The sequence below is a fragment of the Anabrus simplex genome, chromosome 8, assembly GCF_040414725.1.
Source record: "Anabrus simplex isolate iqAnaSimp1 chromosome 8, ASM4041472v1, whole genome shotgun sequence".
Classification (NCBI taxonomy): domain Eukaryota; kingdom Metazoa; phylum Arthropoda; class Insecta; order Orthoptera; family Tettigoniidae; genus Anabrus; species Anabrus simplex.
In genome coordinates, this window is record NC_090272.1 from 113,528,718 (window position 1) to 113,650,613 (window position 121,896).

A 121,896-nucleotide genomic window follows, 5' to 3' on the forward strand; every position below is an offset into this window, starting at 1 on the left:
AAATCCTAATGGTATTTATGAAGGCCCTCTTTATGATAGGAAGATTGGTGTGCTGTTAGTGCAAGACGAATAATTGGGCTTACTTTTTTTTTCGAAACGACAGTAAATGCAGAGAAGTACCAAGATGACATTTTTACGCCGTTCTTCCATTCAATTGACAGAAGAAGAAAAATAGTTTGGGTGGTTTCAAGATTCATACCCCACTCATGCAGCAGAATATTCCCTTCTTAAAATCTCGGAAATGTTTGCAAACAGAGTGGTCAGTGCTTGTCTATTTCTCCCTCGTTCTGCAGATCTAACAGTGTGTTTATTTACTTGTAGGGTAAACTGAAAGAAAAATTGTATCGAACAAATACTCACACATTGGAGGAAATGAAAGAATACATTACGAATGAAATCAGAAACATTACGGTGGCAGAACACACTCGCATCAACCAGAATGTGGTTACCAGATACAACGCGTGTATAACCCAGGAAGGACAACACTTCCAGCATCTTTTATATGGTAAGATTACATATAAGATTGCATATACGCTTAAAGCAGGATGGCTGCAAGCGAGATAATTTCGGCTGAGGCAGCTGCCGTAGCGCAGAGTACAAATACCATGCGTTTGGTCTGGGTTTGTGTGAGAGACTCTGTGCCTATTTCAATCACAACAGTCCTGTAGCGGGCTGTCTACCTACAGCGAGAAGGTTGGAGGGGGGGGGGTGCGCCATGCATTGTTTACATCGAGATACCATTTGTGTGCATGCGTTTACTCTCCGGCCGGTAAAATCGGATCGAAACGCTACAGAGTTATTTTCATCTCTATGGCGCACTCATCACTTTGCGGAACAGTGTAAACTTAGCGGCAGTTCCATCAAAAATCTCCCATTAGTTGTTCAGCCTTGATAAATTCTCCCAGAGACAGTGAAAATAGTATATGATCGAAGGAAAATATGGATGACCTCAGAACACTGTTGCACAAAACACAGAACAGCATTGAAATATTCTCAGTCTGTTCAGTAGGTGAACCGCACGGAGTGATATTAACGTAATACCAAACATCCGCGTCGCCAAGTTAATATTAACAAGAGTTGATGAATATTATCTCATTTAGGCTTGATTCTACAAACAAACATTCCAATGGGAACAAAATGTTCAAAATTAAGTGCTAAGTTAGTTTTGTTTCAATCATTTCTAAATAAAGTTGACTGTTTTAAAAACATCAGTGAGATATCATTTCACCCCCTCTTTCCAGTTTCTCTTATGAATATCGTGATGTCAATTAGCTCAACATGTGAGTTAACACGTAAAAATGTATTCTGAGTTTCATAATAGTGCACGTGATACTCGAATAGACAGACAGACAGACAGACAGACAGACAGAAAATGAACACATGTTCTCTAACGTCTTATTGACATACAAAGGTTTCTTAGTCAAACATATTGGTCTTCCTACGTTATACAGGGTGTGTTAGAACTATACCGACAACAAATATCAGGGATGCTCTTCTTGTTATGTTATGAACAATTGTGCAATCGGATTGGCAGAAAAAAAAATTATTTTCGAGAAAATTAGGTTACTTTGTTACTCACAGTATTTGCTATGCCAGAGCACAAGCCACTGAGGTGCTTCAGGAAATAGAAGGGGAGGGAGGGGATGTGGGGTGTATGATGGAGACAGAGATAACGCTCGGCGCATATGCACAGATTTCCTCGCTCGACGTCCGGCTCCATGGCTAAATGGTTAGCGTGCTGGCCTTTGGTCACAGGGGTCCCGGGTTCGATTCCCGGCAGGGTCGGGAATTTTAACCTTGATTGGTTAATTTCTCTGGTACGGGGGCTGGGTGTGTGTGTAGTCAACATCATCATTTCATCCTCATCATGACGCGCAGGTCGCCTACGGGTTTCAAATCAAAAGACCTACACTTGGCGAGCCGAACATGTCCTCGGACACTCCCGGCACTGAAAGCCATACGCCATTTCATTTTCCTCGCTCGACACGCACAGGATTGCCATTGTCTCTCACAGGCTCCACAGTTCATTTATTAAACATCCGTAACTGCACACACTGTACAAGAACACACTCTAATTAAGACAGACGTGTCAGTCAAGGAATGCATAAGATCGTTTCCTCCCTCGTCAGTTGGTCGCAGTAACTTACTTACTTAATCTGTTTACCCTCCAGGTTAGGTTTTTCCCTCGGACTCAGCGAAAGATCCCAACTCTACCGCCTCAAGGGCAGTGTCCTGGAGCTTCAGACTCTGGGTCGTGGGATACAACTGGGGAGGATAACTAGTACCCCGCCCAGGCGGCCTCACCTGCTATGCTGAACAGTGGCATTGCGGGGGGATGGGAAGATTGGAAGGGATAGACAAGGAAGAGGGAAGGAAGCGGCCGTGGCCTTTGGTCGCAGTAACATTGATTAATATTTAACATAATCGAAGATGCCACGCTGCCGCCTCACGATTGTGTATTCCTTCACTCACAACATTATAAATGGAATGAAATACTGAAGGAAGGAAACAATATGCTCAATGGTTTGATTACAGTAGATATCCAATATGCTCCTCTCCTACTTCGATGCACAGTTCACAATGCTGTAGAAGCGACCTATTGACTCTGTTCAGGATGTGTGGTGTGCTCCGAACGACCTGGAAAGCTGCCTATATTCTTGGTAAAAGTTCATCTTTTCTTTGTACGGGGTTCGCATAGTAGTCAATTTGTGCAGAAGAGACTGCGTACTATGGCTGGGAAGCGACAATGCGAAACGAACGAGTAATTAGTGCATTCACTCTGAGCATTACCTCTGTCTCCCACTTTCCTCCTCTGACGCACAGCAAATAGCCAGCGGCTGGCTCTCTGGCATAGCAAATAAAGCGAGGTCGTTAATTTGAATCGCGCGCCCGGGAGTTATAAAGGAACCTCATTCCGTCGAAAAGGTGTTTTTTTCGTCAATCAAATTCACCATCGTTCTCAACAAAACACGAAGAGTATCGCTGATTTCTTTTTGCCAGTATAGTTCCGATACACAGCATGGAAAAAATGTAAACAATTGTAGACAATTTATAGAGGTAGGTGTACGTAACATGAATTTTAGAAAAGGTTAAGTTATGGGTTTATTGAAATTCAGCATAAAAATATAAATGTAGATGAAGTTTGATAATGTTTGTCAAACAGAGGAACTCATTTTCAATATCAGTCGGGCTGAGTGGCTCAGACGGTTAAGGCGCTGGCATTCTGAATCCAAGTTGGCAGGATCAATCCTAGCTCAGTCCGGTGGTATTTGAAGGTGCTCAGATACGTCAGCCCCGTGTAGGTAGATTTGTTTGCACGTAAAAGAACTCCTGCTGGACAAAATTTGGGCATCTCTGCATCTCCGAAAACTGTAAAAGTAGTTAGTGGGACGCAAAAAACAATAACATTATTCATTGTGATGATACTCACGAAGGTAATCCCGAAAGTAAGTTTCACATATTTATGTGTTCTGAAGCAATGTACGAAGAAGGCAATTATGCTATCTGCAGTTCATAGATTGTCTCACTTCATGTCACGTGGTACGCTAGGGTAAGTCGAAACAAGTAGGACTGCGGAGTGCATGCCCGCGTCTTACGCACTTGCGCACAACTGCCAACATGCGCAAGTTACAGACATGAGAGAAAGGGAAGGTCAAGGTGGTTTAGGTATGAAACGTCATTAAAATCGGGGGTGAGAATATCCAGTGGCAAATCGATGTGACATTTTTCATGTAACGCAAAAGTGATTATAGTTAAAGGAATGTAGAAACAGGAGGTGTGAATGCGGCAGCTACGTAAAGCGCACGTCATCACATAAAAAGATCATGGCGCAACAGCCCCAAAGAGCCATGGCTACAAGTGACCGCTGCTCAGCCCGAAGGCCTACAGATTATGAGATGTCGTGTGGTCAGCACGACGAATCCTCCCGACCGTTATTCTTGGCTTCCTAGACCGAGGCCACCATTTCACCGTCAGATAGCTCCTCAATTGTAATTACGTAAGCTGGCTGGACTTCGAGCCTGTCCTCATATCCAGATAAAAATCCCTGACCTGACCGGGAATCGAACCCGGGGCCTCCGGATGAAACGATACCCGCTACCCCTCCAGCGCGGAGCCAGCAACGTCATCACACGATGGCTATTAGTAATTAAGTGTAGTTTTAGCGATCGAAAGTCAGTTACCGTACGGTGTTGCTTGGTGAGCAGACATCGTGTTAAGACGAGAGAGCAGTAATTTGATTCATATTGATGAGATATATCCGGGAACATTAGAAAAATTAAAATGTGACTGTAAATTGAAAAAATTTATTCAAGGTCATGTGACTGAAATTTGACCAATTTTGCCATACTGTAACTGTTCGACCCTAAGCTTCTCACTAGACGAGACGAACGTTAATACCTTGGGACACATGAATATCAAATAAACTATATGTGGCTTGCCCGCAAATTGCCACGCAAATAGAAACAATTAACATTCCATGGTTTCCCATTTCTCTATGTGATGTTTTAAACAAAACTGTAAAGCAAAATTTATATTTACTAGCATAGAGACTTAAACTTATATCACAGGGGTAGGATTTTAAATAATTAACCATTAAGTATCGTTTGAGAAAGAAAATTAACGCAATATAAAATACAAATGGATTTATTATACAAAAAAATGAGATAAATCGGAAAAGTTCCTTAAAGCGTGGAGGGATTTAGAATTTACGTTACTCAAATTACTATTGCTGGCTTTATCTAATTGAAGCTCACCAATTGCAGTTTCCGTTGAAGTCATCTGGTTTCCGTGGTTACTCGTTCTCTTCTTCTCGATGTAGAATTGGCTCCATGGACATCCTTCCTTCTCTGATGTGGTGCGGGCTATCTGGACTACCACTCCCTAATTGCCTAGTCTTTAAGTTAGACATTGGCCCTATACTTGTAAAAACTGATCAGCGTTGATCGTATGAGGAGAAAATTCAGAGATATGAATTTTTCCATGTTAGTAGAAATCTCAATCCAACTGAGCTATACTATTTATACGGTACAGACTTGTACCAAATTCCATGGACTTTAACTAAACATAGTTCTTCGTCCAGAAGATTTACTGAATATAACACAAGCCGTAAGCTTGTTTCGTTTCACGCAGATCCGATAACATTACCGCAGCTAAGTAAAGTGTTGAAGCGACAACACACTGTACAAAAATAACTATGTCTCGGAGAGACCACACACTGTCTCAAAATCAATAACGTCGTTCAAAGTAGATGTTCACAGTAGAAGTTCTAATAGTAGTTAAGTTCTCAGCAGAAGTAGCGATGTGAGTGAGTATCTGTGGCTCCGTGATAGATAATATCACCGGGCTCTCCCCACTCTTAGAAACAGCTTAATCTCAGATCTCTTTATAACGAAGCATCTGATTCGTAGATCGCATTATCATCTCCCTCTTCTTTCCTCTTGACAAGACCAGTAGGCGTGGCGATGATGTAGCTTTCCGCATAGCAAGTCTCGCGCGAGGGTCGCTGTTTACTGCCTTGGCTCATGAGTTTAACCCAATGTCTCATGTAATTTTCCCCCGCTATAAGAATAACCTTTTCCGTATACACAAGTATGAGATGAAATGACAACAACTATGTCTCAACATATTGACCATATTTACAGTACATAATGAATTCCTATCCTACCTAATATAATAATTTAAATAATAAATGATGTTATAACTATATAATATGATTCTTTGGTTACAAATGATTGACGTAGAATAAATATGTTATTACGAATAATTGCCGATGGCGGATAAACTTGATATCAAATGATATCGCGTAATGATAGTATATTAAATTAGTCTGGCTGGAGAAGCCTGGACGGTTACAATACTTCACAAAAATGTCCCAATATGTGACTAATAAACGAGCACCCTAGTGGCTATGATCGTTAAGGCTTCTGACACCGTGGTTATCCAAATCGAATCCGGTAGGGACAAAAACCGTTCCCCATCAGAATATTGGCAGGCAAGGTAGGAGAGGTAGTGATATGCAGTTTGTAATCCAGAGTTGTTCAGCTGGACGCCCAGTGCAACCGAGCTCACTTGACTGAAATTCGTGCAGCTTTCACATCAAGCGTACATCACAGTCAAGCGACAGTGCAAACACACTCAGCACGGGACAGGAGCAGTGACATTCGATTGTGACTACGAAGCTCTCCATGCACCATTTAATGAAATGTTCATTAGGGTATTGTTGGGAGATCAGAAGAATGCACATGCCTGGTGAGGCACGGGGCGAAGGGGTTTTCACCAGCAGAGCCAGCGACGCAATGGTTATCATAGCAACTCCGCTACTACCCAGACGACTTTATATTATCTTCTACGGGCAGCTCTTCACCCTTGACAGTTGTAATACACCAAACTGCAAAGTGTGAGTCAATGTTTTCGTGTAACAGATAAGAGCCGATCTGTCTGGGTAGAACAGGAAGTTCATGCTTGCAGGCCACATTCCTCATTATTGCATTCTTCTCATCTCTACACAGTGCAATATCAAAAATACTATCATCGCAAGAAAAACCGCCCTTTCAAAAATATTCGTATTTATTTATTTATTTATTCTTGCAACTTGCTTTACGTCGCACCGACACACATAGGTCTTATGGCGACGATGGGAGAAAAAAGGCCTAGGAGTGGGGAGGAATCGGCCGTGATGTTAATTAAGGTGCAGCTCCAGCATTTTTCTGGTGTTAAAATAGGAAACCACGGAAAATAATCTTCAGGGCTGCCGACAGTGGGGCTCGAACCCACTATCGCCCGCATGCAAGCTCACAGCTGCGCGCCCCTAACCTCATGGGTAGTTCGCCCGGTAGTATTTTATTTATACTGGCCTCGATATTAATAATGTTTTGGTCTCCTATATTTACGCATTCAAAGAAGACTAGCACGTTACAAGTTTCGTGTTACAATGTACAAATATACGGGGTTGAAGAGTGCAAGCTAAAATTTACAGTTTCCTGTATGGGAAAGACAAAGTGCCCACTACGGAAAGTAAAATTACTTTCATTCATTCAATTAAACTTAATGTATTACATATTTCAACAATTTTTATGCTTCAATTTGCACTGTGTTGTAATGCTATGTGACTTTCCCTGTTCACTATTTTCTTAAAAAATAGTATTTAAAACTTACCATCAGACGTTCATTGACAACAGCTACAGAAACCTCTAAAGAGCGAGTGAGTTTGATCACAAGTGAAGACACAGTTATTTACTATCCAAGTACAATAACACTGTAATTGCAATAACAAGTAGATACCGAGCGAGTCGGCCGTGCGGTTAGGGTCACGCAGCTGTGAGATTGCATTCGGGAGAAAGTGGGTTTGAATCCCACCCTCGGCAGCCCTGAAGACGGTTTTCCGTGATTTCCCATTTCCACACCACGCAAATACTGGGACTGTTCCTTAATTAAGGCCGCTTCCTTCCCACTCCTAGCTCCTTCCCATCCTTCCGTCGATTAAAACCTTCAACGTGTTGGTGCGACGTTAAGCAAGCAGCAAAAAAACAAAAAACAAAAAAAGCAGATATACAGTATGCCTTCAAACAAATTATCTAACTAATGTTGTTAACATGATTGGATTTTTGATCAGTTTATCAGACAACAAGCCACAGCTTATCTGCTTTGTTCCTTATTATATTAAGAATGTTTCTTAAGCATACACCTCATAAAATACGTCTTTCTTCCTTAATCTGTTTACCCTCGGACTCGGCGAGGGACCCTACCTCTACCACCTCAAGGGCAGTGTTCTGGAGCGTGAGACTCAGGATCGAGGATAAAACTGGGGTGGAGGACCAGTACATCGCCTAGGCTGCCTCATCTACTATGCTGAAGAGGAGTATTGTTGGGGTATGGGAATATCGGTAAGGATACACAAGGAAGCGGCCGTGGCTTTAACTTAAATACCATCTCGGCGTTTGGCTGGAGGAGAAATGGGAAACTACGAGAAACCACTTCGAGAATGGTTGAGGAGGTAATCGAACCTCCCCCTACTCAGTTGACCTCCCGAGGCCGAGTGGACCTCGTTCCAGCCTTCGTAGCACATTTCAAATTTCGTGGCAGAGCTGGGAATCGAACCTGGGTCTCCGGGGGTGGCAGCTAATCACACTAACCACTACACCACAGAGGTGAACCTCTTAAAATATAATACTGAAAATTGTAATTCATTGCGTTGAGTAAAAAATATTTTCAGACAACGGTAAACGTAAACTCTTTATTGTAGCCGGTCAATATATGTAAAGAGAACAGAGGTAATGTAAGTGATATTGAACGTTACCTGGAATTCTGTCCACTGTAAACTAAAGAAAAATCTAAGGAACGTTCACTGTTCATTGACCTTCACGGCCTGTGACGCAACCACAACGTTGTCAGTGAAGCGCACAAACTGATAGCTCGCCCGCCAACTTATATGCTGTGTGCCCGCGGGACGAAAAGCCCACCGTGAGCACCTCTGTTCTAATAATTAGATTGCCTGCCATAAGCCTGGATACCATTCCAAAAATCTCCACATTGTTCATATGGGGCTGTTAATGGTGATTTGTCTGTCGGATGGACATATTAAGTCTTCGTGTTATTCGACAGGTGTAGGCTATGTGCTAACAACAGATTTCACCCTCCCCCTACCTTACCATCACACACACACACACACACACACAGGAGCACAGGTCACCCATGGGAGTCAACTAGAAACACCTGCACTAGACCACTCCGAAAGACGCATGACATCAAATTAAAAAGCCTACAGAAAATTTATGCATGAAGAAACTAGACTGAATAAGGGATGGAATAAGACATCTACGGCACGACTGAGTCAGCTACAGGAGTGTCAAAAACTTGAGAAAAGCCAGGGTGTGAGTTTCGCAAATAGGAAAAGTCCTCCCATTTTTAATTACGGTGTTGGTGGGGTGAAAGTTCCTTATAGGAATCATTGTAAGTACCTAGGTTTTAATATAGCCTAAGCTACCGGGCGAGTTGGCCGTGCGCGTAGAGGCGCGCGGCTGTGAGCTTGCATCCGGCAGATAGTAGGTTCGAATCCCACTATCGGCAGCCCTGAAGATGGTTTTCCGTGGTTTCCCATTTTCACACCAGGCAAATGCTGGGGCTGTACCTTAATTTTTTTTTGCTAGTTGCTTTACGTCGCACCGACTCAGATAGGTCTTATGGCGACGATGGGACAGGAAATGGCTAGGAGTGGGAAGGAATCGGCCGTGGCCTTAATTAAGGTACAGTCCCAGCATTTGCCTGGTGTGAAAACGGGAAACCACGGAAAACCATCTTCAGGGCTGCCGACAGTGGTGTTCGAACCTACTATCTCCCGAATACTGGACACTGGCCGCAATTAAGCGACTGCAGCTATCGAGCTCGGTGTGTACCTTAATTAAGGCCACGGCCGCTTCCTTCCAACTCCTAAGCCTTTCCTATCCCATCGTCGCCATAAGACCTATCTGTGTCGGTGCGACGTAAAGCCCCTAGCAAAAAAAATATAGCCTAAGGAAAGGCGTTCATTGGGGTAATCAAATAAATTGGATTGTACAGATCTTTGCACATGGTTGCGAGGGTATTTAGGGGTTGTTGTAAGGATGTAAAGGAGAGGGCATATAAGTCTCTGGTAAGACCCCAACTAGTGTATGGTTCCAGGATTACTTGATTCAAGAACCGTAAAAGATCCAAAGAAAAGCAGCTCGATTTGTTCTGGGTGATTTCCGGCAAATGAGTAAGGTTACGAAAATGTTCCAGAGTCTGGGCTGGGAAGACCTGGGAGAGAGGAGACGAGCTGCTCGACTAAGTGGTATGTTCCTAACTGTCAGTGGAGAGATGGCATGGAATGAAATTTGTAGACGAATAAGTTTGAGTGGTGTCTTTAAAAGAAGGAAAGATCACAATATGAATATAAAGTTGGAATTCAAGAGGACAGCTTGGGGAAAATATTCGTTTATAGGAAGGGGAATTAGAGATTGGAATAACCTACCCAGGGAGATGTTCAATAAATTTCCAATTTCTTTGAAATCACTTAAGGAAAGGCCACCTGTGCGACTGCCCTAAATGCAGATCAGTAGTGACTACCGACACGAGGCTGACGTATTTGAGCACCTTCAAATACCACCGGACTGAGCCAGGATTGAACCTGCCAACTTGGGGTCAGAAGGCCAGCGCCTGAACCGTCTGAGCCACTCATCCCGGCAAACAAACAAAAACTCAACATTGGTCATGATAGCCGATACATTTCTCCGAAAATGTGATAAAAATGCTCCGTTTTCTACGATATGTCGTAATAAGCGATGTCGTACCAAGCGATTTCCTAAATGCAGTGCTTCTATAGTATTTAGACGGGACCGTTAAATTTCGCCGTTATATCCAATACGTCGTTAAAAGCGATGTCGCAATAAATGGTTTCGGCTGTATAGTCATTGGATGATAATGAATTACTTACGTGTAAAGCACCGTGGATTCTGATAATAAATCGAAAAATTGTGTAATGTAAAACATTTTTTATTTAGAGATTTTTTTGTCAGTACCCTGAAAACATTTGGAGCACATATACATGTAATTCTGTTTCTTTGCTTATTTGGTGGAAAAAGCAGGTAAGTCCAAGGATTAAAATAATTCATTATAGGTGTTAGTAATGTGATACAATTTTATTTTCAATACAGAAAGGAATACTCAGACCTCTTCTGCTAGTGATAAAAATGTTAAGTTCATAGAAGCAATCCTGATGTTTAAATCCAGTTTTCTTTGATTATTTCCTAATGTACAAAAGTAGAGCTACCTGCTTTTCCTCTAACCACTTCAATTGCTAAAATCTGCACAAATGAACATTTAAATGAACAAATAAAACAATGTGATTATCTCAACCATTCTTTTCTGAAATATCTAATTACGGTACACGAGTGACATTTAACTCCGAGGCCTGTACCATGTCTTTTTCGCTACGAATGGGCACGGAAATCGAAACAGAACTTGTTAACGTGCAAGTTGGAGCAACTGATGTATATGTGCTATATGCTTTACGTCGCACCGACACAGATAGGTCTTATGGCGACGATGGGATAGGAAAGGCCTAGGAGTGGGAAGGAAACGGCCGTGGCCTTAATTAAGGTACAGCCCTAGCATTTGCCTGGTGTGAAAATGGGAAACCACGGAAAACCATCTTTAGGGCTGTCGACAGTGGGGTTCGAATCCACTATCTCCCGGATGCAAGGTCACAGCTCCGCGACCCTAACCGCACGGCCAACTTGCCTGGTGCAACTGATATTAGCAGTTCTTTGAAGGGAGTGAGGCAGACGAGAACAGCAGCTTAAATCTCGTCCACTACAGACATGACGTCGAAAGTGTAGACGCTTTAATTCACGGCGACCGGTGGATCACCACGTGTGAAGTCGCCTCATCACTGAAGATGTTGTGTCTGAACACACCATATCATTAGAGACCGCACGGTCGGTGCCTAGATGGTTGACTCCCAATCACATGTCTCAAAGAATTGGGGTCTGTCTGCAACATCTCCATTACGAACAGAAAGGCAATCAGGTTCTGTTCCACACTGTGAACGGGACGAGAGCTGGGTCAACCGCAACACCCCGGAGACAAAACATTTTTCATGGAATGGAAACTCCTCGATCTGGAGGACATTTAAAGTCAACGGCATTTTCCTTTCCTTGCAGGTAAGATCTTTACAGATTAGAATATAGGCTACAAATTAAAATATTTAACTTTATACTTTTATTGTGTACTGACCCGTTATTTTTCTGTAAGCCTGGAGAGGCAAAATGTGATCCTAATTTGCTTCCTTATTTTCGAGGTATGCGAAAGGAAACAGTTACCGAACCCTTCTCGCAAATAATCTGAAAACATAAATAAATAAACATCCACATACACTGTCCAAAAGAATTTTCGGAACACGTTTTTGAACTTACGCCACACTGCACATAACAATAATTCACAATCAGCAATACTACCAGATAGTTATATCTTTCACAGGTAAGTTATTTGACAAAACATCATATGATTCTCACTCATTTTTACAAAACAGACATAAATGTCTGAACAGTATCAAAAGCAAAGTGGGATTAGCCAATCATCCTGTCATCCAGTTTGGTTTGGTTTCGAATCTGAAAGCTTGGAATCGTGTATGCATTCATAAGCATTTGTTACACCCTGACACCTACGTGGCATACTACGTACAAATCTCTGCGGTATCCGTTCCTATTCTTCGATGAGCTCCTGTGAGAGTTCTTTGAGAGTCTGTAAAGCAAATGGACGACCACGAACACGTCTGTTAGTTTCGTCCCACACATCCTCAATGGAATTCAGGTCAGGATTCACTGCTGACCATTCCATTACATCGCTGATATCACTTGCTACATGCGCCCTGGCATTGTCGTGAATTAGAAGGAATTCAAGGGCAACACCGAATGCAGCAACCATAACGTGGTCTGATAAGATCTGGTTGATGTACTCCCTGGCGGCAAGGCGGCCACGGACAACGACCTTCATAAACAGAACCCTGTCCGAATATGTTATAGTGTTCATTGCATTGAGCTCGCTGACCCAGCAGCCATTTGCCATGACTGCCATGCATGCTGCAACCCATTCGTAGTGGCCAGCGTCCTTAACAATCCTGGTTTAAGTTAAGACAAGGCTGCGTATCATCACTAAAAAGTTCAGACTCTTAGTATTTGAGGTATTTAGCATCGATTAATATCGAAGACATGACCACAGAGGCCACTGAAATAAAACAAGGAGTGCGACGGGACTGTTTTCCACCCCTACTTCTGTTTTTTAGTTTCTGCTCTGAAAGAAACTTCTCCGAAGCTCTGGAAGAAAAAAAAGGAGGGTATCTTATTGAATGGTACCGTAATAAACAATCTGATATATACAGATGACACGGTTCTGCGTCCAACAATTGCTAAAGTTCTATAAACGATACTGAATTGGGTAGAAAAATTTAATGCATCTGCAGGCTTGTATATAAGTACCAAAGAAAAAGGGTACTAGCTGTGAGCAGAAGTGTCACTCCACCTATTAACTTGATGGTCATTGGTATGACATTAGAGCAAGTTCACAGTTTCGGATATCTTGACTGTTTACTTAATCACACATGGGACAATTCAATGGAAATGCCATATCGAATTGTGAAAGGTAAGAGATTAATTTAATAACAAATTCCGAAATCCTCTGCACCAGTGATATATATGTAAGTCTTCGTCTCTATATGCTTAGGTGCTATGTGTTCACAGTACTACTACACGGTGGTCAAGCCTGGACACTCACAGCCAGTTCCAACAAAAGATTAGATTCTTTCGAAATGTAGTGATACAGACGCCTATAACTTATATTATGAATTAGTAAAGGACTAAAAATCAAAATGCTACAACGACTACAAAAAAGAACAAGAAGTCATGCAGACCATCAAAAACATGATGAGGAACAACAAATACCAGCTAATTCAAATTATCATGACAGCCGACATGATATCCGATAAAATGAAATGAAATGTCGTATGGCTTTTAGTGCCGGAATATCCCAGGACGGGTTCGGCTCGCCAGGTGCAGGTCTTTCTATACGATTCCCGTAGGCGACCTGCGCGTCATGATGAGGATGAAGACAACACATACACCCAGCCCCCCGTGCCATTGGAATTAACCAATTAAGGTTAAAATCCCCGACCAAGCCGGGAATCGAACCCGGGACCCTCTGAACCGAAGGCCAGTACGCAGACCGTTCAGCCAACGAGTCGGACACACCCGATGAGAATATCGGATAATAATAAGAAAAGTATTTAACTAAAATATTACATTATCAGACATATCATCTTTTTTAATTGGTTCACAACAGACATTGCTAACTTGTACAGAAATCCTGATCGTAGTTTCCACATTGTATAAATGCTAATTTATTAGGTCTTTTTGTCATGTTTTGCCATTTTGCATTTTAGGCCATTTCTTTCTTTCTTAATCTGTTTATTGTCCAGGGTTGGCTTTTCCCTCGGATTTAGAGAGGGATCCCATCTCTACCGCCTCAAGGGCAGTGTCCTGGAGCTTCAGACATCGGATCGTGGGATACAACTGGGGAGAATGATCAGTACCTCGCCCAGGCGGTCTCACCTGCTATACTGAACAGGGGCCTTGGTGGGGGATGGGAAGATTGGAAGGGATAGACAAGGAAGAGGGAAGGAAGCGGCCGTGGCCTTAAGTTAGGTACCATCCCGGCATTTGCCTGGAGGAGAAGTGGGAAACCATGGAAAACCACTTCCAGGATGGCTGAGGTGGGAATCGAACCCACCTCTACTCAGTTGACTTCCCGAGGCTGAGTGGACCCCGTTCCAGCCCTCGTACCACTTTTCAAATTTCGTGACAGAGCCGGGAATCGAACCCGGGCCTCCGGGGGTGGCAGCTAATCACACTAACCACTACACCACAGAGGCGGACTTAGGCCATTTTCTAAAATAATTATAAGTAATTATTTGGTCATTTTATCGAATTTATTAATTTTATTTTGAGTAAGTACTAAAGAAACTTTGTTCACCACTTCCTTCTTGGAAATGTCCACATTCCAGGAGAGACACCTCCAATTGGAGAAGTCCTCCTCATGAACAGACCAGATTTTCTTTTGAAGACGTGTAGCAAAGTTCTCTGTGAAACGTAAAGAATTTGACATTGTTTTCTTGACATGTGCCAACGGCCGTAGCCGTGTTGAAACACCGGATCCCGTGAGTTCTTCGAAATTAAGCAACATTGGGCGTGGTCAGGAGTTGGATGGGTTTCCACGCGCTGTTGGTGGGAGGTAAGGGAATGGAGGAGCGAAAAGGAACTGGCCACCCTACCGCACGTAAACTCCGGCTCAGGGACACCTCTGCGGAGGTTCGTACCTGCCTTCGGGCAGAATAACCCTTTATTATCTTGACATGGCAAGAGCCCAAGAGCTTATTATTATGATGTCTATAACATAATTATAGGCTATACCAACTCCATTTGTAAATTAATTGTAAAATTTCGTTTAAAATGTATGTCTTTTTTTAAGTTTTCGGACCATTTAACTGGATTTTTGCCGTCACTTTATAAATCATTTTTAAACACTTTAGGTCATCAAAATCCTAGCCCTGGTTATTATGAATATCGGTAAATTCCAAAAAATTTATTTTGTATAGACATTGAAGCAATCAGCTATAAATTGTTCTTCGTTTCAAAAGGTATCGTACAACTCTATTTCAAAGACAAAGTTTTGAAAATATTCGTCCGTCCTGCCATATTGTAAGGTACGCAGCTATGGTCTGTTAAAAGTCGAGAATGATTAGGAACATCATGTAGCTGAGATGAACCAGTGGAGTAACTAGACTGAAACGACGCCATCCGCCGATCGTTAAGAGTAGCGGTTGTCTGAGAAGTTAAGACAATGACCGAAACTCGGGATGGCTGGATTCCGCATTAAGGCATATACTTTTTTTTCTTTTTTCTTTCTTTTACAATTTGCTATAGACGCACGGATGGAGACAGGTCTTATGGCGACGATGGGATAGAAAAGGCTTAGAAGTGGGGAGGAGCATATAACGTTCATTAGTAAACAGTAACGTAGTAATATCAATGGGGCGGAAACATGGAGCGTCAGATTTCTCCGTTAAAAATCACCTGTATCGAAAAATTGTGGATCACGGGCGTCAAAGCTTGTCCACCCGTGCTAGAAATACATGTGCACGAGGGCGCAACTCGCCCCCTCTCATTCGGCTTGGACCTCTCCACGTTGCTGACTTACGGCTGTGCACGCCTAGCGGTTACAGGCTCCAGGGCCCTGTTTCATAAAACATCTTTCACTAAGATTATTAGTAGAAAACCAATTATAATATTAGTATTATGTTTCATAGAGTTATTAGCTAATAATATTAGCAATTAGTTTATGAGTGAAAATTATTAGTAGAAATTCTTTATATTACAAAGCGGAGACAGGACAGTTTTTCCTCCGGGTACTCCGGTTTTCATATTTCATTCCAGAAACACTCTACTATATTATTTCATTTTATCTGTGATTCATAAATCATTGCCCCAGAGGAATGTGACAGGCTTCGGCAGCCGGCACGATTCCTACCTTTGGGTACGTCCAAGATGCGCACTGGTTGTCTGAGTCAGATAGTCGGCGCTGACTGTCTGACTCCGAGCGGCAGGTGGGATGTGGCCATTATGAAAGCTGGTTGTCAGCGCAGACAGAGCTGCCACAAAAGAAAAAAGATGAGATGCAACTGATCAGTGTAGCATGGAACTAACAAGAGAACAGGCTGCAGTTATATTGCTGCTAAGTGACAGTGTTACGACCACGTTAAAATGAATGAGAAGTGATATACATCAAGTTAATGAATTAAGATCTATTTACGGGGAGTACAAACACCTTTTTCCACAGTTAATTGGCGACGAAAACAGATTTTTCGAATATTTCACAATGAGTTCGGATGCGTTTTATTTTATTTTGTTAAAAATTGAACACAGACTTACGAAGAACTGGGCGAATTACCACAAAACCTCTATTCTTCCGGAAAAAAGGTTGGTTGTCACCTTGAGGTAAGTAAACACTCCTATTTTTTCAAAATGTCAAACACACTCAACACGAAAATCAACAGCCTGCGCGGCAGGTTGTCCGAAACCAGTATGAACTAATCATTCCGGTAAACATCTGAGTCAGACTGCCTTCCTTCGCGCAGGTGCATTATGGCCAGTTTCGTTTAGCAACAAAGGATATATTATCTGCGCACTTTTTATGGATATTTTTGTGTACGGTTGTGAGGAGTAAGGAGGGAGCAGTTCCGGTTCCGGTAGTACTGCCAACTGAATGGAAATGAAATCTGAATTGAATCAATAATATGATCGATCGATATGAATTTTTTTAAACCTTTGTTATCTTAAGCCAACAACTGCGTCACACACACTTTATATAACATTTCTCGATGCGAATCTTATTCCTGAAGTGAATTCTATAGTTTGGCTTTGCTGTGTCACTGCCTTCGTGATATACAGGCCATACTGTAGCTCTGATGACGTCACGCTTTGGGTGGGACTGGGAGGCGATACGAATCCGCTCCGCTTAAATTATACACTCGTTTAAATTACTTAAGAAAATGTTAACACCTTATAAAACCAAAAAGTATTAATAATTATTTGTTAGTTCTGACATACAATGCATGTCCTTTCCCGTAACGTTCTATTTCTCGCGTATATCCGTTCGTTTTCGTGAGTACAGGCTAACACTTTGAGACATATTCTGGCGATTTCTAACCTCTTTCTAGTCAACTGGAACATTCACATCAAACACACTGACAAAAAACAAGCAACCAATTATTAATACAATACACTAAAAATATAAATTATTCTGTACCACCAATTCAGTACCTACAAGAAAGATTACGAGTAAGATAACCTCCAACAATAACAATAACAAAACATTTACTGTCACTGTCACGAAATTCAGTTATTGTTTAAAAATATAGATTTTTAAACAGAAAATAATCCCTTTAGAATTATTTTCATATTCAATGTTTATGGAATAAACATGTTCCATTGCCTATGATATGAAAATTGAGAGGTAAAATCTCAGCAGTGTTATTTCACAAAAACCGAGCTCGATAGCTGCAGTCGCTTAAGTGCGGCCAGTATCCAGTATTCGGGAGATAGTAGGTTCGAACCCCACTGTCGGCAGCCCTGAAAATGGTTTTCCGTGGTTTCCCATTTTCATACAGGCAAATGCTGGGGCTGTACCTTAATTAAGGCCACGGCCGCTTCCTTCCCACTCCTAGCCCTTTCCTGTCCCATCGTCGCCGTAAGACCTATCTGTGTCGGTGCGGCGTAAAACAACTAGCAAAAAAAAAATTCACAAAACATTTCTACCTAAAAGGGTAAAATGCGTAAATTGGACTTGAATTTTCAGATACACCGAATTCAAATAAGCCGTGAGACTGATTACATAAAAATATATCTAATGTTACCCATGTTTTTGACACAATAAGAAATTTTAACTCACCATATGGACGAGACACTCATATTTCCCTCAGGATTTAGTCTTCAGGAAATTGGTTGATACACACAACTGTGTGGTGATTAACTGTTAATTTCTCCCGAGGAATAGCCTCTTTCCATAAACTCTTTCTTCATCAGAAGGAAACACAAATACTAGAGTGTACTCTCCTCCTTTAAAATTTGCCTTGCAGCCAGACACACAGCAGCTCTTAGCATGGTGATTTCTCTCACTTATAACCTTAATTCAATTATATACACATCATGGTTGATAATAAAACACTGAATGCACTAGCTCAATTCATTTTACGCTATGGATATAACATTATACGAATAAACTGCAAAATAAAAAAACACTGCAGGGTGATATTCTTAACCTCTAATGAATACACGATCACACTAAGTTTCCTTCACTAATTGAGGCCTTTTCACTTAATAATGCAGTCGATAACGACACAGTCTGGTATATATCAGAGTAAACGTCCGGCCAATGTTAAAAATTTCAATAAAACAGCGAAGAATTCACATGTAACTCAACTAACTCACGTGCTAAACTTCCCCCCTAACGATCAGCTGATTGCTTTCCCGCGCTTGCTACAGTACGGCCTGTACTTCACCAAGGCAGTGGCTGTGTAAATAACAACAGTACTAGTACGCAAAATGTACGCCAGATGTCGCACAGCGATGCATAAGCGATTCATAGTTTGTGTTTCAAAGGTTGCCAGTACGAATCTCGAAGATTGCCGAGGTCGACCAATTCAGCACTAGGGTGTAAATGTATCCAGAAAAGGTGCGCAGATAATACTTATGCCGACTCGGCGCCGACTGTCTGACTCAGAAAACCAGCGTGCATCTTGGACGTACCCTATCGTTGCCGCTAGATGGGGGCTTCATTCATTCCATTCCTGATCCTGTCGAATGACTGGAAACAGGCTGTGAATTTTCATTTTCATTCCTAATAATGTTAGTAAATGCAAAGACGAAAGTTGTGGTCTGCAGACTCAAGTATGAAAATAATGGTGGGCAACAAAACACTGGAGTCCGCCTCTGTGGTGTAGTGTATTTGTATTTATTAATGAACAAAACAGGCGTTCAGCCCCGAATACATGTTCACAATAATAATAAATAAATAAATAAATAACTAATAATAAACGCAGTCCAACCCAAGCCACCACTCTCCACCACATACAAAATAAAATGAAATGAACACCTCATCAGCCTGTTCTATGTTTACAATCTGCTGCTGGTGTTGCAACTTGCTGCTTGTTATCACTCACACGTACCCACTCATCACGCGACCTTCTTGCTTCAGCATTTCCATCACCTCTATTGTTCCCTGACCTACTCCAAAATAAGCTACACCAGCAACATTACACTATTGCATACCAAACCAGCCATGACACTAACATTGCATTCAATCTTTCAGATTCCACCTCCTATAGTACAAGTCTAAATAATAACAACAATATTCCGTCATAACATTCCAATCCATCATACCACAGCTTTTACCAATCAGCGTTAACATTGCTTCATATCATTTCAATCCGCCATAACACTCCATAATAAAATTACCTCTCCATCTCCCAAAAATTTCGACCATGCATAACAAATACCAATCACGCCTATACCAACACCTCTCCAACATCATACTCCTTCCTCCTCTCCATACAAACAAACCACAATTTACAAAATTGTAATAAAATCACCTCTCTCCAGCTCCAAAAATTCAATACTCATACCAGACACCAATACAATAATACCCCCTCCCAACTTCCACGAATTCTGCCGTAAATAAACCATCTCAATACCATACCATACATCACCTAATCATACATACTAAGCCTCCAATGCTTCCGACACCATATCTCAGCAATACAACACATACCAACACCTCTCCAAAATCATATTTCTTCCTCCTCTCCATACAAACAAACCAAAATTTACAAAATGACAATAAACTCACCTCTATCCAGCTCCAGAAATTAAATACTTATACCAGACACCAATACAATAATACCACCTCCCAACTCCCACGAAGTCAACCAAAAATAAACCATCTCAGTACCAAACCATACATCACCTAAATACTAAACCTTCAATACTTCCCACACCACATTTCAGCAATACAGCACCAACTCCACATTATATACCACCTCTACTTATATCACCACTTCTCCCACACTACATTCCAACGATATAACACTTTTCCAACACCACATTTACCACCACTCCTCCAACTCCAAATATCACAATAAATATATCACTTCACCATTACCACATCTCAGCCTTCACAAATTATTTACCATCATAACCTAATGAAATTACAATGAATAACCAATACCAGTCACGCATATACCAACACCTTTCCAACATATTTCTTCATCCTATACCACTTCTCCATTACCATATTTATACCACCACTCCTCCAACTCCACATATCAACAATAAATATACCACTTCACCATTGCCACATCTCAGCCTTCACAAATAATTACCATCATAACCTAATAAAATTACAATGAATAACAATTACTAACATATCATAAAACAAACAGACCATGCAATCCTGTCCTAGTGTAATTAGCTGCCACCCGCAGAGGTCCGGATTCGATTCTCGGCTCTGCCACGAAATTTGAAAAGTGGTACGAGGGCTCGAACGGGGTCCACTCAGCATCGGGAGGTCAACTGAGTAGAGGGGGGTTCGATTTCCTCCTGAGCCATCCTGGAAGTGGTTTTCCGTGGTTTCCCACTTCTCCTCCAGGTAAATGTCGGGATGGTACCTAACTTAAGGCCACGGCCAATTCCTTCCCTCTTCCTTGTCTATCGCTTCCAAACTTCCCATTCCCCCACAAGGCCCCTGTTCAGAATAGCAGGTGAGACCACCTGGGCGAGGTACTGGTCACCCTCCCCAATTGTATCCCCCTACCCAGAGTCTGAAGTTCCAGGACACTGCCCTTGAGGCGGCAGAGGTGGGATCCCTCGCTGAGACCGAGGGATTAATCAACCCTGGAGGGTAAACAGATTACGAACGAACGAACGAACAAACAAAACACTGGAAAATGTTAAAGAATTTAAATATCTAGGAAGGACATTTACCAAAGATGGAAGGAGGAGAAGAAAACCAAAAGTAGAATTTTACAAGCCAAATTAGCATTTCACAAAAAGAAACGCTTATTCACTAAAAATTCCATTAATCTTAAAACGAGAAAAAAATTATTGAAGGCGTTTGGAGCATTGCCTTTTATGGTTGCGAAAAAGGAGGTTAAATTATTTTGAACAATGGTGTTATAGAAGAATGCTAAAGATTAGCTGGACAGAAAAATTACGAATACTGAAGTATTTAAGAAGGTGGAGAAAAATTATAGCCGGCCCCGCGTGCCTGCTTCTTACCTGGAGGCCTCGGATTCAATTCCCGCCCAGGTCAGGGACTTTTACCTGGACTTGAGGGCTGGTTCGAGGTCCACTCAGCCTACGTGATTAGAGTTGAGGAGCTATCTAACGGTGAGATAGCGGCCCCGATCTAGAAAGCCAACAATAACGGCCGAGAGGATCCGTCGTGCTGACCACACGACACTTCGTAATCTGTAGGCCTTCGGGCTGAGCAGCGGTCGCTTGGTAGGCCAAGGCCCTTCAAGGGCTGTAGTGCCATGGGATCTGGGCGGGGGTGAGGGGGAAGCAAATTATACCTCGTGGAAAGTATAAAGAAGCTATTTTTTTGCAAGTTGCTTTACGTCGCACCGACACAGATAGGTCTTATGGCGACGATGAGACAGGAAAGGCCTAGGAGTTGGAAGGAAGCGGCCGTGGCCTCAATTAAGGCACAGCCCTAGATTTGCCTTGTGTGAAAATGGGAAACCACGGAAAACCATCTTCAGGGCTGCCGATAGCTCCCAGAATGTAAGCTGCACGTCAGAAAGGGCATCCGGCGTAAAATATGCCATATACATTCATCTCACGTCATCCCCGACGCCGTATCAAAAAACGGGACTAAATGACAGACGAACTACTTAAGGACTAGTTAATGATTAAGAGTGGTCGATATCGGGATGGCCGACTCGTTGGCTGAATGGTCAGCGTACTGGCCTTCGGTTCAGAGGGTCCCGAGTTCGATTTCCGGCCGAGTCGGGGATTTTAATCGCTTCTGATTAATTCTTCTGACTCAGAGACTGGGTGTATTTGTCCGTCTCAACACTCTCCTCATCATATTCAGACAACATACCACACTACGAACTACCACAGAAGCACGCAATAGTGATTACATCCCTCCGTATAGGGTTGGCGCCAGGAAGGGCATCCGGCCGTAAAACATGGCCAAATCCACATATGTATGACCCCACAGGTGTGGCAAAAAGCGGTAGCCAAGTAATAATAGAAAGAAGAAGTGGTCGATATCGGGTTGTTCCATTTCAACCCCCCCCCCCCCCGCGTATCTACTCCACAATAACCAACAACGCTTCCAATATCAGATTCCCAGACTGGTGATGTATACGTATATACCGGGCGAGTTGGTCTCGAAGCTGTGAGTTTGCTTTCGGGAAATAGTGGGTTCGAACCCCACTGCCGGCAGCCCTGAAGATGGTTTTCCGTGGTTTCCCATTTTCACACCAGGCAAATGCTGGAGCTGTACCTTAATTAAGGCCACAGTCGCTTCCTTCCCATTCCTAGATCTTTCCTATCCCATCGTTGCCATAAAACCTATCTATGCTAGTGCGACGAAAAGCAACTTGTAATAAAAAATAAAAAATAAAAAAGTAATCTGTACATAAACTTCGATCCTAAGTCTTTAATCCTCCGTGCAAGATAAATAACACCACTCCCTCAGCTGTAAGTGAAGTTCCCATGATGGGCCAAGAGGTGCTGTAGTGGGAGAGAACCACAGCAGCGCGCTCTGCCAAGACAACGTGATCTATTTGTGAATCGATTGTGTCATAGCGCTAGCTGCAAGCTCTGTGTAAGGAGACTGACAGTTGTGTAAGAAGCGACAGTATAACGAACAAGAGGATTTCAGCAAGGTAAGAAAAGATATTTCATATTTGGTGCCGATGTCGAATCTGTTTTACAGAACATCTTAAACCCCTAGTACTGCCCCAGATTTGTACTAGAAATGACATAGCTGCAGGGCATCACCTCCATGTCTAGCTGGCACGGGTTCTATTCCTGGTGCAGTCGTGAATTTAAATCCTGGTATGCAAGTTGCCAGTTTTGGAGTATTGAGGCTGCCTCGAGCCCAGGTTCGATTCCCGGCTAGTCCAAGAATTATAATTATGCAGTATTGGCTGGAACGCATTCCCCTATCCACCGAGGAGCCGGTCAAGGAAGCCAAGATATACGCTAACGATGTCGTCATGCTGACCATGGAACTCCAATAGCTGCAGGCCATCTGACTTGGCAGCAGTCGTCTTGGCAGGCCAAGGCTCTATTGGGCTCCCGCGCCACAGATTATTTTTGTTTATTGAAGTGAAAGTTGTAATCAAATTATCGAACCCCACCAAATTTCGGAGGTTAAGCAACATTGGATGTGGTTAGGTAATGATGGTGGTAGTGGTGATTATTGTTTTGTTTTTTAAATCTATTTACGTCGCAGCGACGGATAGGAAAGGACTGGGAGTTGGAAGGAAGTGGCCGTAGCCTTAATTAAGGTACAGATCCAGTATTTGCCTGATGTGAAAATGGGAAACCACGGAAAACCTTCTTCAGGGCTGCCGACAGTGGGGTTCGAATCCAATATCTCCCGGATGCAAGCTTACAGTCGCGCGCCCCTACCCGCACGGCCAACTCGCCCGGTGATTATTGTTTTAAGGGGAAGTGGTGGTGGCGGTGGTGGCGGTGGTGGCGGTGGTGGTGGTAGTGGTAGCGGTGGTGCTGATGGCAGTGGTGGTTGTTTTTAGAGGAAGTACAATTGGGCAACCATCCTCTATATAACACTAATTGGAAAGAAAAAAAGCAAAGGGTCCGACACCTCAAAAATAAACGAAGATATTGACCAAATAAAGACACGAGCCACGAAAGGCTTGGAAACCCCAGCCCTCGCAACGTAATAGCGTCGGGGTCGGAAAACAACAATAGTTGCCCAAGGGTGGTCGGATAAGATAGAGGCAAGTAAGCAGCCTGGCACAAGTAAATGGAAGCAACGGCAGGTCTCAGCTAAAGGCCCCGTGGCCACCAAACCACGCTCCCAAGTTAAGAGCCCCTGGCGGCCCTTTTGGTCGCCTCTTACAACAGTCAGTGGATACCGTGTGTATTATTCTACCACCGCCACCCACAGTGGGTTAAAAGAGAAGTACACCTAGTTAAACATCCCGTCTTAGCTCCAATCTAGTGACCGACGCGGTTGCTATGGACGGAACAACTAGTGCGTACGCGCATGGCCTATGGCGCTGACATTTCGTGACGTCACGCACCTACCTGCTACAATAACAACACTGCCCAGTTTTCAAGGCTTACTAGAACATTATCTAACATTGTCTTTCACAGTGCGATCTCCAAGAATATTCTGAAATGCTAGTTGGACTGCAGGGGCAGTTCAAATCAAGGTCTTGCTCCTCAGGTTAACAAAATATGTGCCACTCTATTCTCAGTAAATATTGATTCCGTCCCCTCTCAGTTTCAACTAGGAATTATTGATCTCCAGTGTCACAGGGAGCAGAAGGTCAAATCTAGGAACAAAACGCACTTGGAGAGATCACTACCAAACGTTTCCTCACTCAAGGTTCCCACATTTACGTAACCATACGGCTAAGATATTGTTTCAGTGGTGGCCGGTAACTTCACATGTTGGGGGTGGGGGGACATAGTTTCAGTTACGATAATTTACACTATGGGCAATCATGGGAAAAGTAATTGGGCTGAATTAGAGTTACCTGAAAAATGTTTTACTTAATTAGGGTTAATAATTATTTTTAAAACAATTGTAAACAATTTATGAGAACCACAGTCAGGATTCGGACGACCTAAAAATGTTTTAAAATGATCTATGAAATGGCGGCAAAAATCCAGTAAAATGATCCAAAACTTTAAAAAAGTCATCTAAATTATAAATAAAATTATACAATCAGTTTGCTAATCGAGTTGGTATAGCCTATATTTATGTCAACAACATAAATGTTAACAAACAAATACAAACAGACTGCGTCGTTCTACACTAACCTAAATTTAATGGATACTTAATCTGATTTCTTACTTTGATGAAGATGCACATAAATACCGGTTAACATTTCAGCCCATTGTTTAATACTGCAAATTCAGTTTTTCTTACAAGAATTTATTTTCTGTTAGGTGGTCCATTAAGTCGGGAACATCTGAAGAACAAACCAAACAAAAGGCGAATATTTTTCAATTAGGTAATCGAATGCATGGTTGGTTTAGAGCATACATGAAAACTGTGCACTTAAATTGCGATATAGAGTCTTACCTCATTACACCTTACAATACTGCCATTTCAATTCACAAATTTTGCAGAGAAGAATTTTACCGACGGTAGAAAAAATCCTCCCCAAATTCCGAAATTATTTATTTGAAATGAGCAGTCGTCATCATCATCATCATCTGTTTACCCTCCAGGTTCGGTTTTTCCCTCGGACTCAGCGAGGGATCCCACCTCTACCGCCTCAAGGGCAATGTCCTAGAGCTTCAGACTCTTGGTCGGGGGATACAACTGGGGAGAACGACCAGTACGTCGCCCACGCGGCCTCACCTGCTATGCTGAACAGGGGCTTTGTGGAGGGATGGGAAGATTGGAAGGGATAGGTAAGGAAGAGGGAAGGAAGCGGCCGTGGCCTTAAGTTAGGTACCATCCCGGCATTCGCCTGGAGGAGAAGTGGGGAAACCACGGAAAACCACTTCCAGGATGGCTGAGGTGGGAATCGAACCCACCTCTACTCAGTTGACCTCCCGAGGCTGAGTGGACCCCGTTCCAGCCCTCGTACCACTTTTCAAATTTTCGTGGCAGAGCCGGGAATCGAACCCGGACATCCGGGGGTGGCAGCTAATCACGCTAACCACTACACCACAGAGGCGGACATGAACAGTCGTACTTGGTTTGAATTTCGGCTTTTTAAATATGTACACTACAGACAAAAGTCAGAATCGTTAACAAAAGTTAACTCCACACACATATAGTTACGCTAATAAGACACTTAACCAGACTGACATTACTTGGCCAAATGTAATTTGTCCTGCTACCCTGACTTTCAACATCCCTGCAGGTTGAATGGACATTTTCAAGATGTAACGGGTGAACAAAGTTTCTTTAGTCCCTAGATTGATAAAGCGCTGTGAAGTTTCTCAGGTCTCCGTATTTTTCCTCACTGAAAGTTGCGTTAATATCCAATACCTCACGCGTAAATGCTTGAAAATTCCCAAACATGTAAGAAAATTATTCAAAAAGTATAAAATAGTCTGATAAATTCCATAAAATGACCAAATAATGACGTATAATTTTAGAAAATAACATTAAAATACAAAATGACAAAAAATGACCTAATGAATAAGCATTTCTACAATGTTGCAACTACGATCAGGATTTCTGTACAAATTAGCAATGTCTATTATAAAAGAATTTAAAGATGACATGTCATCAAAATGCTAGCCCTGATAATTACAATTACTTCACAAAACACGAGTCCTTAAGAATTTTTTTTTTTTTTTTTTTTTTTTTTTTTTTTTTTTTTTTTTTTTTTTTTTTTTTTACATCGAGATGGAATGATATAAAACTTTGCAAGGTAAAAGGCATTTGTACTTTCAGCCAAGAGAAATTAAGCGGCTGTAATCACTAAGTAAGACTAAACAAAAGCCGGGCTGAGTGGTTCAGACGCTGTCTAACCCCAACTTGGCAGGTTAGATCCTGGCTCAGTCCGGTGGTATTTGAAGGTGCTCAAATACGACAGCCTCATGTCGGTAGATTTACCGGCACGTAAAAGAACTCCTTCGGGACTAAATTACGGCACCTCGGCGTCTCCGAAGACCGTAAAGGTAGTCAGCGGGACGTAAATCAAATAACATTATTATTATTAAGACTATACAAACTGTCAAAATTATTGCTCCCAAGCAAAAATTTGAATGTCTCATTCGTTTTTTTACCATTATTTTTAGGATAACTATTTCAAAATATTTATTCAAATAAGGGAATTGAAATTTCTTCACCTCTTCTCCGTCACACGTTTATTCCGCCTCCATTCCTGACCACATAACACATGATTATATAAATCTCAACGAGTAACCACAACAAGCTGCCAATAATTGAACGAGTGCGCGTTGTATCCTTGGCATCATACCATTGGCGCGACGCCCTGGGAGTGTTGGGTCACCAAAGTTGCTTTGCTGAACATACATCGATTACTAGAATGTAACGGTTACTAAAATGTAAAGTTTACAATTTTAGTTCAACAAGTAAATTTCTGTCTTTCTTTCTTTCTTTCTTTCTTAATCCGTTTACCCTCCAGGATTGGTTTTTCCGTCGAACTCGGCGAGGGAACCCACCTTTACCGCCTCAAGGGCAGTGTCCTGGACCGTGAGACTTTGGGTCGACGGATACAACTGAGGAGAAGGACCAGTGCCTCGCCCAGCCGGCCTCACCTGCTACTGGAAGGGATAGACAAGGAAAAGGGAAGGAAGCTTCCGTGACCTTAAGTTAGGCACCATCCCGGCGTTTGACTAGAGGAGAAGTGGGAAACCACGGAAGAACCATTTCAAGGATGGCTGAGATGGCAATCGAACCACCTCTACTCAGTTGACCTTCCGAGGCTGAGTGTACCCCTTTCCAGCCCTCGTACCACTTTTCAAATTTCCTGGCAGAGCCGGGAATCGATCCCGGGCCTCCGGATGTGACAGCTAAACACACTAACCACTACACCACAGAAGCGAACCAAGGAGTAAATTACGAGTAAAAATTACACTTTGTGAAAAGTAACAATTACAAGTAAAAATTACTAAAAAGTAATTCATTCCATTCTTGACCCGGCTGAAACTGGAAACAGGCTGTGGATTTTGAATTACTGTTCGAAACTGAAACATGTGACCCACCTACTTGTTGAAAACGATCCATTATATTTTCCTTACTGGCAGCAAATTGATTATTTATATTTATTGTATTTCGTGTGGCTATTTCTAGCCGGGTGCACCCCTTGTAAGGCAAACCCTCCGATGAGGGTGGGCGGCATCTGCCATGTGTAGGTAACTGCGTGTTATTGTGGTGGAGGATAGTGTTATGTGTGGTGTGTGAGTTGCAGGAATGTTGGAGACAGCACAAACACCCAGCCCCCGAGCCACTGGAATTAACCAATGAAGGTTAAAATCTCCGACCCGACCGGGAATCGAACCCGGGACCCTCTGAACTGAAGGCCAGTACGCTGACCGTTCAGCCAACGAGTCGGACAGCAAATTGATTAAAACGCACGAAAGCAACTTTAATTTTAAAAAAAATTATAGCACGTACTTCTGACGTCACACATTTAGCAGAAGAGAATTTTGCCTTCGACAGGGAAGCATTCCTCACACAACTCCTTAACGCAGTTTTTAATTTAACACTTTCACTATCCGCCTATGTGGTGGAGTGTTTAGTGTGGTTAGCTGCCACCTTCGGAGCCCGGGTTCGATTCCCGGCTCTGCCACGAAATTTGAAAAGTGATAGGTCCACTCAACCTCGGAAGGTCACCTGAGTAGAGGGGGGTTCGATTCCTTCCTCAGCCATCCTAGAAGTGGTTTTCCGTGGTTTCCCACTTCTCCTCGAATCAAATGCCGGGATGATACCTAACTTAAGGGCACAGCCGCTTCCTTCCCTCTTCCTTGTCTATTCCTTCCAATCTTCCCATCCCCATCCAAGACCCCTGTTCAACATAGCAGGTGAGTATGCCTGGGCGAGGTACTGGTCCTCCTCCTCAGTTTTATCCCCCGACCCAAAGTCCCTCACTCCAGGACAATGCCCTTCAGGCGGTAGAGGTGGGATCCTTCGCTGAGTCCGAACCCTGGAGGGTAAAGATATTAAGAAAGAAAGAACACTGTCACTACAGTTCTTTTAGGTGTATCTATCACTGTATATGCAACTCTGAATAGTATTTACTTCCATACGCTGGACGTACTCGGTTGCGGCTTGAGGCGCTCGGTCGCCTTCGATTTTTCTACCCTGTTTATAGGTTTACTTTAACCTATTTAAATATTTTGCATTTGTTCGATTCTTTTTGTCTAATTATTTCTTTTTTCCCATTTGCAATAGGCTTCAACCATCTTTTAGAAAGAGTAATGAGAAGTTAGTTTTAGACTGAGTTGGTAGAAGATCAATTTATCTTTAAAAGAAATGTAGAAACACGTAAAGCAATCTTAGAGGATCGAACAGGCCTACGTACATGGCATTAGTTGATCGAGAAAAGCCATGTTGATAGGACCAAGCTGAAGGTGATCCGGATCAGATACCGATAAAGAAGGATTAACTACAATCTGTACCAAAATCAGTCTGCAGTGATAAGAATTGAGGGCTATGGAAAAGAAACGGCAATCCAGATGGGAGTGAGGGGAGGCTGCAGTTTTCTCACCTCCTTTTCAATGCATGTAAAGAGTAGGCGCTAAAGTAAATCAAAGAGGAATTTGGGGAGGGAATTACATTTTCTTAGAATTGGCTTTACGTCGCACCGAAACAGATAGGTCTTATGGTGGCCATGGGAAAGGCCTAGGAGTTGGAAGGAAGCGGCCGTGGCCTTGAGTCCACCCAAACAACTTTCAAGGAGAGGTGGTGGAATAATGAACAACCACCTAATCCGCTATTTCGTGGCGAAATTCGAAGTCGAAGCGTGCGGCAAAATTAGTAGAACTCCGGACCGCGGCGTAATAGCAAGTACCACGAGGTTGTGTTCTTAGTCTACGCAATATTTGTGAGAAAACTTGACTAGGCGAGTGAAACATTTTGAAATATTTCTGAACTTAGTGATTTTTTAAAATATATCACTGTTGTTGTTGTTGTTGTCGTCGGGTCGTCAGTCTATAGACTGGTTTTATGCAGCCCTCCTACCCACCCTACCTTGTGCTAACCTTTTCAGTTTTATATAACTACCACATCCTACATCTACTCTAATCTGTTTGTCATACTCATTCCTTGGTCTACCTCTGCAGTATCGTCTACACTTCCCTCAAAAATCCACTTAAGTCCTGGATGTCTTAAGATGTGTCCTATCTCTTCTTCCGGTTAAATTTAGCCAAAAAATGGGAAACCACAGAAAACCATCTTCCAGACTGCCGACAGTGGGATTCGAACCATTATATCCCGGATGTATTACAATTCAATTACAATTCAAGGAGAGGTAATCGAAATTCTGAGATTTGTAGATGATATTATGATTTTATCTGAGACTGCAGAAGATCTCGATAAACTGCTGAATGGTATGGACACAATCTTGAAGAATAAGTACAAGATGAAAATACAATAGTCTAATATACAAAGCCGAAACAAGACTAATGGAGTGCAGCCGAGCGAAGCCAGGTGGTACAGAAAATGTTAAATTAAGGAATGAAGTATTAAATGAAATACATTAATATTGTTACTTGGGTAGTGGAATAATTAACGATGGCAGAAGTAAAGAGGACATGAAATGCAGACTAGTACAAGCAAGGAAGGTCTTTCTTGGCAAGAACTTTGCTCACTTCAAACACTGATATAGGAATTAGAAATACTGATGAAGACTTTCGCCTGGCGCGTCGCGTTGTATGGAAGTGAAACATGGACGATAACTAGCTCAGAAAGAAAGAGAATAGTATATTGAAATGTGGTGTTACAGCAAAATGCTGAAGTTGAGATAGGTAGATCAAGTCACGAATGACGAGTTACTGAATTGAATTGCTTAAAAGAGAATAATTTGGCTAAATTTGACCGGAAGAAGAGATAGAATGATAGGACACGTCTTAAGACATCCAGGATTAGGTGGTTGTTCATTATTCCACCACCTCTCCTTGAAAGTTGTTTGGCTGGACTCTTTGGACCTTCCTCTTTTCAAGACAGAGTCTTATATTTTTGCTAGCTTTAATAGTTTTGAAATTATTGGGAGAAATCTGCTATACACTTGTTTCGGGTACAGAGGGACCCAGTATTGGAACAAAATTATGGAGGTATTCTACGTGAAAAGCTTTAAAAGCTTAGGGTTAGCTGTCCCTAAAATAGATAGTCAAGATAAGTAGCATTAATGTCACAGTTCTCACTGCTTAAGCTGGCGATTACAGTTTATCAACTTATCTTTGTATTACTAGGCAATGCCTACGGAAGTCTCACCAACCATCATGGACACGAAGGCGTTCGTGCAGCAAGTGCTGAATAAGATGGAGAATACTGGTGATTTCGAGCGACGAGTGTGGGACAGTTTCTGGCGAGCGGTCCTCGAGCACATTTTAGAAGGAGGACAGGGACCAATTGGAACTGTACCAGAGATAATTCCTATCGTACGGAAACTACTGCAAAGACGCCAGAACCAGTAAGTACAGTGTTGTCTGTTATTAATAATCGCGGTGGAGTCAGGGATTTGAACCACATATCTGGACGGCACCATGATTTTGAGCCATTTCAACATCATCAGAAAAATTTTCTTTCCCCACCTTGAAGGGATGGAGCGGGCCACCTAGACGGTTACGCCCTCTTTCTGGTCAAGATATGCGAGCTTTTTGGGGAGATTTGAATGAGCCACATACTACTACCGGTACTACTACTACTACTACTACTACTACTACTAAATTTTCCCATTCCGTCTCTGAAGAGAACGGCGATTCTCAGGCCAGGGAGATGTGATACGATGAAGGAGATATTCGGATAAGGTGAAAGGGGTGGCGGCCATAGCCTATACTAGGAACTGTCCGGCATTCGCCTTAGTGTAGGAGAATGGGAAACCACGGAAAACCATTCTCAGGACAGCCGACGGTGGGGAACAGCGCCTCACCGTCTTCCGAATGAAGGGGCGTAGAACCACGGTAGAGCCGCGACCACCCTTCCTCTGCTCGGTTGGCCGGTCGGAGTGCAGAGCTGTCGGACCACGGACCAACCGTGGTCACCTGCAGGCCGAAGCCCAGTCTGCATCCGCCGACCATGGGCCACTTTCCTTCAGTTCAGTTTTGGTTCGAGCCAGTACTTAATACGCAGAGAAGCTTGTAGAAACACTACCTGTTATTACGTTGACAGTAAAGTTGGCTACAGTCCGGCCCCGCGGAGTAGGGGGCAACGTGTCCACCTGTGACCCGGCGGCCCGGAGTTCAATTCCCCGCTGGGTCGCGATTTTTTTATTGTAAATGATTAATATCCCTGGCCTGGGGAGTGAGTGTTTGTGACGCCCTTAACGTCCCTTTCCTCACATTCAACACTTTACACTTCCGCCATTTACACAATACACGCTGGTTGCTCACATATGGTGCAAGTAGAGGCAAAGGATCTTCATAGGTCGACGCCCCGAACAAATAGACTAGCATTTAATTTTGAAAGAAAAAGTTGGGTAGAACAATTTCCCGTCGCACTTGTTAAATCCAGACTATGGACTGGCAGTATAATATGGTAAATCATGTCACTGGTCCGCCTCTGTGGTGTAGTGGTTAGTGTGATTAGCTGCCACCCCCGGAGGTCCGGGTTCGATTCCCGGCTCTGCCACGAAATTTGAAAAGTGGTACGTGGGCTGGAACGGGGTCCACTCAGCCTCGGAAGGTCAAATGAGTAGAGGTGGGTTCGATTCCCTCCTCAGCCATCCTGGAAAGTGGTTTTCCGTGGTTTCCCACTTCTCCTCCAGGCAAATACCGGGATGGTACGTAACTTAAGGCCACGGCCGCTTCCTTCCCTCTTCCCTGCCTATCCCATCCAATCTTCCCATCCCTTCACAAGGCCCCTGTTCAGCATAGCAGGTGAGGCCGCCTGGGCGAGGTACTGGCCATTCTCCCCAGTTGTATTCCTCGACCCAAAGGCGGTAGAGGTGGGATCCCTCGCTGAGTCCGAGGGAAAAACCGAACCTGGAGGATAAACAGATTATGAAGAAGAAGAAGAAGAAGAAATCATGTCACTGTAGTTGTTCCAGAGCTATTTTCGCTAACATTTTAACATTTCTATCGCATTAGGTAACACAAGAAGTTCCTTCTTTCCTTACAGAAGTAAAAAAACTGAAATGGCGTATGGCTTTCAGTGCCGGGAGTGTCCAAGGACAAGTTCGGCTCGCCAGACGCAGGTCTTTTAATTTGACTCCCGTAGGCGACCTGCACCTCGTGATGAGGATGAAATGATGAAGACGACACGTACACCCAGCCCCCGTGCCAACAAAATTAACCAATGATGGTTAAAATTCCCCACACCACCGCGAATCGAACCCGGGACCCCTGTGACCAAAGGCCAACACGCTAACCATTTCACCATGGAGCCGCACGTTACACAGGTGTCAGTTAAGAACTCCAATTCAACTAACCAATAACCAGAGCTGGGGAGTGATTGATTAAAAGTAATCCAATTGTACGGGATCGGTATGAGGTGAGACTGATCTCCGTAGAGAGTTTTTCTGTGACCGGATGCACTTCCTGACGTCAACATCATCAGAGGAGTTAATGAGGTTTAAATTAATAACGTGGTATATACCACGCGGCTTGCGAGCGCCGTACTTTCTACTTGTAAATGTCCCGCATGCACAAATGATGAATGGGGTGTATACTAATTGATTTTCGCAGGGGCACTACTGTCAGCAGGCAGGTTACGTCAGAATATGAAGATATAACAACCAGATGGTCGCTCGCAGCATGTTCCTCAGCGCTACCCGTCTAATGCCATCCCTTGGATTAGTAAACCTCGTTTACGACCGCATAGTACTAGGCTTGAGTAAGTATTAGTGTACATCAGCACTACATTTGCTGTCTACATATCGGCAATGACTAGTGTGTTCAGCAACGACTAATACACAGACAACATTTCAATTAGTGGAGAATCTGGTGAGAACGCAGCCGAAGCTCCAAACAGACGTCTGCCTTCTACACACGTATTTCGCCAAACAGTATTAGATTTGTTTCATATTAACAACTCTTTTATAGAGTGGAATGCCTACACGTGTATAAATTAATAATTTATTACATTTTCTTTTCTGCACCTTTGGCGTATTTACCAATGCACCCTGTTATGGAACGTGTGCAGTAAAATGACTGCTATTTGTTTCACATCCACAATAGAGCACGTTGTAGCACTCCTTCGAAAACAAGTGACTAGGTATCCCATGCATCACTAGTGCATACGGGACAATTGTAAGTAGAAAGTACGGCGCTCGCCTGGTATATTAGGAAGGGAGAGGATGAAAGTTGGTGCCGGCACAAAGCCAACTCCTGTCAAATAGCACCAAAAGGTCTGCACAAGGTTTAACGTCATCATCCAATGGAGGAATTAGCATCAACAGCATCATATGCCTTCACTCCATATGAACATTGTGGAGAGGATTGGAACTGGATCCAGGATAATGGGTTCACTACCCTGGCGGCTAACATTCTGATGGTGAAGATTTCCTAGAGCAACGGGACTCCAACCGACTAACCACGGTGTCAGACGGCATTGACTTGACACGTTAACTGTCGTGGTCACCAGGAGAGCTATTGAAACTGATATAATTACTTGTAGAATAGAATAGAATAGAATAGAATAGAATAGAATACTTTGATCCTCCGCTTCCAGATCGCCTGAAACTGAAACTGTTGCCGGATATTTGCGGTCACGGACATTCACGGTCACTGCAGCAGGGTGGGGGGGGGCGTCTAATTAGCTTAATCTCAGTGTGTCCCCGCTAACCTGCCTGGTCTCCTGCTCGCTTGTTCTAGATCAACATTCTGTATAAATTGTGATGGGAATCAGCATTTAAAAAAATAAAATTTACTGTCGACCAAATTATTATATGTACTCGAGTTTGGAGGTTGTTCATTAAATGACCAATAGACCTCCAGGGAATCCAATTACGTCATCGTTTTCCTCGTTTCATTTTACGTTAGATTTTGAATTTGTAATTATTTTTTAATATTTTTTTATCGCTGGTGGAAGGCAAGACGTGGCCGTTTTTAAAAGTGTTTCAACCATGCATCAATTTTAAGGCATTGTTACTAAAAAATCCGTCATCTGATCTAATCCAGTTTTCAACACAATATACACTGGGAATGTTTTATACCTTATTGCAGAATTGTATGTTTCCAAAAACATGTTATGACTTGTTCTTCTCCTTCAGACACACCCCGGTGACGATCCATGTTGACTTTCCCTATACTTTCTATACATATAACCATTGTAATGTGCTGAACGATTTGCCTCATTAGTAACTGTCAATTCCTTTAGAGCACACAACACCAGGAAGATTCGATATAGAATGAAATTTATGGCTGAAGGTATTGGTCTCTAAATAATGCGCGCGAGAGAAGAATGTTCTCCAGAAGCCCAGGCAGGTGAGCGGGGACACTAAGAGATTAAGCTAATGAGCCTCACCCCCTTCTGAAGTGACCGCAAATCTCCTGTGACTGCTGGGGAATTTCTGTGACTGGGCACAAGTATATCTCAGTGATTGCAAATTTCTGTGATTTTGTGGTGACCGCAAATGTCCGGACACCGCCCGAAACTGGGGAGAGAGCGTTTATTTATTGTAATCCGTTTGTTTGATACATGCATTACATTATCCTCCTTATAATTATTTGGCTATTAACTAAATTGCTTTTTCTTATAAGTAGCTTTACATCTCACCGACACAGACAGGCCTTATGGCGACGATAGAACAGGAAGGGGATAGGAGTGGGAAGGAAACGGCCGTGGCCTTAATTAAGGTACAGCTCCAGCATTTGCCTGGTGTGAAAATGGGAAACCACCTTCAGGGCTGCCGAAGTGGGGTTCGAACTCACTATCTCCCGAATAAATAAATTACTTAAAACTAGTAATGTTTATATTAATTCCACAAATTACCATCCCTTTTCTCTTTTCTTTTAACGTTCAGTTTGCTCAAGATGTAGCACAATGCAAAAATTCTAGGACAAACATGCATCTTACCCTTCATTCATTCAGTTAGTGCTTATTTTATTTTTTAATTTCCTTTTTCCACATATTTTTAAATACAAAAGTGATTATTATTCTTTCGATTGTAATCCACTCTTTGTTTAATAATTTAACAACTACACAGAATTATTTCTCTTTTTGTTTTATATTTACTACCCAAATATTTAACTTTAATTGCGTTAGTTCTCCTGTATACTCTTAATAGATGCGCCTCTTCCATTATTTCCCCACATAATAAACAGTGATTTTCATTCTCTCTCTCTCTCTCTCTCTCTCTCTCTCTCTCTCTCTCTCTCTCTGTAACCCTTATTCTTAATCTCCATTAGCCACCACACCATATCAATTACTTCTCTGTTTGAAAGCCTTTCTTACCTTATTGGCATAATTTCGATAATTTCACAGAATTCCGGTAAGGTTTTTAGTCTTACATTCTGCCTTAATCACCTGTTTTCTAATCTCCAATTTATTTATCAAATTTCAAATTCATAATTTTATATTTGAATATGCTTCTTTCACGTATACCTCGTCGATACCTGCTTGTTGTAGATCTTCTTCTATTTCTTTCAACCAATTGTTGTCCGACTCGTTGGTTGAATGGTCAGCGTACTGGCCTTCGGTTCAGAGCGTCCCGGGTTCGATTCCCGGCCGGGTCGGGGATTTTAACCTTCATTGGTTAATTTCACTGGCCCGGGGGCTGGGTGTTTGTGCTGTCCCCAACATCCCTGCAACTCACACACCACACATTACACTATCCTTCACCACAATAACACGCAGTTACCAACACATGGCAGATGCCGCCCACCCTTATCGCAGGGTCTGCCTTACAAGGACTGCACTCGGCTAGAAATAGCCACACGAAATTTATCTGTTTTTTTTTTTTTTTTTATTGAGCTATTAGCTACATCAAAAATCCTCTTTGTGTGTCTGCTGCTGTCCATTCTATGTAGGTGCGCATAGATCAAAAGTCTGTGTTTTCTGAACTTCGAATTACGTGATTTCGAATTAACCGCCAATTCGCAATTCAGAAGTACCAACACTTGCCGCGTTACAAAATATTCTAAGGCCCGTTACTGCATGCAGTTAACTTTGATTCACAGTTTATACCTTTCAAGTGACATGAAAAAAGAACTATTTCCAAAATGTATCCAAGAAGGTGCATTTACAGTATTCAAATAATGCACTCGGATATCTCACTGGTAAACATAACCCCACGCAACGAAAGAAAGGAAAAAAACGATTCAAAGACGAGGAGAAATCTATGCTGGCTCCCATGTGCAAGTGCTTTATTAATTGGATTACTATACTGTATGCATTTTAGATGCCTTGTATTTACACAGAAAGTAACCGATGCCCTTAAAATCAAACTTTCCTATGACTATCCTCGTACGATTTCCCGCCAAGGCACTTCTCTCGCACTTCAGAAATGTAAACACTTGCCGCGTCACAAAGTATTCTAAGACCCATTAATACATGCTATCACCTCGATTCACAGTTTAAACCTTTCAAATGCCATGGAAAAAATTATTTCCGAAATGTATCCAACAAGGTGCATTTACAATGTTCAAATAATGCACTTGGATAAATCACTGACAAACATAACCTCACGCAACGAAAAAAAAAATCGCACAACTCAAAGACGAGGATAAATGATGCCGCTTCCCCTGTGCAAATGCATTATTTTTTGGATTTCTGTACTGTTTGCATTTTTAGATGCTTTGTACTGGCATGGAATGTGCCCAACGCCCTTAAAACACTATAGCTTATCGAACTTTCCTATGACGAGGGGATAAAGTATCTCGCGTCCATGTGCATTGCAACGCACTATTATGACCCCCATCCCTCACTCTTGTACGATTTCCCGGCTGACAATTTCTCCTTTAAAACCATAAGACCGTTTAGGCTCGCATTAAAATAAAGCAATGCAGTTTCACCGGCAATGAAAATATTGTTCGGTGCCTACGAATTTATTATATGAGCCACGTTTGTTTGTTTTTTTTTTTTGTCAACTGTCGGCATCACCAGTGTTCGCGGATTCTGTTTTACCGCACACTGCCTGTTGCGTGGTATTACGGCGTTTGTTAAAAGGTTGAATACAAAAGAATTCCGATTTCATTCAACTTAGCAATAATGAAGAGCACTGTAGACCAACCGAAGTGAGTGTAAATGCGGAAAGCTACCCCTCCACGTTCCGGTACGCGCGTTCTATTATGACGCGGAGCGGATAAATTTCCAGTTGAAATTACTCTGTAACATACTATTGTTTTAAAATGTAAAGGCAGTTTCGAATTAAAAGTCTGAATTTCGGTAATGGGGCCGACATTGTACTTCGAATTACGAATTATCCGTATTTCGAATTAAACAATTGAAATAACATGCAAAACTGTATCTCATGTTTCCGGGAACGAGAGCTTCTTCGAATTAGGCGGGATTTTGAATTAACCGATTTCAAATTATCGAGGTTCTACTGTAGCTCTTTAGTTGGTCTCTTCATCCATATACAATCTTTGTGTATTGCTCCAAAAATCTTTCTGAGGATTTTACGTTATATTTTTTCTGTCTCTATGATACTTGATTTTCTAATTGTGGTTGTTTCTGAAGCGTAAAGGGCTTCTGGTAGTACAACTGTATTGTAGTGCCTGAGTTTGGCCTGTCTTGATAAGTTTCTCTTAATGTAGTGTGTCCATGTGAGTTTGTACGCTTTCTGAAGTTTGTCTGTTCTGTCTGTGTTGGATGCCTTATTTGATCGTTATAATTGTGTATATTCCCCTAGATACTTGAATTTTTCTACTCTTGTGATCTTTCCATATTTTCTTTCCATATACTGTGTTTTCTTATATATCTGTAGACCTGTTTTAATAGAAATGTCATGTAAGTATTTCAGTGCTTCTTGTCTATTGTTACTAAGCATTTCCAGGCCATCCGCAAATGCCAAACATTTTATGATTATTCTGTTTACACACGTTCTTCCTAACTGAATTACTTTTACTTTTTCTTAAAATTGTTTGATAATTTTGTTTAAGATCAAGTTGAATAAAAGCGGTGAGAGCCCATCTTCTTTTCTGACCCCTGAACGTATCTCGAATGATTCTGAAATTTCACCCATAAATTTTATTTTGGACGTGGTGTCTGTCTCTTGTATGAGTGCCCTAGTTTTTATGTCTACTCCATATTCTTCATGAATGTCAAAGACATCCTGCCGGTCTATTGAATCGTAGGCCTTCTTAAAGTCGACAAATGTGACTACAGTGTTGTTCGTCTGACTGGTCTTCAGGATTGTTTGCAGATTCCAGATCTGTTCAATACATGATCTTCTTTTTCTGAATCGTGCTTGGTATTCACCTATCTTTGTATCAACTTGTGGTTCTAGTCTGTTAATTAATGTCTTAGAGAGAATGTTGAAAGCAACTGGCAATAATGAGAGACCTCTGTAATTATTAGGGTCTGTATTGTTGCCCTCTTTATGCAGTGGATGGATCAATGCGCATTTCCATTCCTGTTGGATTTTCTCCGTAATCCATATTTCTCAGATACTTTTATGGATTTTGTTTATGATATTTGGGTTTCCAAGTTCCCAGATCTCAGCAATAATCCCATCTTCTCCTGGTGCTCTGTTGTTTTTCAGTCATTTTACGATCTCCACTTGTGAGTGATTTCGAATCTAGGTTTGGTATGGTTTTCGAGAAGTTTAATTTTTCTCTAGGCCTCTCGCTGTTGAGTAGTTTATCAAAGTATTTTTTAAGAATGTTGCAGTTCGCTTTAGTATTTGTTTTCGAAGATCCATCCAGTCTTTGAAAGCAAATATTTGGAGACTAATAACCTTTTATACTTTCCCTAAATGTTCTATAGAAATTTCTCGTATTGTTTCTCTTGAAGTCTTCCTCAATTTCATTTAGTCTATTTTTATCGTATGTCCTTTTCACTGTTCTAATATATTTCGATGGTTATTTCTGGACATTGTGGAAATTCTGTTATGTTTCAGTTGTTCTATTGCTGCAAAATTTCTTCCATGCCTGGATTCTTCTTTCAGTTGCTTGATCACAAGTTGTGTTTCACCATCTATGTTTGCGCTTCCAAGGAGGCTGACCCCAAAGCATCGCCTTTTGAACTGTCTTCGCTATGTCTGTCCAACGTTATGTTGCATTTTGATTAATTTATTCAATAATGTTGTCCTTGTTTATCTTCAAATATTCTGGGTGCTGTTTTATAATTTTGTTCAATGTTGTCTTTCTGTTTCTTGGGATTGGCCTAATCTTTACTTGTAGCAAGTGATGGTCGGACTCGAAGAATCTTTTACGTGTGCTCACGTTCAAAATTCCTCTTGTATTTTTGATTGATATGGCTATGTGATCTATTTGGAATTCTCCTCATAAGTTTTTGGGCGTTTCCCATGTTGTGAACTTTCGTCTTGGTTTTTGAAATTGTGTTGGTATACTTTTTAAGTAAAAATTTTGACAATATCGTATGAGATGTTCTCCATTCTTGTCCGTCTGTTTGTGTGCTGCGTATGAGTCCGTAATTTGTGTGTACTTTTTCTCTGTGACTAGTTGTGCATTGAAGTCTCCTAAGAGAATTTTAACAAGTCCTTCTAGTATTTTGTTATTTCTTCTATATCCTTCCAAAAGTCTTCTACTTGCGATGTCTTTCTATTGATCTCATTTGTCGGTGCATGTGCATTGACGATTGTATATCTTTTGTTTCCTGATTTGAAGATTACTGTAGTGATCCTTTCCGACACTGAATTACATCTAAGATGTTGTCAATGACTGATTTATGCTCTGCAAATTCTGTGCCAAACATTGTCGGCATTCCCCGTGTGACAGCAGGTTTTCCTTTATATATCCTGTAATTTTCTGTGTTGAAGTGGTTTTCATCTGTGAAACGTGTTTCTTGGATAGCAAGGATTCTGATTTGAGATGTTTATAGTACATCTGTCAGCTGTTTAAGTTTGCCTAGTTTGACCAGCGTATTTGTGTTGAGTGTGCCAATATAGTGTTTGCGAAGAAGGTTTTGAGAAGCTCTGACTATTCTTCTTTTCATGATGTCTCCCAGAATTTATTTATTTATTTATTTATTTATTTATTTATTTGTTTATTTATTTATTTATTTATTTATTTATTTATTTATTTATTTATTTATTTATTTATTTATTTATTTATTTATTTATTTATTTATTTATTTATTTATTTATTTATTGCAAATTACATGACTTAGTGTCCCAATTAAAGTGCCAATTACGTCATATAAACTACAATTGGCATGGCGTTACTTATATCTAAATTATAATCTAGAATTTTATCTAATCACCTACTGTATAATATTAATATAAAATATCAAAGTATGTTCTAAAAACAAAAGAGCCCTATATTAATATGGCGAAAAACACATGACAAAGTAAAATGACAAAATAAATGAAGCAGTTCCCATACAAGCATAACACTACAGCACTTCACCTTAAATTACATAGTTCTTAGATTTCCCCTGTTTTTATGACTTTATACAATTGAGGGATGAAGTTCAGTTAGAAACTCGCGCATTGAGAGATTGAAGTCAAATCCATTCTGAATGGCACTCTTGAAGATACTACAGAGTCTGTTCACCGGCAAGTTATCATAGACACACGTCCTGTATTTTCATTTTAAAATGTTATGTTATTTCTGGAATTAAAGCGAGGTACATGAAAATTTAATAGAGACAGTAATTCAGGATTATCGATAGAATAGTTTACAACTTAAAAAGAAATGTTACTGCATCCTTCCATCTGCGAATTTCTAAACTCTCCACTCTGAGATTTAAAAGGATATCACTATAAGGTGCCACAAGAGGATAGCAGTCAGATTTTTATATTGTATTTTAAAAATCTCTTTTGCAATTTTTCACTTAGAGCTCCAAGCGATGCTGGCATATCATATTTTCGGTCTTACTATGGTACTGAATCGTTACTTTCTTGCTGAATGTCTTATCTTTGTTCTCAATCTCTTTACCCTAGTAGTCTCCCATTCCTACTCTATCGAGCATCCTTTTCACTTTCAATAGCCAATAATAATCATTTAAATGTTTCACTGGTTTTGCTATTCTGAAATCAGTATTTCCTTCCCATCTCCCCTTTATAAGCTTAAGCAATATTTTATTACATGCTTGAATGCTTATGCCTTCGAATTAATTATAACTAGAGGCATGATTTTTCGCATGAATTTATGTACGATTTCGCGAAAAGGAAACAATTTTTTGCGTTACTTCGCGAAATAGGCCTTGACCCATCCCTTTAATTTCGATGTAATCAATTTCGGAAACTGTTCATATAAATTCCCATGCTTGTAATTTGTGAATTATTTATGTGAAATCCATTAATCCTTATTAGGACTATAATATAGCTCTGATCAAGATTACATAACAAATTACACTTTCATCGTACATGGTCATAGCTTTAACCCTACATCGCCATACCATTAAAGGATTTCCTAGAATTTTAAAACGTACAGGTATTTCTGTTGAACTGAGAAATCCTTATTCTGCCTTCCATTTCCCTTCACACGGGTAATATTGAAATACAACTTCAAGCTCGTTATTTTTCATGAATTTCGCTGCAAATTTCAGACATACCGCAAAATAAGTAAATTTCGCTTTAAACTGGCCTTTACGCTTTACTTCGCTGTATTTTACGAAAACGAAATCACTAATTTCTTAATAATAATCATACGATTCGTTAAGATATCTCAAAATTGCTTCAAAATAGTTTTTGTCGCGTTTATCGTTAATGCGAAGACGTCTTGCCTCTACTTACAACGAATACGTTTTTAGTGACTTCCACTCTTAATCGTTATTTTTAACAAACTAATTTTTACTCGTAATTTACTTCTTGAAATACAATTTATTGTAATCGTTACATTCGAGTTACTTTTACATTACAGTAATCAATATAGGTACATTGCATGGTGTCAGAAACGGGAAACATTTAAATGATGTTGAAGATCACTTCTTCAGTTCTGCTACGACAGAACCAGTAGGTACTTTCTTCCATCTCCTGTACTACCAATGACATAAAAATCCTACAATATCTATCACTGCCAGGGGTGTCCTTAAAATTAGACAAAAGTATTCCTTCAAGTGCCCCTGTAAAATAAATAATGAATAATGTTATTTGCTTCAAGTCCCACTAACTATTTTGACGGTTTTTGGAGACGCCGAGGTGGTGAAATTTTGTCCCGCAGGAGTTCTTTAACGTGCCAGTAAACTTACCGACACGAGGCTGACATATTTGAGCACCTTCAAATACTACTATCTGCCAAGTTGGGGTCAGAAGGCCAGCGCTGCAAACCGGCGCGCTTGTAAAGGAACGTCTTTTCAGCAAATGCAAAGATGTAATTTCCCATAAGAGGGTTCGACGGTTAGCGATAAGAATTTTAAGAACCAATCATTTAGTAAAGTAAATCTCAAATTATTTGAAATGCTGAAAGTTACTAACTAAAAAAGTATGGGAAAAGTCATTTTGATAATAATAATGTTATTGGCTTTACGTCCCACTAACTACTTTTACGGTTTTCGGAGACGCCGAGGTGCCGGAATTTAGTTCCGCAGGAGTTCTTTTGTGTGCCAGTAAGTCTACCGACACGAGGTTGACGTATTTGAGCACCTTCAAATACCACCGGACTGAGCCAGCATCGAACCTGCCAAGTTGGGGTCGGAAGGCCAGCGCCTCAACCGTCTGAGCCACTCATCCCGGCAAATCATTTCGAAAGTTCGAAGGTAGGTATTATGTTTAGTCTGGTCTCAGTGATAATAGGCACTTAATGTCTCTCAACTAAAAAAAAGAAAAAAAGAAACCAAAATGAAATAATATACTTTTCTTTGTAAACTTTGGAATTAATCCAGCTCCGTGCGAAAAAATATCAATTGCTTTACGGAATGAAATCTGGGTGAACTCAGGGTCTCTTTAGAAGTAACACTCATACCAGATGTATGCATAAGTTTTTTTCCGGTTTCACTAAGAGCTGGCGCCAGCGAACAGTACGCAGCGTATGAATGTGACACATACGTCAGTTTGTTCGTTTGACATTAACCTACCGACACACACAGGTTGAGTCCGCCAAACACTAGCATCTATGTTGTGTTGTTCAGTGACCATGTCGACGTTTGTGCTTGAAAAAGAACATTTGCGGCACGCATTGCTTTTCTTATTTAATCAAAAGGAAAAGGCTGTAGAAAGTCATCGTTTGTTGGTACAAACATATGGTGAACACGCTCCATCGATTAGAACATGTGAGACATGGTTCCACAATTTAAATGTGGTGATTTCAATGTTAAAGTGCGAAGACGAGCAATGAACTTTTGAACCCCGGCGAAACCATTAATGCACGACGCTATCGCCAAATTAATTTAAATCACGCATTGATCAAAAGACGCCCGGAATGGGCCAGAAGACATAGCAAAATGATTTTGTAAAACGACAATGCGCCGTCTCACACAGCAAAACCAGTGAAAGACACCTTGAAATCGCTTGGATGGGACATCCTGCCGCACCTGCGGTACTCTCCCGACCTGGCGCCATCTATCAGCTCTTCGCATCAATGGGGCACGCGCTCGCAGAGCAGCACTTCAGCAATAACGGGGAATATGGAAAATGCCTCGATGAATGGTTTGCCGCAAAAGACAAACAATTTTTTCTGGCATGGTATTCATTACTTACCTGAAAGATGGGCGAAGTATGTAGAAGCCGATGGCCAATATTTTGAATACACAAAAAATGACTTCCCTTGTAAACTACGTGCTTTCCTTGCCATAAAAAACGGCAAAAACGTATGCACACACATGGTAAAGGTAACGAGGATGATTGTTGGTACAAATAGCTGGGAACAATGATAGGAGGATACTCGGAAAGAGGGGACAGGACTAAGTTAGGAATGAACTTCATGGATGAAACTGTACGCAAAAACTGGATTCGGTGTTGGGGTCATATGAGGAGAATAGAGGAGGATAGGTCACCTAAGAGAATAATGGACTTTGTTATGGAGAGTAAGAGGAATAGAGGGAGATCAGGACGGTGGTGGTTGGACTCGGTTTCTAACGATTCAGCGATTAGAGATATAGAACTAAACGAGGCTACAGAATTAGTTACAAATAGAGGATTGTGGCGGCGAATAGTAAAGTCACAGAGGCTTGCAGACTGAACGCTGAAAGGCATAACAGTCTGTAATGAAGATGTATGGATGATTTCCTGAAGAATTGTAATATGTGAAGTAATTAGAGCTGTAATGTTATTGATTACTTGTTGAAATGTTTGCAACTGTGATCGAGTACAATATTTCTCACGTAACTGTATTCATCCCTATTACTTTTATTTGTACTTTTCCCATCGCTGCTTATAAATTGTTAAAGGTTTAAAGGGAACCCTGCTGCTACAAATGGTTCCGTGAGCTCATTCGCCACATCTTCAATAATTAAGTTTCCTAATTTTATGTCAGAGACTGATCAAAATTACAACTCTAATATACTCATGTAAAATAGGGTTCAGACTATTAGAATAATCAATAAATAAACCATTAAAGGTATTCAAAATCCATTTCACTTTTAGCAGCGTAGCAGTGTTACGAAGGGGCTCATAATCGACCTAGTAGTGCTTTCTCAAAGTGTGGATAACTGCCGTCCGCCTCTGTGGTGTAGTGGTGATTAGCTGCCACCCCTCGAAGGCCCGGGTTCGATTCCCGGCTCTGTCGCGAAAATTTGAGGAGTGGTACGAGGCTGGAATGGTGTCCACTCAGTCTCGGGAGGTCAACTGAGTATAGGGGGTTCGATTCCTACCTCGGCCATCCTCGAAGTGTTTTGCCGTGGTTTCCCACTTCTCCTCCGGGCAAATGCGGGATGGTACCTAACTTAAAGCCACGGCCGCTTCCTTCCCTCTTCCTTGTCTATCCCTTCCAATCTTCCCATCCCGCCACAACGCCTCTGTTCAGGATAGCAGGTGAGTTCACCTGGGTGAGGTACTGGTCTTCCTTCCCAGTTGTATGCCCCGACCCAAAGTCCCGCGCTCCAGGACACTGCCCTTGAGGCGGTAGAAGTGGGATCCATCGCTGAGCCCGAGGGAAAAACCAACCCTGGAGGTTAAACGGATTAAGAAAGATAGAAAGAAAGAAAGAAAGAAAGAAAGAAAGAAAGAAAGAAAGAAGGATAACTGCCGAGATAACGATACTAACTTTGTTTTCTTAAAAAGAGCTATACTGTTTTCTACAACTAGTTCTAGAGAAAATGGAATGTCTTCAAATATACTTCATTCATCAGCCTGGACCGCCCTTCTCGAATTAATCACTAGCCAGGCGGCCAAGGCCCGCGCTATACAGTAGTCTCTATCATGCACGTACATACACAAAGGGAACAGCTTTACTGTACTCTTTCTCCGCTGTTAATACTGAAGGTAGGGATTTATAGTTATTTTCGAACTGTTGAGTTCGATTCAGTGTCGCCAGCCTTACAGTTTAGAGACCCTATTTGCCGATACCACGTCTCACTGTTTCCGTCAATCTTGCATGTTGGCACCATGTAGTGATGATTTCTTCGTGCCTTGCGAGATTTTACGTACTGCCACTGTCGTATTGTGAAAAAAAAACTAGTGTTACGTTTACGGGTATAAATAAAGCATATTTTCTTTTTCTATAAGATTATAAATCTGTTTTGGTAATTCCAGTGAAATAGAATTGTGGCAGGCTCGAATAATGCATTTAATAATGTACCGGTTGTTGATGTCAAATGACGAACGTGGAATTTTATTAATATGGTCTTATTTCCTCCAATTCGCATGTACAGAATTCAATTAGGATGTATAAGGGCCGGTATTATAATGAAGGTTTAAACTGAAGATTGAGTTAATTTTCAACGAATTTAAACCGATGTTGAGTCTTACAATGGCCGGCCTAAGTTAATCTGAGATACGATCTTGGTAGCAGTGACTTGCGAGAAAAGATGGCTGCCGATAATGTTTTCTTTACTTCTTTTAGGTAAAATGGCGGATAAAAACAATAAACGCCCTAATTTTACTTGTAAGGAAATAGAATTGCTTGAGCAATCAGTACAGAAATATTTATATAGTCCGCGAAACAGTGGCCTTATGAATTCCTCCGAAATCTCCCATTTTAATAAGCATACTACCGGGGGCATAAAACCGCAATGCTATTAGTAGCTGACTGAGGGGTTCTACAGCATGCTTTCTGAAATAGAAGGAAGTTACTTTGTTTTATAAAAATTAAACTTTTGACATTCAAACAGTTCAAAAAGTCATTTTTACATTCTTAGCTTTTTATTGCACGTTTTATCACAGCACCAATTTGCTCAAATAGGGTTATGGTAGTTTGTTTTGTAAGCCTAAACCTATTTAAAAACTGTTTCGTTCCATATATGAAAGTGACGTACCCTTGCTCGAAAAAATCCTGCTGCCCATGGTCGTTCAATAATTTGAACCACTTCATCATCGCTTATTATTTCCTCAAACACCTAAAAAATTTCTTCGAGATCCATTTGTTCTGCCGTGTTGTAAGGTTATGTATTCTTAAACTTCAGTTTAAACAGAAGATGAGTGGCAGTAAAATTAATCTCTAGGTAAACTTAAGTTTTATAATACGCGAATAACAAATAAACCGAAGTTTAAACTGAACCAACAGTTTAAATCTCTATTATAATACCGGCCCTAAGAAGGGAGACAAATCTGCAAGAACTCCGAAAATGAAAGTAACGTGTCCTTTTCTACAAAAAGCAATTCAGTTGAAATGGAAGGAAATTTCGTGATCAACATAACCTAAACTAACCTTGTCTTCTCATGACTTTGGTACGGTTTGCAGGCTTAGCCTCTGTGTATTCTCAGTTACTTGCGGCATATGTACATGTAATAGTATATTTGCTTGTGTGCATTAGTACAGCGTGGTTTCTCTTCAGTCTGACTTTTATCTAAATCTATTCAGTGGATTGTCGCTCGCCCGGTCTCCCACGCTACGAGCCTGTCTCTCGCTAAGCACTTTGCCGTAATGCGCTTCACGGCAACGTAATTTCCCCTCCTTTGCAGTCTGCTGAGGGCTTTATCAGCGTCAAGGTTCGGTTTAGTAAAGTGTTCACGTGTTTAGTGCTCAATGTGTTGTTCCAATGCCATTCTCATTACGTTAGCGTAAATATATACATAATACCTCCATAAAGTACGGGAAATATTGTGCGAAAACACTATGACTCAGTGCCGGTCGGGCGCTGGCCGCATTACGGCATAGTCCTTGGCGGGAGACCGGCTCGCAGCGTGGGCGACCGGGCGAGCGACAATCCACTCGCCGAAGAATACGGTTATAGTAGTGCGTATATCAAAATTCTCGATGATGATGCTTGTTGTTTAAAGGGGCCTAACATCTAAGGTCATCGGCCATAAATATATTTTTTTGCTATTGGCTTTACGTCGCACCGACGCAGATACGTCGTATGGCGACGATGGGACAGAAAAGGGCTAGGACTGGAAAGGAAGGGGTCGTGGCCTTAATTAAGGTACAGCCCCAGCATTTGCCTGGTGTGAAAATGGGAAACCACGGAAAACCATCTTCAGGGCTGCCAACAGTGGGTTTCGAACCTACTATATCCCGAATACTGGATACTGGCCGCACTTAAGCGACCGGCCATATATCAAAATAAAGGCAGAAATAAATTGAGTGAGGTTGGGAGAGAGTGTTCAATTCCTTATTTTCTCATTGAGCCTGAAAACTGCCTTAATTAAGAATATCTTAATTGTTCATTTACTTGGGTAGGGGAACCTGCATTATTGATACATTGAGATATTTTTTTTATTATGACTCGTGATTTCAATATGTAACTAGTCAAGTTGGCAGCAGTGACGAGCCATTAAAAAAAGGAGAGAATAGGGCGGTGATATTTCCGAATTTCTAAATAATGACGTTTATTGATTTTCACTCAGGTAAACTCTTATTTTTGCTTGTGGTTAAGTGGCCCTTGACAGAGGTATGGGAGAATGGTGGGACCAAAAGGCCGCAAATTTGACCTAAGCCTAACTAGCTCCTGCCCGGAAGGAACAAGGATCAATTCGTCGGTAGCTGTCGCAAGAGAAAATCCCTCATAAAACTGTGACTGTAGGGGTTCTGGTGCCAGGTGTCAGGTCCATTGTCCATTTCAATACCTTGGGTGTAATATACTGTAGTTAAATATTTACAGTATCCTCGGATAACCATTCGCGGATGGTGCGGATGAAGGAAGTACGGATATTATTTTGTTTTGTATATCCGTGCAGGGCTCTAACCGTAAGTGGTTCATGATTTTCGCACAAACTACGATAAGAAATTACACTGCGAGACGGCCGTGTTCTTTCTCTTATCGCTCTTTTGTACTGTGCTAATGTAAAAGAAAATAATTACACAGTAATAATATCTTGTAATCTATCAGTTGTTTTCTGTAATCTAAAGTCCCTATAAATCTTAATCTGTATTTATCTAGGAATCAGCAACCGTCACTGGACTCAGTGTTCGCTTGCGCCTCCATCTACCGGTTCGGTCCGAACTACATGGTGTTTGTTGACTTTGCGGGTTGCTTATCATGTGATTCAGGGTTTATTCCGTTACCCACGGTTTATTCATACATGTTGCAAGGATATACTTGTAGAATGGAGATTCATTGGCCGTATTCGCGCACACAATTTATGAGTAGGCATATATTATTAGAGAGGAGAAAATGAAAAAGACGAGCATTTGGCTAATAAAATCTAATAATAATATTTTTTAATTTATTTCATTCACGCGATTGAACTTGAATACATAATACAATCTTCGGGCGTTTTTCTTCTTTTCTTCCCAAAATATCGTCATCCTCTCTGAATTCTTCCTCTTACGCTCCTCTGTCCACTTTCTTCCAGGTTGTCGTGATATTCTTGACTCAAATTTTACATCTGTGATTTTATTTCGGCTCTCGGTGCGGTCCCTGAGATTCGCTACGTTGATCTGTTGTAGGTCCCTTTGAACCTCACCCCCTCTGGGTGGGGGCGGTAGAATAATACCCACGGTATCCCCTGCCTATCGTAAGAGGCGAATTAAAGGGGCCCCAGGGGCTCTCAGCTAGGGGCGTAGGTCGGTGACCATGGAACCCTTAGCTGAGTCCTGGCTTTGCCTCCACTTACTTGTGCCAGGCTCCTCACTTTCATCTATCCTATCCGACCTTCCTTGGTCAACTCTTGTTCTTTTCCGACCCCGACGCTATTAGGTTTCCGAGGGCTAGGGAGTCTTTCATTTTCACGCCCTTCGTGGCCCTTGTCTTTCTTTGACCCATACCTTCAACTTTCGTAGTGTCGGATCCCTTCCATTTTTTTCTTTCTGATTAGTGTTATATAGAGGATGGTTGCCTGGTTGTACTTCCTCTTAAAACAGTAATCACGGTAATTCCGTACCGCATTTACTCTTTGTTACGATGTTGAGTAGTTTCTTTGCCGTATTGGAGTTGTCCATTCTGTAAATGTATGTGTAAAACTTTGCTCGGCGTTTTCTGATTTCATCCGTAGTGGTGTTTATATTTTCGTAGTTGTCTTGACTGCCCCATAAATCTTCCGAAATAATTTTTCGTTCCTGTTTTTCTATGTCCTTGATTTTAGAATGACCGTCGATCACCATTGTTTCAGCTGCATAGGTTGCTTCTGGAAGAATTACTGTTTTATAGTGCCGTAATTTTGCATCTATCGAAATGCTTTTCTTGTTGTAGTGAGCCCACTTTAGCTTGTAGGCCTTCTGTAACTTGGTGATTCTTTGTTCAATGCCGGTAGAGCCCGGATTTTTATGCATTTATAGGTTAGAATGCTTACTTACTGAAGCGAGTTAAAAGTATAGTCTACCTTCACAACCATTGTGCTATAGGGATTGCATAGACATTAGGGGTACGGTCCATCAGAACCCCTATAATTTATGTTACTCTTGCTGCAACATGAAAGAGCGGGTGGCCGACACTTCCTACTAACCGAATTAGTTTGCAATCTAACCTGTTACTGCATAAAAATCTGGCCGTTAATTGGCAATTCGGTTTAGTCCCGAGGACTGTATAGATTCACCAAGGTAATTGAAATGACTTACTTGTGCGATTTTACTGTATAGTGATAATACCTAGGTGAGTGACTATGACAGTCAAAGTTGGAGGGTTTCGACTGGTGGTCTTCGCTCGAGCTTGAAAACATCACCCTCGTTTCAGTACACAAGTGAACTCCCGGACGCAAAATTTCCTGCACCTCTGCACCTCCATAAACCGGAAAAATAATGAGACGTAAAACCATATTTCTGCCAGCCTCTCTGCTTTCCATAATAAATTCCTCAAATACCACAAAATCCGATATTCGGATAATCCTTTAATTTTGATACTGTGGCGTAGCGCGAGAATTTTCTATAGGCAATAGTTGACCATAAAATTGGAGACCCGGTCTTGAGCGCGGATTGTTTGCCTTCAGCAGTCACTTATTTGTACGCTTGTCGTCGGAATGCCATTTCGTCCAAGCCTGGAATGTTTTCAGATTGTTTACTTGTGTGGCGTATGTTATGTATGGCACCCAGTAAACTGAGAAGGCATTTGAATAACAAACACAGTCACTTATCTGGGAAAGATAAGAACTACATCAGCCTGTTGTAGTGAACAGAAGCAAACCAAACAAAAGCTATGGTTCGAAGAGAAACACTACGTCCGAAAAAGCACAGGAGTCCAGTTATAAAGTTCCTGAAATAGTAGCAAAGAAATGAAAACCCACGTGAGAAACAGGGAGTGCGTTTTTCTTAAATTCCGCCTCGAAATGAGGCCTCTGTGTAAAAAACAAGAAGCTCAAGTTTCTCATTAATAACTCATCTTCTTTTTATTCCAAAGTGTGAAACAATGCTTATTGAACATGCAAGGACTGCATTCAAGAGAATGAGCAAACTTCTCTCTAACAAAAACTTTATGATCAATCTCCTTCTCCGTTTACTTCGGTGTTATGTATTTTGTGTCTTGCTTTGTGGTGCCGATACTTGGACCCTAACAGAGAACACCACCAAAAAACGTCGATCCTTTGAGATTTGGTGCTACCGAAGCCTGCTCAGAATATCACGGGTTGACAGAATAACACTGAAGTACTTCAACGCCGACTCCTTCAGCTTACCTTACAAGGTAAAATTGAAGGAAGGAGAAGTGGGAGAAGAAAAAGAATATCTTGGCTACAGAATCTACGAGAATGCTATGTTCTCAGTACCCTCCACTCTTTTCCGAAGTGGTGAGAACAAAAACAACATGGCTCTGATAACAGCCGACATCCAATGAGGATATGGTACAAGAAGAAGACGAAGAAGAAGAATAAGAAGAAGACAATGATTCATCTGTAAAGTGAATATGTTTAAGCTCTTGAATATTGTTTTATAAACTCCTCTTTAAAAAAACTACTGAGTGGAATGACATTAATATTTCCCATGCCAAAAATATCACAAAACCTCGAAGTTTCGTAGCACACCCAGCGAAACTCACGGTTGTTCAAATACAGCTTTTTTTTTTTTTTTGCTTTACGTCGCACCGACACAGATATGTCCTATGGCGACGATGGGACAGGAAAGGGCTAGGACTGGGAAGGAAGCGGCCGTGGCCTTAATTAAGGGGACAGTTTACCAGTGTGTTTACTACTACTACTGGAACGCTGAAATTATTAATATTTATATTATTGTTATTATTAATATTAAGCTGAGAGATACAAACTGGGGTGCAAAGCTACAAGTTCTTGGCTCTAATAATAGTAATGTCCGGTTCCATGGCTAAATGGTTAGGGGCCGATGACCTTCGATGTTAGGCCCCTTTAAACAACAAGCAACAAGCAAGCTGGCCTTTGGTCAGAGGGGTCCAGGCAGGGTCGGGAATTTTAACCACCATTGGTTAATTTCTCTGGCACGTGGGCTGGGGGTATGCCTCGTATTCATTATCGCTTCATCCTCATCACGCGCAGGTCGCCTTCGGGAGTCAAATCAAAAGACCTGCACCTGGAGAGCCGAACATGTCCTCGGACACTTCCGGCACTAAAAGCCATACGCCATTTCATTTCATTAATAATAATAATAATAATAATAATAATAATAATAATAATAATAATAATGTCCACTTCTGTCGTGTAGTGGTTTGATTCCCACCTCAGCCATCTTCGAAGTGGTTTTCCGTGGTTTCCCACTTCTCCTCCAGGCAAATGCCGGCATGGTTCCTAACTGAAGGCCACGGCCGCTTCCTTCCCTCTTCCTTGTCTACCCATTCCGACCTTTCCACCCCCCACCCCCACCATAAGTCCCCTGTTCAGTATAGCAGGTTAGGCCACCTGGGCGAGGTATTGGTCCTCCTCCCCAATTTCAACCCACGACCCAAAATCTCACGCTTCAGGACACGCATTTGAGGCGGTACAGGTAGGATCCCTCGCTGATTCCGAGGGAAAAACCAACCCTGGAGGGAAAACGGATTAAGAAAGAAAGAAAAATGAATGAAAGTAATAATAATAATAATAATAATAATAATAATAATAATAATAATAATAATCGGAACTTATTATGGCAGATGTTAGTCTCAATGGGAGAAACAAGTATATCCAATTAAAATAGTAATTTATTGTTTCAGTTTTTAGAAGGAGTTCAGATGTTCAAGGGGTTGTGGTGGTGGGGGGTGAAACTAGTTTACGCCGTTGCCCCTACCCCTACAACATTGTGCACTCCGCGACACAGGAACAACTCCTACTAAATTGTTAAGACTGCTAACTGTGAGCGTCCTAGAGGGCCACGCCCTCTCTCACGCCAAGGCGGCTTGAAACGGTGAATTGAGGTGCGGAGAAGGTGGCGGAGTGGTGGCCTTGACCTATAAAAGGATCTGTCGTTACTTTTGCTGTAGTGCAGGAGAATGGAAAACCATTCTCAGGACAGCAGACGATGGGAATCAGACCGTCCGCCACCCGAACGTAACGTCCTCTCTCAGACCATGAGCGCAGAAGATAATAATGGTATTGTTTTTCACGTCCCGCTAACTACTTTTGCCGGTTTTCGGAGACGCCGTTATGCCAGAATTTTGTCCCGCAGAAGTTCTTTTACGTGCCAGTAAATCTACCGACATGAGACTGACCTATCTGAGCACCTTCAAATACCACCGGACTGAGCTAGGATTGAACCTGCCAAGTTGGATTCAGAAGACCAGCACCTTAACTGTCTGAGCCAGTTGCTCCGGCCTACGAAGAACATTGGGAGGTGGCGGCCGTGGCCTGTAAAATGATCTGCCCGGCATTCGCCTTAGTCCAGGAGAATGGAAAACCACGGAAAGCCATTCTCAGAACAGCCGATGGTGGGGACCAGAGCCTCTTTGTCTCCCGAATGCAGACCTGCATGGCTAGTGAAACTAGCCGCTGTTGAGTCGAAGCCCACTCTGCTTGGTGGCACAGGAAGTGCATGTGCGAGCAAATTTTCATCACCCTCTCTGAAGGGGTGGGGTGGGCCACCTAGAAAGGCACGCCTTCTCCCTGTCAGAAGAGTAGGCGGGATGAAGGGAGATGGTTTCGGGGGATTTGATGAAATAGAGAGGAGAAAGCGGGGTGGGGTGCTCTTGGCTAAGTGCTTATTGAGTCCTTTGTTACCGGTTAGTTGGCCGTGCGGTTCGGGGTGCGCAGCCGTGAGCTTGCATCCGGGAGATAGTTGGTTCGAGCCCCAGTGTCGGTAGCCCTGCAGATGGCTTTCCGTAGTTTCCCCATTTTCACACAAGGAAAATGCTGGGGTTGTACCTTAATTAAGACCACGGCCGCTTCTCTTCCCACTCCTAAGACTTTCCTACCCCATCGTCGCCATAAGACATATCTGTGCCGGTGCGATGTAAAACAAATAGCAAATTGAGTCCTTTGGGGTTACACACAAATATACAGATTCCGAATTGTAAACAAAACTAACAAATGAAGTCCGCCTCTGTGGTGTAGTGGTTAGCGTTATTAGCTGCCACCCCCGGAGGTCCGGGTTCGATTCCCGGCTCTGCCACGAAATTTGAAAAGTGGTACGAGGGCTGGAACGGGGTCCACTCAGCCTCGAGAGGTCAACTGAGTAGAGGTGAGTTCAATTCCCACCTCAGCCATACTTCTCCTCCAGGCAAATGCCGGGATGGTACCTAACTTAAGGCCACGGCCGCTTCCTTCCCTCTTCCTTGTCTATCCCTTCCAATCGTCTTATCCCCCACCAAGGCCCCTGTTCAGCATAACAGGTGAGGCCGCCTGGGCGAGGTACTGGTCATCCGATCCAGTTGTATCCCCCGACCCAATGTCCCATGCTCCAGGACACAGCCCTTGAGGCGGTAGAGGTGGGATCCCTCGCTGGGTCCGAGGGATAAACCAACCCTGGAGGGTAAGCAGATTACGAATGAACGAACGAACGAACGAACGAACGAACAAACAAATGAAATGTCGCTGGTTGGCTGGAGTGTAAATGGATTTGTCTTTCCGCGTTTCATTCTCGTAGAAGTTACTTGACCGATCAAGCTCATTTGGTAAGCTTGTCGTTGGTGAAATGAAATGGGGTATGGCTTTCAGTGCCGGGAGTGTCCGAGGACATGTTCGGCTCGTCAGGTGCAGGTCTTTCGATTTGACACCCTTAGGCAACCTGCGCGTCATGATGAGAATGAAATGATGATGAAGACGATACATACACCCAGTCCCCGTGCCAGACAAATTAACCAATGATGGTTAAATTTTCCGACCCTGTCGGGAATCGAACGCGGGTCCCCTGTGACCAAAGGCCAGCACGCTAACCATTTAGCCATGGAGCCGGACTTCCTTCGGTTAACATATAGGCTACTTACCAGGGTTGTATTTATGTATGGACCAACATGGCCCGTTCAGGAAATTTTGAGGGGCGGCAATTTTTTCTTTTTTCCAATCGATATAATCGATATAAGATAAATAAACATTGCCATAAACTTTATAATTATTGAAATACATTATTAGTAATAGAACAGAATAGTGTTTTTCCTTAAGTTAATGCCTATCTACTTCTATATAACGTAAGAGTATAGAGAGACCTAGAAAGTGACAGCCTATCACATACAAAGGTATCTATCAGTTTTTTAATTTTTTACGTCGCACCGACACAGGTCCTACGACGACGATGGGACAGGGAATGGTTAGGAGTGGGAAAGAAGCGTCCGTGGCCTTAATTAAGGTACAGCCTCAGCCTTTGGCTCATGTGAAAATGGAAAACTACGGAAATCCATCTTCAGGCGTGCCGGCAATGGGGTTCGAACCCACTATCTGCCGAATACTGAGTCTTCTGGTAAGACTAGCGGTAGTATTATTATATTTATAGTAGGTAATAAACATCCCGTCAGCCTCTGTGGTGTAGTGGTTAGTGTGATTAGCTGCCACCCCCGGAGGTCCGGGTTCGATTCCCGGCTCTGCCACGAAATTTGAAAAGTGGCACGAGGGCTGGAACGGGGTCCACTCAGCCTCGGGAGCTCAAATGAGTAGAGGTGGGTTCGATTCCCACCTCAGCCATCCTCGAAGTGGTTTTCCGAGGTTTCCCACTTCTCCTCCAGGCAAATTCCGGGATGGTACCTCACTTAAGACCATGGCCGCTTTCTTCCCTCTTCCTTTTCTATCCCTTCCAATCTTCCCATCCCCCCGAAGGGCCCCTGTTCAGCATAGCAGGTGAGGCCGCCTGGGCGAGGAACTGGTCATCCTCTCCAGTTGTATTCCCCAACCCAGAGTCTGAAGCTCCAGGACACTGCCATTGAGACGGTAGAGGTGGGATCCCTCGTTGAGTCCGAGGGAAAATCCGACCCTGAAGCAGAAGAAGAAGAATAAACATCTCACCTCAGATGAAATGCTGACTATGACACAAACGAATGTTAATTTTATGACTTTTTAATTGTATTTTTTTCGAAATTTTATTTGCAGGACTCTTCGAGCTGCCCAAGTATGCCCAGCTTTCTTTGAAACGAACCGCAGTACAAGCCTTGCCTTCAGTGAACTCTGGTGTACAGCTGAATATCCAGATGGCAACAAGGAGTTGTTCCATACTGCTAGCAGAGGGCAGCAGCAGCACGCCGAGCAACAAGTTATACAGCGCTTGCAGCAGCACACGGAGAGAACTACTTTGGAACCGAGGTAAGCAGTTTAGCTGGTAGATGGCATTAGGAACAATGTCACGTAATGCTTTGTATCGAAACTGTATTATCAACTATTTTTCAAATATGGATAAGCCTTGCCTCGCAGCCATTTTGGGCTGAACTGAAGATTCGTCTAAGCGAGCAGTGAGAAATGATAGCATGTTGATTGCATGTGTTCATTAAATTGTTGAATGTAGGTCTGTTTGTCTTTCTGCCTTTCATTCACGTCAAATTTACTAGACAGATCAGGCTCAAATTTTGAAAGCTTATCTCTGGTACCTTCGGTTTTATGGACCAACAACTTTTGAGGAGCGGCATTATTATTATTATTATTATTATTATTATTATTTTCAAATCGTTCGTTCGTAATCTGTTTACCCTCCAGGGTCGGATTTTCCCTCGGACTCAGCGAGGGATCCCACTTCTACCGCCTCAAGGGCAGTGTCCTGGAGATTCAGACGTTGGGTCGGGGATACAACTGGGGAGAATGACCAGTACCTCGCCCAGGCGGCCTCACCTGCTATGCTGAACAGGGGTCTTGTGGAGGGATGGGAAGATTGGATCGGACAGGCAAGGAAGAGGGAAGGAAGCGGCCGTGGCCTTAAGTTAGATACCATCCCGGCATTTGCCTGGAGGAGAAGTGGGAAACCACGGAAAACCACTTCCAGGATGGCTGAGGTGGGAATCGAACCCACCTCTACTCATTTGACCTCCCTAGGCTGAGTGGACCCCGTTCCAGCCCTCGTACCACTTTTCGTGGCAGAGCTGGGAATCGAACCCGGACCTCCGGGGGTGGCAGCTAATAACGCTAACCAACACACCACAGAGGCGGTTTTTCAAATCGACAATTTGTTATTACGGGTATGCCATACATAAGAAATTTATAAATGCATAATTTATAAATGTAGTGTGTGATGTAGTGGTTAGTGTGATCAGCTGCCACCCCTAGAGGCCTGGGTTCAGATTCGCGGCTCTGCCACAAAATTTGAAACGTGGTACGAGGGATGTTTGTTGTACTTTGTTGTTTAAAGGGGCCTAACATTGAGGTCATCGGCCTACGAGGGATGGAATGGGGTCATTCAGCCTCACGAGGTCAAATGAATAGAGGCGGAGGAGGGGGGAGTTCGATTCCCACCTCAGCAATCCTCGAAGTGGATTTGCGTAGTTTCCCACTTCTCCTCCAGGCAAATGCCGGGATGGTACCTAACTAAAGGCCACGACCGCTTCCTTCCCTCTTCCTTGTCTATCCCTTCCAATCTTCCCATCCTCCCACAAAGCGCCAGTTCAGCATAGGAGATGAGGCCGCCCGGGCAGCGTACTGGTCCTCCTCCCCAGTTGTATCCCTAGACTCAAAGTCTAACGCTTCATGACACTGCCCTTGTGATGGTAGAGGTGGGATCCTTCGCTGTGTCCAAGGGAGAAACCAATCCTGGAGGGTAAACGGGTAAAGAAAGAAAGTTTTTTTTTTGCTAGGGGCTTTACGTCGCACCGACACAGATAGGTCTTATGGCGACGATGGGATAGGAAAGGCCTAGGAGTTGGAAGGAAGCGGCCGTGGCCTTAATGAAGGTACAGCCCCAGCATTTGCCTGGTGTGAAAATGGGAAACCACGGAAAACCATCTTCAGGGCTGCCGATAGTGGGATTCGAACCTACTATCTCCCGGATGCAATAAAGAAAGAAAGAAAGAAAGTTAACTTTGGGTCTTTGCTGATGTTTGTTGTCAGACCAGACTATATTATCACTTCACGTACATCTCATAATTTACGCTTGTAACTTCCTAATTGTTCGCCTCTATGGTGTAGTGGTTAGTTTGATTCCCGGCTTTGCTACGAAATTTGAAAAAGTGGTACGAACGATGGAGCGGAGTCCATTCGGCCTCGGAAGGTCAACTGAATAGAACGGGTTTCTATTCTCAACTCAGCCATCCCCGAAGTGGTTTTCCGTGGTTTACCACTTATCCTCCAGAAAAATGCCGGTGTGGTACCTAACTGAAGGCCACGGCCGCTTCTTTCCCTCTTCCTTGTCTGTCCCTTCCAATCTTCCCATCCCTTCACAAGGCCACTGTTCAGCATAGCAGGTGAGGCCGCCTGGGCGAAGCCCTCGTCCTCCTTACCACCTTACCTTACCGACCCTGGAGTAAACGGATTAACTTTGGGTATTTACTGACGTTAATTGTCAGACCATACTATATTATCACTTCACGTACTGTACATCTCATAATGGAAGGAGCATAGCATACAACTTAGCAACTAAAACGCATTTTGCTTGGACAAAAGGATTTTTAAATTGTACACCCATAAGTGGATATACGTTTGAGTTTGTATCTATGTGCTGATCAATCCATCAGTTCAACCCAATGATCATTTTCGTCACTCGAAGAATGAAAGCGTATAATTGTTCTTTTTCTAAGGAAAGCTTGCAGGACTTTTGTATGCATTGAGAATGAACTCTTAAAATCCATAAACTATGATGAGGTGATCGATGTTTTTGTCCAACTAATAGCGCGAAGAGGACCTCTTCAGCAATGACCTCATATTGATGAGGGCAACCAACCACAGCTTCATTGACTTTTGAAGTGTTACATAATTTTGTGTATTTTTCCTCTTTAATGTTTTTAAAATTTGTATGTTGATTATCCATTTAAATGTCTTCTTTTCGATTATTTTCACATATACCAATAGTTTCACTGAGAAGGGCGAGGGCGGCATTTTTAATGGCCTGGGATGGGAAAAATGTTAAATACACTACGTCTTACGGAGGGCCATTCAGCGGAAGAAAAATTCAAAATCAAACCGGGGGAAAATGAACGCCTGTTATCCTTAAAGAAGAAAATACTGCATAAACGGTTACTTCTAGTAAAAATGAAGTCTAACAATCTAAGTTAGAACTGGATTTTCGAGAAAAATGTTTATGTGCAAAGTTTCTTACCTCTGACAATTTTTCGAGACAAAAAGCTTTTCAGTGCTTTGGCTCATGTTTTATCCGACGAGAATCAAAATAACGGTTAAACTGTTAGTCCTACAAACATACACATAGGATTTAGAACTGTCTATACAAATTCTCTAACGATTTGCTAAAAGAGTGCGCATATAATGTACTTTTAACCGAACTCGATAGCTGCAGTCGCTTAAGTGTATCCAGTATCCGGGAGATAGTGGATTCGAACCCCACTACCGGCAACCCTGAAGATGGTTTTCCGTGGTTTCCCATTTTCACAGCAGGCAAAATCTGGGACTGTATCTTAATTAAGGCCACGCCGCTTCTTTCCCACTCCTAGCCCCTTCCTGTCCCTTCGTCGCCATAAGACTTGTCTGTGTCTGTGCAACTTAAGGCAAATTGTAAAAACAATATATCTATTTTTTACGTATAAAAGGAGCATTCGAACATCCTGCCGAGGACACTCACACGTCCAGCAAAGTCGGAAATACGGCAGGTAAGATGCATGGGCCTACTTTGTAAACGCCTTCATGCTACAATATGTAGGCTGTTTCGATCAGCAGTATCACACAGGACCGCCTCTGTGGTGTAGTAGTTAGTGTGATTAGCTGCCAAGCTTGGAAGCTCGGGTTCGATTCCCGGCTCTGCTACGAAATTTGAAAAGTGGTACGAGGGCTAGAACGGAGTCCACTCAGCTTCGGAAAGTGAGCTGAGTAGAGCGAGGGCTCGATACCCACCTCAGCCATTCTCAAAATGGTTTTCCGCGGTCCCACTTCTCCTCCAGGCAAATTCCGGGATGGTACCTAACTTAAGGCCACGGCCGCTTCCTTCCCTTTTCCTTGTGTATACCTTCCGATCTTCCCTTCCCCCACAAGGCCCTGTTCAGCATTGCAGATGAAGCCGCGTGGGGGAGATAGCGGTCCTCTTCTCCAGTTGTATCACCCAGACCCAAACGTTTCACGCTCCACGATATTGCCCTTGAGGCGGTAGAGGTGGAATCCCTCGCTGACTCCGAGGGAAAAACCACGGGCTTCTTCTGCTTAATTATTCTTCTCAGATTACTAGGAGGGATGGAGGGAAGGTAGGGTTCCGGACCCGGTGTGCAAAGTGCTCCTTTCCCGGTGCCGTAAGATTTCCTGTGGAGCAGTATTTTACCTCTATCTCCAAAGGGCCATAACCATGGATAATAGTTTTGCCCAGACAGCAGTGAGAGTGCAGCAAGCTATTTGCTGCTTCGGAAGTTAATTGCAAAGGCTATACAGGTAGTTGCAAATAGAGGATTGGAGATACGCTGAGACGATTCATAGAGGCTTGCAGACTAAGCGTTGAAGTTCATAAAAGTTTATAATGAAGATGAATTTATGCTTGTATACATGTATTCTAATGAATAAAATTATGATATTTATGTAGCAAAAGATCTTTTCAGAAATTTTAAAGCCTAGTTTTTTTTTTTAAGTTTTGGTACCTGATGTGGTACAGGGAGTATAGTTTAAGACTTCCCAGTTCTGTTCACAGGCCGTGGGAATCCCCTAGCGGTTGTCATATGGCTTGTGTCAAGCCTGGCGAGGAAAGAAGTGTTGACAGCTGAGGCAGCAGGATGTTGAGCTCTGTCGCTCAGTTCGCTAGTAACGATTGAACTTTTAAGGTGTATTGATAGGTTATTATGGGGACGGTTAAGTACACTACAGCGTAGAGAATATGTTTGATTGAGTGTTATTTGCACATGAAGATGAAATCAGTTAAATGTCCCTTCAAAAATTCTGTACAGAGTTTTCCGGTTCTACTTACCATCAAAACGTTATGTGCATCAACTCGTTCACAAGTGGCATAGTACTGGTTCCGTAACTAATAAAAAAACAGCGAAGGAGAACAGCTCTCACACAAGAGAGGCTAGAAGATACACAGGCAAGACTGCAAGTCAGTCCACATACGTCGCTTTGGAAATTAGCTCAAGAAACGGGTATTTCACACACATCAGCACGTAAAGCAACAAAATTATTACATTTACGATGTTACCGAACTCATTCAGTCCATACCATACAACCTACAGATTTCATTGCAAGAATAAGACTTAACAATTGGCTAATTAATAGTGTCCACGATGGTATCGTGGATCCGAACTTTCTTTTAATGAGTGACGAAACGTAGTTTCATTTGAGAACACAGAACAATAAGATCTGGGATACGAAGAAACCGCACATTTTACAGCCAATACCTTTGCACGACGTGAAAGTGGGTGTGTGGTGCGCTATTAGTACCCAACGAATGAACGGTCCGATACTTTTTCAGGACGCAATTACTTCCGAGCGTTATATTCATAACATTCTCGAACCATTTCTTTGCTGAGCTGACTGAAGGAAAAAAAGGTACGGCTATTTCCAGGAGGATGGTGCGACGGCTCATAAGGCGCGTAGCTCTTCGCAACGGTTTCGGGAAGTGTTCGATGTTGATCAGATCATCTATAAAGGATTATGGCCCCCTCGTTCGCCTGATTTACTGTAAACACTTGCGATTTTTATTTATGAGGAAAAGTCACAGGAAAAGTTCAGTCTGGAGGGAAGGCCTTATGCTTAAACTGATTAAAGCTGTTCCTTGCTTAAAAATTACTACACTAATTGACAGAATGTTAAGCAACCGACTATTTCAAGTTCACTCAGAACACAACAGAAGCAAATTCCACAAAGTCAACAATGGTCTGCCTCAAGGGTCGGTTCTATCTCCTACTCTCTTCAACTTATACATCCACGACCTGCCTGAAACAGTGTCCCGAAAGTTCATATATGCGGACGATATTTGCCTTACAATTCAACGACCCAACTTCGCAGAAGCTGAAATAGTTCTTAACCGAGACCTTGAACTGTTGGATGACTACTTTCAAAGATGGTACCTTCATCCCAATCCACAGAAAACAGTGACATCTACATTCCATCTGAACAACGCAGAAGCAAACCACCATCCAAGGGTATTCTTCAAGGGCCATGAACTACAATATTGTGCCAATCCCAGTTACTTAGGAGTAACATTGGACAGGTCTCTTACGTACAAAAATCATCTGCAGAAAACCGCCAACAAACTAAAAAGTCGTAATAACATTCTCCAACGATTGGCTGGAACTTCCTGGGGAGCGGATGGAAACACATTAAGGACAACATCTCTGGCCTTAGTCTATTCTGCAGCAGAATACTGCTCTGGTGTTTGGCTTAACAGTGCTCACACACAGCTAGTAGATTCACAACTTCGTCAAACCATGCGAATCATAACTGGTACACTTCGTGCTACACCGACCCAATGGTTACCGGTTCTCAGCAATATACTACCTCCACATATCAGGAGACAGAAGGCCCTTTTTCAGCTATGGACCAGAATGCTAAAGAATGAACGTCTACCTGTTCATGAGGATATCAGACAGAAATGCACACGCCTGAAGTCTCGCCAGCCTGCTTGGAAGACAGCCGTGAAGATAACATCTAGTGAATTCAACCCCACCTCTAAATGGTTAACAGAGTGGTCTTTATCCCCAGCTCGGGCAATAGTGGATATTAATAACCCATCCACAAAGCTGGCAGGCTTTGATCTGCCACGTTGCACCTGGAGTAGACTAAACCGCATGAGATGTGGAGTAGGTAGAACAGCATCTACTTTACACACCTGGGGCTGGTCAGTTTCTCCATACTGTGATTGTGGGGAGGTTCGACAAACAATGAAACATGTAGTGCAGGAATGTCCACTCCGTGCTTTCACTGGCACCATGGAAGACCTCAACACAGCAACACCCGAAGCAGTGAAGTGGGTGGCGGGTTTGGACATTCACATTTAGTGACATGTACATCACTCGCACTCAGTGTGTATATATGAACTGTCAGAGTTGATAGGTGGATAGCGATGTAAATATATTGTGTTTCCTTCTTGTACTTTCAAACTTTGTAAATTGCTTTCTTTGACTGTATAGATATGATAATTTGTATTTACTTTGTACTCATCTTTCACTGGTTGTGTAAATAGTTTATGGGTTGTCATTATTCATCATACGCCAAATAAATAAATAAATAACAGGAAAAGTTTACAGGAATAATCCACGAACTGCAGAAGAATTAAAAATTGAAATTAGAAACACTGCATTCTATCAGTGTCCATAAACTGTAAAGTGTATTTCGAAATCTCGTACCTTGCACGGGATCTCAGGGAGATCACTTTCAGCATCTTCTATAAATACTAGTGAGTTCCGTTTCATTTATCAGTTGATCTGTTTTATTTATTTATTTATTTATTTATTTATTTATTTATTTATTTATTTATTTATTTATTTATTTATTTATTTATTTATTTATTTATTTATTTATTTATTTATTTATTTATCCTGAGCATTATATAGGTGGTGGGTTCAGTTTCGTTTAGTTACTCTAGGCGTAATCATGCCGCTTCTTTGAGACGACTACGCCCGCTGGCCATTGCGGGCACTGCGCTCGCTGTCACAGCTTCTCTACGCTGTAGTGCCTCGGTACTCCGCTTCAAAGTCTTAAAATACACTCTCTGTATGTTTGTAATCGCTTAAAACTTGACTTTTCCTTGTCTAAAATTCCGAGGCCTACTTATTGTATGTTCCAGAATCGTTCACCTCTACATGAATGTGTCACCTTGTAGTGAGTGTGCCGAAGTTCTCCTCTCCTACAAAGCTGCGCATCCACACACGGTAATAACCATCAAATTCACATCACTGTTCGCTCATCATGCCACAAATCATCGCCGTGGTTTACAGCGGATGGCAGAATGTGGTATCAAACTAGCCGTGTTCGACGACAGAGATTGGGATTACCTCACTTCGGTAATTCATAAGGTAACGAATCTATATGTATAAAATAACAGTTTTCTTTTGTACATTGGTAAAAAGAATTAAAAAGGAGTGGTGTTTCTGTATCGGTCGTGTTTACAGTAACAAGGAAATACACTTTTTTAATTTTCCTTCATCTCGGTCTGTCTGTATGTATACAATTATGTATGTACAACCTATGTCAGAAAAGTTCCAGGACTGAGTTCCTTTCAGTCGCAAGAAAAATTCGCAAGGCAAGAGGTCGGGCGAATATGGTGGATGTGGGATGGCAGTGACAGAATGTCTGCCCAGATACTCGTTAACAGATAAAGCAGTGTGAGGTCTTGCATTGTCGTGCAGTAAGAACCAGTCCTGCGAATGCCACAAATCAGGACGGCAACGTCGAATTGCTTGTCGCAAACGTTTCAAGACTTCGATGTAAAAAGTTTGGTTCAGTGTTTCACCTGGTGCAACATACTTATCTAACCCTTTACTGTCAAAGAATGCAATGAACATTGTCTTTGTTCTCAAAGCTTGACGTTTTGCTTGTTTTCGAGGCTGGTGATCCAGGATTCCGCCATTCTGCACTTTGACGCTTCGTGTGGGGGCACACTGACAACATCAACTTTTATCCCCAGCAATAATCCTTGTTGGAAATATGTGATCATGTCTGACCCTATCCAGTAGTTCCGCAAAAATGCTTCGTCTTGCCTCTTTCTGGTCATCCTAAATCGCCGCGTAAAATCTTATGACATACGTCATGATCCAAAGTAAGTTCTTCTTATATCGCACGCACAGTTACACGACTGTCTTCTTGCAATAACTGCCTTACACGCTTCGCATATGCATCGCAATATGCTGTAGACGGGCGGCCTGTTCTGGGATCGTCTTGCACTGAATACCTGCCTACCCAAAACTTGTTGTGCCACTCGAACACATGACTACTTGACAGTGCATCACATCCATATGCTTGTTTAATCATTGTCCACGTTTCACTAGGGATTTCCCGAGCTTGACGCAAAACTTAATGTTCACTCTTATTTTTCATAATCAGCGTTCAGTGTATCACCATCACTAAACCAAACAGAGTGTTGCTAAGTGCAGCCCTGCCACCTAGCGCGTCTGCGTGGAAACATGGCCAAGGCCATCTCAGAACGTACACATATCAGATAACATGAAACTATCTTTTTTCCCTTTGTTCGCATTGCAACCAACACTTGTCCGGGAACTTTTCTGATAAAGGGTGACTGTAGGTACAGTATGTACGTATGTATGCACACGCTTCATGAAAAAATGGCTGAAGAGAAATTAATGAAAATAGGTATATAAGACCGGAGAATAAAGCACTATAATATAGGCTAGAAGTACTTTTATTCACGCTGAGTGAAATGGTAGTTTAGGGGAAGGTCTAGATTTCAGTTCTCTGAAATCTTTGTTATTAGTGGTCCTATCGTTAAATACTACGTAACTAAAGTTATAAAGAATTGAATTCCAAATCATTTATGTTTTATACAGTTTTACCGTACCGACTATGATAACAGAGACATTAATGAATTTCAATTATTGTTCTTCTTACTTGATCTGCTTACCCTCCAGGGTCGGTTTCTCCCTCGGACTCAGCGAGGGATCCCACTTCTACCGCCTCAAGGGCAGTGTCCTGGAGCTTCAGACTCTGGATCTGGGATACAACTGGTGAGGATGACCAGTACCTCGCCCAGGCGGCCTAACCTGTTATGTTGAACAGGGGCCTTGCTGGGGGATGGGAAGATTGGAAGGGATAGACGAGGAAGAGGGAAGGAAGCGTCCATGGCCTTAAGTTAGGTACAATCCCGGTATTTGCCTGGAGGAGAAGTGGGAAACCACGGAAAGCCACTTCCAGGATGGCTGAGGTGGGAATCGAACCCGCCTCTACTCAGTTGACCTCCCGAGGCTGAGTGGACCCCGTTTCAGCCCTCGTACCACTTTTCAAATTTCGTGGCAGAGCCTGGAATCGAACCCGGGCCTCCGGGGGTGGCAGCTAATCACAGTAACCACTACACCACAGAGGTGGTTCAATTATTGTTACTAAATCCATATTTGCCGAGCCATGAGAAAATGGGTGGAAAGAATTTAATGAGAATCGGTATATAAAGTCGGGGAATAAAGCACTACACTCTGGGATATAAATAAATGTATTCACACTGGATGAAATGGTAGTTTAGGGGAAGGCGCCTAAAATTTAATTTTTAAATGCCTGTGTTATGCAACTGAATAAAATCTTATTCACGACGTGTACACGACTTCATCTAGAATTCTGTATACAATGTACAAATCCGTAACGAAGCACGGGTACGCCAGCTAGTAAAGTATAATTGTGCAGCGGCCAAAAAATACGGCATAGATTAAACAAAAAAGTGATGTAAATTTATTTCCCGCTCAGTCACGCGTATTAAAAAACTAGCGAATGTACCCGTGCTTCGCTACGGTATTCTACATTGTATTCGAATATCGAAGTAAATAGTGTACATGCAGTAAATAAGATAGTTTTAAAATTGCATGTCTCTTAGCGTTATCCGAGAAAGAGAATGGGGAGGTCCCCGTACGTTTCCAATGTAAAGTGTTTGTTACGGATTTGTGATATAACGGCAGGCTCACTTGCCTACTGGCATTCACAATCAGGTTGGGAAGTTTACATTATAATTGCAGGCCCCATTGCCTACTATGCGGACAGAATCGATTTGGGGAGTTTTCGTTAAAATGGCAGCCCCCCTTTCCTACCTCCAGACAGATTACAGTTTTTATTATAATGGCAGGCAATTACCCTACTATCACTCGAAATTGAGTTGTGCAGTTATCATTATAATGACAGGCCCCTTTTCCTACTGCCAGCCAGCGTACTGCCAGTCACACCAAGTTGGTGAGTTTCCATCAAAATAGCAGGCCACTATGCCTAATGCCAGTCACATTTTAGATGAGTACATTTCTTTATAATGGCGGGCACCCTTGCCTACTGCCAAACACAATCGGGTAGGGGAGTTTTAAACAAAACTGCATGCTCACTTACCTTCTGCAAGTCAAATCGAGAAGGGAACTATTCATTACAATTGTAGGCCTTCCTTACTAATGACAGTTACACAGGAGTTGGAGAAGGAACCCTTTCCTACTGCCAGTCAAAGTCGGTGTGGGGAGTACTGATTACAATAGCAGACCGACCCTTTCTCGATCGCTAAATCGACATCAGTGAATATATATAGATCGACATACGAAAGTATATGCGTGTTTACAATATTGAAGACCTTCATTTACAGATTAACTGCTACTAAACGTACGTCATATCGACAAAGGATTATACCATAAGACACGCCGGATTTAGTGGCCTAAATGGCTGGTCCAATGATATGTCATCTATTCTTGGGTCAGATTTAGAAACGTGGAACAGGGTAAAGGTTTTGTAAGATCATCTCACATTACATTACTTTTCGGATAATAATGTGACAGCTACATACGTAGCATTTGGCTCACATATGGCTACTGAGTGGGCCAATTTTCGTGAAGAGTTTGATGATTCTGTATTTCATATAAGTAATTGAAAGTATGAATAATGCATGTGAAAATTCCAAATTGACTTAACATCGATTAATAGAGAAAAATCAAACGTAAAAGGGATACAGATACGGCATAAAGTCATAAGACCAAGGTTGTAGATCATTCCAAATTGAACGGAGATTGTGCAATCCGTTACGTGATAGGAATTTCCGAAGGTCTGCACCATCATTAAAATTGCCTGCATATTTCGATATTCTTCGGGGATAAAAAAATGAAAAATTTAATGATATAGGATTTTTCATTCGTTACAGGCTAAAACGTATAATTTTGTCAAATTTCAATTATCTTCTTATTCTTCTGGCAGATTATGCCACAATGTGGATTTTGGGCGAGGCGGGTAAAAATTAGGACTTTCAGGAAATCAAAAATTATGGAGATTGTTATTATTACCCCTTAAACGGAAAGCTGTACGAAAATTTCGCCAAAATAGTCAGTGTAGAGGTACACAGTCGTTACGATTTGATTTATATAGATAAGGAATCTGCTCCATGTAAAATACCTTTTGGGCTATGTCCGCTGGACTTAACCTGCAAAAGTGACCATTCATGATATCTCCCTTATTAATCCTCCTGACGAAAAAATGCACATGAAAAAAAAGGTTTAGAGGTGGAATTCCATCAGGTTTGGTCGATTTCCAGTCAGGTTGGTCTTGTTCTGTATATATTGTGGAAGAGTAAAATCACCATTTCGGTTCCTTATAAACCGCCAGTCCATTCCGGAACATGAAATGTTATTTACGTTTAAAACCTACCTTTGGACAGGTGGATGCTAAATATAAATTTTGTTTCGAATGTCTTCAGTAGTTTTCAAGTTGTAAGGAATACGCTTTACACGCACCCGCTCGTGAGTTAAGTCCGATGGGACTTGTACAGAAAAACGGTCCTTTAATGATATCTCCCTTATTGATCCTCGTATCGAAATGATGCACATGAGAAAAAAAGGTTTAGACATTAATTTCTACCAAGGTAGGTAGACTTCCATAAACTTTTGTTGTGTATATTTTTTGGAAGTGCAAAATCACTGTTTCGGTTTCGTATAAACCCCCAGTTAGTTCAGGGATTTAGAAACAATATTTGCCCTGAAACCTATCAAGGACAGGTGTATTCTAAATACGAATCTTGGTGGAAATGCATCCAGTAGTTTCTAGCATTCACGTACATACGGCGTAATTAAGGAAGAAAATAATACAGTTAAGAATGTTGAAACTAATAGAAAATGGATTATAACTGAGGACAGCCGGATAACGACAAATAAATAAATGCCGTGAGTTATGGATATAATAAAGCGCTAACAGAGGAGAAATTTAGGTTCAGTGATTCTTAGGTAAACAAATATGAAGATGACTAATGGTGTTATTACTTAATCTATTCGAGGGCGGTTATAACCTCCAACGATATTCCGCCAATATCCCGCAGATGAGCCGATTGATGCCTCTCTTGCCATCTACCCAAGGAACAACCACGAATTTAAAAGCATGATGAGGAAAATGGCAATACGTTACTTCCCTACTGGCATGCAGTCAGAGACGTTGCCATGGTAACCTGTAGGTTCGTTCTCGGTCTGTCGGTCACTAAATGCAGAGCATGATACCAGCAGAAAATTGTAAATTTCTCCGTCATGTGAAGAGTAAGGTAAATTATGAACATAACGAAAGTTGTTTATAATGAAGAGACGTTTCACGTACGGTAAACGAAGTTTACAGAAAATCAATAGTATAAGAGAAAATAGAGGAAAACCACTGTGGTTTTCCTATAAACACCCCGTCTATTCAAAGATTTTAAAATTATATGCATATCGGAACCTTTCCTGGGATGAGTATACTCTAAATATGAAGTTTGGCTGAGATCTATCCAGCCGTTTCGACGTGATGGTGGGAAAACCACTCTTGTTTTCCTATAAACCCCCCGTCTATTCAAGGATTTTAAAATGATATGCATATCTAAACCTTCCCCGGGATTAGTATACTCTAAATACAATGTTTGGTTGAGATCCATCCAGCCGTTTCGACGTGATGGTGGAAAAACCATTCTGATTTTCCTATAAACCCCCCATATATTCAAATATTTTAAAATGATATGCATATGGAAAACTTCCCCGCGATGAGTATCCTCTAAATATGAAGTTTGGTTGAGATCTATCCAGCCGTTTCGACGTGATGGTGGAAAAACCATTCTGGTTTTCCTATAAACCCCCTGTCTATTCAAGGATTTTAAAATGATATGCATATCAAAACCTTCTCCGGGATGAGTATACCCTAAATATGAAGTTTGGTTGAGATCTATCCAGCCGTTTCGACGTGATGGTGGAACAGACAAACAGACAGACAAACAGAAACAATTTTATTTATATAGATTTTTACACTCGTTCTTCACCCCCTTTCCATCCCCGCCCAAAGGAGTCCTACGAGTGCCTTACACAACAGTATATTTTTTTCCCAGATATTAAGTCTTATTTGTACCTATTTTGGTTGACAGCTATGCCCAAACGTACATGCATAATCTCACTGCTCTAGAATCCTGGAGCTGACGTTGCCATGGTTACGGCAGTTCATTTCTTTATCCGATTCCTAGAGCAGGGGTAGTGTGGTGCCAATATCTCCGTAACGGTTGGTTTTAGGGCCTTAAAACATGGTTTTCGGGCCCGTAGGGCTTACCGAGTTTTGTTCTTTGCGTCAAGAGGATTAAATTGAGCTTTGTCTCGTCCTTATACGACAAATTCGATATTTTGCCTATCTATATATATAAAAGCAAGTCGGGCTGGAGCGATGTATATATAAATATTTAAAAATGAAAAAAGACGTGAATTAATGAGGCACTTCCAGAAATCTCAGAAATTTGAAACTTGGTACGAGGGAAACTGATGACCCCAGGATCCCTAGAAAAATCGCAAATTCTCAAAATTCCCTGAAGGGGGCACGCTGGGGGGGCTCAAATTTTGGGCTCAGCATAAGAACACAGTCGTATAGTATATCCAAAACGATAACCTATAGGTTTCGTGGGCTTAAAAAATTTCGGGAATTTCCTCATTTTTATCCCCCATCCCCCCAAATCAAGATGGCGGCACAACCTGCGAGACGAGGTAGACAATTGAAATTTGGTGAAATTATAGCTTTTGGTCCCTAACCGACGGGAAAATTCCAAGATGTTCAAATTTTTCACTTTTTACCCCCAAAGATATCGAAATATAGAGGCAATTTTAATGACTGTGCAGACATTCCTTTTGAGCTATTTTTTGGCTAAACGGTAAGTCGTATCACAAAACGGATGGCACAATGTCCCTTCAATTCGGAGTGATCTACAACTTTGGTCCTGTGACATTTTGTCGTATCTCTCTCCCTTATACGTCAAATTTGGCCGTATTTCTGGATTGTTCGTAAATTTGGTGATTTTTACAAGTATATTTTATTGTTTGACACACTTATAAGAATGATAGGATCATCACGTTGTGTGCGCACATTGGCACGATTAAGGGACATACGTGTACCAAATTTCATGATTCTAGCTTATACATAAGTAGGCAAAATGTAATGTAAAATGTTAAAAATGCACCCAAATTTCACCCTATTCAAACTTTGAACTCAATTTACCCCCTTAATATGGGAGATATGGGGAAATGGTTTAGAAACAAACATGTAGAGCGATAAATGAGGCGTCTGATGGCGCAAACCGTTTCTTAATATCATAAACCGTTTAGGAGATATGAATCTCGAAGAGGAAGTCTGCACTTTTCAACGTGCTCATGCTTATCCGTCATCTATATATATAAAAGCAAGTCGGGCTGGAGCGATGTATATATAAATATTTAAAAATGAAAAAAGACGTGAATTAATGAGGCACTTCCAGAAATCTCAGAAATTTGAAACTTGGTACGAGGGAAACTGATGACCCCAGGATCCCTAGAAAAATCGCAAATTCTCAAAATTCCCTGAAGGGGGCACGCTGGGGGGGCTCAAATTTTGGGCTCAGCATAAGAACACAGTCGTATAGTATATCCAAAACGATAACCTATAGGTTTCGTGGGCTTAAAAATTTTCGGGAATTTCCTCATTTTTATCCCCCATCCCCCCAAATCAAGATGGCGGCACAACCTGCGAGACGAGGTAGACAATTGAAATTTGGTGAAATTATAGCTTTTGGTCCCTAACCGACGGGAAAATTCCAAGATGTTCAAATTTTTCACTTTTTACCCCCAAAGATATCGAAATATAGAGGCAATTTTAATGACTGTGCAGACATTCCTTTTGAGCTATTTTTTGGCTAAACGGTAAGTCGTATCACAAAACGGATGGCACAATGTCCCTTCAATTCGGAGTGATCTACAACTTTGGTCCTGTGACATTTTGTCGTATCTCTCTCCCTTATACGTTAAATTTGGCCGTATTTCTGGATTGTTCGTAAATTTGGTGATTTTTACAAGTATATTTTATTGTTTGACACACTTATAAGAATGATAGGATCATCACGTTGTGTGCGCACATTGGCACGATTAAGGGACATATGTGTACCAAATTTCATGATTCTAGCTTATACATAAGTAGGCAAAATGTAATGTAAAATGTTAAAAATGCACCCAAATTTCACCCTATTCAAACTTTGAACTCAATTTACCCCCTTAATATGGGAGATATGGGGAAATGGTTTAGAAACAAACATGTAGAGCGATAAATGAGGCGTCTGATGGCGCAAACCGTTTCTTAATATCATAAACCGTTTAGGAGATATGAATCTCGAAGAGGAAGTCTGCACTTTTCAACGTGCTCATGCTTATCCGTCATCTATATATATAAAAGCAAGTCGGGCTGGAGCGATGTATATATAAATATTTAAAAATGAAAAAAGACGTGAATTAATGAGGCACTTCCAGAAATCTCAGAAATTTGAAACTTGGTACGAGGGAAACTGATGACCCCAGGATCCCTAGAAAAATCGCAAATTCTCAAAATTCCCTGAAGGGGGCACGCTGGGGGGGCTCAAATTTTGGGCTCAGCATAAGAACACAGTCGTATAGTATATCCAAAACGATAACCTATAGGTTTCGTGGGCTTAAAAATTTTCGGGAATTTAATCATTTTTATCCCCCATCCCCCCAAATCAAGATGGCGGCACAACCTGCGAGACGAGGTAGACAATTGAAATTTGGTGAAATTATAGCTTTTGGTCCCTAACCGACGGGAAAATTCCAAGATGTTCAAATTTTTCACTTTTTACCCCCAAAGATATCGAAATATAGAGGCAATTTTAATGACTGTGCAGACATTCCTTTTGAGCTATTTTTTGGCTAAACGGTAAGTCGTATCACAAAACGGATGGCACAATGTCCCTTCAATTCGGAGTGATCTACAACTTTGGTCCTGTGACATTTTGTCGTATCTCTCTCCCTTATACGTTAAATTTGGCCGTATTTCTGGATTGTTCGTAAATTTGGTGATTTTTACAAGTATATTTTATTGTTTGACACACTTATAAGAATGATAGGATCATCACGTTGTGTGCGCACATTGGCACGATTAAGGGACATATGTGTACCAAATTTCATGATTCTAGCTTATACATAAGTAGGCAAAATGTAATGTAAAATGTTAAAAATGCACCCAAATTTCACCCTATTCAAACTTTGAACTCAATTTACCCCCTTAATATGGGAGATATGGGGAAATGGTTTAGAAACAAACATGTAGAGCGATAAATGAGGCGTCTGATGGCGCAAACCGTTTCTTAATATCATAAACCGTTTAGGAGATATGAATCTCGAAGAGGAAGTCTGCACTTTTCAACGTGCTCATGCTTATCCGTCATCTATATATATAAAAGCAAGTCGGGCTGGAGCGATGTATATATAAATATTTAAAAATGAAAAAAGACGTGAATTAATGAGGCACTTCCAGAAATCTCAGAAATTTGAAACTTGGTACGAGGGAAACTGATGACCCCAGGATCCCTAGAAAAATCGCAAATTCTCAAAATTCCCTGAAGGGGGCACGCTGGGGGGGCTCAAATTTTGGGCTCAGCATAAGAACACAGTCGTATAGTATATCCAAAACGATAACCTATAGGTTTCGTGGGCTTAAAAATTTTCGGGAATTTCCTCATTTTTATCCCCCATCCCCCCAAATCAAGATGGCGGCACAACCTGCGAGACGAGGTAGACAATTGAAATTTGGTGAAATTATAGCTTTTGGTCCCTAACCGACGGGAAAATTCCAAGATGTTCAAATTTTTCACTTTTTACCCCCAAAGATATCGAAATATAGAGGCAATTTTAATGACTGTGCAGACATTCCTTTTGAGCTATTTTTTGGCTAAACGGTAAGTCGTATCACAAAACGGATGGCACAATGTCCCTTCAATTCGGAGTGATCTACAACTTTGGTCCTGTGACATTTTGTCGTATCTCTCTCCCTTATACGTTAAATTTGGCCGTATTTCTGGATTGTTCGTAAATTTGGTGATTTTTACAAGTATATTTTATTGTTTGACACACTTATAAGAATGATAGGATCATCACGTTGTGTGCGCACATTGGCACGATTAAGGGACATATGTGTACCAAATTTCATGATTCTAGCTTATACATAAGTAGGCAAAATGTAATGTAAAATGTTAAAAATGCACCCAAATTTCACCCTATTCAAACTTTGAACTCAATTTACCCCCTTAATATGGGAGATATGGGGAAATGGTTTAGAAACAAACATGTAGAGCGATAAATGAGGCGTCTGATGGCGCAAACCGTTTCTTAATATCATAAACCGTTTAGGAGATATGAATCTCGAAGAGGAAGTCTGCACTTTTCAACGTGCTCATGCTTATCCGTCATCTATATATATAAAAGCAAGTCGGGCTGGAGCGATGTATATATAAATATTTAAAAATGAAAAAAGACGTGAATTAATGAGGCACTTCCAGAAATCTCAGAAATTTGAAACTTGGTACGAGGGAAACTGATGACCCCAGGATCCCTAGAAAAATCGCAAATTCTCAAAATTCCCTGAAGGGGGCACGCTGGGGGGGCTCAAATTTTGGGCTCAGCATAAGAACACAGTCGTATAGTATATCCAAAACGATAACCTATAGGTTTCGTGGGCTTAAAAATTTTCGGGAATTTAATCATTTTTATCCCCCATCCCCCCAAATCAAGATGGCGGCACAACCTGCGAGACGAGGTAGACAATTGAAATTTGGTGAAATTATAGCTTTTGGTCCCTAACCGACGGGAAAATTCCAAGATGTTCAAATTTTTCACTTTTTACCCCCAAAGATATCGAAATATAGAGGCAATTTTAATGACTGTGCAGACATTCCTTTTGAGCTATTTTTTGGCTAAACGGTAAGTCGTATCACAAAACGGATGGCACAATGTCCCTTCAATTCGGAGTGATCTACAACTTTGGTCCTGTGACATTTTGTCGTATCTCTCTCCCTTATACGTTAAATTTGGCCGTATTTCTGGATTGTTCGTAAATTTGGTGATTTTTACAAGTATATTTTATTGTTTGACACACTTATAAGAATGATAGGATCATCACGTTGTGTGCGCACATTGGCACGATTAAGGGACATATGTGTACCAAATTTCATGATTCTAGCTTATACATAAGTAGGCAAAATGTAATGTAAAATGTTAAAAATGCACCCAAATTTCACCCTATTCAAACTTTGAACTCAATTTACCCCCTTAATATGGGAGATATGGGGAAATGGTTTAGAAACAAACATGTAGAGCGATAAATGAGGCGTCTGATGGCGCAAACCGTTTCTTAATATCATAAACCGTTTAGGAGATATGAATCTCGAAGAGGAAGTCTGCACTTTTCAACGTGCTCATGCTTATCCGTCATCTATATATATAAAAGCAAGTCGGGCTGGAGCGATGTATATATAAATATTTAAAAATGAAAAAAGACGTGAATTAATGAGGCACTTCCAGAAATCTCAGAAATTTGAAACTTGGTACGAGGGAAACTGATGACCCCAGGATCCCTAGAAAAATCGCAAATTCTCAAAATTCCATGAAGGGGGCACGCTGGGGGGGCTCAAATTTTGGGCTCAGCATAAGAACACAGTCGTATAGTATATACGAAACCTATAGGTTTCGTGGGCTTAAAAATTTTCGGGAATTTCCTCATTTTTATCCCCCATCCCCCCAAATCAAGATGGCGGCACAACCTGCGAGACGAGGTAGACAATTGAAATTTGGTGAAATTATAGCTTTTGGTCCCTAACCGACGGGAAAATTCCAAGATGTTCAAATTTTTCACTTTTTACCCCCAAAGATATCGAAATATAGAGGCAATTTTAATGACTGTGCAGACATTCCTTTTGAGCTATTTTTTGGCTAAACGGTAAGTCGTATCACAAAACGGATGGCACAATGTCGCTTCAATTCGGAGTGATCTACAACTTTGGTCCTGTGACATTTTGTCGTATCTCTCTCCCTTATACGTCAAATTTGGCCGTATTTCTGGATTGTTCGTAAATTTGGTGATTTTTACAAGTATATTTTATTGTTTGACACACTTATAAGAATGATAGGATCATCACGTTGTGTGCGAACATTGGCACGATTAAGGGACATATGTGTACCAAATTTCATGATTCTAGCTTATACATAAGTAGGCAAAATGTAATGTAAAATGTTAAAAATGCACCCAAATTTCACCCTATTCAAACTTTGAACTCAATTTACCCCCTTAATATGGGAGATATGGGGAAATGGTTTAGAAACAAACATGTAGAGCGATAAATGAGGCGTCTGATGGCGCAAACCGTTTCTTAATATCATAAACCGTTGAGGAGATATGAATCTCGAAGAGGAAGTCTGCACTTTTCAACGTGCTCATGCTTATCCGTCATCTATATATATAAAAGCAAGTCGGGCTGGAGCGATGTATATATAAATATTTAAAAATGAAAAAAGACGTGAATTAATGAGGCACTTCCAGAAATCTCAGAAATTTGAAACTTGGTACGAGGGAAACTGATGACCCCAGGATCCCTAGAAAAATCGCAAAGTCTCAAAATTCCCTGAAGGGGGCACGCTGGGGGGGCTCAAATTTTGGGCTCAGCATAAGAACACAGTCGTATAGTATATCCAAAACGATAACCTATAGGTTTCGTGGGCTTAAAAATTTTCGGGAATTTCCTCATTTTTATCCCCCATCCCCCCAAATCAAGATGGCGGCACAACCTGCGAGACGAGGTAGACAATTGAAATTTGGTGAAATTATAGCTTTTGGTCCCTAACCGACGGGAAAATTCCAAGATGTTCAAATTTTTCACTTTTTACCCCCAAAGATATCGAAATATAGAGGCAATTTTAATGACTGTGCAGACATTCCTTTTGAGCTATTTTTTGGCTAAACGGTAAGTCGTATCACAAAACGGATGGCACAATGTCCCTTCAATTCGGAGTGATCTACAACTTTGGTCCTGTGACATTTTGTCGTATCTCTCTCCCTTATACGTTAAATTTGGCCGTATTTCTGGATTGTTCGTAAATTTGGTGATTTTTACAAGTATATTTTATTGTTTGACACACTTATAAGAATGATAGGATCATCACGTTCTGTGCGCACATTGGCACGATTAAGGGACATATGTGTACCAAATTTCATGATTCTAGCTTATACATAAGTAGGCAAAATGTAATGTAAAATGTTAAAAATGCACCCAAATTTCACCCTATTCAAACTTTGAACTCAATTTACCCCCTTAATATGGGAGATATGGGGAAATGGTTTAGAAACAAACATGTAGAGCGATAAATGAGGCGTCTGATGGCGCAAACCGTTTCTTAATATCATAAACCGTTTAGGAGATATGAATCTCGAAGAGGAAGTCTGCACTTTTCAACGTGCTCATGCTTATCCGTCATCTATATATATAAAAGCAAGTCGGGCTGGAGCGATGTATATATAAATATTTAAAAATGAAAAAAGACGTGAATTAATGAGGCACTTCCAGAAATCTCAGAAATTTGAAACTTGGTACGAGGGAAACTGATGACCCCAGGATCCCTAGAAAAATCGCAAATTCTCAAAATTCCCTGAAGGGGGCACGCTGGGGGAGGCTCAAATTTTGGGCTCAGCATAAGAACACAGTCGTATAGTATATCCAAAACGATAACCTATAGGTTTCGTGGGCTTAAAAATTTTCGGGAATTTCCTCATTTTTATCCCCCATCCCCCCAAATCAAGATGGCGGCACAACCTGCGAGACGAGGTAGACAATTGAAATTTGGTGAAATTATAGCTTTTGGTCCCTAACCGACGGGAAAATTCCAAGATGTTCAAATTTTTCACTTTTTACCCCCAAAGATATCGAAATATAGAGGCAATTTTAATGACTGTGCAGACATTCCTTTTGAGCTATTTTTTGGCTAAACGGTAAGTCGTATCACAAAACGGATGGCACAATGTCCCTTCAATTCGGAGTGATCTACAACTTTGGTCCTGCGACATTTTGTCGTATCTCTCTCCCTTATACGTCAAATTTGGCCGTATTTCTGGATTGTTCGTAAATTTGGTGATTTTTACAAGTATATTTTATTGTTTGACACACTTATAAGAATGATAGGATCATCACGTTGTGTGCGCACATTGGCACGATTAAGGGACATATGTGTACCAAATTTCATGATTCTAGCTTATACATAAGTAGGCAAAATGTAATGTAAAATGTTAAAAATGCACCCAAATTTCACCCTATTCAAACTTTGAACTCAATTTACCCCCTTAATATGGGAGATATGGGGAAATGGTTTAGAAACAAACATGTAGAGCGATAAATGAGGCGTCTGATGGCGCAAACCGTTTCTTAATATCATAAACCGTTTAGGAGATATGAATCTCGAAGAGGAAGTCTGCACTTTTCAACGTGCTCATGCTTATCCGTCATCTATATATATAAAAGCAAGTCGGGCTGGAGCGATGTATATATAAATATTTAAAAATGAAAAAAGACGTGAATTAATGAGGCACTTCCAGAAATCTCAGAAATTTGAAACTTGGTACGAGGGAAACTGATGACCCCAGGATCCCTAGAAAAATCGCAAATTCTCAAAATTCCCTGAAGGGGGCACGCTGGGGGGGCTCAAATTTTGGGCTCAGCATAAGAACACAGTCGTATAGTATATCCAAAACGATAACCTATAGGTTTCGTGGGCTTAAAAATTTTCGGGAATTTCCTCATTTTTATCCCCCATCCCCCCAAATCAAGATGGCGGCACAACCTGCGAGACGAGGTAGACAATTGAAATTTGGTGAAATTATAGCTTTTGGTCCCTAACCGACGGGAAAATTCCAAGATGTTCAAATTTTTCACTTTTTACCCCCAAAGATATCGAAATATAGAGGCAATTTTAATGACTGTGCAGACATTCCTTTTGAGCTATTTTTTGGCTAAACGGTAAGTCGTATCACAAAACGGATGGCACAATGTCCCTTCAATTCGGAGTGATCTACAACTTTGGTCCTGTGACATTTTGTCGTATCTCTCTCCCTTATACGTTAAATTTGGCCGTATTTCTGGATTGTTCGTAAATTTGGTGATTTTTACAAGTATATTTTATTGTTTGACACACTTATAAGAATGATAGGATCATCACGTTGTGTGCGCACATTGGCACGATTAAGGGACATATGTGTACCAAATTTCATGATTCTAGCTTATACATAAGTAGGCAAAATGTAATGTAAAATGTTAAAAATGCACCCAAATTTCACCCTATTCAAACTTTGAACTCAATTTACCCCCTTAATATGGGAGATATGGGGAAATGGTTTAGAAACAAACATGTAGAGCGATAAATGAGGCGTCTGATGGCGCAAACCGTTTCTTAATATCATAAACCGTTTAGGAGATATGAATCTCGAAGAGGAAGTCTGCACTTTTCAACGTGCTCATGCTTATCCGTCATCTATATATATAAAAGCAAGTCGGGCTGGAGCGATGTATATATAAATATTTAAAAATGAAAAAAGACGTGAATTAATGAGGCACTTCCAGAAATCTCAGAAATTTGAAACTTGGTACGAGGGAAACTGATGACCCCAGGATCCCTAGAAAAATCGCAAATTCTCAAAATTCCCTGAAGGGGGCACGCTGGGGGGGCTCAAATTTTGGGCTCAGCATAAGAACACAGTCGTATAGTATATCCAAAACGATAACCTATAGGTTTCGTGGGCTTAAAAATTTTCGGGAATTTAATCATTTTTATCCCCCATCCCCCCAAATCAAGATGGCGGCACAACCTGCGAGACGAGGTAGACAATTGAAATTTGGTGAAATTATAGCTTTTGGTCCCTAACCGACGGAAAAATTCCAAGATGTTCAAATTTTTCACTTTTTACCCCCAAAGATATCGAAATATAGAGGCAATTTTAATGACTGTGCAGACATTCCTTTTGAGCTATTTTTTGGCTAAACGGTAAGTCGTATCACAAAACGGATGGCACAATGTCCCTTCAATTCGGAGTGATCTACAACTTTGGTCCTGTGACATTTTGTCGTATCTCTCTCCCTTATACGTTAAATTTGGCCGTATTTCTGGATTGTTCGTAAATTTGGTGATTTTTACAAGTATATTTTATTGTTTGACACACTTATAAGAATGATAGGATCATCACGTTGTGTGCGCACATTGGCACGATTAAGGGACATATGTGTACCAAATTTCATGATTCTAGCTTATACATAAGTAGGCAAAATGTAATGTAAAATGTTAAAAATGCACCCAAATTTCACCCTATTCAAACTTTGAACTCAATTTACCCCCTTAATATGGGAGATATGGGGAAATGGTTTAGAAACAAACATGTAGAGCGATAAATGAGGCGTCTGATGGCGCAAACCGTTTCTTAATATCATAAACCGTTTAGGAGATATGAATCTCGAAGAGGAAGTCTGCACTTTTCAACGTGCTCATGCTTATCCGTCATCTATATATATAAAAGCAAGTCGGGCTGGAGCGATGTATATATAAATATTTAAAAATGAAAAAAGACGTGAATTAATGAGGCACTTCCAGAAATCTCAGAAATTTGAAACTTGGTACGAGGGAAACTGATGACCCCAGGATCCCTAGAAAAATCGCAAATTCTCAAAATTCCCTGAAGGGGGCACGCTGGGGGGGCTCAAATTTTGGGCTCAGCATAAGAACACAGTCGTATAGTATATACGAAACCTATAGGTTTCGTGGGCTTAAAAATTTTCGGGAATTTCCTCATTTTTATCCCCCATCCCCCCAAATCAAGATGGCGGCACAACCTGCGAGACGAGGTAGACAATTGAAATTTGGTGAAATTATAGCTTTTGGTCCCTAACCGACGGGAAAATTCCAAGATGTTCAAATTTTTCACTTTTTACCCCCAAAGATATCGAAATATAGAGGCAATTTTAATGACTGTGCAGACATTCCTTTTGAGCTATTTTTTGGCTAAACGGTAAGTCGTATCACAAAACGGATGGCACAATGTCCCTTCAATTCGGAGTGATCTACAACTTTGGTCCTGTGACATTTTGTCGTATCTCTCTCCCTTATACGTCAAATTTGGCCGTATTTCTGGATTGTTCGTAAATTTGGTGATTTTTACAAGTATATTTTATTGTTTGACACACTTATAAGAATGATAGGATCATCACGTTGTGTGCGCACATTGGCACGATTAAGGGACATACGTGTACCAAATTTCATGATTCTAGCTTATACATAAGTAGGCAAAATGTAATGTAAAATGTTAAAAATGCACCCAAATTTCACCCTATTCAAACTTTGAACTCAATTTACCCCCTTAATATGGGAGATATGGGGAAATGGTTTAGAAACAAACATGTAGAGCGATAAATGAGGCGTCTGATGGCGCAAACCGTTTCTTAATATCATAAACCGTTTAGGAGATATGAATCTCGAAGAGGAAGTCTGCACTTTTCAACGTGCTCATGCTTATCCGTCATCTATATATATAAAAGCAAGTCGGGCTGGAGCGATGTATATATAAATATTTAAAAATGAAAAAAGACGTGAATTAATGAGGCACTTCCAGAAATCTCAGAAATTTGAAACTTGGTACGAGGGAAACTGATGACCCCAGGATCCCTAGAAAAATCGCAAATTCTCAAAATTCCCTGAAGGGGGCACGCTGGGGGGGCTCAAATTTTGGGCTCAGCATAAGAACACAGTCGTATAGTATATCCAAAACGATAACCTATAGGTTTCGTGGGCTTAAAAATTTTCGGGAATTTCCTCATTTTTATCCCCCATCCCCCCAAATCAAGATGGCGGCACAACCTGCGAGACGAGGTAGACAATTGAAATTTGGTGAAATTATAGCTTTTGGTCCCTAACCGACGGGAAAATTCCAAGATGTTCAAATTTTTCACTTTTTACCCCCAAAGATATCGAAATATAGAGGCAATTTTAATGACTGTGCAGACATTCCTTTTGAGCTATTTTTTGGCTAAACGGTAAGTCGTATCACAAAACGGATGGCACAATGTCCCTTCAATTCGGAGTGATCTACAACTTTGGTCCTGTGACATTTTGTCGTATCTCTCTCCCTTATACGTTAAATTTGGCCGTATTTCTGGATTGTTCGTAAATTTGGTGATTTTTACAAGTATATTTTATTGTTTGACACACTTATAAGAATGATAGGATCATCACGTTGTGTGCGCACATTGGCACGATTAAGGGACATATGTGTACCAAATTTCATGATTCTAGCTTATACATAAGTAGGCAAAATGTAATGTAAAATGTTAAAAATGCACCCAAATTTCACCCTATTCAAACTTTGAACTCAATTTACCCCCTTAATATGGGAGATATGGGGAAATGGTTTAGAAACAAACATGTAGAGCGATAAATGAGGCGTCTGATGGCGCAAACCGTTTCTTAATATCATAAACCGTTTAGGAGATATGAATCTCGAAGAGGAAGTCTGCACTTTTCAACGTGCTCATGCTTATCCGTCATCTATATATATAAAAGCAAGTCGGGCTGGAGCGATGTATATATAAATATTTAAAAATGAAAAAAGACGTGAATTAATGAGGCACTTCCAGAAATCTCAGAAATTTGAAACTTGGTACGAGGGAAACTGATGACCCCAGGATCCCTAGAAAAATCGCAAATTCTCAAAATTCCCTGAAGGGGGCACGCTGGGGGAGGCTCAAATTTTGGGCTCAGCATAAGAACACAGTCGTATAGTATATCCAAAACGATAACCTATAGGTTTCGTGGGCTTAAAAATTTTCGGGAATTTCCTCATTTTTATCCCCCATCCCCCCAAATCAAGATGGCGGCACAACCTGCGAGACGAGGTAGACAATTGAAATTTGGTGAAATTATAGCTTTTGGTCCCTAACCGACGGGAAAATTCCAAGATGTTCAAATTTTTCACTTTTTACCCCCAAAGATATCGAAATATAGAGGCAATTTTAATGACTGTGCAGACATTCCTTTTGAGCTATTTTTTGGCTAAACGGTAAGTCGTATCACAAAACGGATGGCACAATGTCCCTTCAATTCGGAGTGATCTACAACTTTGGTCCTGTGACATTTTGTCGTATCTCTCTCCCTTATACGTCAAATTTGGCCGTATTTCTGGATTGTTCGTAAATTTGGTGATTTTTACAAGTATATTTTATTGTTTGACACACTTATAAGAATGATAGGATCATCACGTTGTGTGCGCACATTGGCACGATTAAGGGACATATGTGTACCAAATTTCATGATTCTAGCTTATACATAAGTAGGCAAAATGTAATGTAAAATGTTAAAAATGCACCCAAATTTCACCCTATTCAAACTTTGAACTCAATTTACCCCCTTAATATGGGAGATATGGGGAAATGGTTTAGAAACAAACATGTAGAGCGATAAATGAGGCGTCTGATGGCGCAAACCGTTTCTTAATATCATAAACCGTTTAGGAGATATGAATCTCGAAGAGGAAGTCTGCACTTTTCAACGTGCTCATGCTTATCCGTCATCTATATATATAAAAGCAAGTCGGGCTGGAGCGATGTATATATAAATATTTAAAAATGAAAAAAGACGTGAATTAATGAGGCACTTCCAGAAATCTCAGAAATTTGAAACTTGGTACGAGGGAAACTGATGACCCCAGGATCCCTAGAAAAATCGCAAATTCTCAAAATTCCCTGAAGGGGGCACGCTGGGGGGGCTCAAATTTTGGGCTCAGCATAAGAACACAGTCGTATAGTATATCCAAAACGATAACCTATAGGTTTCGTGGGCTTAAAAATTTTCGGGAATTTCCTCATTTTTATCCCCCATCCCCCCAAATCAAGATGGCGGCACAACCTGCGAGACGAGGTAGACAATTGAAATTTGGTGAAATTATAGCTTTTGGTCCCTAACCGACGGGAAAATTCCAAGATGTTCAAATTTTTCACTTTTTACCCCCAAAGATATCGAAATATAGAGGCAATTTTAATGACTGTGCAGACATTCCTTTTGAGCTATTTTTTGGCTAAACGGTAAGTCGTATCACAAAACGGATGGCACAATGTCCCTTCAATTCGGAGTGATCTACAACTTTGGTCCTGTGACATTTTGTCGTATCTCTCTCCCTTATACGTTAAATTTGGCCGTATTTCTGGATTGTTCGTAAATTTGGTGATTTTTACAAGTATATTTTATTGTTTGACACACTTATAAGAATGATAGGATCATCACGTTGTGTGCGCACATTGGCACGATTAAGGGACATATGTGTACCAAATTTCATGATTCTAGCTTATACATAAGTAGGCAAAATGTAATGTAAAATGTTAAAAATGCACCCAAATTTCACCCTATTCAAACTTTGAACTCAATTTACCCCCTTAATATGGGAGATATGGGGAAATGGTTTAGAAACAAACATGTAGAGCGATAAATGAGGCGTCTGATGGCGCAAACCGTTTCTTAATATCATAAACCGTTTAGGAGATATGAATCTCGAAGAGGAAGTCTGCACTTTTCAACGTGCTCATGCTTATCCGTCGTCTATATATATAAAAGCAAGTCGGGCTGGAGCGATGTATATATAAATATTTAAAAATGAAAAAAGACGTGAATTAATGAGGCACTTCCAGAAATCTCAGAAATTTGAAACTTGGTACGAGGGAAACTGATGACCCCAGGATCCCTAGAAAAATCGCAAATTCTCAAAATTCCCTGAAGGGGGCACGCTGGGGGAGGCTCAAATTTTGGGCTCAGCATAAGAACACAGTCGTATAGTATATCCAAAACGATAACCTATAGGTTTCGTGGGCTTAAAAATTTTCGGGAATTTCCTCATTTTTATCCCCCATCCCCCCAAATCAAGATGGCGGCACAACCTGCGAGACGAGGTAGACAATTGAAATTTGGTGAAATTATAGCTTTTGGTCCCTAACCGACGGGAAAATTCCAAGATGTTCAAATTTTTCACTTTTTACCCCCAAAGATATCGAAATATAGAGGCAATTTTAATGACTGTGCAGACATTCCTTTTGAGCTATTTTTTGGCTAAACGGTAAGTCGTATCACAAAACGGATGGCACAATGTCCCTTCAATTCGGAGTGATCTACAACTTTGGTCCTGTGACATTTTGTCGTATCTCTCTCCCTTATACGTCAAATTTGGCCGTATTTCTGGATTGTTCGTAAATTTGGTGATTTTTACAAGTATATTTTATTGTTTGACACACTTATAAGAATGATAGGATCATCACGTTGTGTGCGCACATTGGCACGATTAAGGGACATATGTGTACCAAATTTCATGATTCTAGCTTATACATAAGTAGGCAAAATGTAATGTAAAATGTTAAAAATGCACCCAAATTTCACCCTATTCAAACTTTGAACTCAATTTACCCCCTTAATATGGGAGATATGGGGAAATGGTTTAGAAACAAACATGTAGAGCGATAAATGAGGCGTCTGATGGCGCAAACCGTTTCTTAATATCATAAACCGTTTAGGAGATATGAATCTCGAAGAGGAAGTCTGCACTTTTCAACGTGCTCATGCTTATCCGTCATCTATATATATAAAAGCAAGTCGGGCTGGAGCGATGTATATATAAATATTTAAAAATGAAAAAAGACGTGAATTAATGAGGCACTTCCAGAAATCTCAGAAATTTGAAACTTGGTACGAGGGAAACTGATGACCCCAGGATCCCTAGAAAAATCGCAAATTCTCAAAATTCCCTGAAGGGGGCACGCTGGGGGGGCTCAAATTTTGGGCTCAGCATAAGAACACAGTCGTATAGTATATCCAAAACGATAACCTATAGGTTTCGTGGGCTTAAAAATTTTCGGGAATTTCCTCATTTTTATCCCCCATCCCCCCAAATCAAGATGGCGGCACAACCTGCGAGACGAGGTAGACAATTGAAATTTGGTGAAATTATAGCTTTTGGTCCCTAACCGACGGGAAAATTCCAAGATGTTCAAATTTTTCACTTTTTACCCCCAAAGATATCGAAATATAGAGGCAATTTTAATGACTGTGCAGACATTCCTTTTGAGCTATTTTTTGGCTAAACGGTAAGTCGTATCACAAAACGGATGGCACAATGTCCCTTCAATTCGGAGTGATCTACAACTTTGGTCCTGTGACATTTTGTCGTATCTCTCTCCCTTATACGTTAAATTTGGCCGTATTTCTGGATTGTTCGTAAATTTGGTGATTTTTACAAGTATATTTTATTGTTTGACACACTTATAAGAATGATAGGATCATCACGTTGTGTGCGCACATTGGCACGATTAAGGGACATATGTGTACCAAATTTCATGATTCTAGCTTATACATAAGTAGGCAAAATGTAATGTAAAATGTTAAAAATGCACCCAAATTTCACCCTATTCAAACTTTGAACTCAATTTACCCCCTTAATATGGGAGATATGGGGAAATGGTTTAGAAACAAACATGTAGAGCGATAAATGAGGCGTCTGATGGCGCAAACCGTTTCTTAATATCATAAACCGTTTAGGAGATATGAATCTCGAAGAGGAAGTCTGCACTTTTCAACGTGCTCATGCTTATCCGTCATCTATATATATAAAAGCAAGTCGGGCTGGAGCGATGTATATATAAATATTTAAAAATGAAAAAAGACGTGAATTAATGAGGCACTTCCAGAAATCTCAGAAATTTGAAACTTGGTACGAGGGAAACTGATGACCCCAGGATCCCTAGAAAAATCGCAAATTCTCAAAATTCCCTGAAGGGGGCACGCTGGGGGGGCTCAAATTTTGGGCTCAGCATAAGAACACAGTCGTATAGTATATCCAAAACGATAACCTATAGGTTTCGTGGGCTTAAAAATTTTCGGGAATTTCCTCATTTTTATCCCCCATCCCCCCAAATCAAGATGGCGGCACAACCTGCGAGACGAGGTAGACAATTGAAATTTGGTGAAATTATAGCTTTTGGTCCCTAACCGACGGGAAAATTCCAAGATGTTCAAATTTTTCACTTTTTACCCCCAAAGATATCGAAATATAGAGGCAATTTTAATGACTGTGCAGACATTCCTTTTGAGCTATTTTTTGGCTAAACGGTAAGTCGTATCACAAAACGGATGGCACAATGTCCCTTCAATTCGGAGTGATCTACAACTTTGGTCCTGTGACATTTTGTCGTATCTCTCTCCCTTATACGTTAAATTTGGCCGTATTTCTGGATTGTTCGTAAATTTGGTGATTTTTACAAGTATATTTTATTGTTTGACACACTTATAAGAATGATAGGATCATCACGTTGTGTGCGCACATTGGCACGATTAAGGGACATATGTGTACCAAATTTCATGATTCTAGCTTATACATAAGTAGGCAAAATGTAATGTAAAATGTTAAAAATGCACCCAAATTTCACCCTATTCAAACTTTGAACTCAATTTACCCCCTTAATATGGGAGATATGGGGAAATGGTTTAGAAACAAACATGTAGAGCGATAAATGAGGCGTCTGATGGCGCAAACCGTTTCTTAATATCATAAACCGTTTAGGAGATATGAATCTCGAAGAGGAAGTCTGCACTTTTCAACGTGCTCATGCTTATCCGTCATCTATATATATAAAAGCAAGTCGGGCTGGAGCGATGTATATATAAATATTTAAAAATGAAAAAAGACGTGAATTAATGAGGCACTTCCAGAAATCTCAGAAATTTGAAACTTGGTACGAGGGAAACTGATGACCCCAGGATCCCTAGAAAAATCGCAAATTCTCAAAATTCCCTGAAGGGGGCACGCTGGGGGGGCTCAAATTTTGGGCTCAGCATAAGAACACAGTCGTATAGTATATCCAAAACGATAACCTATAGGTTTCGTGGGCTTAAAAATTTTCGGGAATTTAATCATTTTTATCCCCCATCCCCCCAAATCAAGATGGCGGCACAACCTGCGAGACGAGGTAGACAATTGAAATTTGGTGAAATTATAGCTTTTGGTCCCTAACCGACGGGAAAATTCCAAGATGTTCAAATTTTTCACTTTTTACCCCCAAAGATATCGAAATATAGAGGCAATTTTAATGACTGTGCAGACATTCCTTTTGAGCTATTTTTTGGCTAAACGGTAAGTCGTATCACAAAACGGATGGCACAATGTCCCTTCAATTCGGAGTGATCTACAACTTTGGTCCTGTGACATTTTGTCGTATCTCTCTCCCTTATACGTTAAATTTGGCCGTATTTCTGGATTGTTCGTAAATTTGGTGATTTTTACAAGTATATTTTATTGTTTGACACACTTATAAGAATGATAGGATCATCACGTTGTGTGCGCACATTGGCACGATTAAGGGACATATGTGTACCAAATTTCATGATTCTAGCTTATACATAAGTAGGCAAAATGTAATGTAAAATGTTAAAAATGCACCCAAATTTCACCCTATTCAAACTTTGAACTCAATTTACCCCCTTAATATGGGAGATATGGGGAAATGGTTTAGAAACAAACATGTAGAGCGATAAATGAGGCGTCTGATGGCGCAAACCGTTTCTTAATATCATAAACCGTTTAGGAGATATGAATCTCGAAGAGGAAGTCTGCACTTTTCAACGTGCTCATGCTTATCCGTCATCTATATATATAAAAGCAAGTCGGGCTGGAGCGATGTATATATAAATATTTAAAAATGAAAAAAGACGTGAATTAATGAGGCACTTCCAGAAATCTCAGAAATTTGAAACTTGGTACGAGGGAAACTGATGACCCCAGGATCCCTAGAAAAATCGCAAATTCTCAAAATTCCCTGAAGGGGGCACGCTGGGGGGGCTCAAATTTTGGGCTCAGCATAAGAACACAGTCGTATAGTATATCCAAAACGATAACCTATAGGTTTCGTGGGCTTAAAAATTTTCGGGAATTTCCTCATTTTTATCCCCCATCCCCCCAAATCAAGATGGCGGCACAACCTGCGAGACGAGGTAGACAATTGAAATTTGGTGAAATTATAGCTTTTGGTCCCTAACCGACGGGAAAATTCCAAGATGTTCAAATTTTTCACTTTTTACCCCCAAAGATATCGAAATATAGAGGCAATTTTAATGACTGTGCAGACATTCCTTTTGAGCTATTTTTTGGCTAAACGGTAAGTCGTATCACAAAACGGATGGCACAATGTCCCTTCAATTCGGAGTGATCTACAACTTTGGTCCTGTGACATTTTGTCGTATCTCTCTCCCTTATACGTTAAATTTGGCCGTATTTCTGGATTGTTCGTAAATTTGGTGATTTTTACAAGTATATTTTATTGTTTGACACACTTATAAGAATGATAGGATCATCACGTTGTGTGCGCACATTGGCACGATTAAGGGACATATGTGTACCAAATTTCATGATTCTAGCTTATACATAAGTAGGCAAAATGTAATGTAAAATGTTAAAAATGCACCCAAATTTCACCCTATTCAAACTTTGAACTCAATTTACCCCCTTAATATGGGAGATATGGGGAAATGGTTTAGAAACAAACATGTAGAGCGATAAATGAGGCGTCTGATGGCGCAAACCGTTTCTTAATATCATAAACCGTTTAGGAGATATGAATCTCGAAGAGGAAGTCTGCACTTTTCAACGTGCTCATGCTTATCCGTCATCTATATATATAAAAGCAAGTCGGGCTGGAGCGATGTATATATAAATATTTAAAAATGAAAAAAGACGTGAATTAATGAGGCACTTCCAGAAATCTCAGAAATTTGAAACTTGGTACGAGGGAAACTGATGACCCCAGGATCCCTAGAAAATCGCAAATTCTCAAAATTCCCTGAAGGGGGCACGCTGGGGGAGGCTCAAATTTTGGGCTCAGCATAAGAACACAGTCGTATAGTATATCCAAAACGATAACCTATAGGTTTCGTGGGCTTAAAAATTTTCGGGAATTTCCTCATTTTTATCCCCCATCCCCCCAAATCAAGATGGCGGCACAACCTGCGAGACGAGGTAGACAATTGAAATTTGGTGAAATTATAGCTTTTGGTCCCTAACCGACGGGAAAATTCCAAGATGTTCAAATTTTTCACTTTTTACCCCCAAAGATATCGAAATATAGAGGCAATTTTAATGACTGTGCAGACATTCCTTTTGAGCTATTTTTTGGCTAAACGGTAAGTCGTATCACAAAACGGATGGCACAATGTCCCTTCAATTCGGAGTGATCTACAACTTTGGTCCTGTGACATTTTGTCGTATCTCTCTCCCTTATACGTCAAATTTGGCCGTATTTCTGGATTGTTCGTAAATTTGGTGATTTTTACAAGTATATTTTATTGTTTGACACACTTATAAGAATGATAGGATCATCACGTTGTGTGCGCACATTGGCACGATTAAGGGACATATGTGTACCAAATTTCATGATTCTAGCTTATACATAAGTAGGCAAAATGTAATGTAAAATGTTAAAAATGCACCCAAATTTCACCCTATTCAAACTTTGAACTCAATTTACCCCCTTAATATGGGAGATATGGGGAAATGGTTTAGAAACAAACATGTAGAGCGATAAATGAGGCGTCTGATGGCGCAAACCGTTTCTTAATATCATAAACCGTTTAGGAGATATGAATCTCGAAGAGGAAGTCTGCACTTTTCAACGTGCTCATGCTTATCCGTCATCTATATATATAAAAGCAAGTCGGGCTGGAGCGATGTATATATAAATATTTAAAAATGAAAAAAGACGTGAATTAATGAGGCACTTCCAGAAATCTCAGAAATTTGAAACTTGGTACGAGGGAAACTGATGACCCCAGGATCCCTAGAAAAATCGCAAATTCTCAAAATTCCCTGAAGGGGGCACGCTGGGGGGGCTCAAATTTTGGGCTCAGCATAAGAACACAGTCGTATAGTATATCCAAAACGATAACCTATAGGTTTCGTGGGCTTAAAAATTTTCGGGAATTTCCTCATTTTTATCCCCCATCCCCCCAAATCAAGATGGCGGCACAACCTGCGAGACGAGGTAGACAATTGAAATTTGGTGAAATTATAGCTTTTGGTCCCTAACCGACGGGAAAATTCCAAGATGTTCAAATTTTTCACTTTTTACCCCCAAAGATATCGAAATATAGAGGCAATTTTAATGACTGTGCAGACATTCCTTTTGAGCTATTTTTTGGCTAAACGGTAAGTCGTATCACAAAACGGATGGCACAATGTCCCTTCAATTCGGAGTGATCTACAACTTTGGTCCTGTGACATTTTGTCGTATCTCTCTCCCTTATACGTTAAATTTGGCCGTATTTCTGGATTGTTCGTAAATTTGGTGATTTTTACAAGTATATTTTATTGTTTGACACACTTATAAGAATGATAGGATCATCACGTTGTGTGCGCACATTGGCACGATTAAGGGACATATGTGTACCAAATTTCATGATTCTAGCTTATACATAAGTAGGCAAAATGTAATGTAAAATGTTAAAAATGCACCCAAATTTCACCCTATTCAAACTTTGAACTCAATTTACCCCCTTAATATGGGAGATATGGGGAAATGGTTTAGAAACAAACATGTAGAGCGATAAATGAGGCGTCTGATGGCGCAAACCGTTTCTTAATATCATAAACCGTTTAGGAGATATGAATCTCGAAGAGGAAGTCTGCACTTTTCAACGTGCTCATGCTTATCCGTCATCTATATATATAAAAGCAAGTCGGGCTGGAGCGATGTATATATAAATATTTAAAAATGAAAAAAGACGTGAATTAATGAGGCACTTCCAGAAATCTCAGAAATTTGAAACTTGGTACGAGGGAAACTGATGACCCCAGGATCCCTAGAAAAATCGCAAATTCTCAAAATTCCCTGAAGGGGGCACGCTGGGGGAGGCTCAAATTTTGGGCTCAGCATAAGAACACAGTCGTATAGTATATCCAAAACGATAACCTATAGGTTTCGTGGGCTTAAAAATTTTCGGGAATTTCCTCATTTTTATCCCCCATCCCCCCAAATCAAGATGGCGGCACAACCTGCGAGACGAGGTAGACAATTGAAATTTGGTGAAATTATAGCTTTTGGTCCCTAACCGACGGGAAAATTCCAAGATGTTCAAATTTTTCACTTTTTACCCCCAAAGATATCGAAATATAGAGGCAATTTTAATGACTGTGCAGACATTCCTTTTGAGCTATTTTTTGGCTAAACGGTAAGTCGTATCACAAAACGGATGGCACAATGTCCCTTCAATTCGGAGTGATCTACAACTTTGGTCCTGTGACATTTTGTCGTATCTCTCTCCCTTATACGTCAAATTTGGCCGTATTTCTGGATTGTTCGTAAATTTGGTGATTTTTACAAGTATATTTTATTGTTTGACACACTTATAAGAATGATAGGATCATCACGTTGTGTGCGCACATTGGCACGATTAAGGGACATATGTGTACCAAATTTCATGATTCTAGCTTATACATAAGTAGGCAAAATGTAATGTAAAATGTTAAAAATGCACCCAAATTTCACCCTATTCAAACTTTGAACTCAATTTACCCCCTTAATATGGGAGATATGGGGAAATGGTTTAGAAACAAACATGTAGAGCGATAAATGAGGCGTCTGATGGCGCAAACCGTTTCTTAATATCATAAACCGTTTAGGAGATATGAATCTCGAAGAGGAAGTCTGCACTTTTCAACGTGCTCATGCTTATCCGTCATCTATATATATAAAAGCAAGTCGGGCTGGAGCGATGTATATATAAATATTTAAAAATGAAAAAAGACGTGAATTAATGAGGCACTTCCAGAAATCTCAGAAATTTGAAACTTGGTACGAGGGAAACTGATGACCCCAGGATCCCTAGAAAAATCGCAAATTCTCAAAATTCCCTGAAGGGGGCACGCTGGGGGGGCTCAAATTTTGGGCTCAGCATAAGAACACAGTCGTATAGTATATCCAAAACGATAACCTATAGGTTTCGTGGGCTTAAAAATTTTCGGGAATTTCCTCATTTTTATCCCCCATCCCCCCAAATCAAGATGGCGGCACAACCTGCGAGACGAGGTAGACAATTGAAATTTGGTGAAATTATAGCTTTTGGTCCCTAACCGACGGGAAAATTCCAAGATGTTCAAATTTTTCACTTTTTACCCCCAAAGATATCGAAATATAGAGGCAATTTTAATGACTGTGCAGACATTCCTTTTGAGCTATTTTTTGGCTAAACGGTAAGTCGTATCACAAAACGGATGGCACAATGTCCCTTCAATTCGGAGTGATCTACAACTTTGGTCCTGTGACATTTTGTCGTATCTCTCTCCCTTATACGTTAAATTTGGCCGTATTTCTGGATTGTTCGTAAATTTGGTGATTTTTACAAGTATATTTTATTGTTTGACACACTTATAAGAATGATAGGATCATCACGTTGTGTGCGCACATTGGCACGATTAAGGGACATATGTGTACCAAATTTCATGATTCTAGCTTATACATAAGTAGGCAAAATGTAATGTAAAATGTTAAAAATGCACCCAAATTTCACCCTATTCAAACTTTGAACTCAATTTACCCCCTTAATATGGGAGATATGGGGAAATGGTTTAGAAACAAACATGTAGAGCGATAAATGAGGCGTCTGATGGCGCAAACCGTTTCTTAATATCATAAACCGTTTAGGAGATATGAATCTCGAAGAGGAAGTCTGCACTTTTCAACGTGCTCATGCTTATCCGTCATCTATATATATAAAAGCAAGTCGGGCTGGAGCGATGTATATATAAATATTTAAAAATGAAAAAAGACGTGAATTAATGAGGCACTTCCAGAAATCTCAGAAATTTGAAACTTGGTACGAGGGAAACTGATGACCCCAGGATCCCTAGAAAAATCGCAAATTCTCAAAATTCCCTGAAGGGGGCACGCTGGGGGGGCTCAAATTTTGGGCTCAGCATAAGAACACAGTCGTATAGTATATCCAAAACGATAACCTATAGGTTTCGTGGGCTTAAAAATTTTCGGGAATTTAATCATTTTTATCCCCCATCCCCCCAAATCAAGATGGCGGCACAACCTGCGAGACGAGGTAGACAATTGAAATTTGGTGAAATTATAGCTTTTGGTCCCTAACCGACGGGAAAATTCCAAGATGTTCAAATTTTTCACTTTTTACCCCCAAAGATATCGAAATATAGAGGCAATTTTAATGACTGTGCAGACATTCCTTTTGAGCTATTTTTTGGCTAAACGGTAAGTCGTATCACAAAACGGATGGCACAATGTCCCTTCAATTCGGAGTGATCTACAACTTTGGTCCTGTGACATTTTGTCGTATCTCTCTCCCTTATACGTTAAATTTGGCCGTATTTCTGGATTGTTCGTAAATTTGGTGATTTTTACAAGTATATTTTATTGTTTGACACACTTATAAGAATGATAGGATCATCACGTTGTGTGCGCACATTGGCACGATTAAGGGACATATGTGTACCAAATTTCATGATTCTAGCTTATACATAAGTAGGCAAAATGTAATGTAAAATGTTAAAAATGCACCCAAATTTCACCCTATTCAAACTTTGAACTCAATTTACCCCCTTAATATGGGAGATATGGGGAAATGGTTTAGAAACAAACATGTAGAGCGATAAATGAGGCGTCTGATGGCGCAAACCGTTTCTTAATATCATAAACCGTTTAGGAGATATGAATCTCGAAGAGGAAGTCTGCACTTTTCAACGTGCTCATGCTTATCCGTCATCTATATATATAAAAGCAAGTCGGGCTGGAGCGATGTATATATAAATATTTAAAAATGAAAAAAGACGTGAATTAATGAGGCACTTCCAGAAATCTCAGAAATTTGAAACTTGGTACGAGGGAAACTGATGACCCCAGGATCCCTAGAAAAATCGCAAATTCTCAAAATTCCCTGAAGGGGGCACGCTGGGGGAGGCTCAAATTTTGGGCTCAGCATAAGAACACAGTCGTATAGTATATCCAAAACGATAACCTATAGGTTTCGTGGGCTTAAAAATTTTCGGGAATTTCCTCATTTTTATCCCCCATCCCCCCAAATCAAGATGGCGGCACAACCTGCGAGACGAGGTAGACAATTGAAATTTGGTGAAATTATAGCTTTTGGTCCCTAACCGACGGGAAAATTCCAAGATGTTCAAATTTTTCACTTTTTACCCCCAAAGATATCGAAATATAGAGGCAATTTTAATGACTGTGCAGACATTCCTTTTGAGCTATTTTTTGGCTAAACGGTAAGTCGTATCACAAAACGGATGGCACAATGTCCCTTCAATTCGGAGTGATCTACAACTTTGGTCCTGTGACATTTTGTCGTATCTCTCTCCCTTATACGTCAAATTTGGCCGTATTTCTGGATTGTTCGTAAATTTGGTGATTTTTACAAGTATATTTTATTGTTTGACACACTTATAAGAATGATAGGATCATCACGTTGTGTGCGCACATTGGCACGATTAAGGGACATATGTGTACCAAATTTCATGATTCTAGCTTATACATAAGTAGGCAAAATGTAATGTAAAATGTTTAAAATGCACCCAAATTTCACCCTATTCAAACTTTGAACTCAATTTACCCCCTTAATATGGGAGATATGGGGAAATGGTTTAGAAACAAACATGTAGAGCGATAAATGAGGCGTCTGATGGCGCAAACCGTTTCTTAATATCATAAACCGTTTAGGAGATATGAATCTCGAAGAGGAAGTCTGCACTTTTCAACGTGCTCATGCTTATCCGTCATCTATATATATAAAAGCAAGTCGGGCTGGAGCGATGTATATATAAATATTTAAAAATGAAAAAAGACGTGAATTAATGAGGCACTTCCAGAAATCTCAGAAATTTGAAACTTGGTACGAGGGAAACTGATGACCCCAGGATCCCTAGAAAAATCGCAAATTCTCAAAATTCCCTGAAGGGGGCACGCTGGGGGGGCTCAAATTTTGGGCTCAGCATAAGAACACAGTCGTATAGTATATCCAAAACGATAACCTATAGGTTTCGTGGGCTTAAAAATTTTCGGGAATTTCCTCATTTTTATCCCCCATCCCCCCAAATCAAGATGGCGGCACAACCTGCGAGACGAGGTAGACAATTGAAATTTGGTGAAATTATAGCTTTTGGTCCCTAACCGACGGGAAAATTCCAAGATGTTCAAATTTTTCACTTTTTACCCCCAAAGATATCGAAATATAGAGGCAATTTTAATGACTGTGCAGACATTCCTTTTGAGCTATTTTTTGGCTAAACGGTAAGTCGTATCACAAAACGGATGGCACAACGTCCCTTCAATTCGGAGTGATCTACAACTTTGGTCCTGTGACATTTTGTCGTATCTCTCTCCCTTATACGTTAAATTTGGCCGTATTTCTGGATTGTTCGTAAATTTGGTGATTTTTACAAGTATATTTTATTGTTTGACACACTTATAAGAATGATAGGATCATCACGTTGTGTGCGCACATTGGCACGATTAAGGGACATATGTGTACCAAATTTCATGATTCTAGCTTATACATAAGTAGGCAAAATGTAATGTAAAATGTTAAAAATGCACCCAAATTTCACCCTATTCAAACTTTGAACTCAATTTACCCCCTTAATATGGGAGATATGGGGAAATGGTTTAGAAACAAACATGTAGAGCGATAAATGAGGCGTCTGATGGCGCAAACCGTTTCTTAATATCATAAACCGTTTAGGAGATATGAATCTCGAAGAGGAAGTCTGCACTTTTCAACGTGCTCATGCTTATCCGTCATCTATATATATAAAAGCAAGTCGGGCTGGAGCGATGTATATATAAATATTTAAAAATGAAAAAAGACGTGAATTAATGAGGCACTTCCAGAAATCTCAGAAATTTGAAACTTGGTACGAGGGAAACTGATGACCCCAGGATCCCTAGAAAAATCGCAAATTCTCAAAATTCCCTGAAGGGGGCACGCTGGGGGAGGCTCAAATTTTGGGCTCAGCATAAGAACACAGTCGTATAGTATATCCAAAACGATAACCTATAGGTTTCGTGGGCTTAAAAATTTTCGGGAATTTCCTCATTTTTATCCCCCATCCCCCCAAATCAAGATGGCGGCACAACCTGCGAGACGAGGTAGACAATTGAAATTTGGTGAAATTATAGCTTTTGGTCCCTAACCGACGGGAAAATTCCAAGATGTTCAAATTTTTCACTTTTTACCCCCAAAGATATCGAAATATAGAGGCAATTTTAATGACTGTGCAGACATTCCTTTTGAGCTATTTTTTGGCTAAACGGTAAGTCGTATCACAAAACGGATGGCACAATGTCCCTTCAATTCGGAGTGATCTACAACTTTGGTCCTGTGACATTTTGTCGTATCTCTCTCCCTTATACGTCAAATTTGGCCGTATTTCTGGATTGTTCGTAAATTTGGTGATTTTTACAAGTATATTTTATTGTTTGACACACTTATAAGAATGATAGGATCATCACGTTGTGTGCGCACATTGGCACGATTAAGGGACATATGTGTACCAAATTTCATGATTCTAGCTTATACATAAGTAGGCAAAATGTAATGTAAAATGTTAAAAATGCACCCAAATTTCACCCTATTCAAACTTTGAACTCAATTTACCCCCTTAATATGGGAGATATGGGGAAATGGTTTAGAAACAAACATGTAGAGCGATAAATGAGGCGTCTGATGGCGCAAACCGTTTCTTAATATCATAAACCGTTTAGGAGATATGAATCTCGAAGAGGAAGTCTGCACTTTTCAACGTGCTCATGCTTATCCGTCATCTATATATATAAAAGCAAGTCGGGCTGGAGCGATGTATATATAAATATTTAAAAATGAAAAAAGACGTGAATTAATGAGGCACTTCCAGAAATCTCAGAAATTTGAAACTTGGTACGAGGGAAACTGATGACCCCAGGATCCCTAGAAAAATCGCAAATTCTCAAAATTCCCTGAAGGGGGCACGCTGGGGGGGCTCAAATTTTGGGCTCAGCATAAGAACACAGTCGTATAGTATATCCAAAACGATAACCTATAGGTTTCGTGGGCTTAAAAATTTTCGGGAATTTCCTCATTTTTATCCCCCATCCCCCCAAATCAAGATGGCGGCACAACCTGCGAGACGAGGTAGACAATTGAAATTTGGTGAAATTATAGCTTTTGGTCCCTAACCGACGGGAAAATTCCAAGATGTTCAAATTTTTCACTTTTTACCCCCAAAGATATCGAAATATAGAGGCAATTTTAATGACTGTGCAGACATTCCTTTTGAGCTATTTTTTGGCTAAACGGTAAGTCGTATCACAAAACGGATGGCACAAGGTCCCTTCAATTCGGAGTGATCTACAACTTTGGTCCTGTGACATTTTGTCGTATCTCTCTCCCTTATACGTTAAATTTGGCCGTATTTCTGGATTGTTCGTAAATTTGGTGATTTTTACAAGTATATTTTATTGTTTGACACACTTATAAGAATGATAGGATCATCACGTTGTGTGCGCACATTGGCACGATTAAGGGACATATGTGTACCAAATTTCATGATTCTAGCTTATACATAAGTAGGCAAAATGTAATGTAAAATGTTAAAAATGCACCCAAATTTCACCCTATTCAAACTTTGAACTCAATTTACCCCCTTAATATGGGAGATATGGGGAAATGGTTTAGAAACAAACATGTAGAGCGATAAATGAGGCGTCTGATGGCGCAAACCGTTTCTTAATATCATAAACCGTTTAGGAGATATGAATCTCGAAGAGGAAGTCTGCACTTTTCAACGTGCTCATGCTTATCCGTCATCTATATATATAAAAGCAAGTCGGGCTGGAGCGATGTATATATAAATATTTAAAAATGAAAAAAGACGTGAATTAATGAGGCACTTCCAGAAATCTCAGAAATTTGAAACTTGGTACGAGGGAAACTGATGACCCCAGGATCCCTAGAAAAATCGCAAATTCTCAAAATTCCCTGAAGGGGGCACGCTGGGGGGGCTCAAATTTTGGGCTCAGCATAAGAACACAGTCGTATAGTATATCCAAAACGATAACCTATAGGTTTCGTGGGCTTAAAAATTTTCGGGAATTTAATCATTTTTATCCCCAATCCCCCCAAATCAAGATGGCGGCACAACCTGCGAGACGAGGTAGACAATTGAAATTTGGTGAAATTATAGCTTTTGGTCCCTAACCGACGGGAAAATTCCAAGATGTTCAAATTTTTCACTTTTTACCCCCAAAGATATCGAAATATAGAGGCAATTTTAATGACTGTGCAGACATTCCTTTTGAGCTATTTTTTGGCTAAACGGTAAGTCGTATCACAAAACGGATGGCACAATGTCCCTTCAATTCGGAGTGATCTACAACTTTGGTCCTGTGACATTTTGTCGTATCTCTCTCCCTTATACGTTAAATTTGGCCGTATTTCTGGATTGTTCGTAAATTTGGTGATTTTTACAAGTATATTTTATTGTTTGACACACTTATAAGAATGATAGGATCATCACGTTGTGTGCGCACATTGGCACGATTAAGGGACATATGTGTACCAAATTTCATGATTCTAGCTTATACATAAGTAGGCAAAATGTAATGTAAAATGTTAAAAATGCACCCAAATTTCACCCTATTCAAACTTTGAACTCAATTTACCCCCTTAATATGGGAGATATGGGGAAATGGTTTAGAAACAAACATGTAGAGCGATAAATGAGGCGTCTGATGGCGCAAACCGTTTCTTAATATCATAAACCGTTTAGGAGATATGAATCTCGAAGGGGAAGTCTGCACTTTTCAACGTGCTCATGCTTATCCGTCATCTATATATATAAAAGCAAGTCGGGCTGGAGCGATGTATATATAAATATTTAAAAATGAAAAAAGACGTGAATTAATGAGGCACTTCCAGAAATCTCAGAAATTTGAAACTTGGTACGAGGGAAACTGATGACCCCAGGATCCCTAGAAAAATCGCAAATTCTCAAAATTCCCTGAAGGGGGCACGCTGGGGGGGCTCAAATTTTGGGCTCAGCATAAGAACACAGTCGTATAGTATATACGAAACCTATAGGTTTCGTGGGCTTAAAAATTTTCGGGAATTTCCTCATTTTTATCCCCCATCCCCCCAAATCAAGATGGCGGCACAACCTGCGAGACGAGGTAGACAATTGAAATTTGGTGAAATTATAGCTTTTGGTCCCTAACCGACGGGAAAATTCCAAGATGTTCAAATTTTTCACCTTTTACCCCCAAAGATATCGAAATATAGAGGCAATTTTAATGACTGTGCATGCATTCCTTTTGAGCTATTTTTTGGCTAAACGGTAAGTCGTATCACAAAACGGATGGCACAATGTCCCTTCAATTCGGAGTGATCTACAACTTTGGTCCTGTGACATTTTGTCGTATCTCTCTCCCTTATACGTTAAATTTGGCCGTATTTCTGGATTGTTCGTAAATTTGGTGATTTTTACAAGTATATTTTATTGTTTGACACACTTATAAGAATGATAGGATCATCACGTTGTGTGCGCACATTGGCACGATTAAGGGACATATGTGTACCAAATTTCATGATTCTAGCTTATACATAAGTAGGCAAAATGTAATGTAAAATGTTAAAAATGCACCCAAATTTCACCCTATTCAAACTTTGAACTCAATTTACCCCCTTAATATGGGAGATATGGGGAAATGGTTTAGAAACAAACATGTAGAGCGATAAATGAGGCGTCTGATGGCGCAAACCGTTTCTTAATATCATAAACCGTTTAGGAGATATGAATCTCGAAGAGGAAGTCTGCACTTTTCAACGTGCTCATGCTTATCCGTCATCTATATATATAAAAGCAAGTCGGGCTGGAGCGATGTATATATAAATATTTAAAAATGAAAAAAGACGTGAATTAATGAGGCACTTCCAGAAATCTCAGAAATTTGAAACTTGGTACGAGGGAAACTGATGACCCCAGGATCCCTAGAAAAATCGCAAATTCTCAAAATTCCCTGAAGGGGGCACGCTGGGGGGGCTCAAATTTTGGGCTCAGCATAAGAACACAGTCGTATAGTATATCCAAAACGATAACCTATAGGTTTCGTGGGCTTAAAAATTTTCGGGAATTTCCTCATTTTTATGCCCCATCCCCCCAAATCAAGATGGCGGCACAACCTGCGAGACGAGGTAGACAATTGAAATTTGGTGAAATTATAGCTTTTGGTCCCTAACCGACGGGAAAATTCCAAGATGTTCAAATTTTTCACTTTTTACCCCCAAAGATATCGAAATATAGAGGCAATTTTAATGACTGTGCAGACATTCCTTTTGAGCTATTTTTTGGCTAAACGGTAAGTCGTATCACAAAACGGATGGCACAATGTCCCTTCAATTCGGAGTGATCTACAACGTTGGTCCTGTGACATTTTGTCGTATCTCTCTCCCTTATACGTCAAATTTGGCCGTATTTCTGGATTGTTCGTAAATTTGGTGATTTTTACAAGTATATAAGAATGATAGGATCATCACGTTGTGTACGCACATTGGCACGATTAAGGGACATATGTGTACCAAATTTCATGATTCTAGCTTATACATAAGTAGGCAAAATGTAATGTAAAATGTTAAAAATGCACCCAAATTTCACCCTATTCAAACTTTGAACTCAATTTACCCCCTTAATATGGGAGATATGGGGAAATGGTTTAGAAACAAACATGTAGAGCGATAAATGAGGCGTCTGATGGCGCAAACCGTTTCTTAATATCATAAACCGTTTAGGAGATATGAATCTCGAAGGGGAAGTCTGCACTTTTCAACGTGCTCATGCTTATCCGTCATCTATATATATATAAAAGCAAGTCGGGCTGGAGCGATGTATATCTCTCATCACAAACAACTTTCGTTGTGTTCATAATTTACCTTACTCTTCAAATGACGGAGAAATTTACTATTTTCTGCCGATACCATGCTCGGCATTGAGGGACCGACAGAGCGATAACGAATATATGGGTTACCATGGCAACGTCTCTGACTGCTTGCCAGCAGGGAAGTAACGTATTGTCATTTTCCTCATCATTCCTTTAAATTCGTGGTTGTTCCTTGGGTAGAAAGCAAGAGAGTCGTCAATCGGCCATTCTGCGGGATATTGGCGGAATATCATTGGAGGTTATAACCGTCCTCGAATAGCATAAGTAATAACACAAATATTCATCTTCTTATCTGATTACTTAAGAATCCCTGCGCCTAAATTTCTCTCCGATTACCGCTTTCTTATATCCATAACTCACTCCGGCATAATTTATTGAGGAGCATTTGATTTTCCAATACATTCACTTGGTATTTATATATTTGTCGTCATCCGGATGTCCTCTGTTATAATCTATTTTCTATTAATTTCAACTTACTAAACTGTATTACTTTCTTCCTTAATTACCACGTATGTATGCGAGTGCTAATCCCGAATGCTGTACACTCTTTCCTTTGAGGAAATATTCTAAGCTATGCAAATGTATAACTTCTGGCCCAGGAAAATTCCGAAATATGGATGCAATTTTAACGGCGGTGCAGACCTTCGTTTCGGGGTAATTGGTGCCTAATCAGTAAGTCGTATCAAAAGTCACAAAGCAAATTGCGTTTCATTTTGGAGAGATCTACAACTTTTGTCCTGTGACTTTTCGTCGTATTTCTATCCCTAATACATTAAACACAAGTTGATTTTGTACTTTTACACGTATATGTTATCATTTGGCACACTTATAGGAAAGGTAGAATCATGACATTCGGCACGCACATTGACATGACCATTGGCAATGTTATAGCCAAATTTTATGATTCTAGCTGTCACATGAGAATCAAAAATATAAAGTAGCATTCAAAAACTGTACAAGATTTCACCCCATTCAATGACTCTAACTCAATCTAACCCATAAATAAAGGAGATACGAGAAGATGTCATAGGACCAACCATGTAGAGCACTGAAAGGGGCGTCTGATGGTGAAGTCCGTTTGTAGATACGTCGTACAGTTGCAAAGCAGTAACTATCGAAATAAAGGTCTACACTTCTAGAGTATGTCTGTACATTGACAATTTTGGCGAAATTTCCGTACAGTTATCCGTTTCAGGTGTAATAATGACCATCTGCATATATTCTGTTTTGGTGTCTGTCTGTTTGTTTGTTTGTCTGTTTGTCTAAAACTTGGAAACTACTGGATATATTTCCACCAAACTTGATATTTAGAATCCATCTGTCCTTTGGTAGGTTTTAGGGCAAGTATTGTTTCTGAATCCCTGAATTGACTGGGGGATTATACGAAACCGAAACCGTCATTTTGCAACCAAACTTAATGTAAATTTAGCTGCCGTAATGGAAATTCATTTCTAGGCCTTTTTCCTCATGTGCATCATTTCAATACGAGGATTAATAAGGGAGATATCATTAACGGACCGTTTTCCGGTACAAGTCCCACCGGACTTAACTCAAGAGCGGGTGCGTGTAAAGCGTATGTTTTACAACTTGAAAACTACTGAAGATATTTGAGTCAAACTTTATATTAACATCCACCTGTCCAACGGTAGGTGTTAATCGTCAATAACATTTCATGTTCCCGGAATGGACTGGCGGTTTATAGGGAACCGAAATGGTGATTTTACTCTTCCAGAATATATACAGTACAAGACCAACCTGACTGGAAATCGACCAAACATGATGGAATTCCATCTCTAAAACTTTTTTTCATGTGCATTTTTTCGACAGGAGGATTAATAAGGGAGATATCATAAACGGTCCGTTTTTCCGGTTAAGTCCAGCGGATATAGCCCAAAAGGTGTTGTACGTGGAGCAGGTTCCTTATTTATCTATGTAAATAAAATCGTAACTACTGTGTGCCTGTACATAGACTATTTTGTCGAAATTTTCGTACAGCTACACGCTTAAGGGGTAATAATGATCATCTGCATATTTTTTGGTTTAGTATCTTGAAAGTTCTACTTTTTACACTTCTCACTGAAAACCCAGATTGCGGCATAATCTGCCAGTCGAGAAAGAAAACTGAAATTTGGCAAAATTTTACGACTTAGCCTGTAACGGGCGGAAAACTTCCAAGAGCTTTAAATTTTTCCCTTTCTATCCCGAAGAATATCGAAATATGGAGGCAATTTTAATGATGGTGCAGACCTTCGGGAAGTATCATCACATAACGGATGGCACAATCCCCGTTCAATTTCGAGTGATCTACAACCTTGGTCGTACGACTTTTTGTCGTATTTATATCCATTTTACGTTTGACTTTTCTCTATTTCTCGATCTTAAGTAAAGTAGTACTTTTCACATACATAATTCATACCTTCCATCACTTAGAGGAAAGATAGAATCATCATACTCTACACGAAAATTGGTCCACCCAGTAGCCATATGTGAGCCAAATGCTATGTATGTAGCTGTCACTTAATTATCCGAAAAGCAATGCAATGTGAGATAATCTTACACAAATTTTACCCAAGTTTCTAACTCAATCTGACCCATGAATAGATGAGATATCATATGACCAGCAATTTAGGCCGCTAAATCCGGCGTCTTATGGTACAATCTTTTCTCGATATGATGTACCGTTTAGAAGCAGTTACTCTGTAAATGAAGGTCTGCAATATTGTAAACAAGCACATACTTTCGTATGTCGAACTATATATATTCACTGATGTCGATTTTGTAGCGATCGAGAAAGGGTGTGTCTGCTATTGTAATCAGTACTCCGCACACCGACTATGACTGGCAGTAGGAATGGAGTCCTTCTCCAATTCCTGTGTAACTGGCATTAATGAGGCAGGCCTACCATTGTAATGAATAATTCACTTCTCGATTTGACTTTCAGAAGGCAAGGGAGCATGCAGCATACAGTCTTTGGCTGTAGGCAAGCGTTTCCGCAGTTATAAACAGATGTACCCATCTAAAATGTGACTGGCATTAGGCATACTGGCCTGCTATTTTGATGGAAACTCATCAACTTGGTGTGACTGGCAGGAAGCTGGCTGGCAGTTGGAAAAGGGGCCTATCATTATAATGATAACTGCACAACTCAATTTTGACTGGTTGTAGGGAAGTTTCCTGCCATTATAATAAAAACTCTTCAATTTGTAATATGTCTGGAGGTAGGAAAGGGGGCCTGCAATTGTAACGGAAACTCCCCAAATAGATTGTGACCGCGCAGTAGGCAATGGGGCCTGCAATTATAATGTAAACTTCCCAACTCGATTGTGAATCGCAGTAGGGAAGTGAGCCTGTCGTTATCATCACAAATCCGTAACAAGCACTTTACACTGGAAACAACGTATGGGGACCTCTGCATATTGTTTCTCGGATAACGCTAAGAGACATGCTATTTTAAAACAATCTTATTTACTGCATGTACAGTATTTACTTCAATATTCGTATACAATGCAGAATACCGTAGCGAAGCACGGGTACATTTGCTAGTAATAGTATAAGAGAAAATGGAGGAAAACCGTTTTTCCTATAAAACCCCCGTCGTTTCAAAGATTTTAAAATGATATGCATATCGAAACCTTCCCCGGGGTCAGTATACTCTAAATATGAAGTTTGGTTGAGATCTATCCAGCCGTTTCGACGTGATGGTGGAACAGACAAACAGACAGACAAACAGACAAACAGAAACAATTTTATTTATATAGATATAAACTATCCCACCAGTTGAACTGTATGTGTTGTAGACCATCGTGTCTTAACATATATTCTATTCAAATGGTTCTTCAGGTTTGGATGATTTTGCAGAGGCACGGTGATTCTTCCTCTATCCTCCGCAGTACCTCATCAGGCGATTACTTCTCCACCAGGATTACACCAGGTGTATGCGTAAGTCTTTTCCGGTTTCACTAAGAGATGGCGCCAGCGAACATTACGCAGCGTATGAATTTGAAATACATGTCAGTTTGTTCGTCTGGCATTAACACAAGTTGAGTCCGCCAAACACTAACGTCTGTGTTGTATCGTTCAGTGATCATGTCGACGTTTGTGCCTGAAAAAGAACATTTGTGGCACGCATTGCTTTTCTTATTTAATAAGAAAATGGCTGTGGAAAGTCTTTGCTTGCTGGTAGAAACATATGGTGAACACTTCCCATCGATTAGAACATGTGAGACATGGTTTCGACAATTTAAACATGGTGATTTCAATGTGAAAGACAGCGCGCACTCTGGTAGAACACAAAAATGCGACGACGAGCAATTACAGGCGTTACTGGATGATGACCCAGCTCAAACTCAACAGCAATTCGCACAATCATTAAATGTGTCGCAAGAAACAACCAGCAGATGTTTACGAGCTATGAAGAAGATCAGTAAATTCGGTAAATGGGTCCCACACGATTTGAATGCACGGCAAATGGAAAATTGCAAAGTCCCTTGTGAAATGCTGCTTCAACGCCACGAAAGAAAATTATTTCTGTACCGCATTGTGACGCGTGACGAAAAATGGATTTATTTTGAAAAACCGATCGTGGCTGTCGCCTGGCGAAGCCGGTCCTTCAACATTAAGGCCAAATCGCTTCGGCAAGAAGACCATAGTAGTATAATGGGAGAGTTCTGGCGCCTCCTCCGCCGCACGCCTCCGCCCGCCTCCTCCTCCGCCGCCGCCTCCGCCGCCGCCGCCGCCGCCCGCGGGAAATTTGAATTTTGGCGGGAAATTTGAATTTTGGCGCGAGATTTGAATTTGTAAACAAAGCCACGTGCTTTTTGACAGCTGTCATCGACAACAACGCATCGCTAACCTCACTGCTGCCATCTTGACGGGCCTAAACCTCACTAGTGCCAACTTAACCTAACTAGCATGAGGTAAACAAAGCCACGTGTTTTTTGACAGCCACGTGCTTTTTGACAGACAACAACGCATCGCTAACCTCAGTACTGCCATCTTGACGGGCCTAAACCTCAGTAGTGCCAACTTAACCTAACTAGTGCGAGATAAACAAAGCCACGTGCTTTTTGACAGCCACGTGCTTTTTGACAGATTTGTAAACAAAGCCACGTGCTTTTTGACAGCTCTCATCAACAACAACGCATCGCAAACCTCAGTACTACCATCTTGACGGGCCTAAACCTTAGTGGTACCAACTTAAACTAACTAGCATGAGGTAAACAAAGCCACGTGTTTTTTGACAGCCACGTGCTTTTTGACAGATTTGTAAACAAAGCCACGTGCTTTTTGACAGACAACAACGCATCGCTAACCTCAGTACTACCATCTTGACGGGCCTAAACCTCAGTAGTACCAACTTAACCTAACTAGCGCGAGATAAACAAAGCCACGTGCTTTTTGACAGCCACGTGCTTTTTTGACAGCTGTCATCCGCCATCTTTAAACTACAGAGCACCGTGCTGCCCTCTTTCGTCACCTGTCATCGGCAGTGCTGCCATCTTGACGGGCCTAAACCTTAGTGCTACCAACTTAACCTCACTAGCTCGAGATAAACAAATCCGCGTGCTTTTTTGATAGCTGTCATCCGCCATCTTTAATCTATAGAGCACAGTGCTGCCCTCTTTAGCTACTTACCTTTGAAATGTGGTGGCGGATAATTTGAAAAATGCTTTTCGACAAGCAGCCATCTTTAATCCAGAGAGAACAGTGCTGCCCTCTATGTGGTGGCGGCAAATTCCACGTGCTCTTGTTTGAAAACAAACTCACGTGCTTTTTTGACAGCTGTCATCTGCCATCTTTGAGCACAGTGCTGCCCTCTTTAGTTTGAAATGTGGTGGTGGTAAATTCCACGTGCTCTTGTTTGGAAACAAAGCCACGTGCAGCTGTCATCCGCCATCTTTAATCAACAGAGCACTGTGCTACTATCATGCGGGCAATTTCATCACCTGTCATCCGCCATCTTTAATCCACAGAACACCGTGCTGCCCTCTTTATGGCTACTACCTTAAGCACGTAGTAGCGGGCAATTTGAAAAGTTCTGTTAGCTATCATCCGCCATCTTTAATCAAGAGAGCACCGTGCTGCCATCTTTAGCTAGATACCTTTGAAATGTGGTGGCGGCAAATTGAAAAATTCCACGTGCTCTTGTTTGGAAACAAACTCACGTGCTTTTTCGACAGCTACCATCCGCCATCTTTAATCAACAGAGCATAGTGCTGCCCTCTTTAGTTTGAAATGTGATGGCGGCAAATTCCACGTGCTCTTGTTTGGTAAACATAGCCATGTGCTTTTTTGACAGCTGTCATCCGCCAACTTTAATACAGAGAGCACCGTGCTGCCCTCTTTATCGTAGTAGATGTAAATTCGTCACCTGTCATCCGCGGTGCTGCCATCTTTAGCTAGATACCTTTGAAAAGTGGTGGCGGATAATTTAAAAAGAAAAATTCTACAGCAGCCCTCTCTCGACGCTAATTGCATAAGATGGTGGCTATACATGACTCCTTAAGGGTGCTTACGCAAGATGGCTGCTATACACAGGTTCTTATGAGACGCCCTTGGGATGCTTGCGCAAGATGGCAGTTATACATGGCTCCTTATGAGATACCCTAGGGATGCTTGCGCAAGATAGCGGCTGATCTTATGGGATGGCTTAAGGGTCCTTGCACAAGATGGCTTGAGACGCCCTAAGGATGCTTGCGCAAGATGGCGGACACAAGATGGCAGCTATACATAACTCCTTATGAGACGCTTTAAGGGTGCTTGCGCAAGATAGTTGCTACTCTTAGCTTAGAGGCTAACGTGTCGTGATAGTTCGATTCATTAAATTTAGGGCTTAAATGCAAAATGTTAAATATATCGAAAACGGTGCACCGTAGAGCAAAACGGACAAAATTTTTCTGCCTAATACCTAGGTTCGCAGTATGAGGAACAAGAAAATCATAGTCTAATGATGAGATCAACGGTTCGGTTCCTACTTAGGCCCTTTGGCATTTGCTCTGTTTTAGCTTGAATTGAAGCGAGTCTTCGTAACATGATCAGGTCTAGCTATGGTAGAGAGTATAACGTACCGCGCAGGTTCGATTCATTAAATTTGGAGGCTTAAATGCAAAATGTTAAATATCTCGAAAACGATGCATCGTAGAGCAAAACGGACAAAATTTTTCCGCCTAATACGTAGGTTCGTAGTATCAGGAACAAGAAAAAACATAGTCTAATGATGAGATCAACGGTTCGATTCCTACTTAAGCCCTTTGGCATTCGCAGCTATCTATTTCTACAAGATGGTGGCTGCTCTTATGAGAAACAAGATGCCTTGAGACGTCCTAGGGATGCTTACGCAAGATGGCAGACACAAAATGGTGACTATACATAGCTCCTTATGAGACGGCCTAGGGGTGCTCGCACAAGATGGCGGCTACTCTTATGAAGAAAGCTAGCTTAGAGGCTACTGCGCAAGATAACAGCTGCTGTTATGCATGTGGTGGAGGGCAATTTGAAATTCTATGTGCTTAATCAACAGAGCACCCTGCTGCCCTCTTTAGCTGAAATGTGGTGGTGGATAATTTGAAAAATTCTTTTGACAGCTATCATCTTTAAAAACAATGGCGACTATACATAGGCTGTTAAGGTCTTATCATTCTCCTCCTCCTCCTCCTCCTCCTCCTCCTCCCCCTCCTCCTTCTCTACCTCCTCCTCCGCCTCTTATGTCAAGGCATAGCTTTATATCGAACAAGTTTAAACCTGCATCGCGAAGGCAAGCGTGTGCAGCGATAACATTATTATGCATGTTTAGACTTTCGAAACATAAGAAGAGTAGAATCAAACGCTGTACTCGATACGACATGTGATCAGAACATTGATTGATGCGTTCAGAAAAACAAAATAAGTGATCAAGACTAGAATCGAACAATGTACTCAATACATCATGTGTTTAGAATATGTCAGGGGATACGCTTGTTCTAAGAAGATCAGATTGAAACATAACAAGACTAGAATAGAACACTGTAATCGATGTTGTTAACTTCAACATGTGATCAGAACATTGATTGATGTGTTCAGAACACAAAATAAGTGATCATGACTAGAATCGAACACTGTACTCGATACAACATGTGATCAGAACATTGATCGATGTGTTCAGAACACGAAATAAGTGATCAAGACTAGAATCGAACACTGTACTCAATACAACATGTGTTTAGAACATGTTAGGGGGTACCCTTGTTCTAAGAAGATCAGAATGAAACATAACAAGACTAGAATCGAACACTGTAATCGATGTTGTTAACCTCAACATATGATCAGAACATTGTTTGATGTGTTCAGAGCAAAAGTACAATTTTGATGATTTGCTTAGTGTAAAATCAAAAACTATGGAAACACACTGTGCACATATCGCGTAGCTAACTCGCTCAGTAAGCAATATTGCAAAACTACAACTTCAATGATTTGCATAGTGTAAAAATCAAAAACACACTGTACCCATACTGCGCAGCTAACTCGCTCGGTAAACGATATAGCCAAAGTATAACTTCAAATTATTTACCTTCCATCATTCGTCTTGTGTGTAAAAATCAGTCGAACAAGTTATCGCATAAACATGGCTGAAAAAAAATCGTGATAGGGTATGGAACCCAGGGGTTACATCTTATCAGAAGGGCAAAAAGGATGAAAGGACTCTTCCTCCTCCTTACCGCACATTCCTTGAAGGGCTAATTGGCTGAAGGGCTAATGGGCTAAAGGGCTAAAGGGCTAATGGGCTAAAGGGCTAATGGGCTAAAGGGCTAAAGGAGCAACAACCTCGTCGATCGCTATCAGCAAGAACGCTTGTACTTTGTTAAGTGTAGAAAATTAATCTTTATTTGTAAATGGTTTCATGTTCAGAACAAGGAATGGAAAATCCCCGAGGTGCGATGAGTTACGTTTTTCGAACTAGTGTTTGGAACACTGAACTTTTCAAGATGATGGCAGAGAGTTTAGCAATGTTCTGTTGTTGGATTTTAAATTCCGCGCTACAACATGCATAAGGTGGTAGCCTTGAGGTTTACCGCCGTAAAGATGGCAAGAGTGAGGTTAACAATGTTCTGTTGTTGGATTTTAAATTCCGCGCTACAACATGCATAAGGTGGCAGCCTTGAGGTTTACCGCCGTAAAGATGGCAAGAGTGAGGTTAACAATGTTCTGCTGTTGGATTTTAAATTCCGCGCTATAACATGCATAAGGTGGCAGCCTTGAGGTTTACCGCCGTAAAGATGGCAGCAGTGAGGTTAGCGACGCTCTATTGTCCTTCAAAGTGAGGTTAGGGTTCGTCAAGAAGACAGCTGTCAAAAAAGCACGTGGCTATGTTTACCAAACAAGAGCACGTGGTCGTGACGTCACGGTCACGTAGTATGTTGCCTCAGCATGTAAAGTTCAATGTCTACACCTACGTAGTTAACACTCTGCTATGTTCACAAGATTTTTTACACATAACTATTCTTTATGCTTTAAGTTTATGCACATAGGCTATGCTAAGATAGCAGTACAAACACATGTGAACTTTGTACATTCTAATGGAATAAGTTTAGTACTGTGTGCATCATGGATACATGATGTGTGCACGCACGTGGAATTTGCCGCCACCACATAGAGGGCAGCACTGTTCTCTCTGGATTAAAGATGGCTGCTTGTCGAAAAGCATTTTTCAAATTATCCGCCACCACATTTCAAAGGTAAGTAGCTAAAGAGGGCAGCACTGTGCTCTATAGATTAAAGATGGCGGATGACAGCTATCAAAAAAGCACGCGGATTTGTTTATCTCGAGCTAGTGAGGTTAAGTTGGTAGCACTAAGGTTTAGGCCCGTCAAGATGGCAGCACTGCCGATGACAGGTGACGAAAGAGGGCAGCACGGTGCTCTGTAGTTTAAAGATGGCGGATGACAGCTGTCAAAAAAGCACGTGGCTGTCAAAAAGCACGTGGCTTTGTTTATCTCGCGCTAGTTAGGTTAAGTTGGTACTACTGAGGTTTAGGCCCGTCAAGATGGTAGTACTGAGGTTAGCGATGCGTTGTTGTCTGTCAAAAAGCACGTGGCTTTGTTTACAAATCTGTCAAAAAGCACGTGGCTGTCAAAAAACACGTGGCTTTGTTTACCTCATGCTAGTTAGTTTAAGTTGGTACCACTAAGGTTTAGGCCCGTCAAGATGGTAGTACTGAGGTTTGCGATGCGTTGTTGTTGATGAGAGCTGTCAAAAAGCACGTGGCTTTGTTTACAAATCTGTCAAAAAGCACGTGGCTGTCAAAAAGCACGTGGCTTTGTTTATCTCGCACTAGTTAGGTTAAGCTGGCACTACTGAGGTTTAGGCCCGTCAAGATGGCAGTACTGAGGTTAGCGATGCGTTGTTGTCTGTCAAAAAGCACGTGGCTGTCAAAAAACACGTGGCTTTGTTTACCTCATGCTAGTTAGGTTAAGTTGGCACTAGTGAGGTTTAGGCCCGTCAAGATGGCAGCAGTGAGGTTAGCGATGCGTTGTTGTCGATGACAGCTGTCAAAAAGCACGTGGCTTTGTTTACAAATTCAAATCTCGCGCCAAAATTCAAATTTCCCGCCAAAATTCAAATTTCCCGCGGGCGGCGGCGGCGGTGGAGGCGGCGGCGGAGGAGGAGGCGGGCGGAGGCGTGCGGCGGAGGAGGCGCCAGAACTCTCCCATTATACTACTGACCATGCTTTGTGTCTGGTGGGACCAGAGCGGTATTGGGCATTGTGAACTTTTGAAACTCGGCAAAACCGTTAATGCACAACACTATCGCCAACAAATGATTAATTTAAATCTCGCATTGATCGAAAGACGACCGGAATGGGCCACAAGACTTGGCAAAGTGATTTTGTTACACGACAATGCACCGTCTCACACAGCAAAGACATTTGGAAATCGCTTGGATGGGACATCCTTCCGCACCCGTGGTTTCCCATTTTCACACCAGGCAAATGCTGGGGCTGTACCTTAATTAAAGCCACGGTCACTTCCTTCCCACTCCTAGCACTTTCCTGTCCCATCGTCGTCATAAGACCTATCTGTGTTGGTGCAACGTAAAGCAACTAGCAAAAAAAAAAAATCTTCCGCACCCGCCGTACTGCCCCGACCTGGCGCCATCTGACTATCACCTCTTCGTATCAAAGGGGCACGCGCTCGCAGAGCAGCACTTCAACAATTTCGAGGACGGTGGAAAATGGCTCGACGAATATTTCGCCGCAAAGATAAGCAGTTTTTATGGCTTGGTATTCGTAACTTACCTAAAAGATGGGCGAAGTGTGTTGAAGCCGATGGCCAGTATTTGGAATAAACAAACAATGAATTTCTCTTGAAAATTGCGTGTTTTCTTTACCACAAAAACCGGCAAAAACTTATGCATACACCTGGTATTGAGTATCCTGTGACAACACAACATCTTGAATTAACTCATTATCTTCCTTTCTCTCTCTTCAAGTATCTAAGTCTCACATCCATACAGCAGCGTATTCCAAACAAAAGTTCTGACGAGATATTTTCGGAGGTGCGTGTCAATGCTGCTAGTTGTAAAGAGGTTCCCTTTCTTGTTAAAGATGGTTTTAGCCTGGTGGATGCGGCTTACAACATCCGACCTTGACCTACCATCCTATGTGACTTTACTCCCCTGGTAGGCGAAGGACTGTACTGTCTCTAGCCTCCCGCCACCTAACGAACACCGGGCCCCCGTGCCATTTCTGCTGACCACCATAACTCTAGAATTAACTTTTTTATTTTCATGTTGTAGGAAATGCTGAGGGCGTCTTCCATCTGCGTCAGAGTCACTTCTAACTGTTCCTTATCTTCAGAAAATACTGCGATATCGTCGGCAAATCGTGACATGTCTATTTATTGTCCTTGGATCTTAATTCCTCCTATTGTTCCAATCCTATCTCTGACTTTATCTAGTGCTCTCTGTATGTACTCGTGGAACAGCACAGGTGATAGTTAACAGTCCTGTCGTACTCCTTGCTTGATGCTCGCTTCTTATTGGTGTTCCCCACACCTCACCGCCGCGACATCGTCTCTGTACAGGCTGAATACCACCTTCCTGTCCTTGTACTCCACGACATATTCCCTCAGCATCCTAAAGAGAACTCTCCAGTCAACCTTGTGGAATTCTTTTTCCAGGTCGACAAAGGCAATGAAATGAAATGGCGTATGGCTCTTACTGTTGTGCCGGGAGTGTCCGAGGACATGTTCGGCTCGTTAGGTGCAGGTCTTTTAATTTGACACCCATAGGTGACCTGCGCGTCGTGATGAGGATGAAATGATGATGAAGACGATACATACACCCAGCCCCCGTGTCAGCGAAATTAACCAATGATGGTTACAATTCCCGACCCTGCCGGGAATCGAACCCGGGACCACTTGACCAAAGACCAGCACGCTAACCGCTTAGTCATGGAGCGGAGAACAAATGCAATGTGCAAGGGCAAGTCAATACGTATCTGCAATTTTGCTCTAATTGTCTTGCTAATTGCTCTAATTACAGATACTTATTGACTTGACTACGTATATATTCTATCCTTTCCTTAGTCTTTCTTCAATAATCAGACTGAGACAATATTAAATAATGTGAGCCTCCCCCTTATTACCATTTTGAACTGGCCCTGTGGCCTAGAATATTGGTGTCAAACGGCTTACGCCAGCATACCTTTTTTTAAAGTTACGGTAGACAGCGGGCCATTGTCTGGCCTTGTGGTTGGTTGAGTATAACTGCGCATGCGCTGGCCTACTACCCGGCAAAACTTGTCTCCTTGCTCGCTTGCCGACGCGAGACTCAGTTCGCTTCAGTCAGCCATGATGTGCGCTTGTGTGTTTGTGAACTACGCAATGGAGAGGTGGATTTCCAGAAAACCCCCGTGATACCTGCATTAACGGGGATTTTCCCCGTATGAACTAGTTGGAGCCCTCCGGCCATTTCTTCTGATCATATTTTTGGATTTATTTTTCGTCTGGATACTTCCCAACGAGGTCTGGATGCCGGTCGTGTGACTGTATTTCTTCGTCAACAATGTCAGGTTTAAATTCCTCTCATTTCTTCATCACCAAAGGTATGTACCAGTGTTTGAAATCATTTTAAACGTCGTCCTGAAGAGGATTTTGATATTTTCGAAGATTTCTGGAAAAATAATAATAATAATAATAATAATAAATATTTGGACTTCGCCGTTAAATTAATACCTATGTGCGTGTGTGGTATCGAAAATCTGAAAAACAGTTTCGGCAACTAATCACAGTAATGTGGAAGGTTCACCGTGAACTAAATTGGAATTATTAATTTAAAATTTAAACGAATTATTTTTGGCACTTTAAATTGTTACTCTCCTTGTAAACCAAGGTACAGTCTCCAAGGTACCGAGCTTTACCTTCTTCGGCTTTCTGTTTACCTTTTCTGTGTTTTGTTTTCTAATTCGTTTGGTATGTTTTCTTCTCCCCTCCCCCTTCTGGGGTTTTGGGTGAATTAACATTTATTTTCTCTTCCCAGTTTTCCTCCTTTGGGAGGCGTTGCTTTTGTTTGCTGGTTACCTTGGCAACGTTTTGGTGTGTGGATTTGTTGTCGGGTTTTAATGTTGTCTGGCGTGGGAGCTGGTGTGCATCTAGAAGTATTTGTTTCTGAGTTGAGTGTATCGTTCTCTGTTTCAAGTTAATTTATTAATTTCGACCGCCCTTTAACGTGGTGTTACTATTTTCTTGCCCCGAAGGAGTTTTGTTTTTACGTGAAATTCCATATGTCCTGGAAACTGTCCTTGGTGAAAACTGAACGTTTTTAATTTTGGTAATTATGAGAAGCGGCCGCGTTGAAGATCCATTTTATTGAATAATTGTTAACTTAGTTTTTTATTTAAATAACTATCCGTGATCGATCACATTTTATTTCAAGGTAGTATTTATGTAAGGAAGTCTATTGGTTTTCCGTTGTTTTCTGAACACATTTTATTAGGTACGGAGGTCATCCCTTTCTTTCTTTGTTGTTTTCATAAAATTTTCAATTTATTATCTGTTAAAGAGTATTTATTTACCATTAATTGTTAATTAATAATGAATTAATTTTCCTTTTAAACCATACCTGGGTATTTTCTGTTTAATTCTATTTATTGTTAATTTCCTTTTCCACCTTTCAACTTTACGTTGATTTTATTTACATTTTGGCTTTACGTCTTAAAATAAATATAGGTTTTATCAACTTAATGACTTGGTTTGTTACCTACAATTTGCCCTTCATTAAAAAATTTTTTTAACCTCATGTAAATGCTGGTTTTCATTCGCCACGTTCGGTGGAGCACTGCCACCGATTTTCTTGTGCATTAACTTCCACGGCCTTAAGTCGTCTTCCTCCGCTGCTTCCGGTAAGTTTTTCTATGGTTTCTTGTTTTTTATATTGTGATTGTACCTTTGTTGTCCTTCTTCTTGTGCCCTTCATTCTCCCTCGTGTTCGCTATTACTCCCATTCTGGGGCGGACACGCTAGCAACCTTCTCGCCAGGGTCTCTATCTATCTCTCTCTCTCTCTCTCTTTCTCTCTCTCTTTCCTCTCTCTTCTACTCTCACCCTGATGGGTAAGGTTATTCACCTCATCATCCCTAGGTGGTACCGGGGTCCTAGAGGGTGGTGAGCGGTGAGAAGACGTAGTCCCAGAATCAATTCCCGGGTGCCCATAATACCTCTTATGAATACAAATTGGTTATCAGTGAGCAATGTCTCTATTCTTCCCACAATCCTTCTCAGAAAGATAGAGATCAGTATCTTGAAGGCATGTGCTACTAAGCTGGTGGTCTTGTGTTGCTCACATATTTTTGCGGATGTTTTCTTCGGAAGCGGCACTATAGAGCATTTTTTTAATCTGTTGGAAGCTCCCGAGTTTCATAAATACAGTATTCTGGACCAGAAGATAAAGCTTATCGAACATCTGCTGTCCTGCAGCCTTAATTAGTTCAGCTGGGATATCATCGACTCCAGCAGCTTTCCCGAGCTGATTGACTGCTACGTTGAATTCATCACGCAGGATAGAGTCCCCCACGACTTCCGTGTCAACTTCTTCGAAGTTTTCAATGTCCAAATCTTCAAGGCCCCCAACATACAACTTTTAAAAATGTCGTTCCCATCTCTTCGCTATTTCTCTCTAATCATACAATAACCCTCCGTCTTCATTCTCACTTCCATTGCCTTTTATTCGATGGTCCCCAAAGATACATTTGATTTATTTATAGGTACATTCCAGTTTCTCCGCCTTAATCACCTATTCCGCTTCCTTACACTGGTCCCTTAGATACTGTTATTTAACTTATTTTCCTATTTATTTCATTCCTTAGTTTTCTGTACCGTATACGTCCTTCATCGGTGTTATCTGATTTCAGTTTGCGTCTAACCTCTATTTTCTCTCGTATATTGTTTTATAATCAACTCTTTCTTACATCGTGCTTTTTCTTCCAACTACTTCACTGGCTTCACCAATAATACTAGATTTCCACGACTCCCACCTTTCTTCAGTATTGATGTGACTGTTATTTGTCACAGCCCTGTTTGTTTGTTCTTTGTAAAACGACACAACTTCATCATCTTTCGGTCTCGATAGCCCCCATTTATGTCAAGTGCTCTTTTTCAGATTCTTATACTTGAGATCACCATCACCTATAACCATGTTATAATCATTGTCATGTCCTGCCTAGCTCCTACAGTTTATTTATTTTGTTCAGGAACATTTGCCTGACTAGAATGCATTTACAGCCTGACTTTTCATCCGTTTCATCATCACATCTGCTGTTCATCTCGCAACATTGTTGAGGTCTTTTCGTAGTCACTGGCACTCCTGTAACTTATTTTCTACTGTACACAGTAGAAAATCATCCGCAAAGAGCCTTATCTCTGATTCAAATTGTTACTCCATCCACAAAACAAAGCCCAGCATGTGTATTTAGAAGACAGTTCCTTGCAAAAGAGGTTAGATTCATTTTCTACCTATGTAACTCTGGTGGTTTTCGAAGAAATAATGCTTTTACACGTTAAATCGCGTGTTCCGGAGCACCCAAGCAAGGTTCGTCAACGGCGAGCATCGCTGACCTGGTAATATTGTTCAGTAGTCATGGTAACAAACTAACTGACAATGGTAGTGGTTGATGCCGTGATTGTTTGCGTAAGGTACGAAACTGCTTGATTTTTAGTCCCATTGATTAGGAAGAAGATAATGAAGGTGACTATAGAAATGACGTGGTAAACAAGAAGGAACGATCACGCAAAAAATGAGGGGAAACATAAAAAAGAGGGTTGAAAACCTATGTCTTTAAATCCCAATACCAATTAGCTGGAAATTTGTCAACGATAAGACTTTAAAACTGATCAACAATAACTTAATAGTGATTGACTGTTGTTAGTTGAAGAGTGCTCTGCTCTTATGCAGCCATTGATCTCCGCTAGATGGCTGTAATGACAAAAACTAACCCGTCAACAACGGGTGCACAACTTGTAATTTAATATAGTATAATACAAATTTATATAATATATTCTGTTTCAGGACACTGGTGATAGCAGTAACTTGCCTCAAGGAAGTACGAATAAGAAATCTAGAACCCATGAAGAAAACGATTCCGCGACATATTCAGCAAGAAAAAAGCTGAAGGTCTAAGAATGTAACCATTTTCAAGAACCTACATCCACATAATGTACCCAATGGAGGGTGTATTAGCCTGCTTACTGAAAACGAAACTACCTGATAAATCTTATGGCTCATTTGGACAGTAATTTGTTATATACAGTATATCCTTTGCTGTTTTAAACATGAATGATTAGATTTCGTCATTTTTTGAATTACATAGTTCAATATACCGTTAATTGATTTGACCTAATCTATGTTTATCTCCTTTATTGAAACTTGAGCTAATAAAATGCAATTAATTTTTTTTTTCTGGAGTTCACGTATAGGATGTATCAGAGCTTGTATTAAATGCAATGCCTAGCTTTGAACAAGGACGATTTGACCTGGTATGATATTTTAACTTCCTCCTGTAGTAAATATGAGTATAGGACAGCTGGGAAGACATGACCCAAACAAAGCAATGCGCGTAGCCACTGCCTATAGGGGTGGTAGGGAAAGAGGGTAAGGCCACAGACCAGTCTTGTGCGTTCAGCATGCAGGCACTTCTTCACTCTCTCTCTCACTCACTCTCTCTCTTCCTCCCTCTGAAGGTCAGACCATGGAGATCCTTTCCCATCCTGCGCGTGTTCGAGCCATGACCCACCTGTTGACCTATATACAGTACATTGCTGCATTGTACCAGGTCACATCACCCTTGTTGAACGCTATAGACCAGATATTTGTAACATTAATACATTATTCGAATACAGACCCGAAAAATCCCCAACTATGCTTTTGGAAAACTCAGTAAACTTAGTGTGTTGCTAAGAAATCAAAATAACACACTTAGAGACCTGTGTATTACACCGAACTTTGTCCTAATATTTAAACGATGAGATTCAGTTCTAGATAGTGGATCAGAGAACGGTACATTGATAGGGTCTTTCATAGACCTCGCTGTTATTGGGCATCTCCAATTTCCGCAGCTTCTCCTACTATTTTTGCTCGGCCTGGTTGCTCGTCAACTCTACATCAGCTCCCTGCCGATCTCAACAAAACAAGCGGCGGGACTCCGCACTGGAAGTTTGCCATCCCAGACTACACTTCACTCCTACCGCCATGTTCACTACCTCCACCACAACGACTACCACGAACTTCGCCTTCAACCTTCGATGTATTCCGCCCACAACTTTAACTTACTCCCATCCTTCACCAGTAATGTCTTCATGCGTTCCCATGCAACCTACCTCTGAACGCCCCAGACTTCTACGTATCCCACCCCGCTACTTCCATCACCAGAGAATCCCCGACACACCTGCTTCAACTACAGCAGCCATCGCACCGCCAACTTCGTCACCACCGCCACCACCGTCTCAACCCGCAATGTTTAGCTGCGTCATTCACCGCGTTGCCACAACCACCACCGAACAAGACGTCCTACGTGAACTTCAAGCAGCAGGCGTCCCAGCACGGCGAGTGTTCCGCATTCTGAACTCTTCTGTACCGACCACCTTAATATGCCTCAATCTACCGACAGAAGGCGAAGCCCATCGCCTCATCTCCCGTGAAGCACACTTCTACCGACGCCATCATCCAGTGGAACACTCTCGCCCCCCTCCTCAACCTTTCCCCAGACGTCCCTCTGTTGCTACACGTCATCGCACCTGGCCAGCTCATCCTCCCTACCTACCTAGTCACTACGTACGCCCACCCCTTACCGCAACTCGTTCTTTCTTCCACCCACCTCCCCCAACAGAGCTCTACAGACTCCTCACAACGTCACTAAGTCACATCGCCGCAGTCCTACAACTTCTCAACCCATTATTCCACCATAGCACTCCCGTATAAAACTCCACTCCTTCTACACACCCACTCTTCCTCGCATCTCCCTAGCAAAGAGGCCCCACTACTCCTCCTCAATGACTTCGTTTTCCCATCTTTCTCCTTCATCACATCTCACTCTTTTCTACACATCGCTAGGCCCGAAAGAGCGCGTCACACTTTGAGGGACCCGCCCCGCCCTTCGGGGAATGAAATACCTTGTCGCCGTCGTTGTCGTCATAGTATAGGTATATAGCTGGATGTACTGTATTTGAAAAAACATATTTGCAATCTTCGACCGTTTCCACTCCATAGTTCCCACGAATATACCGTCCCCTTCGACATGGTTTTCATTGATGTAATTTACGTCTTAACTGTCACTAAAGTTAATTACAAGTGAACTGTTCTTATTGTAACTGCCGGCTCCGCGGTGTAGGGGTAGCGTGTCTGCCTCTTACCCGGAGGCCCCGGGTTCGATTCCCGGCCAGGTAGGAAATTTTTACCAGGATCTGAGGGGTGGTTCGAGGTCCACCCAGGCTATGTGATTACAATTGAGGAGGTATCTGACTGTGAAATGACCGCCCCGG

General features: G+C 41.1%; 1 protein-coding gene across 2 annotated transcripts; it reads left to right on the forward strand.

Annotated features, from left to right (window-relative positions):
• The first annotated feature begins 22,899 nt into the window (after positions 1–22,899).
• On the forward strand, positions 22,900–119,834 carry LOC136879179 (uncharacterized). Of its 2 annotated transcripts, XM_067152949.2 has the most exons (5): positions 22,900–23,020; positions 31,236–31,456; positions 56,912–57,121; positions 64,668–64,896; positions 119,429–119,834. In XM_067152949.2, exons 2-5 carry the CDS (start codon positions 31,239–31,241, stop codon positions 119,537–119,539), a joined length of 768 nt encoding a protein of 255 aa, XP_067009050.2. In that variant the 5' UTR covers positions 22,900–23,020; positions 31,236–31,238; the 3' UTR covers positions 119,540–119,834. The 2 variants fall into 2 exon arrangements, with proteins under 2 accessions (XP_067009050.2, XP_067009051.2); XM_067152950.2 differs by lacking the exon at positions 64,668–64,896.
• The last annotated feature ends 2,062 nt before the right edge of the window (positions 119,835–121,896 follow it).

Excerpts from the sequence above, each read along its gene's own strand:
- LOC136879179 (XM_067152949.2), top strand. The coding sequence starts at position 31,239 with ATGCCTACGGAAGTCTCACCAACCATCATGGACACGAAGGCGTTCGTG. Across the intron at positions 57,122-64,667 it reads AGAACTACTTTGGAACCGAG|AATCGTTCACCTCTACATGA; the intron begins GTAAGCAGTTTA and ends TGTATGTTCCAG. Across the intron at positions 64,897-119,428 it reads TCACTTCGGTAATTCATAAG|GACACTGGTGATAGCAGTAA; the intron begins GTAACGAATCTA and ends ATTCTGTTTCAG.